The sequence below is a fragment of the Amaranthus tricolor genome, chromosome 1, assembly GCF_026212465.1.
Source record: "Amaranthus tricolor cultivar Red isolate AtriRed21 chromosome 1, ASM2621246v1, whole genome shotgun sequence".
In the NCBI taxonomy this organism is placed as follows: domain Eukaryota; kingdom Viridiplantae; phylum Streptophyta; class Magnoliopsida; order Caryophyllales; family Amaranthaceae; genus Amaranthus; species Amaranthus tricolor.
The window spans coordinates 40,688,185-40,824,768 of NC_080047.1; the positions used below are offsets into that span (position 1 = coordinate 40,688,185).

At 34.6% G+C, this 136,584-nt stretch overlaps 14 protein-coding genes and 1 long non-coding RNA gene across 18 annotated transcripts; 8 read left to right on the forward strand and 7 right to left on the reverse strand.

The window, feature by feature from the left end:
- Positions 1 to 4,576: 4,576 nt before the first annotated feature.
- On the forward strand, positions 4,577 to 14,004 carry LOC130822506 (myb family transcription factor PHL5-like). 2 transcript variants are annotated; one of them, XM_057687666.1, is made up of 8 exons: positions 4,577 to 5,146; positions 7,854 to 8,564; positions 8,649 to 8,862; positions 8,943 to 9,019; positions 9,122 to 9,161; positions 12,276 to 12,330; positions 12,526 to 12,595; positions 13,416 to 14,004. In XM_057687666.1, exons 2-8 carry the CDS (start codon positions 7,956 to 7,958, stop codon positions 13,623 to 13,625), a joined length of 1,275 nt encoding a protein of 424 aa, XP_057543649.1. In that variant the 5' UTR covers positions 4,577 to 5,146; positions 7,854 to 7,955; the 3' UTR covers positions 13,626 to 14,004. The 2 variants fall into 2 exon arrangements, with proteins under 2 accessions (XP_057543649.1, XP_057543648.1); XM_057687665.1 differs by having other exon boundaries at positions 4,577 to 8,564.
- A 16,850-nt stretch (positions 14,005 to 30,854) lies between these two features.
- LOC130815869 (transcription termination factor MTEF18, mitochondrial-like) lies at positions 30,855 to 37,598 on the forward strand. The gene is made up of 3 exons (XM_057682383.1): positions 30,855 to 33,044; positions 35,414 to 35,657; positions 36,957 to 37,598. Exon 1 carries the CDS (start codon positions 31,143 to 31,145, stop codon positions 32,892 to 32,894), a length of 1,752 nt encoding a protein of 583 aa, XP_057538366.1. The 5' UTR covers positions 30,855 to 31,142; the 3' UTR covers positions 32,895 to 33,044; positions 35,414 to 35,657; positions 36,957 to 37,598.
- On the forward strand, positions 37,000 to 37,411 carry LOC130810796 (uncharacterized). The gene is made up of 2 exons (XM_057676923.1): positions 37,000 to 37,151; positions 37,243 to 37,411. Exons 1-2 carry the CDS (start codon positions 37,000 to 37,002, stop codon positions 37,409 to 37,411), a joined length of 321 nt encoding a protein of 106 aa, XP_057532906.1.
- Positions 37,599 to 37,804: 206 nt separating the features above from the next.
- Positions 37,805 to 41,609, forward strand: LOC130815879 (uncharacterized). The gene is made up of 2 exons (XM_057682394.1): positions 37,805 to 38,019; positions 38,284 to 41,609. Exon 2 carries the CDS (start codon positions 40,209 to 40,211, stop codon positions 41,595 to 41,597), a length of 1,389 nt encoding a protein of 462 aa, XP_057538377.1. The 5' UTR covers positions 37,805 to 38,019; positions 38,284 to 40,208; the 3' UTR covers positions 41,598 to 41,609.
- A 5,347-nt stretch (positions 41,610 to 46,956) lies between these two features.
- On the reverse strand, positions 46,957 to 47,860 carry LOC130821566 (pathogenesis-related protein PRB1-3-like). The gene has a single exon (XM_057687359.1). The coding sequence runs from the start codon at positions 47,839 to 47,841 to the stop codon at positions 47,134 to 47,136; it is 708 nt and encodes a 235-aa protein (XP_057543342.1). The 5' UTR covers positions 47,842 to 47,860; the 3' UTR covers positions 46,957 to 47,133.
- Positions 47,861 to 53,240: 5,380 nt separating this feature from the next.
- Positions 53,241 to 58,132, forward strand: LOC130826756 (protein CHROMOSOME TRANSMISSION FIDELITY 7-like). Its single transcript, XM_057692331.1, has 6 exons — positions 53,241 to 53,514; positions 53,600 to 53,870; positions 53,957 to 54,052; positions 54,156 to 54,224; positions 54,404 to 54,753; positions 57,719 to 58,132. Exons 1-6 carry the CDS (start codon positions 53,369 to 53,371, stop codon positions 57,843 to 57,845), a joined length of 1,059 nt encoding a protein of 352 aa, XP_057548314.1. The 5' UTR covers positions 53,241 to 53,368; the 3' UTR covers positions 57,846 to 58,132.
- Positions 58,133 to 61,918: 3,786 nt separating this feature from the next.
- LOC130810808 (uncharacterized) lies at positions 61,919 to 62,491 on the reverse strand. Its single transcript, XM_057676934.1, has one exon. It carries the CDS (start codon positions 62,489 to 62,491, stop codon positions 61,919 to 61,921), a length of 573 nt encoding a protein of 190 aa, XP_057532917.1.
- Positions 62,492 to 64,451: 1,960 nt separating this feature from the next.
- On the forward strand, positions 64,452 to 70,792 carry LOC130815618 (squamosa promoter-binding-like protein 17). The gene is made up of 4 exons (XM_057682109.1): positions 64,452 to 65,048; positions 68,763 to 68,905; positions 68,999 to 69,133; positions 70,060 to 70,792. The coding sequence occupies exons 1-4, from the start codon at positions 64,684 to 64,686 to the stop codon at positions 70,545 to 70,547; spliced, it is 1,131 nt and encodes a 376-aa protein (XP_057538092.1). The 5' UTR covers positions 64,452 to 64,683; the 3' UTR covers positions 70,548 to 70,792.
- A 363-nt stretch (positions 70,793 to 71,155) lies between these two features.
- On the reverse strand, positions 71,156 to 75,697 carry LOC130815624 (uncharacterized). The gene is made up of 3 exons (XM_057682116.1): positions 74,864 to 75,697; positions 71,786 to 71,851; positions 71,156 to 71,682 (listed from the first exon to the last, which is right to left on the reverse strand). The coding sequence occupies exons 1-3, from the start codon at positions 75,554 to 75,556 to the stop codon at positions 71,623 to 71,625; spliced, it is 819 nt and encodes a 272-aa protein (XP_057538099.1). The 5' UTR covers positions 75,557 to 75,697; the 3' UTR covers positions 71,156 to 71,622.
- LOC130810814 (uncharacterized) lies at positions 75,559 to 83,826 on the reverse strand. The gene is made up of 4 exons (XM_057676940.1): positions 82,436 to 83,826; positions 77,766 to 79,181; positions 76,219 to 76,293; positions 75,559 to 75,655 (listed from the first exon to the last, which is right to left on the reverse strand). Exons 1-4 carry the CDS (start codon positions 83,824 to 83,826, stop codon positions 75,559 to 75,561), a joined length of 2,979 nt encoding a protein of 992 aa, XP_057532923.1.
- A 4,124-nt stretch (positions 83,827 to 87,950) lies between these two features.
- Positions 87,951 to 96,319, forward strand: LOC130796778 (outer envelope pore protein 16-3, chloroplastic/mitochondrial-like). The gene is made up of 3 exons (XM_057659168.1): positions 87,951 to 88,109; positions 88,839 to 89,190; positions 95,703 to 96,319. The coding sequence occupies exons 2-3, from the start codon at positions 88,851 to 88,853 to the stop codon at positions 95,849 to 95,851; spliced, it is 489 nt and encodes a 162-aa protein (XP_057515151.1). The 5' UTR covers positions 87,951 to 88,109; positions 88,839 to 88,850; the 3' UTR covers positions 95,852 to 96,319.
- Positions 96,320 to 98,779: 2,460 nt separating this feature from the next.
- On the reverse strand, positions 98,780 to 102,342 carry LOC130796782 (uncharacterized). Its single transcript, XM_057659181.1, has 2 exons — positions 102,124 to 102,342; positions 98,780 to 101,886 (listed from the first exon to the last, which is right to left on the reverse strand). Exon 2 carries the CDS (start codon positions 101,851 to 101,853, stop codon positions 99,403 to 99,405), a length of 2,451 nt encoding a protein of 816 aa, XP_057515164.1. The 5' UTR covers positions 101,854 to 101,886; positions 102,124 to 102,342; the 3' UTR covers positions 98,780 to 99,402.
- A 2,473-nt stretch (positions 102,343 to 104,815) lies between these two features.
- LOC130796792 (cysteine-rich receptor-like protein kinase 10) lies at positions 104,816 to 109,216 on the forward strand. The gene is made up of 7 exons (XM_057659193.1): positions 104,816 to 106,002; positions 106,484 to 106,606; positions 106,770 to 106,927; positions 107,016 to 107,226; positions 107,321 to 107,558; positions 107,639 to 107,789; positions 107,954 to 109,216. Exons 1-7 carry the CDS (start codon positions 105,171 to 105,173, stop codon positions 108,275 to 108,277), a joined length of 2,037 nt encoding a protein of 678 aa, XP_057515176.1. The 5' UTR covers positions 104,816 to 105,170; the 3' UTR covers positions 108,278 to 109,216.
- Positions 109,217 to 109,633: 417 nt separating this feature from the next.
- On the reverse strand, positions 109,634 to 114,214 carry LOC130796802 (uncharacterized). Its single transcript, XR_009038756.1, has 3 exons — positions 113,991 to 114,214; positions 111,661 to 111,737; positions 109,634 to 110,823 (listed from the first exon to the last, which is right to left on the reverse strand). It is a non-coding gene; the product is annotated as an uncharacterized LOC130796802 (long non-coding RNA).
- Positions 114,215 to 120,308: 6,094 nt separating this feature from the next.
- LOC130813153 (cyclin-T1-3-like) lies at positions 120,309 to 132,263 on the reverse strand. 3 transcript variants are annotated; one of them, XM_057678921.1, is made up of 7 exons: positions 131,986 to 132,263; positions 130,301 to 130,541; positions 123,349 to 123,430; positions 123,081 to 123,215; positions 122,223 to 122,398; positions 121,993 to 122,144; positions 120,309 to 121,792 (listed from the first exon to the last, which is right to left on the reverse strand). In XM_057678921.1, the coding sequence occupies exons 2-7, from the start codon at positions 130,519 to 130,521 to the stop codon at positions 120,747 to 120,749; spliced, it is 1,812 nt and encodes a 603-aa protein (XP_057534904.1). In that variant the 5' UTR covers positions 130,522 to 130,541; positions 131,986 to 132,263; the 3' UTR covers positions 120,309 to 120,746. The 3 variants fall into 3 exon arrangements, with proteins under 3 accessions (XP_057534904.1, XP_057534897.1, XP_057534912.1); XM_057678914.1 differs by having other exon boundaries at positions 130,301 to 130,599; XM_057678929.1 differs by lacking the exons at positions 130,301 to 130,541; positions 131,986 to 132,263 and adding an exon at positions 130,236 to 130,281.
- Between the last annotated feature and the right edge of the window lie 4,321 nt (positions 132,264 to 136,584).

A 136,584-nucleotide genomic window follows, 5' to 3' on the forward strand; every position in this document is an offset into this window, starting at 1 on the left:
TATTTTTATTGCGTCTACTGGAATGGGAAGTCCTCGAGTTCCCGTCTTGAGATTCATGAGATTTTGGTATCTCTTGACGGGGCTCGATTCGTTCCTCTAAGTTCTTTATTTGGTTAGCCATGTCTTCCAGTACCCGTTGTTGAGTAGGGGTATTGTTTATGACGGCGTGGAGTTGTTCAGAGAACGCGGCCGTGAGATTTCGCGCTAGCATGTCCAGATCACGGCGAGTCACGGCTTGATTATTAGCGTGACCCGCTGAAGTGTCTGTGTCTGTGCTATGCACGGTGGCGGTTTGAGTCGGGTTCTTCTTGGGAGCCATGACTTTTTGTATAGTTCCCCACAGACGGCGCCAAACTGTTTTGCTTATGAAACGAGGAAGTGGGATACACTTGAAATACCTGGAGATAAGTAGAAGTGTGATCAAGAGAAGCGACTTATGATAGGAGGTGACCTGAATTCCTACAGCATAACACGTTAGCCTTGTCCGGGGGGTGATCTCCCGGAAAACCCCTCCGACGCTCAAGTTAGAACGTAAATCGGAAATTAATGAATGACAGATTGTAGAATGAATGCAAGAAGGAAGGTCGGGATTGAGATTGCTTGTTCTAGTGCTAGTGGTTGGGAAGGCTTGAGAAAGTAGTGTAAGCAAGGATACTAGGAAAGCTGTTTTCAGATGTCCCTTCCCCTCTGATGGTTGTCCCTATTTATAATGTTGAAGGAGGAAGTTACTTCAGAGAGGAAAGGTGGAAGATCATGGGAGTAGTGGGAGTAATGGGAGGTGGACTGGTCATGGGAAGAGTGGACAGTTATTCACCTTGAAACAAGGAGAGCCAAGCATGACTGAAGAGTGGAAGGTGGTGGGCAGTTATTCACCCAAAAAGGAGGATGGCCAAAGAAGATAGATGACAGGGAAGTTAGGTATTCTGAAGGTAAAATGTCATGAGCCTTCCAAGGAAGATGGGAAGTCCAGCAGAAAGCCCTTTGACCAAAAGTTAAAGTCAATCCGGAAAGGTCAAGGGGTATTTTAGTAATATGATGCTTAATTAATAAATAAATAAATTAATTAAAAAACAGTACCATGACATTGGTAATATCTCCTTCTGGCATATCATCCTCCATTTTTATCTATAACCATTGTTCCCTTTCGACCTTGGGTTTGCTACCCCTGCACATGCCCTTAAGTTCCTTCCTTGGTTTCAGTAGTGGACCAACAAATCTTAGTCATTGGGAGCATGAATTACTAGTAGTTACAAAAACAATCAAATAAAAAATATACAAAAAATCTTTACAAAGATAAATGAAAAAATATAAAATTTTCAATTCAACCCTCTTAAATAATATTATACTGAAGGATAGTATACTGAATGCATGACAACATATTGCAAAAAACAAACGTAAAGAAAGTTGCGTCTAAGAAAAACAAGAAATAGGTAAGATTTTATAAAGACAAAGTTGTTGATCTTCATATTCATAACAAGTCTTGAAAATTGAAAGCTATTTGGTTGTCCTTGAACCAAAATTTATCATAGATGATTTCTAAACAAAATATGCTTTGGGCGAGTCATATGTCTGAAAGGGGCATGAAGAGAAGCTTCCAACAGTTTGTTTGGTCTTGATCAGACAAGTTATAGAGGTGCTCGGACGAGCTCATACCGTTGGAACCTTGATATTGGCAATGTCATGCGTTCAAATATTCAGGTAGCTCGAGGAATTCTAAGTTGTTGAGGTCTTCAAGTAGGAGACTGAATTCAACGTGTGGTGAAGCTAGGAAAACTTGGTTTTATACCTCAACTTCCAAGAGAAACTTCTAAGAATTAAAGTGAGAAGGGAGCAAGGGCATGAACTAGCACCGTTTGAGTTTTATATTATACAAAATATATATATATATATATATATATATATATATATATATAAATACTAATAAGTATGTTGGTTAAGTTGGTAAGAGCTTTTCTATGTGACATCACTAATTCGTGTTTGAACCTTAGTATGCATTTTTTTTCTTTCTTTTTTCAAAGTGTTTTAAAACAATTAAACTTTGTTTGAATTTAATTCAACATCATTTGATTTTGTTCAAAATCCACCCCTACAAGAGAGAGCCAACAATGACGAGGAGAAGCTTGTTGAAGTGTCTCCATTGTTGTTGGGTGTGGGTAGCTCGTGTTGTGAGCTTGCTGAAGCTATATAAAGTGTCAAAACACTTCAAAGGGAGTTCAAACACAAGGGAGTCAGAGAGAAATCTTAGAGAGTGCTTGTATACTTTGTAATCGTTTGAAATTTTGCATACTAATTATTAAAATGCAATTGATGATTGAAATGGTATAATAAGATACCTAAAAAGTACTTGTCTTCCTCTCCTATTTTTCTGTTTATATTCTGTGCTCGAGAGAATAGTCATGGTCCCAAGTCTTGAAGTTTTTCCTCCAAACTTCCAGATTATGTGTGTCTAATTCACAACAATTTCAAAAGATTTCACAAGCAAAGCCAATTCATATATGAGATTTTTACTAGTTACTGTAAAAACAAAAACCCATATAAAAAAATCTTGAGCAACATCGTACTAATCTAGAGGAAAACTCTCCATTAAAACAATTCCAGAATAATATCCTAATTTTTCAATGCATGATACACGAACTATCAAAATAACTTGAAATCAGATATTATTTCAAAGTATAAATCAAGAGTATAATAATTATTAGGAATAAAACAAAAATATCTCGCCTGAAACGATGAAATGCTGAGAATCTGATCATATTCGATAAATTGATTGCGTCACCGATGAATTGTGATGAGGATCAATTTTAGGGTTTTCAGAATTAATATCCCTTTTGAACACTGTACAAATTTTGGCGCGCCGAGTGGCACCTGAAGATGGTTCGTGTAGTTTGCCACTGCCCGGTTTGGGCTGGTCTAGGCCGATTTTTTGAGCTTAGGACTTAAATTGTTGTGAGAATTGGAGGGTCTATTATATATTTTTAAAAATATTATAAGTAGGTATTAAAATACGGTGAGTAAGTATTAAGAAGAATATAAATAGACATTAAGAATACGATAAATAAACATTAATTATTAAAGGGTTGGACTTAAAATACGTCTCTCAAAAAGACGGTCTCTCAAGAAACTAATTATAGGACTTATAATATTCACCTATTGATTGGTTGGACCTAAGAATGGACAGTGATCAAAAACCTTACCCATATTATGTTAAATTTCTAAAAATTAAAATTTTTTTAATAAAAAACTAAAAAAATGAGCGTGGGAAAAAACTATTAAAATAAGTGTGTCCCTGATTGAAACTATGGTAAGCAATCGTCTTCTGATACTGACAACAATAGAATGGTGATTGAACTGTTAAAAAACAGACTCATCGTAATATGTTTCTTATACATAAGTTGAATAGTGCAATTAATATTAAATTACTAACTATTAATATATGAACTTATTGTTTTAAGATCGTCTTCTCCAAAGACATTTTCTTATAATAGTAACTCAAAATAGAATGCAATATCTTAGAGATAAAAAAAAATATCATAACAGTATATAAAGTTGTCTAAATTTTTAAAGTATCATCACTATTATTTATTTTTTGCTGCCCAGTTTAATTGTCCCACTAAGGGTGTTCAAATTGTTGGTAAGTTGGACCTCTATCTCGAGCTTTTATCCCCTTTTAAAGAGTGTTTTGTAATAGTTAGATTGAAAATAGGTTGAGTCCAAAATAAATTCTACTACAATTAAAATAGAGGGGTTATAAAAACGCTGATCGAAAACGAGTTATTATAAATAGCATAATTGATGGATTATTTAATTGACAATGTTAATAGGAATTCTTAATGTTTCTACATATTAATTATTATAATAAATAATTTAATTATTATAAATTGATCAAATTATAATACTTTCTAGTTATAAAAATAGGTCAAGTTGGAGATTTTTAACAACTCGACTCATATTTGCTTAAGCCTAATCCCGCCCCCTACCCTTGCCCCTTCCCCTGCCCATTGAACACCCTTAGTCCCCATCCTCATGGAGAGTCATGCTTTAGGGTGTAGCAATATGATACTCCCTCTTATTCATCCCAATTGTTTCATTTGATCGGATATGTTTGCTAATGCAATAATTTTATCATTAGTATCTTTAATTGTGTATAATTAAAAATTATAAAAAGTTAATATTAATGATTTGTACATTAAAACGAATCAAACAAGATCTCATTTGACTATGTTATAACTTATAACTTATAAATTAGAAATAAAATACAAGTGAATAGTGATTGATGAACGATGTCAAAAGTCAAATAGAAGTAATAGATTGAGGGAGTGTTTGGTTTAGTATTTTTTGCCGTAGGTAACGGATTTCACTAACACAATCCATTACTTGTTGTTTGTTTACCTCTTAAAAAGTTATGGAAAAAAATTATTCATTCTCTCCACATTCTCACAAATCTATATATAACTAGGTTCGCCATTAATAACCCTCTTGTTAGTTTTATTGTTTGTTACCCATACTTTTTAATTTTATATATCAAACAATTTTTAACAATAACACTTATTATTATCTTTACTCTTTCTTATCCATTTCCAATCCTCTCTCGATACTAAACGCTCCTTGAATATGGGGGAGCATGAACATAGGGAGGAGTGTTGTGCAATTAAAATTGGCCCGCCAATTTATATGTTATCGAACAAACGTTTCCTTTCTTACGGAATTCCTCCCCGGAATTTGACTGTTGAATTGACGGGAACCAATGGAGAAGACGCCATTCAATCTACTATAATTATTCCAAAGTCTGATACATCTACTGCAAGTTAGAGTGAATGTGAAAAAGAAATGGAATTTCAATAAGTTTTTTTAGGTTCTGAATTTGAAGTATCGAATCTGAGAATGCTTAAAGAGCATTTTGATTTGATTCCAAAACACCCTATTATTATTCACATTCGTGTGTGAGAACAAATAGATTAATTAAGCTCTCAAATCCTAATTTTTATTTTGGTGGAACCAATTGAAAAGTAGTCGTATTTGGTTGATTCCAATGATCTGTAAATCTCCCCTTTTATGTGCCCATGAAATTTTGGGAATGGATTCCTCCATGAATGTTTTTTACAGGAGCAACAGTCTGACATGGAATTTACCTGATCATTGTTCAGAGGTGAATAATTAGGGTTTGTTCTGTGATATTTTGTTGGTAATTTTATCTTTGATTTTGTTCTTGTTTAAGATTCTTTGATTCCCTATTTATGTGACTGCAATCAAACAAGTATTTTTTTCCTGTTTAGTAATGGATGATTTGAGTTAGATAACTTAGATTAGTTATGGTTGTGGATTTTATTCTATGCTTCGATCCGAATTACAAGAAAGTAATTCTAGGCCATTTTATATTGACAACTTGTTTTATGTGATAGAGTATATAACATTTATCGGAGCTCTAACGAAAAGCTTATGAGATTGATTTCGTGACTTTTGCTTTTGATATCACGTTAAAAAAAATCAAAAGTTCAAACTAATGATTGTAACTAGAGGTTGTACATTTAGGTGTTCGAGTAAATTTTGATTATGATATCTTAGCCCAAGTTAATTTAAATTCTTATATGTATATATAATATATTGACAATCTATTTTAATTTTGTATGCGACTTATTTTAAGTCTAGTTATACTCGATTTCTATTTAATCGGTTTAATCTGAAATATCTCTAGTTGTAGCCCAATATATCTTATATACTCCAAATCCTCTCACAATAACTTATTTTTAGGTAAAAATAAAGTGAGTTGAGGCATGTTGTAGGTTTTGATGGTCAAACAAGCTATTTGAGATGTTTGGTAAAATGGAGCTTTGTCTGGTTTATACTTTTACTTTATTGGCTTAAAACCTTAAAATCCATGAGTTGAATGAGCATTTATTGACTCAGTCATTCCAAAGTTCTATAACAATTCAATTCTTATCATCAGCGTAATAAATTTAATCATGCATTTCATGCTTAGTTAGCATTTAACACCAATCAGCTTTCACTTAAATTTTCCAAATATTTTCTATCCATATAACTAGGAGTAATAAAATCAATTGAAATTAGTTAGGTTTAGTTTCCAATCATATATCAAACAGGGCATGGGCTTAGAATATTGTAAAAAATTACTTAATTAAGTCCGCTAAGGAAGATCCAAGAGTGGAAAGGATATGAAAGATCTAGACCATTATGTAACCGAACCAATCTGTTGGAATCAAGGCTTTGGCATTATTATTGTTGTACAATTTTAAGGACTGCTAAATATAAAAAGGAAAACTAAATAAAACAGGATAAATGATATGTACAATTTTAAGGGCTGCTAACCGTTGCATATAAGAAGCTAAAGGTGAAAATGATGCGCAATAACTAAACACCTAACGCCGTCGCATAGCATCGGCCGCGTTGTAAAGGAATTCAAAATAAACGAACCGATATTTCCTGTGTGTAAATATGTAAAAAAACCGCGTTTTGGGCCGTATCAAGGGATATCTTATGGTTTCGACCAATATCTAGGCGCTATAATAACCGCATCATTTCCGTTACCGAATCAGCATTCCCTTGCGGCAATCGTGACCGTTACCGCATTTTTACACTATGATTTGTATACTATGATTTGTATGTAGCCTTTAGGGATGTATATATATTATAAATTACAAAAGACAATTAGATCGAATGACAATGAAGTTGTGTAGTTTATCCTAGGCATTTGGCATAAGCACTATCACTCTTTTAGCAAGTTATACTAAATTTGGTGCTTTATTCTGTGTTAATGAGCTTTGGAAATGCCTGACAGTTGACCCATGAGTTATGGCTTTGTTGTATTGTTTATTAAGATGACCCTTCAGTTTTCCCTTTAGAAAAGTGTTTTTAAGGACAAATCTTGAAGATGATATAGCAGATTTGTTAATATACGTATTAGTGTATTACCATTTTCAGCATTCAAGTGTACTTGCTTTCCATTTTAGCTCAACAGTACTCGGTTGTACCTGCCACTGCATTGAAAATTTCCAGATATCCTACTATTTGGGGGTGCAAAGTTTCTGGAAAGTGGACTGTTATTTTTCCATATGGAAAGAATATGTGTTTTGATCATGATTTCTCTTTTAGAAAACAATATGCTCTTACATATTTTCTTCATTGGCTGTTATGTTACTTGGACCCTTCATTTTGCTTTACATACCCGTGTCCGATCCTTAATCCCGGACATTGGTATGGCTGTTAGACACTTCTTTTTGGCGTAAAATTAATATTAGACATATCCAACACTTGGACACGTACTAGTATCCAATGTTAGTACTTGAGTTTAAGTAACATAGATTGACTGTTATTTTATTTGCTCCGTCTCCATAATCCTCCATGGGAATAACAATCATATATCGTTGATAGGAGTGAATTTATGCCAGTATCTCCCACAACATTATCAAAATTATGTTGGCCCTGTAAAGATTCTTCTTCTTTCCAATGCTTAAGCCTTGACTTTAAAATGTTTTATCACTCTGGCACCCCATATTCCCTGTGTTTTTTAATCTGTAAATTATATTACTACTTCTCGTCTTACTTTATTTTTATATTTGTTGATTGAGATGGGTTGAGAACATAAAAAAAACCTTCTAATATAATATTCAGGATCTCAATACCATTAATTAATTTATTTTTCTTGTATAAACTCGTATTGTCTGTGTATTGGTATATAAGTTGGCATTGCTTCTATTTGAAATCTTGCTTTGTGCTACATACAACCTCATACTGCTTCTTCTTATCCATCTGCATCTTTTTTTTTTCTTTCTATTTCAATATTTTTAATTGCGTTTGCGTGTGTCCTGTGTATGGCTCCTATTTTAATGTAAATACAGGCACAAGAACTGAAACCATCATTCAGGTTTTTTCAAGATTTTCCTGGGTTTGTTCTTGTTTTGAGTAGGTAATTTTCCTTTGATTATATAAGTCATCCATCAATGAGTAATCAAAAGATTGATTTTCGGGAGCAAGTTCAGGAGAGTAATGGGGTTATTAGTGATTGTATGGTGGAACTCGGGAGCAAGGACTCCCAGTTTATGAGTCTCCGGGAGCCTTGGAACATGGGTAATTGCATGGGAGGAGGGGTAGACTCTTTGCAGCCTCAAAATGTTTTGCCTGTCAATCTTTCAACTACAATCGCAAGTCGCTTTTGCCCACAGGTTCCTGGTTTTTCTGCCCCTGAACGATATGCAGGCCTTCCTTATGATCAACAAATCAACAACCCAACTTTTTCCTCCCGGTGTTCAAGGAATTATGATTTGGGTTATCGATCATATCCTTGTTCTACAGAAGGATTCTCTGCTGACTTAGCTGAACCTGATGGGTCTGACCTGCAATCTAGAAGCACCGTGCAAGCAGCTGCAAAATCTTTACTTTATGGTGATCAAAGTCAATTTTATGCTCCTGTGAAAACCTTTGGTGGTCCGTGTAGTAATTACTCGGGAAGTGATCACATTCAGCAGCTGAAGAATAAATTATTTGTTGATTTTGCAAATTCAGATCGGAGGAACTATTTATTTCCAATTAATGAGAAGCAGGATCTTAGTGTAAGCTCTGAATTCTTTTCATATGATTGTGTTGGTTCCTGTTCTTGGTAAATTCTCTTCAAGAATATTTTTTTCTTCTTGTAGGTTTTGGACAAATCTTATGATTCCCCTCATGGTCAGTTGAGTTTTTCCTGTCAAGGAGATAAACAGGCACTTAGACCCTTAGGGGTTGAGCCCTTGAATCCTGGGAATTCTTTCTCGTCTGGGGCTTCAGTTTCAAGCAAAACACGAATAAGATGGACTACGGACCTCCATGAGAAATTCGTGGAATGTGTAAACCGTCTTGGTGGTGCAGACAGTAAGTAATTTGTTTATTACTTGTCATATACACAGACAAGAATGCGTCATTGTCATCGACTGGTTGTTTTTTATTTTCAGAGGCAACCCCAAAGGCAATATTGAAACTAATGAATGCTGATGGATTGACCATTTTCCATGTTAAAAGCCATCTACAGGTATGCCATATGTGTGGTAATTGAACTTTGAAATCATTCTTGATTACTCAACAACCATCTTTTTCTAGAACTCTGACTTAATATATTACTTTTTTGGTGCAGAAATATAGGATTGCTAAGTACATGCCTAATTCTAATGAAGGTAAATATTACATTCCTTGAGATACTTTCAATAATGTGTCTATATTGTTTGAAGAGCTAGGTTTATGGATGGGTTCATGCTAAGCTTCCTGTGCTATTTCTTCTTTATGATTTTGATTATGGTGTTATGTTAGGGACATTTAGTTAATGGAAGGCCTATCATAGGTAACAACTTAGCCCTTAGGGTAGGTTTGACACTTCCAGATAGTGTTGATAGCTTGATATTTAATGAGTAATATCAATAAATCATATTTCAATAGGGTCAAATATTTATAGTTATGTTTCGGATTATAATGGACTATACTCATTAAAGCATGTGCACTTTTTATATATGTGAAGTTGCCGATGATGTTTTTTTAACCAAGAGTCAATCGGACACATCCTATTTGTTATCACTAACAAGGGTAAGGTTGCGTACATGCAACCCCCAAACTCTGTCTAGGTAGGAACCACTTAATGACATTAGGGTAATGAAATATTAATGTATTGAAACATTGATCAAGTAAGCGAAAATTGCAAAGTGTGCATGAACCTAGAGATTGAAATCATGTTTGACATGCCTCTACCTTTCTAAGAATATCTTGCGTGTGTGTTTGTGTGCGCGTATTCAGTTCAGCAAACCTATTTTTCAACAAATCCGAAAATTCGGTTTGTACCATCTAATCTATTATGGGGTGAACATCGTTAGTGAGACGTGATTCATAAGGTGCCAATTCTCAGATAAAGATGCATTTAAGGTTTTTAAACTGATTTACACACTGATGATTATGTTGCTTCTGTTTGAGCATAGACTCATTAGTCATTCCACTCATAAAAGAAACCAATGAGTCCCTCAAATGTCTGCCACTGTACATTCCATGGTGCACATTTTTTAGATAAAAATGATTCTTTTGCTTTATCATGGCACCCAAAAAGAATCTATTTTCTTCCCTATCTTTCAAAGACTTAGTTATTGAGACAATTCATGAAAGTATTCATTCCATATATCAGTTAATGACCCACTCAGGATTCTATTGCTTGCAAATCCATATTGCTTACACATTTATATGCTAACCATTACAACATCTTTATCTTTATAGAATAGAAAGTATAAGGGAGAACCCTGCTAGTGGACTCTTGATGTTGATCTTGCATTGCTTTTGTTCGCCTGCACGTTTTTAAGCTAGATTCAAATATATTGAAGTGCCGATGCTGATGCTATAAATCGATTCGTTTTGGTAGTTTGTCTTGTTTAGCCAAACGATAAAGCCAAGGAAGATACGATATGAATTTGAGCATAAGGTGCACTGTCTCATCTTTTTGTCCCATACGTGAAACTGGCCATTTTGCCTATACTTGGCAAAAATACCCATCTTCGACCAAAAATACCTGAACCGAAATGGGACCATTTTTAACAAACTGTCATATTTACTTGCTAAGAAATTGGAGTGTAAATGTACAATACCCATCTCTCATAAACTGAGTATGACCTGATTCAAACTAACAATATCCAAACCCATCCACTATTCCTAACTCAAGTTTGGTTGTTAATGTTCTTTTTCCATTGTATCTCTTTACACCTGCACTAGTCTCTAAATTTGATGATATGGTATGATTTTATCCGGGAAATGCTATTTTCCTTTGTGCCTTGTTTGTCGGAAGTGAAATTAAGACTTTAGGTGAGGATGGGCAAAATTTTCATATAAACATCACAAAATATATTAGGTGGGGGAGGAGGGTCGAAAACTGCGAGCAACTTTATGTATTTTAGCAACTTTGTTATGTTGATAAGCGGAATCAGAAAGTATTGCAACTTAAATATAGAGCTAAAATAATTTGTAGGCCAAATAACCCACAAATACTATATCAATACATTTTTGTTAGGGGGAGGGCTTAGCCAACCTTTGCCCACTAGTAGTTTTGTCATGATCCATTACAAGGTACGAAGCCTGTTCCATATCGTTTGTGTATGTAATCGGCATAGAGTTTATAGGCAGATTGACTCTGTCACCCACCAGGGTAGTTTTTTGGGTGAGCTCTCCTATTTATCCTATAACAAGCTTCCCTGACCTTGTTATGAAGACCGATATTCCTTTTATATATCTCTCAAAATCTCAAAAACATACCCTTTGATTAAATGCATTTTTGATGATCTTTCTAGTTTAAGCAATGCATATATTATATCCTGGCCATGTTATTTTTTCGGTATGCAATTATTTTGTAATAAATATAGTTGTATTTGGAGATAATGCGCACATCATGTACCCCCTAAACAGAGTGAGAATAGGGCAAAAGGAAAGTGACTAAGCCAAAAAGGAAGTTATGGACTTATTTTATATTGTAGCTTTCACAAACCCATCTGATAAGGTCCAGAAGTAGTCCCTATCAAATAGAGTAATAAAACACAGATTCGTTATTAGTTGGCAATGTTTATTTTTATTGTCAATTTGTTCCAGGAGTTGAAATTGTTATATTGTCAGAGAAAATGTATACTTAATTATGCACCTAGTGCTTCCCACATCACATTGATTATTATCACTTGCAGTTGGAGTGAGTAAAAGGTGGTAATTTATAAGGGAATATATGCAGGACCAGTTTCATATCAATCTTTTTGCTGTACGTGTCGCCCGTTGTATCGCCGATGCATTTAACAAACTATTAATTCTTACTCCTTCTGTCTCTTTGATTTTACACCTAGAACTCAAAAAACTTTTACATATTTGAGTTTTAAAGTGCATACCTATGTTACTTCGACTTGGGTACTATGTCGGATACTGGTGTGTGTCCAAGTGTCGGGTACGTTTAAATATTCAATTTTACACCTAAAATGAAGTTTCTAAGTGTCATACCAATATTCGAGCATCAAGGGTCGGACACTGGTACGTTAAGAAAAATAAAAAGTCCAAATAACATAGGTGCAAACTCAAAGGGATTGAGAGAGTATTGTACAAATTTTTCCGTCAATGCTAAATCAGAAACAACCCTTTTGTTTTTACATTGAACATTTCAAAACCCACCTAAATGGAAGCCACTTGATAATGATGAAATGTTTTATTATTCAAATTTTCTCCCTTTGCATTATCCTGTTTTGGACTTGATTGAACTAATTAGCTGCCTTTTGGATCATCTACTGCAGGAAAATCAGAAAGAAGTAGTAGCTTGAATGATGTTACACAACTTGACGCTAAAGCGTAATTTACCTATGAACCTTATTTAGAAACTGTATTACCCGTCGGTTTCAAAGATATGTTCTTGTTTGATTAAAATAAGATTAGTATGACTAAAATTTAAAAAGGTGAACATATTTTTGGGACGGACCGAGTAATTTTCTTTTGTTCTTTTCAAAAACATGCATAATTAATTCTTTGTTATTATCAATCACGTAGTGGCATACAACTGAAGGAGGCCTTACAACTTCAACTGGATGTCCAAAGGCGTCTCCATGAACAATTAGAGGTGTGTTTTCTGATCAATATTATGATAATCTTTTACATATTTCTATTTCTCATGTTCTTTTTTTCTATTGTGGACATGAATGAGAATTATACATTTTCTACGTAGATATTTTCCTGTTTCCAATATTATGTATGTTTAAGGAATCAATTCAACCAAAAGTTTAAGTTGATGGTTGAGGCTTAGGTAACACGCCCCTCACACATTACAATATAATTTGTTTTTAGTGGGATATATTTAACGACATTTAATTTAAATTTCACTACTTTAAATTTCTAATAGTATATATAATGAATTTAGTGACATTTATTAGACCTTTTAGCAGCATAATAAAAAATCATACTAAAGTTTTTTGCAACATAACATCTTGTGTCATTTTTCATAAATGTCACTATAAACTATAGTAATAATTACATATGCCATTAAAGGCCAAATAAAGTGTCACTAAATCACTTTATAGTGGAGCTGAAAATAAAAACTAACAATTATTACACTAAAAATTATAAATCAGTGCCATTTTTTAATGCCACTAAATTTAATGTCGCGAAAAGTTAAATTTGTTGTAGTGACACGAGAACCCTTTGGGCTCGATTTGTGAATGTAACGCATATCCTCTCATACACGGTATTAAATATCCCACTTGAAATAATGAGAGGTGGATAAGATTCAAACCATGACTACTTTTCACATTAGCTCTGATATCATATTAAAGAATCAATTTAATCAAAAGCTTAAGCTGATGGTTAAAGTCTTAAGATATGTTTTATACTCTAACAAATTGAAGGCTTTCAACTTATCCATTTGGTTTCAAAATGTGGATCAGATTCAACGGAATCTGCAAAGGAGGATTGAAGAACAAGGCAGACAACTGAAAATGATGTTTGATCAGCAACAGAAGACAAGACAAACCCTTTTGGGTGATCAAAATTCCGATAATATGTCCCCAAACGGCCCCTCGTTTAGTCTCGATGAAGTTCAATTGTCAAGCGAAGAAGGTTCAGGGTGTAACAACTTCCAATCCAAGATTAGTTAGTAAACCGTAACCTCCTACAACAGCCTCAGATTCCCCTTTCTTAGTCCACATTTCGCTCTACACGGAAGCATCGAGAGCCATACAAATTGCTGAAGGCTAGAATAACGCTCTAAATCGTTTCTATTGAGTTCAGATGCTAATGATTCGAGCTCGAGAAGTAGGGTCGATTTTGATGCTGATCAAAGTGGGGATGACTTGGTTCTTTTGTTGCTAAATATAGCTTAGTGCACACCTCGTCAGGCCAACATGCTTTAATTGTTTAAGATTTTTCTTTCTTTTATGAGAAATTCCTGTACTGCTGTACAGAAACTTTATTGTCACATATCAAGTATACAAATTAAATTTAGAAAAATTGACATTAATAATTTAACATTTTACCTATTTGTTGTGAATAATTTTAACTTTAAATTATCTTTTAATAAATTAACCTTTGTCCTAAGTCTACTATCAGCATAATGCTGATAGCAAATAAGAACAAAGGTTATGGAGTATTATTAGAAATAAAAGTATATAGCAAAATAAGAGTAAAAGTTATATTATTAAAAATAATCTAAAAATGAGATTATTCACAACAAATAAATTAAAAATTTATTATTAATATCAATTTTTCCATTAAATTTTGGGGTTGTTTTATTTGTAACTCTTCTAACAAATTTGCTATATTGTGTTTCAAATGTTTTGCAAATAGAAAAATTGAACGGAGGAGTATTTCATGAGATACTTTCTGCAAAGAATTTAGTTATATTTCTAATGTATCAATGGCATGTAACTAGAAATGAAAAATGAAGGAGTAATTATTGCTTCTTTTAAGCATATATAATACTCCCTCCGAACCAATTTTGATGTCCTATTTGCTTGGGCACGGTTATTAAGGATGGTGTGGGGTCCATTAAAAAGGTAAGTAGTAAAGGGTAAGTAGTGAAGAGTAAGTAGTGAAGAGTAGTTGGGTAAGTAAGGTATATGGGATATATTTGTAATTACTTGTGTGAGCTAAGGATATTTAGGTAAAAAAAGATTGACAAAAATAGAAATGGGACAACTAAAAAAATTTTGCCAAATAAGAAAATGGGACAACTAAATTGATTCGGAGGGAGTAGCATTTTTGAGACTTGTAATTATTTTTATGGTGTAATAATATAATGAAAACTTTAGAAAACTGAAAAAACAAGAAATAAAGCAACAAAGGCATAAAGAATTAAAGAGGTTTGAACTAAAAAGAATCACTTAGGTAAAAGTAGGTTATAAATTTTTAATTTTTTTGATACTACCGGATATATGCTATATTCATTATTTTTGGTAAATTTTATTTTTTGTATTAATATTTTAGTTATAATAATTACTATTTTTCATCAATTTTTATGGTTCTGGTCAATGTTCAATTATTATGACTTGTTTTGTCTAAGATTTTAGTTATTATGACTAGTAGTTTTTAGTTATTGAGTTAAGAGTGTAAGTGATCATTTTTCGGTGAAACGACTTCTAACAAATACTCATATTTTTATAATATGAATTAGATGAGGTATATTTAATTCCCGTATAAAATATGTTTAACGGTGAGACCTTATACAATAATTTATGTCTATTGTTTTATACAAGGATTTCTTTATACAATATGAATATTACTATATTATATAGGAGTAATAATTAAATTGATAAATCGTTCAATCAAACCCAACTAATCTAAAAACCAACTCTAATAATTTTTTTTCACATATATAAGTAAAAGAGATAGAAAAGTAGCGTACTTATTAGGCTCTAAATTTCATTTAGCAATATAATATTCCTTGTCAATAGGGGAAGATTAAGATTATTACTATCTCCTCCCTTCTATTCACCTTAGTTGTCCCATTTACTTTTGAGACACTATTTATTTATCATTTTTAAATTGCATTTTATTATTAATCTATAAGTTAAAACATAGTCATGTGGGATCTTATTTGATTCGTTTTGATGTAAAGATTATTAATATCAACTTTTTATAATTTTTAATTATACATAATTCGATATATTAAAGATTAAATAAGTGTATTGGATAAAGTGCATAAAGTAAATGAGACAGCTAAGATGAATGGGAGGGAGTATTATATTTCCAGGAACAACAAGTACTGTTTATTGTTTAGCATTTGGCAACTTGGTAATTTGTAATTGGCATGGTCCATAAATGGCAATTTGGTGGTGTTATTACTTAATTGTTAATCCTTTCCTTGCTTTATTTTTTTTGGGTGGTGTTAAATATTAATTCGATGATTCGATATTTATTTGATCATATAATTGAATTTGATTTGATTTGACTTTAAAATGAATATAAAATTACGTAAAAATTAAGTGGATCTAAAATTCAATTTTAAACCAATCTAAAATACTTGACTTGAAATCGATCTCATGACCTAAATGAACACTTCTGGTCTGTTACATTGATTTGCATGATTTTTATGTTTTATCATGACTCACACTTTTTTAAATTTTCGTCTATACATTTAATTTAAATTTTCGTCTCATTTATAAATCTCTTTAACTTTTCATAAAATATAATAATATCTTTTTATTATTTTTATTTATTTGATTTTTTATCTAATTTATCCTTAAGGCTATTTCTTTAAGGCCGATGAATTATTGTCTATTGATAAAGAATCTATGCTTCTCTCCTACCTCTAATAATTAAGCTATTCCTTCTCCTGTGTTCTTTATTATTTATAAAATATATATTTTAAGTTTTTTTTATTAAACAGGAAATTGACCATGCTGTAAGTCAAAGAAATCATCAGTGAGATAGATTAGCTTCTATTAATCTGATTCCTAGCTAGTATAAAGAAAATTACAATTTGCTCCCTCTTAAGAAACTCCTACATAAGCTGCGAGATGATATAAAAGAGAGAACATATGTTAATAAACATTGAAAAATGTAAAAGGAACATTTTCATTTAATAAAATTTTAAGAAAAGTAAAAAAAAATTGACTAAAAAGAAAAATATAACAGTCTTAAAAGAATATTAAAAATATTTGGGGAACATAAATAAGCTATTAACTATTTTAAAAGACTATCGACAAATCTAAATTCTATAGCATCCATGCAAATAGGGGTCTATAATAAAGTTTTAGTTTTTTTTTACCAATTTATAAATGCATTATTATGATGGTTATATAACTTTTTTTTGAATTAATGATGATTATAACTTCTAACAATTTTTTTTGCAACGTAAATTTTATAAAAGGTCAGAAAAAAAGTCAAAGTTTCACGTCTCAGTCAAAAAACTTAAGAACCATAACCAAACGATGCTCCGTAGGACAAAACAAGCCCCTCTTCATACGCTAACGGGTTGCAGCACCTCAAATTTTTGTATTATTAGAGGAACCCATTAAAAAAACTAAAACATATAATACTTTGTTAAGGGGTGAATTTTTGTTATATTTTTTTTTTATTTTTGTCTAGTCTTTTAGAATTTTTTTATTTTTTATTATGACTATTTTTTTAATTTCAAAATAAATTGTACTTATTGCAAATGTAACGGAACAGACATGGTAGGTTTCATTGTGCGCACCACCAGGTGCACTTGCTTGATTCGGTCATAACCCACAACGTTTCATGGAATATAAAACGTTTCAGACACAAATTGAAAAGGATACCAAAAGTGCTACTACAAAATACGAATGCATGATTATTAGATTATACATTAATTACTACATTATTAAACTATTGGCAAGTTTTGTACCACCTTATTTAATTATTCTGGTTTTTTAATTGATCATTTTAAAATTTAAGTAATTATTTTAAGATTATAAATAATTATTCTAAAATAATAAAAAATAATCACTTCAAAATTATAAGTGATACTTTAACACAATAAATATATATTGGATCAATTCAATAAAAATGACTCATTATAATAGCGTTTCATTTGGAAGTTTGTGTACACCAATTTATGTGCTCCATTTTCTTGAGCAATAGTAATAATCTATAGGGTCCATTAATTTTATAACTAGTCTTTTGAGAGACTTTCTCAAGTCCAACCTATCAAACTTTTATGTCTATTTATTGTAAATTTAATGTCTATTTACTTTATTCTTAATGCCTACTTGCAATATATTTAATGTCCACCGAAAAACTACTTAAAATGTCTATTTACAATATTCTTAATTCCTACCGAGAAACTTAACCTACTAGCCTACTTATTATATTCTTAATGCCTACTTAAAATATTTTTAATGCTTACTTATAATATATTTTATGCTCACCGAGTAAGTACTTAATTACTTATAATATTTTAAATGTCTATTTACAATATTTTTAATATCTACAGAAAAAATTACTCTATATTTTCTTTTTTGGGCTAGCTCAATTAAGATGGTCTCTCAAAGAGAGTGTCTCTTACAAGAATTTGTGTTAATTTTAAATTTATTTGTTATTACTAAATAAATATATAAAACGATATATAATTGATTTGTTCATATGTTTTATTAAGTTAATTGTTTTGTTTAATTAAATTAATTAATAGGATATGTTGTGCAAAGAAGTGATCAACTAAAGTCACCATCAAAAAATTATCAACACAAGTTGCGATGTCGACGTTGGACATGACAATAGTTGAAAGCATTCCCATTATCTTAATCTTTTATTATTAATTAAATATAAACTCAGAAAATTAATAAATAAAACTGCTTAATTAATTAATTATATTGGCTGTACAAAATATAAATCCAGATAATTAGTGATAATTAATGGAGATTAGAAAGCGGCGACTTGATGGAGCTATGCGTATCTTTTGCTTCTTTTACTTTGGTCATCCTTTTTGCTTTATCTTACAAATAAAGTAATAATATTTTTTCTTATAACAATAACAATAAATAAACAATTACATTTTATTTTAATTAGAGAGTAAGTAAAAATTATAATATCAAATTTGCTTTTCCTTTTACTTTCTCTAAATCTGCTTCTATTATTTAGAGGTCCTCTAAATTTGAATTAGCTTTTAAATTTGAGTATAAACAAAATAGAAATGTACACCAATTTGTCTTTTTTGGTACAAAGTAGATTGAGGGTAGACCGCGTTTGGAGAGAAAGTTGTGAAAATAAAACTCGCAATTTTATCTAGAGAAAATGATACATACTTTAATTTGAAATCAATTATAGCGTAAAAATAATGATTAAACTAAAATAAAATTAAACAAAAATAAAGTTAAATTTATCATAGAGATTTGTGGCAGGATAGAGTATGACGAACATAATATTCAATTCAAGTTAGAGTTGGGTTTTTACATAAATAGGCTAAAAAAATTTACTTTTATATTAATTATTGAAAAATTGAAAAGAAATATCACCTTTAGATTTTATTAAATCTCACCTTTTAACTATATATGTTTTTATATCATTACTAAATGATCTTTGTTAGAATTAATATGCGAAAGTTAGTGGGTTATTATTGCAAGTTAGGAGAGGAGTAAAGATGAGTTGGACGATATTTTTTTTGAATTGTTATAGCTTACATTACTTGCTTTTTCAAAGTACAAGAAATGGCTATTTATAGCCTTGGTATTGCAAGCTTCTAATTTCTAGGCTATTCTAGCTAAGCTTAGAGTGTTATACACTTTTTAGCATATTATATTCATATCTAGATAATTCTTGATATTATTCTAGGTTTCTAATTCTAGATTTTTTCTAAGATTTTTACTAACAATATTCTAGAAACATGTTCTACAAGTTTCTTGTTTAGGTTTTTTACATAGATTTTTCTAGATTAACATCTAATAATCTTCAATCTCTACATCATAAATTAACTAGGAAAATTTGTAAAAAATACTCTCAGTTATTGTTGATTGACTCAAAATACTCTTAACTATCATTTAACCATGTATACTCTTAAGTATAGGGATACTTAATTTTATATACCCCTAATTATTGCTAATTGACTCAAATTACTTACAAAACAACCGGTTAAAAGTAATGTGCGTAGTGTTAAAAGTAAAGTATTCCAATACTTGGGACAAATAGAGTTAAATGATAGTTTAGGGTATTTTGAATCAATCAACAATAGTTGAGATAGTTTTTACAAAATTTCCTATTAACTATCGAATTTTTAAAAAATATTTTAAAAACTCAAAAAAGTTTTCAAATAATTAAAAAGTGTAAATCAAGAAAAAAATAAAAAGTTTTCACAAACTCTATTTGAAGTTATGTATAGACAAAATTTGAAGTCATTTATAAAGTAATTTAAAAACAAAATTTAAATATTTTTGTATTAAGATTACTTAAAAATGAAAATGAATAAACGAAAATTCCCTTGAATGGATAATAAATTGAATTGCTGTAGAAAATTAGATGAATATCATCGCCTTTAATTTACTAATATAAAAATAGAAAAAATTGATTTTAACAATCAAACTCTCAACTAAAATCTTAACTTTTGAAGACATTTTATTTTAAATATCAACTTTCAAATATTATTTACAAATTTAAATTCTAAAGTTTAAATTCCCAATTTAAAACCTTAACCTTTTTTTTATACTATGGGTTAAAATGACTATTCCAAGTCTCCAATATTTAAAATTTCTACATCAAGAGTTTAAAATTGTCAATTCTAATACTTAAAATGTTTATTCAAAGGTATAAAATGCTCATTTTAAATTTAAAAATGTTAGTTCCAAAAAAATATTTTAAAATTTTATATTTTTTTCATCAATTTTTTTATTAGTGGGTTAGGCAGTAGGACGAACCGATACAACCTCTGCACAGGAAAATGATATCTCTTTTACACATGACTCGATCTATTATAATTAAAACGTACACTTAATTACTCTATCCTATATTGAACCTATATTTTTATTTTTACTCTACGAGTACTTGACTCCAGTAAAATATCCACTTTTTTCTTTTTTTAATGTAGGGTTCTAGTAATGTTAACTTTTAGAGAAAATTACTAAAAACTACATATTCTATAGCACCTTTTACAAAAAAAAAAACTACCTAATCTAATTTTTTTTGCAAACAATTACCTTAAATGACATAAATGTTTGCAAAAGACTACCTGATGAAGGACTCGGTTAGTTGACCGTTAGTTCTATGTTTGACTTTACATGTGAATTGCACGTGACTTCATTTAAAGCTATGAAATGTTTAATTTCCGTCATCTTTTCCTTTCCCTCCACTCTCAGTTGATGATTGCTCTCACAGATCATGAAAGACATCCATTAACACTCAATCAAAACTTAAATGCAGCATTAATCATCCCATCAAATCAATTGGTAAGTTCTTTAATTGCTATTTATTTCATTAATCCACCCCTAAATTCGAATTTTTCTCTCATATATGCTCTGAATCAGTACTTGAATGCGTGGGTTTATTTCATTAATCTACTCCCCAATCTCGATCCTCTGTTTACTTCTCTTAGTCTTCCTTTTTTTCGTTTGAGATTTCAAAGCGTTCCTTCATGTATATTTGAATCAATTTGTTGTTTATGGGAAAAAAAGGAGATTGTCAAAAGAAAAAAGGGTTGATTTCAAGTGAGTAACTAAGCAAGGGTAAATTCCTCTTTTCCAAAACCTTTTAAAATTGAATTTATTTTCTAGGGTTTCTGATTGCATTTTATTTGCTTGAATTTAATGATGCTTATTGATTGTTGTATATGTGTTGTGATCTAATATCTTTATGTGTTGTGCTGCAATTTCATAACTATAGAAATTTTTCACATTATTATTCTACATACGAGATGATGAAGCTAGTGAACATTTGTTTATAGTGAACATTTGGTACCATCTTTATGTTGTTCATGGGGTGATGATAGAGATGAAGAAATCAGTAAGAAAAAATCAAAAAAGAAAATGCCTAAAGAAATGTGTTAGATGACATAGACATTGATGATGATATGTGTAGATTGGGTGATGACTTGGACATAGATAAGGGTGATGTGGGAGACAAGGTTGGTGGTGATGTGGAGATTCCAAGTGGTCATTTGAAAAGGGGACTACCACTAAAGGACAAGGTTGTAAATGTGTCATTACACTTAAACCCTAGATCTAAAACGCAGACAACTACCCAAACCCTACTTCAATGTTCTGAACACCTTCCACAAACAACAAGTATTCAAACACCAAATACCTAAGCAACAAGTGCACAGACTTCACAAAACAGTGACTACAGAGCTTGTTCTGGGAGTGAGTCAGAGGATGATGATGATGCTGATTTATTTGCAAAGAATATAGAGTTTGGTTTGGATGATGTAGGGTTAGGTGATGAAGAAGTTAGGCGGACTGTGGATAAGGAGGTGAATGAGGAAAACAATAGGGATATCTACTACAATGAAGGTGTAACAACCCGACTTACTGTTGACTGAGTAAACAGGGTCATTACTGGGTTCGTTTTCCAAGAAACTTAAATCACACTTTCAAAACTTGAGCAAAGGGAACACCAGCTTTTCAACATAACTAACTCAGCTAATTCTCAAACCAAACATCTATCTAAAACACAAGTAATCAGACAATTCACTTAGATTCCAATATAACCAACACAACCAAGACTAATATACATTTATCAAAAAACCTAATACAAAACTACAAATTCCCACCTGCTCAGCTCAATATACATCCTTGGAACGCTATTCAACACCGCTAACCCATCGTTCCCGTCCGGTTTCGATCTGTAATCAAACTAAAAGATGGAAACAACAGGGGGTCAGATTAAACTGAATGAGAAGTAACAATCCAAAACAACAAAACACAGTAATTCAAATCATAGGTTTAAAAGCAACATCAGTTCCCTAGATCTATGTGCGCACAGGGAGTCTAGTTTGAGAGGTGCTCCATAGCTCTAAGGCTACGTCGCTCTCGGGTGAAGCTAGTCAATATCTCAATGACAATTCGCTTCAAAAACAGGGAGCAGGGAACAATGTTCTTTAACTCCGTCAATGACCAGCTCGCAAGCCCGATCCATTGACCATATCATAATATCAGCATAAACATTCACAACAACATTTGTCTCAACAATTTCCAATTCAAAAGAGCTTTAGTAAAAAGTTTATTTTCAAGAATGTAGTCTGATCAGACCCTTTAAGGGACTGCTACTACTCACCGACAATGTCGCTTTGAGAAGTTGAGACCGTTTCGCTGCAGTTGACTAGAAGGGCTTATCGCGTAGTCGTATCCTGAAGCATGACAATATCATAACGTCACCAGCGTGTGTTCGATGTAACTATACTAACATATAACTTATTACATCTCCTCCTACGACTGTAACTTGACCAAGACTCACATAATTAAATCAAGAACACCAATTATCCAATATTTCATTACTTTCAAATATTCCTCAACAAGACCCGTAAAATTAATAATTTCATACTAACCATTAAGATTCAAGAACTTATCCCAAGATCCAATAATTTGATACTGATGGTCACTTAGTCCAATTAAATGGCCAAAATAATTATTTTTAATAAATCTTGAATCAATAATTGATCATTTTTGATGAATTCGGAAAGAATGCATTGAAATAAAAATTAAGATATAATGGAGCAAAGAGAATGTATACATAAATATTTAGAATTACATAAGGATTTAAGAAGGTAAAAGTTACCAAAGTAAAGCAAGATGTTCTTGTTTTCCCACTTCATGTTTCGAATAAGAAGGCAAGCTATTTGTATTTTAAGCGATACAATCAGAGGAAAACGGAGGTGCAGTACTTGCTATCAAAATTCAGAGGAATGAGAAGGACAAATTATGTTTGTTTGTTCAAGAATCAGGCAAGAAGGTGAAAGCAATTAGAACAAGGCACCATTGTTGATAATTTCGAAAGTTTCATGTCAAAATGGCAAGGAAGGAAAGCACGAAAAGCCATTGTTCTATACTCGAATTCTCAGAGTTATTTTGAGGGTGAAGACTGCGAAATTCAGAGGAATAGAAGGCAAGGGATTTCGAATGGCTTAAATGGAACAAGAGCAAATTTTTGATTTCAGTTTTGTTAAATGAAATTAGGGTTTGGGTATTTTAATCAAATAAAAGAAAAGGAAAAGAGGAAAGAAATTAAATTGAGAATGTTTCATGTCATGTGTATTTAAGATCATTCTCGCACTAATAATTCTCTTAAACTAACTCGTGTTAAAATATTAATTTCCCAAATGTTACAGAAGGTGATGATGAAGAGACTTTGAAGGACTGTAAGGAGGGGAAAACATCATATCCAACCTTCAATGCTGAGGTTGACTTCAAAGGTAAAATTAATCTGTCCCTTGGCTTGAAATTCCCTTTCAATTCTATTTTTAGAAAAGCTTTGAGGTATCATGCCATTGAAAGTAGATATAACTATTATTACTTGCACAATGGTAGTACTAGGGCGATTGTGTATTGCTACAATATATGTGATTGCAAGAAAGAAAGAGTTAGGACAGTTAACTGTGTTTGTGGAAAAGAGAAGAAGTGCAGCTTTAAGGTTCATGCAATTAAGTTAAAGGAAGAAGAGACTTTTCAGATCAGGACATATAGTTGTGGTCACTAGGGATGGCAATGGGTATTGGACCTGACCTGGATCCGTGGATCTGTATCCATTTTCACGAATCTGGGTCCTAAAAAATTAGACCCGTCGGATCCGAATTCGTTTAAATTTCACGGGTCCGGATCCGAATCTGAAAAAATTACCCAGATCCGGACCCGCGGATCTGGAGGACCCGTTTTATTATTTATTTTTTTTAAAATATAAAAAAAATATTTTAATAGCCAAAGCTTACCCAGTCACCCAGACTCCCTCTCCCTCACTTGAATACTGGCTGCCTACTGCCTCACGCCCTCATTTCTTCAAAACAATTCAGTCATCAGTCATCACCATCACTAAACTAATCTAAATTTTAAAGATAGAGATCCCATTGTACCATCTGAGCCGGCATTGAAATCCGAAACGGGGTCAATTGTGAAGTTGACAGCTGGAATACACGGACACTTCTCTGGACTGGCGTGTCCCGTGTCAGACACGGACACGCGACGGACACGCGAAAATCCATGTCCGACACGCCAAATGAAGTGTCCAATATTTTAATATTTTTTCGGACACGCGGACACGGCAAGGACACGAAAGGGACACGGCAAGCAGTCAAGGACACGTTTTTTTAAAAAAAAAAATAAATAAAAATAATTTCTTTTTTCCTCTTCTTTCTCTGCCACCACATTTGAGCGCCGCTAGCATTGCTGCCTTCTCCTTCAATATGTGCGCTACAACCACTATTGACATCCTCACATTCTCTGCTCCTCTACTCATGCATTTAGGCCACCGCAGTAGGCCACAAACCACGCACCACCATTTGTTGCCCCAAACCGCACCACAATCACTTAAAATTTGTAAATTACTTATGTTGATTGGTTAGTATTATTTTGTCTTGAAGTGATCACTTATAACATTTAAATGATTACTTACAATTTTAAATGAGAAGATTCTATTTGTCTTGGCATGGCGGATCTTTCTCTCGATGAGCCCGAGTTGGAAACTACTTTTGTAGCGGAGGATGATAATGTGTGATGATCAAACTTAAATTTACCTATTTTATTTGGTTTTCTTTGATTTGGTTTGTATGACTATTTTTAAATATTTGGTACTTATTTGCATTTTATGTGAGTTTTATGTTTTTAAAGTGTTTATTTACATATATCAAATGAAAGATTGTAAAATTATCTCTAATTTGATATATTTATTATATTACCATTTTCGTGTCCCCGTGTCCGCCATTTTTAAGTTGGCGTTTTCCCGTACCCGTGTCGTGTCCGTGTCCGTGTCCGTGTTCGTTTTAGTGCAACCTAGGTTGACAGTGTAAATACAGGTTAAGTGGTCCTTCATCAACAAAGGAAATTGGAATATCCAAGTTTTGGGTTTCTTAAATGTATTTGGGTTTCTTTAATCAATCAATTTCAATTTGGGTGAAAGGAAGAGGCAGAGTGTCCTTCAAGATCATACTGACATCCGATCCAAAGCTTCCTTTCAATGTGTAAGTTTTCTTTTCCTCAATTGCTGGTTTATCAATTCGATTTGACCAACAAATTGAGTTGTTGAATGATTAATTCTCTAATCATAAACAGATTTATGTTGATTTATTTTGAATGTGTTTGTTCGATATTTTGAAGACAATTTTAAGTTGTATAATGTTTTTTTGGTTGATTCATTGTGAAATTATATATATTATTAACATTAGTCTATAAATATCGCTTTATTGCAATCTCAACACATTTAAAAATACAAAAAAAAGGCAAAACTGGACCCGTTTTGGACTCGGATCCGGTACTGGATCCGCAGTATCCGCGGATCCGGATCTGGGTCTTGCAAAATTGGACCCGCGGATCTGGGTCCGGATTTGGATCCTGTTTTTGAAAACGGTTCTGGATTCGGGTCCACCTGGACCCAATCCAGATCCGACCTGTTGCCATCCCTAGTGGTCACCAACATCACAATAATAAGGTTACTTCATTGTACTTAGCTGAGAAGTACTTAGAGGATTGGAGGGAGAATCCTTGTTGAGAGAATCCTCATCATCAACCACTCCAATGGTGCCAACAGCAACTGCAAGTTCTGTTGCCCCTGCAAACAGTGTTGCCACCCCATTTCAATCAAAGGGAGGTAGAAAGAAATCTTAGGCGTATGGATGCAACAAGAAAGGAGCAAGCTGCAGCCCTAAGGGTGATTTCAACCCAAGCATCTTCAAGTTCTCAAAATCAAAGTAGAAAAATGTAGTTTCAATGTATGTAATGAAGAGTTTGTAACTTTTTTTGTTGGAAGTACTATGATTAGGTTATGGAACAATTTTTTTTGACTACGTTAGTTTGTTTATGTTAGGTTTAGGGCTGGCAAAAGATGACCCGACCTGCTAACCTAATCTGAAACCGACCTGAAATTATCGGGTTTGGGTTCAGATTTTTGACCCAATTAATTAAATGGATCAACCCGACCTGATCTGTTTATTAAATGGGTTAGGTTCAGGTTGAATATTTAAACCCAAAAACACATGTTTAACCCATTTATTAAATGGGTTAGTCAGGTCAGGTCGACCCATATTATCTTATATTAACCCATTAATATTTAACCTAAAACTTCATATAACTTTGACATAAAAAAGCTAAATACTTAAATAGGCCTCAACATACAAAATAATATTTTGAAAATATAAAAAAAAGCTAAATAGGCCAAAGCCCCAAATTAAAAAACCCTAACTTCTTACTTCTTCAGTTCTTCTTCTTCTTTTCTCTGCGCCTGCGGTTCTACCTTCTTCTCTCTTCTTACTTCTTAGTTTTTAACTTCTTATTACCATCTTCCTCCTGAATTTATCACTACCTCAAGTCCTCGATGCCAGAAGCCAAGATAAGAATTATTTTTTTTTCTCATTCTTTTATTTTTGTAGTTCGATTGTTTTGATTTTGTTTTTGGGTTCGATTTTACTGTTCATTGCCCTTACTGCTATTTTCATTGTTCTTACTGCCATCTTTAATTCTTCATAATGATTTTTGTGTTCGATTTTTTTGTCTTGTTTTCGATTTTCTTTTGTGTTTGTCTTATTGCCGTCTTTAATGATTTTTTTTAATGATAGTTGAACTTTGAAACATGTATATGGGTCAAAGGACCTGAAATATATGGGTTGAACGACCTGAAAAAACCGAATAAAATCAAACAAAAAAACAGGTTAAATGGGTATTTAGCAGGTTGACCCGACTTGCTACAGGTCAGGTTGGGATTTCAATTTCTGACCCATTTAATTAAACAGGTCAGGTTTAGGTCTATTGACCCATTTATATATGACCCGAACCTGAAAATGACCCAACCTGATCTGTTTGACACCCCTAGTTAGGTTATGGAAGTACTATGGTTAGGTTATATAATGTATGTAATGAACATCTGTTGATATTAGATATTTAGTAACAAAGTAATGAAGAAAATCAGCCTCTTCATCATCATAATCATGTTTACAAAAGCTTTCAGACAACAATTACAATCCCTGCTCACTATTACATAACACTATTCTTACAATATTGTTTGAAGGTTACATAAACTTCATTAGAACAATCAACACCAAGAAAAAACCAAATAAAAAACCTAATACAAAGCTTGATATCTCTTTTCCATGCTTTCTCTCGTTCATCAATTTCTTCTTTATCCTTTTAAGTTCTGAAATTGCTTGTTCCTTCTCATGTTCGAAATTGCTTGTTCCTTCTCATGTTCCAGGCAACAAATCCTTAAAGTCAATATCTTGATTTCTGTTGATAAATGTCGCTTCTCCTCAACAAGTGTGTTCATCACTTGTCTTTGCCAATCAACCATTTCAGATTCATCAATCCATTTGAACTTGTTATATCCCCTCTAATTCGTGTCAGGATTGAAATTATTGCAGGTGTTGAACCGTATTTCAGGATTTTCCTTAGTTCACGAAATTAGGAGAAGCCATAATTTAATTAGGGATTGAAAGGGAAAGAATCGAAATTAGGGTTCTTATGATTTTAAGGGGAGAGGGGAAATAATTGGGGAAAATCGTATGTTAGTTAACTAATTAGGGAAAATCAATGCCTTAAGTAAATCACGTGAGACACGTGCTGGTCAAGTAACGGTCAACTAACTGATTCCGTCATCAGGTAGTCTTTTGCAAACGTTTATGTCATTTAAGGTAGTTTTTTGCAAAAAAAAAATTAGATTAGGTAGTTTTTTGCAAAAAGTGTAATAGAATAGGTAGTTTTTAGTAATTTTCTCTAACTTTTAACATGCCGAATTAAAACTAAAACTTTCCAAGACCCAATTATTGACATGAATGAAACAAGTAAATATTGAGATGAAAATTATACCTTTGTAATGTGAATCCGCTAGCAAAAAAAACCGTGAGACAAGAACCGCAAATGAAGTTCCTCTAGTGTAGTCCACCCACAACGTCTTATATGACCCCGTATACTAGTACATCATTTAAGAACAATTCTTAAACTAATTTTGTGCGTATACAACTCTTGTATTTTACTCACAATGGCTCTTCACGCTACCACTATATATCTCAAGCTTATCAATTAGAAAGCATATACAATCTCTCTTCTAAGACTTTGCAAATCTCATCACATACGGTTACATTACACCTAATAATACTAATTAATAATTAAGTTAATTGGGTGTTTTGAAGAGTCTCATAAAAAATTAAAGTTTATGAATAATATCTAGTCTAATTAGATCAATCACATGAATCTAGACTAATATAGGTCTAAACACACAAAATGATCTCACACGTTGATACAGTGTGACCCAATAGATTCAGCCACTTTAAACTCGTTCCATTATCAAATAACGGTTCAGTGACGTTTATTGGTCTCTAGTAAAACATAAACGTTACTCAATGTAGACTAAATTAACGTCTCGTTGTATACTGACATAATTACGTTAAATGACTTACAAAATATTCACTTGATTATTAAACATTTCTAACACTTAATATGTGTGCAAATCTTTTTAGGGATAAATCTCAAAGATAAATGAAATGACTTGTTGAGCGTGAGACCAAGTGATTTGTAAAAATAAAAATTTTGCTATTTTGATTTCCTATTGTTTGTTACATGTAACTAGTTAACTTTTACACTTTTAGTTAAGATGTAAGTATAAAAAAATTAATGTTACACACTTTAACACGTTTCGTTTGAAATGTAATTAATATTATCTTCAAATTCAATGCTAAATGTTTCAATTTAAATAAATGATGATTGAAATTCTAACTCATATAATTCTTATTACGGTGAGTTTTGATATCATATAAATAAATCGATTCAACTAAAAATTTAAACTTATTGTTAATACCGTATGTTATATTATAGCGTAGGTAGCCAATAATATGAAATGGTAAGGGTACACAATTTGGAGTAGGGGTGTTCCAAAATATCCGATTCCGAAAACCCGATCCGAAAACCCGGTTTCCGATTTTTAAAAGCGGATAAATTACCCGGTTTCCAAAATTCGGATAATCCGGGTCGGGTACCCGGTTTTAAAACCGGGTATTCGGGTCGGATACGGATCGCGAATTTTGGAAAACCGGGTACCCGGTATCCGGTTTGATTTTTTTTTTTTTTTTTAATATAAAAAGAGAAAATTGAAAACCCTAAATCAGTTCTTCCTCCTTGCCGTCTTCTTCCTCCTTCTTTCGTGCTGCGCCTTCAATCTTCCTCAATTTTCAATTTTCACTCATTTTCTTCAATTTTCATCTTCACTCATTTTCCCCCAAATCACAATCCAATCAAAATCAAAAACCCCAAAAATTGAACTCAAAATCAAAATCTGAAATCCAGATCTAGATCTACGAAGAAACTCGTGGTGTTTTGAAGATCTTCTTGCCTTCTTCCTCCTGCGTTCTTCAATCCAGACTCAATCATCTTGCTTCTTCAATCTTCAGATCTTCTTCTTCTTCTTCTTCTTCTTCTTCTTTAGTTCTTCACTTCTTTAATTGGGTAAGTTTGTTTCAATTCATCACCATTCTTCTTCTTCTCCAGATCTTCTTACTTTTTTTCGCAATTTCTGATATTTGTCACTGATTTAATTTTTTAGCATTTTCGATTTTGTCATCTTAGTTCATCACCATTTTCGATTTTCTGATATTCATCACCATTTTCGCAAATTTTTCACAGATTTTGGTACTTATTTTTCGCAAATTTCAGTATTTGCTATTTGGTACTTATTTTGTTTTTTTGCCCTTTTCGATTTTGTCACAGATTTATTCAGCCATTTTTGGTACTTATTGAAGATCTACATGGATTCATCACCATTTTTCGATATTCTGATTATTATTTTGATATTCTGATTTTGGGTAGCTATTATAATATTTGATTCTGATATTTGTTCAACATGTTCAATATTTTTGATGTATATGATGATGGTAGATTATATATAACAAAATTCTGCTTGTATATGATGAATTGATGATGGTAGATTCACTAGCTTGGTAATTTTGCTTGTATATGATGAACTGATGAATTGATGATGGTAATTTAGAGCATACTGTCTTTACTCTTTACTCATCTCTGAAATTAAAAAAAACAAAAAATTAACAAAACCGGGTACTCGGTTTCCGACCCGGTTTAAACCGAGTACCCGAAATCCGGGTACCCGGTTTAAACCGGGTCGGATCAGGAACTCAATTTTCTCTATCCGGAAAACCGGGTACTCTGTTTTTCGAAACCGGGTCGACCCGGTATCCGGTTTTGAACACGGAGAGATTGGTAAATTATTAATTGATTTGATGCTGAGCCGTACTAAACCAGAAACATAACATAAACCCTTTCTCGCCCGGAGAACGAATCAGTCATTGCAAGCATAGAGATTCAATCCACCTTCTTTAGTTCCTGGGATTCTTTCCCCAATTTCCTATTCAACATTCAATTTATCTTTTGTACGGAAAGCTAATAACGAATTTTGCATCACTTCTTTCGATTCTCCTCGTACAATTGAAGAATTCGCAATAACTTGAGGTAATTGCATCCGCCATTAATGTCTACTTCTTTGAGCTTTACATTGTAATTGCATTAAATAAACTCCGAAAACACAAGTATATAATGACCTATCTCACATTGTATCCTATTCTAAGATGGGCTTGTTCTAATTCGTCCAGAAAATACCTATTTTTTGGAAGCAACTTTCCATATTGTTATAATTATAATTTTAAATGCAATCATAGGTTTTTTAGTTTATTGGCCCTTAGAGATGGTCACAATGAAGTTATTGAAGGGACTTTAACCTCTAACAATGGTGAAACAATACATAGAATTTCACCAACCATTAGGAAAGAGGCGCAAAGTGCATTGTTGGATTACTTACATTCTACTAGAAGCTTACCCTTTTTGGATGCTGAACATATGAGTAAAAATTCTCCTCGCTTTTTGAAGAAGCTGATAGAAAATATGAATTATGAGACTGATATTAGGCGTTCCCTTGCTCGTTTTCTGCGTTACAATCCCATTAATGAATTCGAACCTTTCTTCGAAAGTATAGGGTTGCAGCCTTTTGAATTCGTTAATTTTCTTCCGCGTGGTTTGATGTTTTTGAGTGATGAGGATGGTTTGATTGATAACTGTTGTATTCTGTGTGAATATGGTGTTGCTCGGAGTAATATAGGAAAGATATATAAGGAGGCTAGAGAGGTGTTTCGGTATGGTGATGGGGTTTTATTATTGAAACTACAAGATTTTGAGGCAATCGGAATGAGTAAGGCTGCAATAGGCAAGACCCTGAGTCTTAATCCTAAGCTTTTGATTGGTGACGTAGGCAAAGGGTTTTGTAAGGTGGTAGGGAAATTGCAGAGTCTTGATTGTGAGTATGATTGGATTGAGCAACAGTTATTTGAGAATGGCGTTTACCATTGGAATCAAATCTTTGAGGCGCTAAATGTGTTATGTAACTTGGTATGTAACAAACAGGAGTTGAGATATTTGGTGAGGCAACATCCAGAACTTTTATTCGATTGTTCTGGAAAGTCGACCTTTTTATTATTTGGATTTATGCTAAAATTTGGATCCACAAAGCATGACATATGCTCAATGTTATTGAACTTACCTCAGATTAAAGTTGGGAAATTTAATTGGAATCTTCGACGTGCTTTTGAGTTACTTTGTGAACTAAAGATGGATTCTACTGATGTTAGAAATATCATCCGCACACATTTTATTGTGCTGGGATCTTTGACTTTGAAGAAAGCCAATAGTATATTTTGTAATTTGAACATAGGGAAGAAACGCCTGTGTAAAATCATTGTAGCGAATCCATTGGAGTTAAAGAACTGGGGCTTGGGAGCCAAAATCGAACGATTGCCAGGGAATAAGGAAACGCGTTCACGCATATGGAAGGTTAAATTCTTGTCAAGCATTGGCTTCTCAGAAAACTCTAAAGAAATGGAAAGGGCATTAAAGGCATTCCGTGGTAAAGGAGAGGAACTCCATGAAAGATTTGCCTGTTTTGTCAGAGTAGGCCTCACTGAAGAGGATGCTACAAAAATGATCAAAGTGGCCCCACAGATTCTTAATCAATCAAAGGAAGTTATTGACACAAAAATTACATATCTTGTTTCTGATTTGGGGTATCCAGTGTCAAGTTTGAGGTCATTCCCAAGGTATATGACCTATACGACAGAAAGAGTGAAGCTGAGATGTTCTATGTACAGGTGGCTTGTCAATCATAATGCCGTTTGTCCTACATTGACTTTGAGTACTATAATTTCATGCACAGAATCATGTTTTGTAAAGAAGTATGTAGTCAAACATCCTCGAGGCCTTGATACTTGGCAGAAATTAAAAAAGACGATTTATGGATAGAAAGTTTTCATATTTACAATCTCAGTTCTCTGATACAGTCTTCACGTAATTGTGCATGATAAGTGACCAGGGTTTTTTGGCTATTGATTCTCAAAACTTGTTCTCTTCATTGAGCAAATACAGAGATCCAAATTACTCGGTATATGGCAGGTAATTACTTTGAGAGCTTGCTTATTACTTAGTCCTATATGAATTTGATTTTGCTTCTTGAACATAAATTTTGCTGTATTACTGATCATTCCCTGTTAAGATTTTGGTGCTTTTGTTCTTATAAGATGCTTTTAAAATGTAGTTTGATTCCTTGGTTCTATTGGCTAGAATTTTTGTTAGAGTTGTGTGTTGTCAGATGTACAGAGGTTAATAGTTCACAATTTCACATGTATTTCCTAATCAGTGGAACTGTTTGGTTTGTGGAACCAGAACAGTCGTGGAAAATGGAAATACAATTCACAGCTTAACATTTAAGGTGTCCTAAAGGCTAAAATGTACAACTATGCAAATTTTGCTATGTTCTAATTTGTAATATTTTTGTCCCTTATTTCAATGTGGCTAAAGATTTAAATTTATGTGGTTTTGGATCATAGTGAATTACAATAAAATGGCTGATTATATCATGTGCACTTCTGTTTATGTGAAGTTGATGATATAAACTACCAAGGGTCAATCGGAAAAACTGTTTTGTTATAACTAACAAGGGTAAGGTTGCATACATCCGACCTCCAAACCCACCCTAGTTGAGAGTCACTTAATGACATTGGGGTAATGGAATGTTATGAAATGTAAGTGATAAATTTTTGGTTGTGGTTTAAGCGCGATTATCAAATTAGGAAATTCTAGTTTCACAAAGATCTTTCGAATTTTAATCATTCAAAGATATTTCAAATTTCCGTCATAGTTATCTTTTGCATGGATGCAATTCTCTGTATATTTGGGTTGCTTTTATTTATGTTCTATTGTTTAAGGATCATTCTTGACTTTCTGTTTAATTTTATTATTTACACTGATATATGAATGCTTTGGTGTTTTAAATGCTTTGGATTTGCCTTGGTTCTGTTTTCCTTCACTTCAAACAAAAACTGGAGCGTACTAATAGAAAGGTATGGGTGTTGCCATTTGCATAAAGTTAAGGGTACAAAGTCTGTGTATGGTCGTCTTAGCATGATGCTAAATAATGTTCTATAAGATATATTTTTATCTAATTAGGTTAAATATTAAAATAAATTACGAATTTTACTATATAAAAGGAGGCACAAAACCTCATTATTTATGTTAATAAGGTGACAAAATTCACGAAAACTCATTGTTAATGGAGTTATTGCGGAAATGAATTTTCCAATTGCTTGTCCTTCCCTCATGAGTGAGTTTGAGTAGAAAGTATAAGGGTGGAAAAGGGCAACGGTGTGAACTTTATATATATATATATATATATATATATATATATATATATATATATATATATATATATATATGTATGTATATTTAAGGATATGTTTGACTTAGAATTTTTGAGAGAAAAGAAAGGAAGGGGGGAGGGAAAGGAAGGGAGGGAAATAATATAAGTTTCCCTTGTTTATTTGGGAGGGGAGGGAAGGGAAGTGAAAGGAAGGGAAATGAGTATTTTCTCTTCAAATCTTTCCACCGTTGGAGAGATTGTAACCTTATCAAAAATTATCCATGTAATCCCCTTAAATACCTCCCCTACAAATTCCTCCTCTTTAATTTTTATTATCGAAATAAGGGACCGTTTGTCCCTTTAATCCCTTCTCTCCATTTTTAGCTATCCAAAGGCACTCAAAAAAGGTTTTCAATATTGCTGGATTAGGTCTATGAAGGAAGACGGATGCTTTACGGAGTGTTTGGGTAGCATGTTCGGAAGGAAAGAATGGGGAGGGAAGAGGACGAGAAGGAAGGGAAGAGGCAAGGGAGATTATTGATTTTTCCTATCAAAGTTTTTAATGTAAGGATTTGTTTAGTATAAAATGTAAGGGACTTTTTTACCCTCTAGTTCCCTCCCTTCCATTTCCCTCTCCTCCTCTTTTGGCTTCCAATTTCCAAATGAGGAAAATATCATCCCTCTATGCCCCTTCATTTCCTTTTCGTCCATTTCCTTCCATCCAAACATAGTGTTAGTTGTCTTTTCTTTAGGCTTTCAAAAATTCAAAACTTCTCTTTTCTTCCTTCTTCCTCAAATTCTGAATCCTCTTATCCAAATATGTGACAAGTCTGATTGCAATGCATAAAGTTCCGAGTACTTGTGTAGTTGTAACACCATACCCTTGCTTCATATCTTGGTTGGGTATGGCAGAAAGATCGTATCTCTAGAATAGAAGGCTTCAAAAGTGGAGAAGCATAAGCCAATTCCCCTTTGATGTATTGAATTTTTCACATCTATAGTCATGATTGACTCATGAGTAATAAGTATATCTATTTTATTATATTTGAGTTTTAGATATTTTTAAAAATTGTGAAAACACTATTATCTGTTAAAACTGTTCCTAAGATGTGAACTTCTGATTCAGGTAATATGCCGAGCCTATCATCAAGCAATGCTGTCCCTCGAGTGGTACTTGACCATGGGATTTCAAAAGCTGTTCTGCAAGCCCAATCATATACACTATACTTCAACTGTTGATCTAATAATTATTCTTCTGATTATCGACTCTCTGGCATCCTTTTGGATATTTTTAAATCTGAAGGATTCTTTTACCTTATACCAAGAGCAAACGTTCAGTGAAGCACAGAATATCAATACTTCAAGGCTAGGTAAACGCTTCTTTATCGTTCTGCCTACTCCTTGACCTTCTTTATTGTAGCCATTGTCAGATGCTCTTTTAATCTTTGGAATCCACCAAATGATTGTTAAATTAAAGCAAGATTGATAGGAAATTCTATTTTAACCGCAAACGCATGGTGTACGTGTAGCTGAGGGTCGAATGCGAGGAAGCGAGTTAATGAATTTGTTTAACTGATAACCACGGGATACAAAAACACACAATTGTAAATGATGATTAATCTAATACTAATAAAACAAATAATTAAAATGATGCAAATAAAACTAGTAAATAAAGCAAAGACAACAATTTGATATGAAGATAACAATAATAAAGCAAATTTAGGAAGTCGGGAATCACCTAATTCTAGCATGGAAATCAATTACTCTCATAATTGTATGAAATTGAATCTTTAACATGATTAAAAGTGATCTAATTAATCTCACGCTCTATTGACTAATATCTTTTTAAGACCTTACTAATATTAATTCTCAAACTTCCGTTTTGCTGGTTAAAACTAGTATGAATTTAACTTAAATATACCTCAATCCTAAATTAATCCTTATTTCAAACTTCCGTTTCATTGAAAAAGTTAACAAAGATATTTAAACTAAGGTTCATTAAGCATAGATTTAATCATAGATTCAAATTTCACACAATTAATTAATCAAAATCATTCCATGTATCAAATTAGGGTCAATCCCTTAATCTTAGAAGGGAAATCTACTCACTAGACATAATGATGAACATGGAATTAACAATAAGTAAAAACTTAATTAAAATGCTAAACATAATGAAAATAAGTAATTAAAGACAATTGACCAAATAATTAAAAGACAAGATAAAGAAACTTACTAATTGAAACATGAACAAACTATGAATTGCATCAAATTAAGTAAAAGTAATAATGGAGGAACATAAAACTGAGTTTCTTCCTAAGAACTCAAGACTAAGAGAAGACATAAAAAATTAAGACAAAAAAAAACTAAAAATAAAAATTACCACAATTTTTACTCCTAGCCTATTTTGGGTAAAATCCCAAAGAGTAACTGAAATCCTAATGATTAAAATAAAATAAAACATTAAAATGATAGAGAAAACCGCCGGCATTGTGCAGATCAGAGGAATTCTAGATTGGTTATCAGCTGATAGGAATATCTATTTTAACGTATAGAATTACTTCTTATCTTCAATTTATTTAAATGTTAAAGGATTTCTATGGATTTATGCAAGGATACTTATGAATCATGATGGAATAATTGATCAAAACTTGATTGGTTTCTGTATACAGGTCTCTTGAACCATTGTTAAGGGTTTATCTAGGATTCTAGATCATGTGTAGGGTTAGAGGAAAAAGCAGGAAGCAAACTGTTACATCTCATAAAGATGTTGGGAGTGAAAAAGAGGAGATATTTCTGGACTCTAAGCGAAGAGGAAGGCCACAGAAACCATTGAAGGATGAGGTTGAAGATGACGAGGTTGAGAAGTTAGCTAATGGTGATGATCGAGAATGGAAGGATTAACATGACTAACAAAAACTCAGGAAGTTAAATTTGGGCTGAAAATGGAGCTAAAAGGAAGAGGTCGTTTCAAGCTAAAGATTGTTCGGATTGTGTCAAGGAGGAAATTGGCTTAAAAACCAATTCTGTTGTTAAAGATTCTGCAAAATCAGTAGGGTTTAGGCAAAATGGAAGCAGACGAAAAAATAAGCCTCGTCGAGCTGAAGTTGGTGTAGAATGCAATTGAGCTTGAAGATGCTGCTATGACTTTCACTACTCTCATTTTGTTACAATTCAAGCATAGGGTCGGCTTTTATTGGCTCGTTTTCGTGTTTGCCTTTTCTTGTGAAGTGTTTAAGCTCAATCTCTTGTTCATTGAGATTGTCATTTTTCCCTAATGAACATAACTTTCTGGTTTTTGAACCTTAAAACAAGTTATAGCTATGTATATTTTCATTGATGACTTTGATGATCATATATACCTACTTTACATTTCCTTTCTTGCTGTGTGTCTGAGAATATCTTAGTTTACCTTTAGAATAGTCGATTTGAAGATGTGACTTTGTTACAAACCTTTTATTTCAAGATTTTGTCTAAGATAATTAAAAGGTACGCTCGTTTCTCTTCGAACAAAGTTAACTATCCTTGTGTTTTCTTCTTGGATGTAAAATGAAACTTCACTGTGGCGATGGTTCAAATCGTTTGGGGCTTCGTTTTGGTAAATTGTTCCAACTGAATCAATTGTCTCTTCACATTTTCGTCTAACGAGTTCTACTTTGCCTTCAGGTCTCTGCAGTGCCTTCCTTTGGCAAGCCAAGCATTTGGCGCCTGAATCATTGAAGTTCTGGGAGTGAGGTTTGTATCGAGTAAAAGAAACTTGTACTGAAATGATGAATTTTACAGTTCCTAAGTAGAATTGTCTTGTAAATCATTCTTGACATGGAAGTTCTGAGTATGTTCAATATGTTCGACCGCACAAAGCTAAAAAATCGAGGGTCATAATATTAAAATACGTAATATATATTCAATGTTCAAAGATATAAAGTTGTTAGAAAAATCTCATAAATTTTTGAAATTGCGCAATATTAATTGTTTTTCCACCTCTGATTCTTGATGTAGGTTTTATATAGGATTATGGTCAATATGTCTCAGAAGATATTATTCTATGGTTTAAAAAGCAGAAACTTTGCCTTGGCTGACATTCCCAGAGTCCAGAGAGGTGCGTTTTTCTTACAAGCTTTTCATATCGCGGATGCTTTACTTTGAAGGGATTATCATCATATCACATCATTCTGGAAAGTATATTAAGAAGCTTGGCTTTGCACCATGACGAGTCATTTCTGCTACATGAAATGCAGTATCTATGTTGCGCCGTTATCATGCAAACGGCCTTGTTTATCTTCATTGTTTTACTTTATAGAGTGCAGTTTTCAGCAACCTAGTTCATTCTTCTATTGCAATCCCCATCTTTATTATTCATATTATTATCATCATCATCATCATACCTAGTGTATCCCGCCCATAGAATAATCATTAGCAGGGTCTGGGAAAGGAAGGATTGCAGCAACTCATACCCATAAAGGTGTTTAATGTGTCCTGCAGGGTCGGCCTGCACATCTATACAGGTTAATGATTTTGTTGCATTTACGATCATAACTGATGCAAATGCATCAGGGAACAATGGCCATGACAATGTGCAAGGAACCAGCCCAAAATAGATATCCGTTTCACTTATGCTAGAAGGCCCAAGAAGAAGTCACTAGAAGATGGTTGAAGCTGCCAACCTGGACGATCATTACAGTTTTGAGTAGAGGGTAATGTAGTAAATTTAGAAGAAAGTTTGTTAAGAGTTTGTTAGCCCAGATACTTTGTTAAGAGCATACTTGAGGAGGTTTGTTATGAACCTGTTATATAATAAGAGAATGAGGTAGAAGAGAAGGCAGGAAATTTTATTATCAAACACATAGTGTTACTGGGAGAGCACCTTCCTCTCGAAAGAAGGATCTTGTAATAGTCAATCACTGTGTGCAAATAGCAATCCACATTCTCTAAATCATTCTTCCTTTCTCTTCTTTTACTGTAATACTCTGGTTCCCAGCACAATGCTAATCAGGAACAGGACAGTGATCCCAACTTGTCTTCTACGCCAAATACTCATGAAGACCAAGGGTCAAGCGTTGACACCTCTCATACATCAGGCATAGACCTAAGAACACGCATTGGGGCTGAGAAACTCAAAGCCTTGCAGAAACTAGCATTCTGAGCTTAAGGGACATAACAGATAGCAGCAAAGGAACAACAGGAGAATCTGACGAACAGCAGACCTTGCTGACCATCCTGTGCACAGACCGAGAACATCTGGACCAGGAGGAAGACAGGAGCGTCATCTCTCTACATGGACCAAGCCATAGAGGGCCTAGAGTCTTACTAACAATCCACCAGGAAGCCGGTAATACGCGTTGAAGGAGGCCTGGCCAGCAGACGAAGAAAATCAGAAAATTGGCTAAGTGTTTGCCTTCTGTTCATATTTCTGTTTTGTTAGTTTTCCACGTGTATTAGGCAAGTTAATTGTAACGGCTAGTTTTAGATACCAAACTCTATAAATACATAGGCTCTCATGTAATAGACACGTTTTCATTTGATCAATCAATATTCTGAGGTATTTTTCAGAGAAGTTTCATTTTCTGTTTTGTGAAGTTTTTGTGCAAACTTCATCAAGTTGTGAGACAACTTGGCCGGAGAGTTTGAAGAGTTACGTAGAAACTTGGATTCTCAACGGAACCTTGCAATCAAGGCTTCAATATCCTTGCATTGTAATAGTCATAGGATCGTTATCCCAAACAGGCAAAGGGCAACAATCACCCTCGTCAGAAAATCAAGAAGGTCTTTCTTTGGCTGTTGTGAGTGTCTGTGCATTTGTTTGTGAAGTAATTCGGATTTCTGAATGCACCATTGATTAAGGTTGATTAACAACGAGAATCAGTGCATAACAAAGGCCATAATCAGCCCTTTGTTTTGCATCAACTTGGTATCAGAGCGCAATTATGAATTGGGAAAGGGTAGTACAAAGTAGCAGTTTGAGGAAAGAGGTTTCATATTGTTTCTGGGAATTTCGAAGGAAAGGCGCTGGGCGATTTTTTGAAATCGTCATACAAAATCAATCATCAGTGATTTTACGGCATACAGGGATAAAAGATACACGCCATTACATTGGGATTGTTTTCATGCATTTTTATTTTTCGCATTCGTCTTGTCATAAATTGTTTGTGTGCATTGCTGGATATTTAGCTGTCTCTGGTCGAACGGATATGACCATGGAGGAAAGATTTGGGATGCTAGAGGAGAACATGCGTATTGTTATGCAGACTTTGAACCAATTACGGATAGGCAACCATAACGATAGAGCACCAAACCCTAATTTGCAACCATACGAGGATCGAACAATGAAGTTAGATATCCCTGAATTTGATGGACTTTCACATGACCCAACCAAATATCTAGAATGGGAAGGAAGACTGGAACAATACTTTGAATTTAGGGAAACACCATTGGACCACCAGTTCAAGGTAGCTAAGGTGAAATTGATTAAGTCAGCTGCGGTTTGGTTAGAGGGGATTCAGAAACAGAGACTTAGGGAGGAAAGAAATAGGATCAACACTTGGGGAAAACTTAGAAAACACATGAGAAGAAGATATGTCCCAAAATCCTACAAACAACAACAGTATGTGCAACTCAATGCCATGAAACAAGGGAATAGATCAGTGCAGGAGTTCATGAATGAATGGGAAAGATTATATGTTTTGTGTGACATCCATGACCCTGAGGACATGAGGGTAAGCAGGTTTGTAGCAGGATTGAGAGAGGAAATTAGGGATAACATGATGATTACGCCTGACCTCACTCTACATGCAGCAAGCTTACATGCTATTGAGGTTGAGAAGTATCTGAAAAGGTTAGCGGCTGCACACACTAAGACCACCAGGACCTACAACCCTAAGAACACCGGTAGCTTCACCACACCTAGAAAGGAAGTACAGAATACTGGACCCAAGAGCAATACAGCAAGAACAGAGCCCCCCACGAACTCTAAGGATGTGATATGTTTTAAGTGCAATGGAAGAGGTCACTACAAGAGGGATTGTCCTAATGCTAGAGCCTTTACCATGAGAGAGTGGAATGACATTAGGCAAAACACCAACCCCAAGAGAATGTTAGTCTCAAGGAATGGGCAAGAAGAAGAGATTGACCCACCTAACCTTAGTGATGAAGATGGTACTTATTTGGAAGATGAAGAAGGGAACAGACGCATATATGAGGGAGATACTGAGGAGGAAGAAGAGGGAGATTTGGAGAAGATCCCACCTGAGGAAGAGCATGTTAGTTTAATCATTAGGAGAAGCTTCCACACTACACCCATGGCAAAAAAAGTCTGACCAAAGGGAGAATATTTTTCAGACCAAGTGTAAGGTGCAAGGGAAAGTTTGTGATTTAATCATTGATAGTGGGAGAGAATCAAATTGCATCAGTAAGCAGCTGGTAGATGAGTTGAAATTAGAAACCAAGCCTCACCCCCACCCATACAAGATGAAATGGTTAGACAATAAAGCTAGTGGTTCAGTGAGCAGACAGTGCTTGGTAAGCATGACCTTGGGAACCTATGTGGATGATATTATGTGTGATGTGTTAGAGATGGATGCCTGCCATTTGCTGTTAGGTAGGCCATGGCAATATGATAGGAAGACCACACACAATGGCTATACAAACACCTACACTCTTAGGCATAATGGAAAGAAAAAGGAGCTATTACCCCTGCCTCCCCACAGGACTGTTCCTCCTAAACCCACCCAGATACTTGTTCATTTAATGAGCAGAAGGGAGTGTGAGAAAGAGATCCAAGGGGAAGGAGAGATTTACCTTCTGGTTACTAAGGAAGTCCATGAACCTATGCCTATACCCCCTGAGTTGAGAGGACTATTAGACCAATACAAGGATGTTTTCCCTGCTGATTTGCCCCCTGGTTTACCCCCTGTGAGAGGTATTGAACACCAGATAGACTTAATACCAAGAGCTAGCTTGCCCAATAAACCTGCCTATAGGTCCAACCCCAAGGAAACTCAAGAACTACAAAGACAAGTAGAGGAACTAATGCAAAAAGGGTATGTCAGGGAGAGTTTAAGCCCCTGTGCAGTGCCTACTCTGTTAGTGCCAAAGAAGGATGGCACATGAAGAATGTGCATTGACAGCCGTAGTGTGAACAACATAACAGTTAAGTATAGATTCCCTATACCCAGGATTGATGATATCTTGGATGAATTAGGTGGTTGTCAATGGTCAAGGTGGATCTAAGGAGTGGATACCACCAAATGAGGATGAAAGCTGGGGATGAATGGAAAACTGCTTTTAAAACAAAGTATGGGTTGTATGAATGGCTTGTGATGCCCTTTGGGTTAACTGGAGCACCCAGTACTTTCATGAGGTTAATGAATGAGATCTTGAGACCATTTTTAGGGAAATTCATTGTTGTTTATCTAGATGACATACTCATTTACAGTAGAGGAAAGACAGAACACCTAAACCATCTGTAACAATTGTTTGAAGTTCTGAAGAAACAGAGGCTGTATGCCAAGCTAGAGAAATGTAACTTCCTCTTACCTGAAGTCAGTTTTTTAGGGTACATCATAGGGAAGGCAGGAATAAGGGTAGATCCTGCTAAAGTTCAAGCAATCCAAGAGTGGCCCACGCCCACAACCCTTACACAAGCTAGATCATTCCATGGGCTGGCTTCTTTTTATAGGAGATTTATCAAAAACTTCAGCTCTGTTTTAGCCCCTGTTACTGAGTGTACCAAGCAAAGAAAATTTGAGTGGACCCCTGCTGCACAAAAGGCTTTTGAGACCCTCAAGGAGATGATGTGTAAGACACCTATACTCAAACTACCTGACTTTGCCAAACCATTTGAGTTAAAGTGTGATGCCAGTGGAGTAGGCATTGGAGCAGTCCTAGTGCAAGAGGGTAGACCCATAGCTTTCTTTAGTGAGAAGCTGAATCATAGTAGGTTGAATTATTCTACATATGACAAGGAATTTTATGCTATTATTAGGGCTTTTGAGCATTGGTCCCACTACTTAAGGATCCAACCATTTGTCCTACATACTGACCATGAATCCTTAAAGTACATCAACAGCCAACATAAACTAAGTAGTAGACACGCTCGGTGGGTTGAGTACATGCAGACTTTTGATTTTGCAACCAAGTATAAAATAGGAAAAACTAACATCATAGCTGATGCCCTCAGTAGAAAATACAGTATACTTGGGAAAGTAGGATCTAGGATTTTGGGTTTTGAGTTCATCAAAGAACAATACTCTGCTTGCCCTGATTTTGCTGAGATTTATCAGTCCTGTAAGGACAAACCTCAAGGCCTGTTTAGCATTTACCAAGGTTTCCTGTTCAAGGGAAACAAATTATGCATACCTAAGCTTCCCCTCAGATTTGTTTTAGTGAAGGAGGTACATGAAGGAAGCATAGCTGGCCATTTTGGAATACAAAAGACTTTAGATATGCTTGCTAAACATTTCTTTTGGCCAAAGATGCTGGGCACGGTAGGAAAACATGTTTTGAAATGTGAAGTTTGTCTTAAGGCCAAGGTGACTTTTCACAAGGGAGAATACATACCCTTACCCCTTGCATAGAGACCTTGGGAGCATATTAGTATGGACTTTATAATGGCATTACCAAAAACTAAGAGAGGGAAAGATGCCATAATGGTGGTTGTGGATAGGTTTTCAAAAATGTCACACTTTATTGCCTGCACTAAGGTGGATGATGCACAAAGCATTGGAAGACTTTTTTTTGCTGAAATTGTTAGATTGCATGGCATACCAAAAACAATTGTTTCAGACAGAGACAGTAAATTTCTAAGCCATTTTTGGAAAAGTTTGTGGAAGTTGTTAGGCACTAAACTATTGTTTAGTGCGGCTTACCATGCGCAAACCGATGGCCAAACAAAGGTACTAATAGAACATTGGGCACCTTACTTAGAACTTTAATACATAAAAATATGAGGGAATGGGACTTAAAGTTATGCTACGCTGAGTTTGCATATAATAGAGCCCCCAATCGTGCCACTAAACACACCCCCTTTGAATGTGTATATGGCACTAACCCTCTGTTGCCTGTATCTCTAATTGATTTCCCTACGTGTGACAGTAAGCAACTGGAGGCAGAAGAGATAATCAAGCAAATGGAATCAATTCACAGCTGACAAGCATTTGAAAGCAAGACCATCCATTAAAGAAGGAGACCAAGTATGGGTATATCTCAGGAAGAAAAGATTTCCACAGCTCAGAAGAAACAAACTGCAACCAAGAGCCATAGGTCCCTACCCAGTGTTGAAGAAATTTGGAGATAATGCTTTTGAGATTCAACTGCCTGCAAAATACAACATCTCCCCTGTCTTCAATATAGGAGATCTTACCTTACATCAACCAGCTCAAGAATTAGGGACAATTCTTCCCCAAGAAGGAGGGGTTGATGCAAATGCATCAGGGAACAATGGCCATGACAATGCTGATCAGGAACAGGACAGTGATCCCAACTTGTCTTCTACGCCAAATACTCATGAAGACCAAGGGTCAAGCGTTGACACCTCTCATAAATCAGGCATAGACCTAAGAACACGCATTGGGGCTGAGGAAACTCAAAGCCTTGCAGAAACTAGCATTCTGAGCTTAAGGGACACAACAGACAGCAGCAAAGGAACAACAGGAGAATCTGACGAACAGCAGACCTTGCTGACCATCCTGTGCACAGACCGGGAACATCTGGACCAGGAGGAAGACAGGAACGTCATCTCTCTACATGGACCAAGCCATAGAGGGCCTAGAGTCTTACTAACAATCCACCAGGAAGCTGGTAATACGCGTTGAAGGAGGCCTGGCCAGCAGACGAAGAAAATCAGAAAATTGGCTAAGTGTTTGCCTTCTGTTCATATTTCTGTTTTGTTAGTTTTCCACGTGTATTAGGCAAGTTAATTGTAACGGCTAGTTTTAGATACCAAACTCTATAAATACATAGGCTCTCATGTAATAGACACGTTTTCATTTGATCAATCAATATTCTGAGGTATTTTTCAGAGAAGTTTCATTTTCTGTTTTGTGAAGTTTTTGTGCAAACTTCATCAAGTTGTGAGACAACTTGGCCGGAGAGTTTGAAGAGTTACGTAGAAACTTGGATTCTCAACGGAACCTTGCTATCAAGGCTTCAATATCCTTGCATTGTAATAGTCATAGGATCGTTATCTCAAACAGGCAAAGGGCAACAATCACCCTCGTCAGAAAATCAAGAAGGTCTTTCTTTGGCTGTTGTGAGTGTCTGTGCATTTGTTTGTGAAGTAATTCGGGTTTCTGAATGCACCATTGATTAAGGTTGATTAACAACGAGAATCAGTGCATAACAAAGGCCATAATCAGCCCTTTGTTTTGCATCAATAACTCGTCTATGCTCACATGCAGTGCTCGGTATGCTAGTCAAATTTTCCACAGTATTTAGTGAAACATGATATAGCACATCTCCCTCATCATTTTTTTTTGGATTACAAGGTAGGCTAAGACAAGAAAAGGGTTAGATAAAAATTGATCCCGGGACTTTTTCCTAAAAAAATGATACTTGCTCTCCAACTACGATAAGACCTAATTCTCATCCCTCGCATAGCTGCTTTGTGCACTCTTACTTGAGACTGAGAGTGCATCTCTAATCCTCTTGCAAATGCAGACTGTTAAGGTGAGTTTAGGATTTTTGTATTCTATAATTATTTGTGACAGTATTTTGCATTACTTTGTACACTTACCAACTAAAGGTAGTGCATTTCATTTGAAATCAGTGTTAAATGGGTGATGTTGTGTACTTTTCATATAACTCTTCATGATATTCTGATTGTGCAAAGATTACGCAAGAATTGTTCAAGTCTAAAACATATACTTTTAACTGTCATTTTGTGCTATTCTAATGTGTTCATGTACCACTTCCGTTCTATATACTTGCACCATTTCGACTAATAATTGATTAATAGCGAAATATCATTTTTGTCTAAAATAATGACAAAAGTGTAGGTATACATTAGAAATAACGTAGGGATAAATAGAATCAAATCACTCAGAGTTAATCTAAAGTCGGATTTTTAAATATTGAGATTTTTTGAATTAAATCACCCGGCGTTAGAATTTTTAAAAGTAATTTTCCTTTTAATTTATAATGATAACTCGTAAAAATTAAACTTTGCAGCTATCATTGATAAATGATTTAAATTTTACGACTATAATTTATAAATAATTCTTATTAATATAATACTACTGTGTGGAAACCACTATGTTATTATACCGTTTCAAATTGCATTGTCGGTCAATAGATATAGCCATTTAAACTGCTCCATGTTTGTCTTGGCCTGCAAGGTTTTAATAATACTCCATTTATATATGAAAAATAAATAAAAGTTTGTTATAATACATATGACAACAATAATGTCAAAGTTTTAATCCAAAAAGATTAGGATCGGTTATCATATGATAAATAACACAAGAAAATAGGGGCAACCCATAGGTTAGAAATGCTTCTAAGAGCCTTTGCCTATGACTTACAACACCAAAAACAAGATTCACTCTTAAATCATAGTCATAAATTGATCAAAACAACAACAAATTAAAACATAAATTAAAGTGATAATATATATATATATATATATATATATATATATATATATATATATATATATATATATATATATATATTCCTCATTCTAGGATAACACTCCTTCTATCCCTTTAAATTTGCACTTTAAAACTCAAATACGTGAGAACTTTTTGAATTTTAGGGTGCAAACTCGGAGAAACAGATAACGTATTTGATATTTCTTGATGTATTTCGAAATAGGAATTATAGCATCTATCGATCTGCAGAAAAAACGAGGTTAGATTAGTAAGGGGGAGTGCCAATGTAGTTGCCTGGTGGGTCGTAGTTGCAAGTAACAAAAACACCACCATCACTGCACTTAACCCTAGCACAACCGAGTCGTTGCGATTGCCTCCAAACAATTTGAGTATAATGACCACAATCTTGACCACCAACACATGAGTTAGAACCATAATCATAGTACTTGCGTTCATCTATCCAAGTTTGTAAGGCAAATGCAGCTGAATAATCCCCACTTCCCCAAAAAATATTTTCTCCATATTGATCATTATTGGAGTGCACTAAACGACAATCATTAATACGTTGGTTTGCCCATGATTGTGCGAACGCCGCCACTCTGTCGTCCCAACTGAGTGGGCCTACGCCCACAGCTGCCCTAGCCGCATTGTGGAGTTGCAAATACACAGCTTTTTCTGCGTCACTTGCACCACCACCACCACCACCGTACGATGGAATGTAAGTTGGTGGGGGTTGAGAGTAGGTGGGTTGTTGGGTTTGGGTATAGTAGGGTTCTTGGGTTTGGGTATAGGTATAGTAGGGTTCTTGGGTTTGGGTATAGTATGGTTGGTAAACTTGGACAGGGTAATCATTCGAGTATGATGGAATTACCGGGTTGTATGTTCGATACGACGATGCATGGGCAAGACCTAAGGCAAAGGCGACGACAAGGAGACCAGAAAATGTGATTGTTTGGGCCAAATTATGGGCCATTGTGAAAATATGAAGATCTCTTTTTTGATTTTTTTTTTTTATGGTGTTGGTTGGTGAAATAGGGGATTTATAGTATAGGCTAGGAAGGAAAGTTTGAAGAGTTATGTGTTATTTGGGGTTTAGTTTGTGAGAAGCATGTTCGATAGTGAAAAGCACGTATATTTGGTTCTTTGTGGGAAAATTTGGATTTGGCTAGTTCAATTTATAATAGCTTGTTAAACATAATATTAATAAAATGGTTGAAATGGAATATCAAATATGATATATGTAAGATTCAAATTTTCTCAAAAGTCAACTTTATATTTATGTAATTGCACTATCACAAATTCTTATAACAGATGATTTTTGTGAGAGACCATCTCTAATTGGGTCGACTTATCATATATTTTTTAAAATATTATAAGTAGGCATTAAGAATGATGTAAGTAGACATTTAAGATATTGAAAGTAGACATTAAGAATACGGTAAGTAAGCATTAAGTATAATATAAATAGGCATTAAGAATACGGTAAGTAGAAATTGCTCTTTAATGGGTTAGGTTTGAGATACGTCTCTCAAGAGCCTAGCGGTTGCACTATTGTGTTGATTGAGAATCATGGGTAGAATTAACTAAATTAGGTTTTCTTTCAAGTTGACATTTTTTTTTTTTTGATTGACTGTCAAGTTGATTATTATTAAGTAATTGTTTAGAGTAAAGACTTTGATTTAGTTTAGACCTTGGTTCTTTCAATATTATGATATCTTTTCAATAAAAAAAAAAAAAAAAAAAAAAAAAAAAAAAAAAGAATTGCGTAGAGAGTATACCTTGCGACAAAATGTAAATAAAAGGATGAGTTTGGTAGTATAGAGAAGTGTTGTAGTTCGATTAAAAAAAAAAGCTTCCAAAGGAAATTAACACGAATGTTTTTTAATGTATGATAGGCTGAAAGGAGTGAGTTAGCGAAGGGAATACTGAAAATCGAACCTGAAATCTTGCATAAAAAAATAGTACATATCAACTAAGACGAGATTTAATTTTCAAAATGGTGTAAATGAAAAAAATAGCTCATAAATTTTCTGAGATGATGACTTCGTAAATTTTATGTAAAATTCATTGTATTTCTCAAGTAGATGATTAATCATCCGTGTTAATATTCATAGGCTTGTGTGGTGATAGTATTGGTAAAATATAATACTCACTTCAATTCAGCATTAACGTTTATTTACTTTATGCACTTTATCCAATGCACTTATTTAATCCTTAATATCTTTAATTGTGCATTATTAAAAATTATGGAAAGTTGATATGAATAATTCTTGCATTGAGACGAATCAAATAAGATCTCACATGACTATGTTTTTAACTTGTAGATTAATAATAAAATACAAATTAAGAATAAAAGATGAATAGTGTCCAAAAAGCAAATATAATGTTAATGCTGAATTGGAGGGAGTATTATACAATGCGTAATTATATGTTTTGTGTATGTTACATATGAATATAAATAAAAATTAATTATAAATAAACAAACGAGCTTTTGACCGACAACTATACAATACAAGCAGATAGAATTTAAAATCTCCATTTTCTTAACTTCTCACTAATTAGTTAGTTTTATTGGGAGTTGCATTTGTAACAACTCGATTTACTGTTGACTGAGTAAACAGGATTATCACGGGACTCACTTCCTAAGAAACTTCAATTTTAATTCCAAAACTTGTGCAAACGAGTCTTTAATTCTAAAACATAGCTAAATCAGCTAATTCTTAATCCAAACTTCTATCTAAATCATAAAGTAATCATAAAAATCTCTATAAAAGTCCAACATAACCAATACAGTCTAGACTAATATACAATCACCAAAGTCTAATACAAAACTACAAAATTCTAACGTGCTCAGCTCAATATAACATCCTTCGAACTCTAATCAACTCCACTAATCCATCGTTCCCGACCGGTTCCGATCTATAAAAAAACTAAAAGTTGAAAACAACAGAGGGTCAGATTAAACTGAATGAGAAGTAACAATCCAAAATAACAAAACACAGTAATTTCCAAAAAAAAGGTTTAAAAACAACATCAGTAACCTAGATCTATGTGCGCACAATGAATCTAGTTTGAGAGGTGCCCCAAAGCTCTAAGGCTATGTCGCTCTCGGGTGAAGCTAGTCAATATCTAAATGACAACTCACCTCAAAATAGGGAGTAGGGAATAATGTTCCTCAACTCCGTCAATGACCAGCTACTAGTGTAAAATACCTTTTTTGGCGTCTATTCTAAAGAGTTTATTGCATCGGTTGTTGACCGATGCAATTAAAGTGCCTAAAGGCGTTGCAACGAGTGTTGTGTCAAATTTGAAATAAAAGGTCATCAGAAAACAATTTTTTTTGTATTGGCACTTTTAGGAACCGACGCAAGTAGTCTTTTTTTATTCTTATATTTATAAATATCTTCATTATTTAAAAAAATTTATACACAATCCAAACAATACTCCACAATTAGCATACATGATCTAATATTGTACTTGTGATTGTGTCATTATTATCCTTTTGTAAGTTGCCTAATAGAATATACTATTTTCTTAGATGAAAAGAAATAAGGTTACTTTAAAACCATATTTATGTTTTAATTAGAAGGAGAAGGATATAGATTAAGACTAACCCTAGTTCTCTTCAAATGGTAGAGTTTTATTCAAATATGTGTTTAAAGGATTATGCTTTAGTCTTGATAAAAATTACAATGGAAAATGTGTTTAGGGGATGGAGACTAATTTTAGGAGAAAATAAAGGCTAAGCAATGTAGGGTTTTTGATGAGGATTTAGCATACATAATGGCGTAGAGTATGATTATAGCCTTTGCTCCTCAAGGATACATCACTATGATGATTATTCCATAATCAATCTAAGTCACCACTACTTAGGTACTTCTCCTCTTACTGTTAAACTTAATTATTTAGCTTATTTAAATTATAACTAAGTAAACATATATATATATATATATATATATATATATATATATATATATATATATATATATATATATATATATATATATATATATATATATATAAAATCCAAATACACAAAATCCTAACGCTAATGCTCATCACCCTCATTTACTCTATCCAACTGAGTTGGTCTCCTACGCCTCCTACGGTAGTAAGAGGCGTTCGTGTATCGCTCTGGTAGAGGAGGGGACTGGTACTATGATGGCTGGGATGGCCCAGCCTGCGAGGTTCCCGCAACGTCAACAGGGTATGAAAGGTCCATCTCCTCCAAATGATAGTCATAAGCAGGAGATGAGAAGTGCGCATCGGCAGAAGCCGGTGATGCCTCCGCAGCGACTTCCAGTATGAAATGCTGAAACTGCGTGTCGATGAGCATGCCTTGCGCAATCTCCCTCACCGGCTCCTCGTGGCTATACCGCATCACGGTTGTCGCACCTTGGGCCTGCAATTTCCATATATGGACAACAAGGCTTGTTGTTGCTTAGCACACCACACTCGCTTATAATTCACTTCTACACCAAAACGATCTTTAACCATCCGCCGTACGACAGATACCTTAATGGATGGGTCTTTAGCAGCACAATTTCTAATGACATTGTTAATGACAAAAGATGTCAAGTGAATGTAGCCGAGACAGTGTCACTACCCAAAACACAAGACCCATGCTTACCCTTATACGTAACAATACGCCATGAAGATAAATATGAATCGAACGTAGCCCTAAGTCTCCACGAACAGCCTGGCTTTCATTTCAAAGTAAGGACAGTTTGGTTTGAGGTCTCCATTCTATATTTCACATTTCTACGAATATGATACACTCTGATAGCTTCCAACAACGCTTCCTTACTATCAAACATCATACCCTTCTCCAACTCCCCTTCTTCGGTGTAAATGGTATTACAAGCCCAAGACCTCTAGGAGTTGTCCTCCTCATACTCGTCTAGAGGTGGACATAGGGCATAAGGTGTAGGAGGAATAATGATTGTATGAATGTTGCCTAGAGTCAAGGATCGTCAATGAGCTCGTTACTCTCATTTCCATCATCCCAAGGTCCCATCTCATCACTTTCTCCTAAGTTAACCATTGGATCAATTGGAACTTGATTCGAAGGGGGTTGAGAAAGAGTACAAGATGCGGAAAGAACGAAAGGACTTAGAGTTTCCTGAGTTGATGTAGACATAGGGGTAGTAGTAGGATTAGAAGCAACTACATTTTCTAAGGGTACTTCTTCTACGTATAACTCCAAAGAGGGAATTTGGGTGGACTTTGAATGCTGCCACATAGCATCTATAGCCTCATCATCCTCAACAGGAAAGGCTAGCAATTCTCCACTCATGTTATATTTAAAGCTTATATTTAGGGTACTTCTGGTGGGCTCCAATCCAATCTTAGAACATATAAAACGTTTAAACTGATTCAAATCCATGTTCGAGTTGCATGCAAACAACCTACGTCTTCCCCCAGCATAATGAACTTTGCCACTACTTTCTCGAATACAACCATTCCAAAAACATACTATAGTGACGCGAAATGATGCCATTTCTACATGAATACAAACAAAATCAACATCATCGTCAACTTCATGCCCATACAAGTACATTATATTCATTTTATTTTTTTGGTCTATAAATTGATAAAGTCCATAATGTAAATAAGTTCAAACATATATAGTGCACTTAAAATTCAAATAATAAATCAATTAATAAGTTCTTAAATGATATTTCTAATAACAACATCAAAATTTCTAATAGTATATAATGTACATTAAATTCAACTAATTCAATATGCTCATCAACAACAATACTTCAAAAAACATCATAAATCTATGAAAACAATTAAACATTACCTTGAACAGTTATGGATGATTAAGAAGAGTGTTGATTTTAGAACTAATAACCTACATTTGAGAAAATAACCAAACTTCATCAAAATCCTAAAAAACGATATATATACTTAAAAAAACGCATAAAAGTTTACCTTTGTGCAAGTTAGAGTATCCCAGACTAAATTTGAAGTGCTAAATTGAAATAGAAATGCAAGAATTGATGGATTGAAGCTAGTCTAATAGTGATTTTGTAAGGGAAATGTCGAATAGTATAAGATAGGGTTTTGAAATTGGGAACGAAGGGAGCTGCTGCGTATTTTTGGTGCATTCTGTTGCGAACAGGGTCAAACAAAAGTCAACATCTCTTCGAAGTTAGTAACTGCGAACAACTAGTTTTCTTTTTTGACCTGTTCACAGTTACTAACCGCGAACAGTAATCACAGGTTTAGACATTACACGCTTATTTTTGGAAATAAGTTGAAATTTATCTTATTTCGTGCATTTTGTTGATAATTTATCTTATTCATTTCAATTTTTCTATGGTCAAAGAAGAGAAAATGAACGAAAATTTTGGGTGCAACTGAAAAAATAAATCCAAAATTAGTGTTTTGGCGCGGAACTTAAAACTTGGAATACCCTAATAAACGAAAATGGAGCAAAAAGAAACACATTTTCAGATTAACTTGAAGTTGCTATTTTCCAATTGATTCAAAAGATGCAGAAAACTATTGAATCCTTCTTCAAACATTCATCTACCCCAACATCTGATCCCGGAACTTCAAATTCCGGCGATTTATTTGACGGAATTAGGGCTCAAAATCGGCCGGAAATTCGAGTCAAATACACTCGTCAATCTACCAGGTAGTTCAAATTTTCCCCCAAATTATTTTTCCGACCTGAACTGTTTATACTAAATTCTTTATTAAATTTTTAACCCTAATATTAGGGGAGAAGAATCGACAAAGGATGTTTTAATTGGGGAAGAAACTAGCGAAGAGCAAAGAGAAACAAGTGAAAAATTGAATGGTGTTAATGGTGGAGGGAAGATTTTGAACAAGAAACGGAAGTATGCTCAGTTTCATTTGGAATTAGGTCAATCTGATTTTCTTCTTCATACATGTAAAATCTGTGGAATTAAGTATGCTAAAGGAGATGAAATTGATGAGAAAGTTCACACTACATTTCACAAGAATTATACCCATGGAATTCCATTTAAGGTGTTTTTAATTTTTTATGAGATAACTCGTTTTACTTTTGGATCTCTATATATTTTTATTGGTTGAATTGCTTGATTGATTTTTAGGGTTGGCGTCACGAAAAGGTGATTCAGTTGTCCGGCCTTGTAAAGGATCGTATTATACTTGTGTCAAATTATGATTCTCCTGCTCAGAGGAATAAGGTTGAGATTTGTAATTCTTGAAGTAGTGATAGTTTCATTTAGTTGTTTGAAGATTGAAGTGACTGCTTTGTGTAATTAGCTTTTTTCGATGATATTGTTTTAGGTTCAAGAGGTTGTGAAGATGATGGAGATTGATTTGGGTGATGGCTGGATTTTTCATGAGTTATGTAAGGTTTGTACTTTTCACTTATTTTTTTTTTTTTGGTATACTTTTTACTGAAAAATTAAAATTATATTAGCATATTTAAAGTACTTAGCATTATGTTATGAAAATGGTGTTTTGTAACATATAAGAAACAAAATTTCAAGGGTTGATTATTGTTTATAATTGTTCTTCAATAACCATTGCAGGTATATTTATACATATCCTCACAAAGAGTTTCCGGGTGTGTCTTTGTGGAGTCTATTAATATGGCACACAAGGTTCTTTTGGACCCTGTGCAAATGAGTACTGATGGTGCTAGTGGAAAAGAAGAGAAACCAATGCAAAAGACATTGCAATTTGGAGGGATATGTTTTCGAAGGGAAGCTTTCAGGAGATGCTCTACCCTTAGAACCTCAGAAGCAATGGATTCAAACATAAATGGATCAATTGTATGTGAAGAGAAAGCTACTCTTGCTTCTTGTGGGATCAGGGCTATTTGGGTCAGTCCATCAAACCGAAGAAAAGGCATTGCAAAACACTTGCTGGATGCTGTGAGGTACTTCTGGCAATATCTTGTTGTTTTGTACCTTGGACATTGTTTTATTTCATGAATTTCAGTCTTTTTGTGGGATATGAAAACTGACTAATTAGAATAATGAGTTATATGACTGATTTATGTCTAATGACCCTGTCCTAGCCAATCTCCAGCACAAAATGTCAGTAGGAGGGGTATTGTAGGAATGTTGGTTCACCAAGGAACTCTGTACCAACTTGGTGTTTGGTACAATTTGGTGTTTTGAGAGTTTGGGAAATGCCAATCTCCAGCATAAAATGACAGTACTTTTAGAGATAGCTTTAAAGGCATTCATATGTGATACAATTTGTTGTTTGGAGAGTTTGGGAAATATGAAGAACAACATATAAACTATCAAGCATGAAGAGCAGCATGAAAACAATTTCTTTATTGATTGTAAAAGAGTACAGGATAGGAGGTATATATAACTAAATCTAAACAACAAACTAACAACCTTAACAACATATAACTTTCTTGGCTAAAAACTAGGAACAAATATAACTAATATAACTAACAGAAAAACTAAACTAAGGAGGTGGTTATAAGATGATACAATTGTCATCTTATTCCTTCAACATAATTATTATCTTCATCAATATGTTAGCAGGGAGATCTTTGCATTTGTAGCTTTTGTGAAGAACATGTTTTTCAATAAGAGAGTAACATATTGCTACAATTGTTATATGAGCATGTATGGCGTTACATTTTGTCAGGATGTTAGAAGAGAAAACAGTCTCTTACAAGAAAAAACATGTGACGGTTTTTAATGGTTATACTTCATATAATTTCCTCCAAAACATGTTAAAAGAGGGTCGAATGTTTTACTATTACCTTGTTTTTGCAGCATGACCACTTAAAAGAGCTAAAATATTGTTGTAGCTCCGCGGCCTGTTCATAGTCCATTACCTTAGAAAAGCACAACTACTTGGGTAGTCCTTTATCCTAATGAGAATGCCACAATTTCTGTTTTGATTCGTCTCTTCTACTTTGTAAGATTTTTATTTTGGGTAATGTTCCCACTATTTTCTTTAATTCTTATCTACACATATCTTTTATGTTCTCTCCCTTTAAATTTTATCCACTCAACTTATTGTCCCTCCATTTCCTTAATATTTGTGGAAAAAAGGTATTCGTTGTGGCATACTCATGGTAATAGAGGGTGCAATAAACAAGGATGTACCTTGGGTGCTTGAATTTATTATGAAATCATAGCCGATGGTTTCCAATCATCTGGAAACAAAAATCTTGGTCTTTTATGAAAAAAACGTGCGCGTTCGAAAAGAATGACGTTCCTGCCCAATTAAAAATAACCCATAAGTGATGCCACATCAAAGAATAAGAGAAAGGTTGCCTAACATACAAGCTTGATTTATCAATTTGTTTTAGAATGAAACTTTATCGGGCTTGTATTTTGTCAACTCTTCTCTTGTGTTGGACTTGTTGTGTACAAACCCATTGACAAATTTATTAGGGTGACTTAAATGATGATCTAACCTAGAGAATCATCTATTTAGGAATCTTGCTCATGCAGCTTGAACTTGTATAGTGTAGTTATCTGACTCTTAAGGTTCCTAAGGTCAGTGCTGCGCTGTGCTGGGTGGTGTGAATTACAGGACTCCTCTCATGCAAACTACCAATACTTAAAGGAAATCAATTTCATGGTCTAAGCATTGAGAAAGTGGTATATGATCATGATGAATTGATGACACAAATTGTGCAATCCCTAACTCATAAGTGAATGATGAAAAGTGCCCATTAGCCTGATGGCTAATAAACTGTGAGCAGGAATAATTTCCTTATGTCACTACTCTTTCCTGAATGGGAACAGGTTAAAATGGTTTGTAGATGATTTTTCTGTGCTATACAAGGGTCATAAGAGATGGCAATAATAAAATAGCACTAAATTAGCATCAGCATACTCTCGCTGCATTTGTAAGATATCAATTGACTATATTAACAAGACGGATTGTATGGTTAGCACAAGAGTGTATAAGATTGCTATAGCATGTATTCATATAGTTCAAATTGGTTGTCTTGTTTCATTTTGATGTCTCACCTTGTGAAGCAATATTTTTAGTTTAGCACTCTTTGAAAAGTGACATTCAATGAACTAATTGGTTTAAAGCTTGAATTGTTTATTTTTCATTATACTGTTGTGTCACTGTCTTTATATGGCACATGCTTCCTGATAATAGTTCGAACACTGTATAAGATTTGGAATTTGATCACAACCCCAAATAAGGTCTTTTTCTGTAGATAGTTAGAACATCCAACTAACTAGGAATGATACCAACTTCTGAAAATGTCTTCCTAAGTCAGGCTCTGATGACTTTCTACCTTGTAAAATATATAGCCTTTTCCCCCTCTAATGATCACATTATAATACTCGGCTTTATAGTGATCAGCCATAAAGCCGAGTCGACTTTAGCTGCTGACTTCAAACCTCAGTTCCTCTTTTAAGCTGAGTCCGCTTTGTTTGCAGCAGAAGGTAAAGCCGACTCGGCTTTATCTTCTGTGACAAAACCAAAGCTTTTCTCCTTCTACTCTCCATTTGGACACCCATATGTCCACGCGTAAGTCCAAGACTCAAGGCATATTATAACACCTAATTTGATTATACTCCATCTATAATCTCGAATCACTTCAAATCAGCTCATGTCAGAGTGACTAATTGGCTGTCTGTCTGTTTGTTGCTTAAGTTAGCTCTCACTCTAGAACTCATATTACTTATATCCCTTAAAATGTCCTAAAATTTCATTTACATGTAATGTATGAATTAGTGCTGATTTAATAGAAACAACGGGTTGGCACGATAAAATGAACTAAGAACGAGTGTCTTTCCTTTGTATTTTTTAATGCTGTTTGAAACTATGTTAGACATTGAGCTGTTTTGTGAATTCAGGTTGGGCCTTTTTATTTTGCTTCTGATCTGTAATTATGTATGCAGGAAAAGCTTCTCATTAGACTACACACTTGGGTGCTCAGAATTAGCATTCTCTCAGCCATCCTCATCCGGAAAGGCATTGGCAACCAAATATACTGGTACACCATCATTTTTGGTATACAAAAGCTAGTTTTACATGACAGTTGACTTTGTACCTCGATTTAGTTGATAGTAGAGGTCTTCAAAACAGACCAGCTGATCTGTTGTTCATTTGAAATCAACCTGATGACCCGAATGAACACCTTTAGTTGATAGGATTAATATTGAAAGTTCAAAACCTGCATATTATTTTTTATGTATCCTGCATTCCTGCTAGTTGATTAAGATAATGTATGATTTTCATTATCGACAATTTCTCTTGTGTTGGTTTATGTAGCTTCTTTAATATATTACGATTACGGTTTTGATATTGTTGTTTTTATTGTATATCTACTATCTAGTATCTAGAGCTAATCAAAGGAGCAGCAAGGCATTAGATTACACACAATACATTGGTTATACAAACGCACCATTTTTCTGTTCTTGTAACATTACTTGTCGCTAACTTTCTATATCAATGGACTCAAATTTCAGTTACTGCATTGGAATTTGCAATTCAACCAAAATTTTCTTACATTAAATCATAAGCTCAAGCATAAAATCCATAAACAAGATCAAAGCATCAACCAATCACTAATGTGGTTTCTAAACCCCAACTAATATATACTCCTAAAATTTGAACAAAATAAGTGTTTATTCTAAAAAAATATCTCAAGGGAAACCCAAAATACACTTGTTGAAATAGAAATGAGGTTACATTCTATTAATAAAAATCTCATTAGAAACGTAATTTCTCTTTGACTTTTTTACATATCTGTTTCATCAACTTATTTTGTCAATTTTCTACCACTACTTCTTACTAAACTATAATAAAATAAACATTTTGTAGTTCAATTACTCTATTTTCCATATCAATATTCTATTTAAGTATTAATGTTTTATTTAAATATTAAAATAAACTATTACTAAAATAAACTGTTTGACCATCCACTATATTGCCTCCCTTCTAAAATTTTTGTCCATTTAATTTCATCCATATATTTCATATAATTGTTTTTTTCTCCAATATGTACTAAACACCAAAATAACAAAAAAGCAACCACTTACGTATGAGTAGCCATGGATTCAAGACTCTATTGGATCCGAGTCCAAAAAAACAAATAGATATAAGTTTGGATCTAGGATCTTCAGGCCCTGACCTAACTCAAAATTAGGACTCATTTAAAGATTCAAACCCGCCATCTTTCTAGACTCGACCTATTACACAAGCTAAAATCAATTTTAAGTTCGTTTTAAACTTATTCATATGTTTATTTGGACTCCATTTAGCCTTATATACAACCCATAGTCTATAGATCCTTTTTTTAGAAGTGCTACAGACCCGTTTTACTTCTAATAAAACTTTTTAAAATGTAAAAAGTTCATCTTTGAATGACTAAATCAAGACTCATTTATTGGATGTGGGTTCGGATAAGTCCAAGTCTAGTTCAAGTTCACCAAAAATCAATAGGTCTGTTTGGACCCGATCCAAACCCATTCCATGACAATCCTTGATCTTGACAATAAAGTAGTAGTATTATTCTTTATGACGCCTTAATTTGCTATAGGGGTGTTTGGCAATTAGCTGTAGGCTGTTGGCTTTTCAGTTGGTTTGTTTGGCCAACTGGAAATGTTGACTGTTTTTGTTAGCTAAAAACAGTTATTTATGGAAATCTTTGGTAAATTTAGGTATTAGTTGTTGACTGTTTATTAGAAAAAGTGGATTAATAAGCCAAAAGCCAACAAAAAAAGTTAACTGGAGTAACTTTTTATTTTAGTTTAAAAGCCAGCTTTTTAACTGGCTTAAAAGCTATCTATTAAACACTTTTTAACTATTTGGCCAACCAATAAGTTAAAAGTCAAAAACCAACAAAAAAAAAAAAAAAAAAAAAAAAGCTAAGGAAAAAATTGTGAACCAAACACCCCATAATAAGTATATATTGTTCCCACTCCCATTTGCAAGCGGTAGAAAATTGCATGAAAATGCAAGGTAATAGTAACACATTAATAATTTAAGTGGGAAATTTTATAACCTTAAAGTCAATACTAGTAATTTGGTTTAATACTAGTTTGTTACCGATTAAAAAACTAAAAATCAACTAAAAGTTTATTAAATACTTCCGTTCTATTTTATTTGCAACACTTACCATTTTTAGATATTTCATATTACTTGCAACATTACTATTTTTGGCAAAAATAATCTACACAATTTTTTATTTTATCCTTACTTTATTCCTACCTCATATATCCACTTCAATCATACTTCATCCCTTTAATTACTTAATTTACCCACCACCCCTTACCTACTTATAATTATATACTCTTTTTCCCTACCTTTAGAATGAATTCAAATCAAAATTAAAGGGCATTAATGGCAAACTAGCAGATCAAAAATTGAAGGAATCCAATACAACCTTTCAGCTCTCATTGAATGTTCTAGAAGATGAAGATGATTAATAAATCTTGACCCTTAATTTTTCCTTGCCTTTACATCTCAGTCCTTGATTTTGGTTACTCATCCTCATAAACCCTACGTTGCTGGCCATCTCCTTCATTTCACCTCATTAAGCAAACGACTCCTTCTCCCTCTCTCTCTGAACTCTCCCCTCCCTCATAACCTACCGTTTGTGTTCTTCACTTTACCTCATGATTTTGAGTATCCTTCACTGTCAACCAACATGCATTTGATTTTGGTTCTTTTTTCAGACCTGATTTCGTGGTTTTGTGGTTTCATATTTGGCTTCTGATTTCATTTTGGTTTATTTTTGTTCATCTTTTGTTATTTTGTGGGTTTGTTTTGGGACATCTTCATCTTCTGTTTTGGAGTTCCATTTTTGATTTCGTGGGCTTTATTTTGGGACATTTTCATCTTCTCCGAAAATGGAGTCTTTGAGCAGTGAAGAAAATTCTGGTGGTTTTTTTGATTCTTATGTTCGATACCATGAAAACATTAAGCATGACAATATATTTGGTTCATGGTATGATCATTATTATCTTAACTGTGGAGATTCTTTGGTTGTTGACTCCCCAGACCAAGATCCCTCCTACTTATTTTGGTCTTCCTGATGATGATGATGCGGTGATCAAGAAATCACCCAAAAGTGCGCCGGTTATGCTTAACAATGTTGGATTTGAAGATCCTCAAATGTCAGATAAAAGCGTACCCCCTAAAATGAGCATTTGCGGTTGTGAAAACTGAGCATTTCTTTCCCTTTCATTTAACTGATGTCTTTTGTTTGTTTGGTAATTGTTTGCTGATGATCTATTATGATCTGATTATGTTGTTCATCATGTTGGATTAAGTGTTGCATGTTTGTTGTGTAACAGTTGGATTGTGGACATTGTGTTGGATTATGCTCATTCTGTTGAATTAAATGTTTGCATTGTTGGATGATCTGTAAATTCCTAGTGATGATGGGGTTAATACTGATGAAGTTAGTGCATCACTGAGTAAGCATGTTCATTGCCACCTTGGGCTTGACCACAATGTAGGCTGATACATAAGCAATAACCTTGTGACATGCCATTTTCAGTTACTGTGATTTATTAATATTGCCATCTAAATTACTACCTTTGTTCTGTTTTAGTTGCAACATAACAACATTGTTGGTTTCTTCATTTTCAAAAGGCAATGTCAGTAATCTGATTAAAAATGGCAAACGCTGGATATTTTTTGTGTCATTATTTGTGGTTACTCGAGAAGAGGCTGAACTTGCTAGTTGTGCGCTAATTTAAATGATGTAAACCCTTCTTTCTGAGGGAAAAGTGAAACTTGGAATACAATGATGCATGATGTTAAATGAATAAATTTGTTAAAAACCACCTCAATGACTTATATGGAAAGGTGTGTAAACAAAGGATGTCAAGTGATCAACAATGAATGCCTATTTTCTGATTACTAAATGTTATATATGGGTTTATTTCAATGCTTTACAAAATGATTCATCTTACATGTAGCTTTTAAATCCTTTACAAAATGCTACATCTAACATGTAGCCTATAGTCTTTAACCCTTTGACAAAAAATAAAAGGGTTAATTCACATGTACAAAAAGTCACTTCCTATGGATAATTAATTTCAATCTTCATCAGGTGGAACAACATTGAGATTAATTAACCAGTGACATCAATATTGATGAGTCGAATCTATAAGCTCTGTAGGAACTTCAAGTTGACTTGGCAATTCACCTAGCCTGTCCAACCTTTTCTTTCCCATGTGTGGTAGCTTGTAATTATTACCACCCCTTACTTTAAGTACCTGAAGCATGCATAACTGATATTGAATGCATGAGTAATTCAAAAGTTTTGGATTGAAAGTATCGTATACATCAGTTACTGCCTTAATTAACGCTGGGAAATCTCTAGGAAACTCTCTAAATTGAATTGACTGAAGAGCATTAAAAAGACTTAAATCCAAAATGTTCATGTCAGGACTAGAAGCTGGTTGGCAAACTAGCCTAATATTGAACCCATCTTGTGTTGCAGCTTCATTAAATGCATGATCAGTTGTTAATATGTGTGGTCCTGCATTGTCTTGCTGAATCCATATGTCCCTAATTCCATTTGCTGGCCATTTTGATCTGATTGCTGGTAACACTTCAACAATTAACTTTTCCCTGATAACATCTCTTGTGACTCTTGTAATTGCTTTCAATTCTGGTGTACGTGCTGCCCTGTTACTTGAACTTTTGATTTCCATTTGTGTCTCTGTAAAAGGAAATATGCCTATTTTCCCATCCCACAATATGTCCCGTTAGAGTTAACAAGTGGCCTAGCAACAGCAGCTATGAACATGACCTTTCCTATGAAATTCTTGTTTTGAACACATCTATATGGATCTTCCTCTTCCCATGTGAATAAGTAAAATCTTTATGTCTCTCTTCTCATAAAAAACCACTTCTCATCAATGTGTACGACGTTGTACATCAAACTGAATTTCGGTAATGTGTTAACAGTTGGCGGGATAATTTGAGACAAAATGAAGTTAAGTCTTCTAAGTTTGTGTTCATGTGAAAGCTTTGGTTTGATGGAATTTGTGTGGAATCTAAGGTCTCCTGATTTTAACATTCTATATACTTGTGAATGTCCCATTTTCATTTCATTAGCAATTGACCTAATTGTGGTTCTTTTTTCAATTGGGATGGCATTGAGTGTATCCATATTAAAAACATTTTTTTCCTTCCTACCCTTCCCCTCTTCTTGTTACTAACATCAATAACATCACTATTGGCCATTGCATTTTTGGCACTCTCCCAAAGTCTCCAAACCGTCCACCGTGAAACATTATTTGCAAGTGCAGTTGCCTTTATAGATCCCTTAGGCAATGTTCTAGTAGCTGGTTCTTAAAGACAACTTAACTTTTGAATAATTAACTTTTTGGTTTCAATGCTTACTCTCCTACGTCGGGTCTATGCTTGTTCTGCTTCAGCTTCTTGTAAATCTGGTTCTCTTTGTTCATTGGTCTGTGGTTCTGGTTCATTGGTCTGTGGTACTGGTTGAGCTTCATGGCATTCTGGTTGAGCTTCATTTAGTTATGCTTCTGGTTGTTCACTATGTTGTTCATCATGTTCATTATGCTGCTGTTCTGGTTCATCTATAGGCTCAAATTGTGCTTGTTGTGGGTTTGAATGAGATTGACAAGTAGTTAAACTCAAGTTTAAACTGACATCTACATTCCTATATGTTTTACTTGTGTAATCTTCATAAATATCATAATCATCCATTATATCAAGGTTTTCAAAGTGAAAAATAAAAACCTCCATATCCGGGTCGGAATTCTTATCAAGGTTTGCATTTTCATCCATCTTCCTTGCTTTGATAAATCTTCAACACTTGAATGACATTGTGCATGTGTGTGAATTGTGTAAATTAGTAATGGATAGATCCTGCCCCCCCCCCCCCCCCCCCCCCAAATTACTTAACTGTTGCTTGTGGTTCTTGGTTTTTCAGAGTTGATGATTAAGATCGAGTTAGACCCTAAAGATTATGAAGTAAATGCACAAAGAGTAGAAGATGTTGTGGGGAAGAAGTGAATTGTTTATATAGACTTCAAATGTGTATCTTGATTTTGGTGGGAAACTTTATTTTTGCCTCCCAAATTTTGTTAATTTTGGTGGGAAACTTTTGTACACTTAATCCTTTTCCCATATTTTAGCTGCTGTATTGGCGGGAATTGAAAGCATTATTGTACTGTTTCCATATTTTAACTACTGTATTGGGGGCATTCAAAGCATTATTATACTGTTCTCATATTTTAGTTGCTGTATTGGGGGCATTGAAAGCATTATTGTACTGTTCCCATATTTTAGCTGCTATATAGGGTATTTGGCATTTAAAAAATCTAGCTACTGTACTGAGGGTAAAATAGTAATTTTGCACACTGAAAAGACTGTATAGGGTATTTTAATTGATTACTTTAAGATCGTAAGAGATTATTTTAAGTTTACGAGTAATCACTGTAAGACTATAAAAAGTGTGTATTTTAAAATTATTTATGATTACTTTAATTATGAATGATTACTTTAAGCCAAAAAGTGTATTTTAAGTTAGCCTAATAAAAATGGTCATCATGAGACTATTCTATGTAAAAATTAGAGATAATAAAATAATAGTAATAATATGAACTCCTCACAATTCCAAAAGAGTACCCTTTAAAATCAAATCGCTTAACTTTCTCCAACATAATTTGGGCAACCAGCCAACCCTCTTTTCTTCTTTACAAGAGGAACAAATTCTACTGTTTAACACTAGTTGTCATGGCCCAGTTTCAATCTTTCTTGTCTGCTTTCTATTCAATTCCCCATTAAAAAGTTAGACCCTTTCTTTAAAACCCATAAATTATTTTTCCTTCTTCCTCCCTAATTCCTTTATGATGTTGAATTGAGTCTAAAAATGGATACAACAACCTCAAAATATCAGACTTTTGTTGAAGGGTCATCAAAGACTAAACCTTTATCATCTTCTGGGTTATCAGATTCTTTAAATGGTCTGAAATTTGGGCAAAAAATATACTTTGAAGATGTGGGTGGAACTTCTTTAGGAATGTCTTGTTCTTCATCTTCAATATCATCTAAAAAGGGAGGAAAAGGGGTTATGCAAAGTGGGTTACCACCAAGATGTCAAGTTGAAGGTTGTAAGGTAGATCTTAGCGATGCTAAACCTTATTATTCAAGGCATAAAGTTTGTTCAATGCACTCTAAATCTCCTCTTGTAATTGTTAATGGTTTGGAACAAAGATTTTGCCAACAGTGTAGCAGGTACTTTTTTTAGCCTTTGATATTAGATAGAAGTTTATTTGGCTTAATTTAGTTTAGCTGTCCTTTTCTATTGGCACAAAATTTGTTGTTTACCAATCATTAGTGTGACCTACTCTTTGAATTTACTTTTACTATCTTTCTTTTTCATATTTAGTAATTTTTTGTTGGAGTTAAGGGAGTTTAGGGATGAATATTTGTGGTTATTTGGTAGATTTTTGATTGTTTGTCTATGGATGAAAAGTTTTGGTTTTTTCTTTCTTTGTAATTGGGTTTTGCTCTGGTGTTGTTTGGTTTGTTTTTTCTTTCTTTAGTTATTTTTATATACCGTTGAGGCGAGGTTAGGTACTTTTTAATTGGTTCATGTAGGCGGCTCCAATCTTTTCGGGTTAAGGGTTTGACATTGCTGAGATAGGTAATGTAATCTATGTTTTGAATGGTTAGGATGATGATATAATGGAGTGAATGTGAAGGATATAATGGTTGAGATTTATATATTTAAAACTTGGGATGCATTTGGGAAATGAGACATTTATTGAATGTAAACATGTTTTTTTCTTTTTTACTAATTGGGTTTTGCTCTTGTGTTGTTTGGTTTGTTTTTTCTTTCTTTAGTTTTCTTTTTTTTTTTTTTGTATACCATCGAGGTTAGGTGAGGTACTCGTCTATTGGTTCATGTAGCCAACTTCAATCTTTTGGGATTAAGGCTTTGACATTGTTGAGGTTAGGCAATGTAATCTATGTTTTGGATGATTAGGATGTTGATATAATCATATAATGGAGTGAAAGTGAAGAATATAATGGATGAGATTATTATATATTTGAAACTTGGGATGCATTTGGGAAATGAGACATTTATTGAATGTAAACATGTAAATCGATTGAGAAAGTGTTTTTATAATGTATAGTATGTGAAGTGAGGGAAGCTTCGCAATGGGTATTCTTTTGGGTGACATTATATTTTATAGGTCCATGTCCATGTGAAGGTTGAAGGTTTCATGAATAAGGATTAGAACATTAAATCCTGCTTATCGTTACAATTGATAGCAAAAGCAAGCTAAAGATCAAGTATCTGAAGGTCGTCTTTTCTTATGATAGCAGACACTTAGACGTAACCCGAAGAAAGTTCCTTACTGTAAAGGATGTTAATGCTTTTCATTGCAGTGGTTGTGAAAGCAACTGTAAGCATAGTGCAAAAATAAGGCCGCATCATCATGTCGCAACTGTATCAATGTTGGTTGCGACCGCAAAATCAGTTTTGTGACCGTGACCAAAACCATATTTTTGCATGATCGCTGTAAGTGACTGCACACATGAGCATCATTGAGAGCAATGAATTAAGTTACTTATAACTTGGAACAATAGTATATAATTAGCACTTAATGGTGGCTCGAGTTTTACCAACTGCCTTCCCCGTGTTTACCCAACTCTTTTTTCATTTGAAAGTAACTGAAAGATGTTTTGATGGTACTAAAAACTAGTTATAACTCTGCTTTTAGAGCTATTTTGTTGGTTATGTTGGTAACTTTTCATGAGCTTTCACTAAAACTTGGTAACGTACAAGCCTCTTCAGTACAATATCATTAAGTTTGTTTCTGTAATGTTCTTGGCAAGTGCATTGTATTGCTATTCAATTAGACCTATTGAATGTACATGTACGCTTTGGTAATGCATTATTATGATTGTTTGGGAGGATGATGGGATATTTGCAATTCTGGGAGTTTTAGATGTTCATTATGTAAGAATGTATCACTTTCAAGATATTGCCCACTGTTGACTTGTGAGATTCTAAAATATATCGACTTTGGGTTAAGTTTTGAGAAGAAAAAAAAACGACCCTGTTGTAGTTAAAAATATGAACATTACATTGCACATCACATTTGTCAAGCCCAATGTTTGTGGGCGTCTGATACCGAATTGGGACTCATCTAAAACACTGTTGATTTCATATAAAAAAAATATTGTTGATTTGACATACCCCCTTTATCCGCTTAAGTTTGCAACATTTCTATTTTGTTTTGTCTCATTACTTTGCAACACTTTTATATATTGGGTAATGTCCCCTATTTCTTAATATTTATGCCGTTATTCCTTGTTCATAGGGTCTGAGAGCGTACTCCCTCAATATCATATATATATATATATATATATATATATATATATATATATATATATATATATATATATATATATATAGGTAAGGAGAAATAGTGTTTGGCATTTGATCCTTTTTGAATTTTCCAAAGAATATTTTTGTTGGAGTTTGGCCAATCACAAGACTCCTGTATTCCGATATAGAGATACTTTTAATTGGGCACCACGATATTATTTTGGGACACAAATCTATTGGAGATGGCCTTTTTCTATTGAAGATGTACGTCTCGAACGTTTAGGCATATGTAAGACATTGTGTTTTTGTGGAATCTATTGGGTAGAGTTCATGTAGATGTAATGGCATATAAAATTGATTTGTTAAATCCAACCCCCAAACCGAGTCACTTAATGTGGTAAGGGAATGTTGTTAATAAACTATTTTTTGTTGATCAATGTAAAATTTATCATATACATTTTACTTATCTTTGACCTAGTGGAATTTAGCTTTACAAATACAACATTGTGGAGTCATTCAGATATATGACAAAGCAATACACCAATAATGCCTAAACCTTAGTCCTAATATATGGGATCGACTACATGAACCAACACAAATATACTGGACAATTGCATCAAATCAAGCATGTTAAAACTTAAATTACAAGGAAATATTTAAAAAAATAAAAGTTACATTGAGAACTAGGCCGGTTTGATCGGTCGGGTCGGGTTCGTGTTCAGGTGATATATAAACGGGTTAGAAACCCTTTGAACCGAACATAACCTGTTTACTTAATTGGTTGAACATCGCAACCCAAGCTAGATTTCAATCCACATAACCTATTTAGAGGTTTATGTTTTCATTTTAGAATTTTTATTATTGACACATCTTAATTTTTAGGCCTCAGTTTTATACTCTTAGTATGAGTTGTATATTTTGTATTTGCTTCGGAAAATATGAAAATACTAAATGAATTAAGTACAAATTATACTAATTGCCCATTATCAAAATTTACTCGTTTAATTAAATGGGTTATACAAGTTTTTTTAGATTTAAAATCCTGACCTTAACCTAACTCATTTTATAAACTGTTCAAGTTAGGTCGATCTATTTCCTTAATTGGGTAAGTCTCAACCCAAATCCAATTTTTTCTTATAGGTTCTGGTCAGGTTAGCTTTTGCCAGACCTCTCGAGAACTTAAGACCTTTTTTTAGCTTGAATTTGATATTGCATCCAAAGCAGTAGAAACCTTTCATTATATAGTATTTCACCCCTCTTAGTTGCCTTTGGGTATCTTAGAAATTTACTTATAGATACAATGAATACTTCACTTGACCTTGGCACAAAGCAATTATCTAGTGTTGAGACATTTTTGTAAGTGTTTGTACTTTATTAAGCCTAAAAGGTTGTACTTTATTCGGCCTCTACACTACTCGATAACTTAGAAAAGCAACTGAATGATCACATACATCTACTCTTGTATTCATGCTTTGTTGATGTGACTGAAATTTCCAAACTATGAATAGCACAATCAAATCCATAGCTTAATATGTTATTCATAATGCATTGTTCTTTGGCTGCTTCAGTCTCACCTTATTTCATGTTGTGTTAATACCGTATCTTAGATTTCATCGGCTTCCTGAGTTTGACCAAGGGAAACGTAGCTGTCGCAGACGACTTGCTGGTCATAATGAGCGTCGCAGAAAGCCACCACCCGGGTCTTTGTTATCATCACGCTTGGGCCGTCTTTCTTCATCCCTGTTTGACGGTGGGTCACCATAAGCCCTAGATTTTGGTTTTTTCGAGTTTAAATTTGTTGTAGTATTCTCTGCTTATAACTTTTTTAATGATACAAGTGCAGATAAAACCAGTAGAAGTGGCGGGTTTCTATTGGACTTCACTTCGTATTCCCGAGACTCTAAAACAGATCTGTGGCTGGGTTATAACACCTCCGAGCAGTTGTCTGGAATTCAGTCCCGGTCCAATATGTGGCCAGGTAATGTCGTCCTTCTCAAGTCTGCGTCTAGAGCGGAAAAGCCATACTATTCTCGCTTTGTTTTCAATTGATGTTTACTCTTTCCATTTACTATATCCAATTGGCGTTTACACTTTTACTATATTCCTTTTCTGTCATACCCGGTGTAGCATAATCCGCTAGCTAATTCTCCTTTTAAAATTCGGATTTCGCTTAAAATTGTTGAAAAAAAGTCCAAAACCGCTTGTAATTTGCTTTTTATGAATCACCATTTGCAGGGAGATTAGCGAATCATGTAACAGTACTCATACCCATTGACTCACAACAAACCCCTATCTTCCCACTTTCCCTTGCCCCCAACGAAAAAATTTTGTTACAGTATATGTAAATGTCAATTAGAAATGAAGCGAGTATATATGTAATGGTAATTTATAACCGAAATGCTAACTTTATTAAGATGGTTTAAGCATTCTAGGGTTCATGATTTTACATTACGGTGATCAATTTGTATGTGATTTTTTATGAGATGTCTTGTAATGAGTAATGTATTTTTGGATATTCATGAACCATGGTTATATATTTTACGCCTATACATGTTTTCAGACGATAATAAGAATCAAAAAGAAAATACATGATATAGATTTATAATTAGAGGTGTTCATTCGGGTTATCGGGTTGATTTTGGGTTAGGTGTTTTAGATCAGTTTGAAATCGGGTTTTGTGTCCATAGTGTTTTTTACATAATTGTAAATCATTTTAAAATCGGGTTAAATCAGATTCGGTTACAAGGTCGGATAAATTCCGGGGCCTGTTTTGAACACTTCTATTTATAATCATGATATTCATATGGAACATTTCTAACTTTTATTGAGTCCTCAATATCATCCTTCTTGAATTTCTGGGTGTTGGAAATTGTATCTCATTTTCCTAGCTTGTTATATATTCAGACAATTCTATGGATCCTTCCTCCAAGGTGTTTCCACAAGGCTCGGCTAGTGGTTCTGTCTTTTCTTTTCCTGCTGGAGAATGCAACACAGGGGTCTCTTCTGACTCGAGCTGTGCTCTCTCTCTTCTGTCAAATCAAAATTGGAGCTCCGGAAATCGAGCATCAGATACTGGACTAGGTAACTTGATGAACCTTGATGGAGTGACCGTCTCGCAATGTCCTGCAGCTCATACTGTTACAGTTGCACACTTGCCAAGCAGCAACTCACTGTGGGGTTTTAAGGGAAATAACGATCCTGACTGTGGTTTACAAGCTGTGCCATCCGGTCATCTGGGGCTAGGGCAAACCTCCCAGCCGCATTTTAGCGGTCAGTTTCATGGTGATCTTATGATGGAACAGGTCCCAAATGGTGGACGACATTATATGGATGTCGAGCATTCTAGAGTCTATGACTCGACTGCATCAAATCATGTCGACTGGTCACTTTGACCAATCTGGCTCGCTGCTTTGCACTGAACAAGAGCATGTTTTCTCAGTAAGTTCTATTTTCGTTGGTGTGTAACAGTCGGATATTGTTATGTAACTGTTGCCTGCACCAAAATGTTTTTAACTTGTCTGAAATAATGATTCGCTTCGTGCCACTTACGGCATTTTCTGTTCCCTAAGAAGGATCAACTTTCGACAATTTATTGTGTGTTTCTGTTTAATCGGAACTATTCCTGTTATTTTCTGAATTGTCGTTTGCTGTGTGAAATTTTATGTTCAGCACAGTAAATTGATGACGACTTTGCCCCTTCAGCACGCCTGCTTACACTTTTGGCTATGGGCTCTACACACATTCATCTATGATAGTAAACGGGACATCGATATTTATTACTTTATCACCATTTCATCGGCATTATCGTCAACTTGCACCATTCGTGAATACAAGAGATTGCTTGGGAGGAGTATGCCATTCAACATTCATTATCGCTATATATTAATTGACTTCCATGTACGCTTTTTATGAAGCACGACTTCTTTTCCTTTCGTTTACTAATGCATTACATCCGCGTGACCCAAAACGAAAGTGCATCAACTATATAATACGTAAATGCTTCACGATAAACAAGGGACTAAATATATTTTGTAATATGGTTTACACAGAAGAATAGATCCAGCGGACAACAATAACACTTACAAAGCCGATGTATTTTAGAAAAACGGAGAAACCAATTTACAAGCAATCCGACGAGAATATGCAACAAATTTAGAATAGAATGTTCTCTTGCCGCCTGCTATTTCAGTCTCGTCTCAAAAGTAACTTCATTGGCCATGCTAACTTCAATACGACCTTATCGGAGAGGCATGAGCCGTGTCCAATAAGATGCATCTTACAAGGGCATTGACTGGACCTTCTCTAAGCACCGCCCACGAGAATCAAAAGAGGTTAAGTCAAACGCAATGAATAGAATCGGGCATTTATCTTCACAACCATATTTGTTGCCGAGGTATACTGAGAAGAGATAAACCATGATCATTCCGAAATCAGCCTTTAGCTTTATCCCGTAGTCAAGAAACCACTTCAGTGGTAATCTTCGTTTAGTCCAGGGCAGTTGGAGGCGAGAGCTTCTGCGGATTCATACTAATACGAGCAGAAAATATTCCGGAGTTAGCCATGTAATAGTGTACCTTATACTGACCACATTACAACTTACGGAATAACAAAACGAGCTTTACAAACTCACCTGACACCCGCAAAAGAGGCAATAGTAATGTTCTTCTCTGAGCTTTACCAATAACTCTAGTAAATCCTGCATTATGCACCGAAACAGCCATGTAATGATTTCACAATCTAAATATAGAAACAATTCAACATCATGGAAACGTTTATTTTAAGAACATTCCCAATAGAAAAGAAAGGAGAAAGACTAACTGAAAGAAACAAAGAAAATAACAAAATAGTACTTCTAATATATTAGTTCTAAAGATGTTTTCTGGGACTGGAACCATTTGGTACCTCTCCCATTTGAGGAACTATTCCATGTCCTTTCTAAAATCCCTAATTAAGTTCGAAGCCATGGACCATAGTGTGAAAACATGACGGGATCACCATATCGCGACTGTATCGTAAATGTTTTTGAGGTTACCACGAAAAATTTGTTGTTAAAAGAATCCATAAATTTTTCCCAAAATGGGGTGCCAAAATGTCCTACACTCCTACCCGTGTCTAAGCGTCTAGGATCCGCACTTGAAGTAAATTGAAGAAAATATAGAATTTGACATTGGTGCCATTTTGATATTTTTGCTAAACCTTTGCAATTAATATTTCTTGCCTTTGACATTTAAAAATTTTCTAACTTATTTGTTGTTTTCTTCAGTTGATAATTGAAATTAAAAAAAAAAAAAGAAACTACTATACTCTAATCCTTTGCAATTAGAATTTGTTGCCTCTGACATTTAAAAACATAGAATTTGTTGCATGGTGTTCACTGCTCACTATTAAGTAGGCCCAATTACAGCATTGTTCCCTATGACTACACTTATAGAATGGTATACAAGTACAGGTATAGAACTTGAGCGATGGAAGGAAAAGGAATACCATGTCACTAGGTCGGTATTTGGAACTTCTGGTTCACTCCAGAGGGTATCAAAATTAAAGGCGTCTAAATGGATCCACTATATCCATAGTTTTAGCTTTTAAGAAAGGTGAGCGGCACTAAGGCGCAAGGGATGCAGCTCGCCTCTGGTGCGTCTTACACACGCCTTTTTGCAGTTTAAGGAAAAAAGCGAAACCAAAAACATGGAATATTTTCAATTCTTTTTAATTGTGTGCCTCCTGCTGCCACGCCTCCAGGCACTGCACTTTGCCTTGGAATCTTAAATTTGTGTTTAATTAAACATTTTGACACTAAACTTAGCCATTTTTAAACACTCAACTAAGACTATATTATATTTATATCCCATTTTTATACTACTATTAAAGCATTGTTGCACATTTCTTATATCCTTCAAATTAAACTTATATGTTAAACAGAAACAGGTGCTATATTTTGATAATTAGCCATTGCTTCCTTCAAACTATATTAGTAATACACCAAGCATCCTTCAGTAAAGCAGAGATTCATCTATTAGGCTCGTCCAAAGTTTCTAAGATTCTGATCAGCATGTGTATAACTGAACTAGAAAAAATCTCCAACTGTTTTATTAAATTAATTTTTGATCCCCCTTGCATTGTGAAATACTTCCTCCGTGACTTTTTACGCAATTCAATGTGTTAATTTGATCATTTATATATTAAGCTATGCATATCTAAAAATTATAAAAAATTAATATAATGAAAGTATACAATTAGACAATTCATTTTTTCTTACACATTAGCCGCAATATATAAAATAAGTTTGAACGATGAATAGTGTCAAAAATCGTAATGTAGCACGTATTTCACAATGGATGAAGTGTGAAACAGCTATCATAAGCAACTCCCAGATCTCTGAGGATCTGAGCTACCACAACGTTGCAGAAATAAAGATTCTAAAGGTATAACTTGAGTCCATAGTATTTAAATGTGGCTTTCCATGTGATTCATAAATATTCAATATGATCTCCAACGTCCTTAAAAGATGTTATTCAGAGCCTGAAAATGAACAAAATCTGGGCCATCTGGCCCCAATCTTCAGGTCTTGTCCACATAGGAAATGTACATGGCAGAAACACATGTCTATCCTATATTTATAGCTAATACTGTGCTGCTTGGTTGAAGGTTTCCTCACCCATACTCTTCATATTTCTCAAGGACAAGTGTCAGATCCTCAACAATATGGCATTGGTATGACATTTCAACAGCACATTTGGGCAAAAATCGTAGTGCTAACATCGACTACAATAGCGACAATAGCAACCGTATTGGAGAGGTTTTTGAGCTTACCCAAATTGAAACAATATTGCATCACTTGAATCAAATCAGAATTAAAAAGTATCCTTTCTTGATTCCAGTCCCTTCTTTAATGTGAACCACACAACTTCTAAAGGAGAATACCCAATTGAAACAAACAAGCACAGACAATGCCTTTATTCGGTCTCCACCGTGCACATATGGCTTAGTATTCAAGAGCCATAACCCGGTTATCCACCGTGCACATAGCGAACCTCGGCCATTGACACTACGTGGCATGTGCTACCTACTCCAACTCGTCATTTTACCTCGAGAATTTGTATCCATACACGGGCATCGTAAAAACTTTGAAACTTCATTTTGGGCAAGAAGTATGAAAGTTTTTCTTTTTAAACCAAAATCAGTCGGGCTCGTGTTAAATGAGTTCTAGAGTATAAGTATCACAGTGTTCTATGATCGAACAGATCCAAAATATCCAATTAAGTGAAAAAAATCTAATAACCATAGTCAAAATAAGAGCAAATACAGCTATCAACGCTCTTATCAAACTCTATTGCAATAATTCAATTCCCTAATTTCAAAATGTACAATATTTCATGAAATCATTTCACCAAATAAATTCCCAACTCCTCAATATGCAACCTAAATTGGATACAAAGATTCTTGTATGAGACAATCTCACCGTGAGACGCGCTTTATACATGGATTAAATAATCCATCGGCATATGGAGTTTGTGTTTTGAGATTGTCTCACCGTGAGACGATCTCTCACCAAAAAAAGCTCAATTGGATATTTCAATCATTGTACTTCATATCACATAACATGAATTTGCACCCAAAAAAAATCTCATCACATGAACAAAAACTGAAAAAGCTAAACATTTAACTTCAAGCTACTATATTTGCCAATGATAGTCTCCAAGAATCATACCTCTTCAGTAATCACTTCCTCTTCCTCTTCCTCTTCCTCATCATCTCCACCATCATCGTCCTCGTCCTTCTCGTGCTCGATTTCTGGCTCTCGATTCTCCAAGTGATCAAGCGCCGCCTTCGCCTTATTATAGTTAATCACAACCCTCTTACTCTTCCAATGTAATTTCTGACGAACCCCAAAATCCTCCAATGTTGCTTCCTCCATTTTCTTCCTCGACTCCACTTTATCTTTCTCTCTTCTCGCCCGTTCCTTAGCTGGGTCTTCCCTTCCAATCCCAGCCCTAGAACGCCGAATCTGAAGCCCAATAGGCTCCTCTCGGCCCACGGAGCCTTCCTTACCCAACCCTTTTCCTGGGGTATACCCCATTTGCTTCAACAATTTAAACCCAATATTGGATTGGGGGATTGCTGATTGTAAATTTTCTAGGGTTTTCTCATCTTCTAGTTGTTGCTTCCTCTCTTTTTCGATCCTTTTCTGTTCCTGCCAGTTGTGGAATTTGGGTTTCTTCTTTAGAGATTGTTCAGAAGAATATTGAGTAGTTTTTGGGGGAAGTTTTTTGGGTTTTGAGAGTTGAGAGGGTTCTGAAGGAAGAAACTTGGAAAGGTCTCCCAAGTAATCTTCATCTTCATCTTCAAATTCTTCTGATTCTTGTTGTTTTTGTTTGTCATGGATTGATTTTGCTTCCGCCATTGTTATTGAGAAGGATGAACTTTGTTGAAGGTTGAATTGGACTTGAATATAGTGACAGTATAAAGATGAATCGCCGGTGGTAGAGTTTCATCAAGGTGACTACATCAAATAGGGAGAAAAATTGAACAAAATAATTGTTTTTTTAAAATTTCCAAAATAAGTTTAGGAAAATTTAAAGTTTCAATATAAATGTCTCTATGTCCGAGCCTAAAGTCAATATTTGTCGAATAAAAGGGAAACAATGTCATAACATATAAAATTTACAAAAAATATTACTTGTCTTTCGTTGTTGATAAGATCGAACTAGCATTCATATGTTTTTTCCGTCCCCTTAAACTTTATGATGTATCTTTTTTTGTTCGCTACAACGAACAAAGTAAAGAAATTTCTAGAGCAAACAAACCCTGACCTTAAGCTCGAACATAAAGACGTTCTTTTTGGGAATTAAAATTTTCGATTCTTATTTTGGAAATTTATTTAAAAAAACTTTATTCTATTCAAAATTTCAAATAGTGATGTAGGATTTCTTTGATAAAAAGATATGCATTAAAATTTTTTTAACCTTTTTCCTACAATAATACATACTAGTAAGCATACGGATTTTACACAACCACGTGAGCCACCACTCTCTCCCCTTTCAAGAAAACCGCCCTCACAACCACCTTCCAACCTTCTCTCCCTTGCCGTACCTTTCCCACGACCTTGCCTTGCCACGTCTTGTCCTTACTCTTCGCTCTCTGTCACAAATGAACAACACCTCGTTTGTTTAGTGGTCGTCGAATGAGTTTTATTGGTTACAATGGTGACGCAAGTAGCATTATTTAGGATGGTGATGGGTTGTGGTGGCATGGGTGTTGACTTTTGAAGGTGTCAAGGGTTGTGCAAGGGTGAGGTGGTTAGGCATATTGGTGGTGGGTGTTGATGAAGGCGGTGGTGATATTGGGGCATAGGGAATGTCGAGGGATTGAAAGGGTTAAGAAAAAATTGAACTCAAAAACTTTCTTGAGGAGTGTAGTATTTGCTTCAACTAAGACGATCTAATGAATAGATATCAATAGGATTTATTTTCATAGAAAAAAAATAAGATAAAATAAGTGCAACAGTATTGAAAACGATCGCCAATTACTTACGATGTTAAGAACAAACAACAATGAGCAAAATTAAGTTTGACAAAGTAACAAACAAGGACACAAAGATTTAAGGAGGTTCACCCAATGATGGCTACGTCCTCCGTGGTGTGTAGTTTATGTTTATATTATATCAAATGAATACAAACAATACTTCAATATGAAGAATTACAATTGAGATAGAGATAACAACAATAGGCTATGTGTTTGGCTTAAGGGTTGTGTTTGATGTGTTTTGCATACATGAAGTGTGGGTATGAGAGCCCTATTTATAGTGCTAGGTACTTGAAGATGAATGGCTCACATAAATACATAGTTAATTTAGGGTAATGAATACTATGAAATAACTCTAAGAACTTGAAAAGGCATTATCTCAAGAGTCACACACATGAGACTCTTCACCTTAATCTTCATTAACACCAATAATTCCCATGAATACTCTTCACCTTATTACACCCTTTTGGATTCCACAACTCAAGAGTCACACACATGAATTCAACCCTTTAATGTGCACTCAAGTCACACATTAGTATAGTATCATTTATAATCACATTAGTATACTACCATTCATAACAATCTCCACCTTGACTTGAGTTCACCCAAGTCACAATATTCATCAATCCACTTCATATTCAAAAAACATACACACCTCAAAATGCCCAAGAGGGCATTATCTCAAGCAAGGAGCTAAACCTACCAAGTCAACACATAACTCAAACTTGGTAGTAGGTAATGACTTTGTCATCATGTCGGCCGGATTTTCCGTAGTGTCAATTTTCTTCAATAACACCCTTTTGTGCTCAACTTCATCCCGGATAAAGTTATACTTAATGTCAATATGCTTGGACCTTCTATGAAATGTATTTTGATTTCTAGCCAAATGTATTGCACTTTGACTATCACAATGCACACTTACCTCACACACCTTATTGCACATTTCACCAACAAGACCTTTAAGCCATTTTGCTTCCTTGAATGACTCGGCCACGGCTATGTACTCCGCTTCGGTTGTAGAAAGAGCAACCACATCTTGCAAAGATGATTGCCAACTAATCGCCGAACCACTCAAAGGAAACACGAACCCATTTGTGGACTTTCTATTATCTAGATCACCACCATAATCCGAGTCACAAAACCCGGTTAGCTCACTTGAATTTTTCCCATACATGAGACAAACATTTGAAGTATCTTTCAAATACCTCAATAGCCATTTTAGTGCCTCCCAATGTCCCTTACCCGGATTAGACATATATCTACTCACCAAACTCACCGCATGAGCAATGTCGGGCCTAGAGCATACCATAGCATACATAACGCTACCAACGGCACTAGTGTATGGAATTCTTACCATTTGCTCTTCTTCCTCTTTTGTTTGTGGACACAAATTCTTGGACAATTTTAAATGAGAAGCAAGAGGAGTAGACACACCTTTAGCATCATCCATGGAGAAACGTTGAACAACTTTCTCAATGTACTTCCTTTGACTAAGGTATAAGACACCCTTAGCCCGATCTCTCAAAATCTCCATCCCAAGAATCTTCTTGGCTTCACCAAGATCTTTCATATCAAATTCACTTGAAAGCAACTCTTTCAAGTCCTCCACCTTAAGCAAAGAGCTACATGCTACTAGCATATCATCAACATATAAGAGCAAATATAGTAAAGAACCATCTTCAAATTTCTTAAGATAAACACAGCTATCATAAGAACTTCTAACAAAATCATGTGAAATCATAAAGGAATCAAACCTTTTGTACCATTGCCTTGGAGATTGCTTCAACCCATACAATGACCTCTTCAATCTACACACATGATTCTCCTTACCGGCTACCTCAAAACCTTCCGGTTGCTTCATAAAGATTTCTTCTTCAAGCTCACCGTGAAGAAAAGCCGTCTTTACATCCAATTGATGTAACTCCAAATCCTCCATCGCCACCAAAGCAAGCAATGCCCTAATAGAAGAGTGTTTCACGACCGGAGAGAAAACTTCGTGAAAATCAATACCCTCAATTTGAGAGTATCCCTTTGCAACAACCCTTGCTTTGTAGATGGGAGGAATATCACTAGAAGGACCCTCCTTCCTCTTGAATATCCACTTGCACCCCACAATCTTCTTTTTCTTTGGTGCAACAACGATATCCCAAGTTCCATTCTTCGCAAGAGATTCCATCTCTTGTTTCATAGCAATCAACCACTTGCTTGAGTCATTTGAGGCCATAGCCTCCTTGTACGTACTTGGTTCATTTAACCCTTCGACTTCGCTAGCAATGTTGAGAGCATAAACAACATAATCACACTCTTCAATGTACCTCCTTGGAGCCACGATCTTCCTTCTTTGCCTAGTTGTGGACAAAGGAGGAGACCTTTGTTGAACATCATCATTTTTCTCATTATCAATATTGGAGGATTCAACCTCTACTTGTGCTTCATTATCATCATTATTAAAAGGTTTTTCAACATTAGATATAAGCATGTTATCTTCATCAAAAACAACATCTCTAGAAACAATAATTTTCTTTGAATCATTACACCATACCCTATACCCCTTTACACCCACTCCATACCCCACAAAGATACCTTTTCTAGCCCTAGGTTCTAACTTACCATCATTTACATGAATATAAGCTGGACAACCAAAAATTCTAAGACTAGAATAGTTTACCGGAGTGTTGTACCATACCTCTTGTGGCGACTTGAACTTCAAGGCGGTATGAGGTGAACGGTTGATCAAATAACATGCCGTAGCCACCGCTTCGGCCCAAAATTGTTTCCCCAAATTTGCTTGATTTAGCATGCATCTTGCCCTTTCCAATAACGTTTTATTCATCCTCTCCGCAACACCATTTTGTTGAGGACGACCTGCACAAGTTCTATGTCTAACAATACCTTCATTAGAACAATAATTGAGAAACTTGCTATCAACAAATTCAAGACCATTGTCGGTTCTCAAGGTCTTGATGCTCCTACCGGCTTTCTTTTCAATCATCTTCTTCCATTCCAAGAAGACATCAAAAACTTCATATTTATGTTTTATAAAATAACACCAAACTTTCCTAGAGTAATCATCAATAAAGGTCGACATGTAGCTACAACCACTAAGGGAGGGCGTTCGAGAAGGCCCCCACAAGTCGGAATGGACATAATCTAATATCCCCTTAGTGTTGTGGATGGCGGGTTTAAAACTAACTCTCTTGTGTTTCCCATAAACACAATGTTCACAAAAACCAAGGTTCCCAGAATTTTTCCCATTAAATAAACCTTGTTTAGAGAGTTCAAACATACCTCTTTCGCTCATGTGACCAAGCCTTAAGTGCCAAAGTTTGGTGTCACGATCGGACATTGTGCTTGTGGATACATTCGCCGAGCCAAGAATGGTTGAACCTTGAAGAGCATACAAACTCCCATTCAACCTCCCCTTCATCACCACTAGTGAACCCTTGGCTACCTTCATAACTCCACCTTCACAAGTGATTCTACACCCGATCTTATCAAGAGTACCCAAAGATAAAAGATTCTTTTTCAAGCCCGGGACATACCTTACATCGGTTAAGGTCCTCACAATCCCATCAAACATTTTAATTTTAATGCTCCCAATCCCAACAACCTTACATGTGGTGTTGTTTCCCATGGTAACATTTTCCCCATCAACACTTTCAAATGTATGGAAGAAAGTTTTGTTGGGAGTCATGTGGAATGTGCACCCCGAATCAAGAATCCATTCATTATTACCTTTGTACTCATGAGTGGCAACAAGAACATCGCCATCATCACTATCATTCACATAACTAGCATTGGCATTGCTAGTTCCTTCCCTTGCCTCTTCTTCTAGCTTTCTCTTAAGCTTCCAACAATCCTTCTTGATGTGGCCCTTAAGCTTGCAATAGTTACAAGTCTTATTTTTGTTTGGCCTTACAGACTTGGACCTTCCTTTACCCTTGTTTCCACTCCCACTAGTGGAACCTTTCTCTTGTGACCTCCCTCTTACAAACAAACCGTCACTAGCATTGCTTGGTGACTTTTGTGACAATTGTGTATCAATGAGATCCCTTTGAGTCAAGGCATTCTTCACATCATCACTACTCAAATTATCTCTACCATAAAGTAGAGTTTCTCTAAAATTTTTATAAGAAGGGGGTAAATAACATAAAAGATAAATTGCCAAGTCTTCATCATCAAGCTTAACATCAATGTTTTGTAAATCCATAACAATGGAACAAAACTCATCCAAGTGAGGTTTTAAAAGTTTACCTTCCTCCAAGCGTAAGTCGTAGAGTCTACTCTTCAAAAGTAGCCTATTGGTAACACTCTTGGCCATGTAGAGTGATTCCAATTTCTCCCATATACTCTTGGTTGTTGTTTCTTTAACAACCTCTCTTAGAACTTCATTGGATAAGCATAATTGGATTGCCGATAACGCCTTTGTGTCTATCTCTTCCCATCTCGATGCGGACATTCCTTCCGGCATCTTCTCTACACCATCAATCGCCTTGTGCACACCATTTTGAATCAAAATGGCTCTCATTTTGACTTGCCATAAGCCAAAGTTTACATTCCTATCAAACTTCTCAATATCGAGCTTCATTGTAGTCATGATTTTCAAGTAATAATTTCTTAAAACACCGCAAAATAATCTTGGCTCTGATACCAATTGAAAACGATCGCCAATTACTTACGATGTTAAGAACAAACAACAATGAGCAAAATTAAGTTTGACAAAGTAACAAACAAGGACACAAAGATTTAAGGAGGTTCACCCAATGATGGCTACGTCCTCCGTGGTGTGTAGTTTATGTTTATATTATATCAAATGAATACAAACAATACTTCAATATGAAGAATTACAATTGAGATAGAGATAACAACAATAGGCTATGTGTTTGGCTTAAGGGTTGTGTTTGATGTGTTTTGCATACATGAAGTGTGGGTATGAGAGCCCTATTTATAGTGCTAGGTACTTGAAGATGAATGGCTCACATAAATACATAGTTAATTTAGGGTAATGAATACTATGAAATAACTCTAAGAACTTGAAAAGGCATTATCTCAAGAGTCACACACATGAGACTCTTCACCTTAATCTTCATTAACACCAATAATTCCCATGAATACTCTTCACCTTATTACACCCTTTTGGATTCCACAACTCAAGAGTCACACACATGAATTCAACCCTTTAATGTGCACTCAAGTCACACATTAGTATAGTATCATTTATAATCACATTAGTATACTACCATTCATAACAATCTCCACCTTGACTTGAGTTCACCCAAGTCACAATATTCATCAATCCACTTCATATTCAAAAAACATACACACCTCAAAATGCCCAAGAGGGCATTATCTCAAGCAAGGAGCTAAACCTACCAAGTCAACACATAACTCAAACTTGGTAGTAGGTAATGACTTTGTCATCATGTCGGCCGGATTTTCCGTAGTGTCAATTTTCTTCAATAACACCCTTTTGTGCTCAACTTCATCCCGGATAAAGTTATACTTAATGTCAATATGCTTGGACCTTCTATGAAATGTATTTTGATTTCTAGCCAAATGTATTGCACTTTGACTATCACAATGCACACTTACCTCACACACCTTATTGCACATTTCACCAACAAGACCTTTAAGCCATTTTGCTTCCTTGAATGACTCGGCCACGGCTATGTACTCCGCTTCGGTTGTAGAAAGAGCAACCACATCTTGCAAAGATGATTGCCAACTAATCGCCGAACCACTCAAAGGAAACACGAACCCATTTGTGGACTTTCTATTATCTAGATCACCACCATAATCCGAGTCACAAAACCCGGTTAGCTCACTTGAATTTTTCCCATACATGAGACAAACATTTGAAGTATCTTTCAAATACCTCAATAGCCATTTTAGTGCCTCCCAATGTCCCTTACCCGGATTAGACATATATCTACTCACCAAACTCACCGCATGAGCAATGTCGGGCCTAGAGCATACCATAGCATACATAACGCTACCAACGGCACTAGTGTATGGAATTCTTACCATTTGCTCTTCTTCCTCTTTTGTTTGTGGACACAAATTCTTGGACAATTTTAAATGAGAAGCAAGAGGAGTAGACACACCTTTAGCATCATCCATGGAGAAACGTTGAACAACTTTCTCAATGTACTTCCTTTGACTAAGGTATAAGACACCCTTAGCCCGATCTCTCAAAATCTCCATCCCAAGAATCTTCTTGGCTTCACCAAGATCTTTCATATCAAATTCACTTGAAAGCAACTCTTTCAAGTCCTCCACCTTAAGCAAAGAGCTACATGCTACTAGCATATCATCAACATATAAGAGCAAATATAGTAAAGAACCATCTTCAAATTTCTTAAGATAAACACAGCTATCATAAGAACTTCTAACAAAATCATGTGAAATCATAAAGGAATCAAACCTTTTGTACCATTGCCTTGGAGATTGCTTCAACCCATACAATGACCTCTTCAATCTACACACATGATTCTCCTTACCGGCTACCTCAAAACCTTCCGGTTGCTTCATAAAGATTTCTTCTTCAAGCTCACCGTGAAGAAAAGCCGTCTTTACATCCAATTGATGTAACTCCAAATCCTCCATCGCCACCAAAGCAAGCAATGCCCTAATAGAAGAGTGTTTCACGACCGGAGAGAAAACTTCGTGAAAATCAATACCCTCAATTTGAGAGTATCCCTTTGCAACAACCCTTGCTTTGTAGATGGGAGGAATATCACTAGAAGGACCCTCCTTCCTCTTGAATATCCACTTGCACCCCACAATCTTCTTTTTCTTTGGTGCAACAACGATATCCCAAGTTCCATTCTTCGCAAGAGATTCCATCTCTTGTTTCATAGCAATCAACCACTTGCTTGAGTCATTTGAGGCCATAGCCTCCTTGTACGTACTTGGTTCATTTAACCCTTCGACTTCGCTAGCAATGTTGAGAGCATAAACAACATAATCACACTCTTCAATGTACCTCCTTGGAGCCACGATCTTCCTTCTTTGCCTAGTTGTGGACAAAGGAGGAGACCTTTGTTGAACATCATCATTTTTCTCATTATCAATATTGGAGGATTCAACCTCTACTTGTGCTTCATTATCATCATTATTAAAAGGTTTTTCAACATTAGATATAAGCATGTTATCTTCATCAAAAACAACATCTCTAGAAACAATAATTTTCTTTGAATCATTACACCATACCCTATACCCCTTTACACCCACTCCATACCCCACAAAGATACCTTTTCTAGCCCTAGGTTCTAACTTACCATCATTTACATGAATATAAGCTGGACAACCAAAAATTCTAAGACTAGAATAGTTTACCGGAGTGTTGTACCATACCTCTTGTGGCGACTTGAACTTCAAGGCGGTATGAGGTGAACGGTTGATCAAATAACATGCCGTAGCCACCGCTTCGGCCCAAAATTGTTTCCCCAAATTTGCTTGATTTAGCATGCATCTTGCCCTTTCCAATAACGTTTTATTCATCCTCTCCGCAACACCATTTTGTTGAGGACGACCTGCACAAGTTCTATGTCTAACAATACCTTCATTAGAACAATAATTGAGAAACTTGCTATCAACAAATTCAAGACCATTGTCGGTTCTCAAGGTCTTGATGCTCCTACCGGCTTTCTTTTCAATCATCTTCTTCCATTCCAAGAAGACATCAAAAACTTCATATTTATGTTTTATAAAATAACACCAAACTTTCCTAGAGTAATCATCAATAAAGGTCGACATGTAGCTACAACCACTAAGGGAGGGCGTTCGAGAAGGCCCCCACAAGTCGGAATGGACATAATCTAATATCCCCTTAGTGTTGTGGATGGCGGGTTTAAAACTAACTCTCTTGTGTTTCCCATAAACACAATGTTCACAAAAACCAAGGTTCCCAGAATTTTTCCCATTAAATAAACCTTGTTTAGAGAGTTCAAACATACCTCTTTCGCTCATGTGACCAAGCCTTAAGTGCCAAAGTTTGGTGTCACGATCGGACATTGTGCTTGTGGATACATTCGCCGAGCCAAGAATGGTTGAACCTTGAAGAGCATACAAACTCCCATTCAACCTCCCCTTCATCACCACTAGTGAACCCTTGGCTACCTTCATAACTCCACCTTCACAAGTGATTCTACACCCGATCTTATCAAGAGTACCCAAAGATAAAAGATTCTTTTTCAAGCCCGGGACATACCTTACATCGGTTAAGGTCCTCACAATCCCATCAAACATTTTAATTTTAATGCTCCCAATCCCAACAACCTTACATGTGGTGTTGTTTCCCATGGTAACATTTTCCCCATCAACACTTTCAAATGTATGGAAGAAAGTTTTGTTGGGAGTCATGTGGAATGTGCACCCCGAATCAAGAATCCATTCATTATTACCTTTGTACTCATGAGTGGCAACAAGAACATCGCCATCATCACTATCATTCACATAACTAGCATTGGCATTGCTAGTTCCTTCCCTTGCCTCTTCTTCTAGCTTTCTCTTAAGCTTCCAACAATCCTTCTTGATGTGGCCCTTAAGCTTGCAATAGTTACAAGTCTTATTTTTGTTTGGCCTTACAGACTTGGACCTTCCTTTACCCTTGTTTCCACTCCCACTAGTGGAACCTTTCTCTTGTGACCTCCCTCTTACAAACAAACCGTCACTAGCATTGCTTGGTGACTTTTGTGACAATTGTGTATCAATGAGATCCCTTTGAGTCAAGGCATTCTTCACATCATCACTACTCAAATTATCTCTACCATAAAGTAGAGTTTCTCTAAAATTTTTATAAGAAGGGGGTAAATAACATAAAAGATAAATTGCCAAGTCTTCATCATCAAGCTTAACATCAATGTTTTGTAAATCCATAACAATGGAACAAAACTCATCCAAGTGAGGTTTTAAAAGTTTACCTTCCTCCAAGCGTAAGTCGTAGAGTCTACTCTTCAAAAGTAGCCTATTGGTAACACTCTTGGCCATGTAGAGTGATTCCAATTTCTCCCATATACTCTTGGTTGTTGTTTCTTTAACAACCTCTCTTAGAACTTCATTGGATAAGCATAATTGGATTGCCGATAACGCCTTTGTGTCTATCTCTTCCCATCTCGATGCGGACATTCCTTCCGGCATCTTCTCTACACCATCAATCGCCTTGTGCACACCATTTTGAATCAAAATGGCTCTCATTTTGACTTGCCATAAGCCAAAGTTTACATTCCTATCAAACTTCTCAATATCGAGCTTCATTGTAGTCATGATTTTCAAGTAATAATTTCTTAAAACACCGCAAAATAATCTTGGCTCTGATACCAATTGAAAACGATCGCCAATTACTTACGATGTTAAGAACAAACAACAATGAGCAAAATTAAGTTTGACAAAGTAACAAACAAGGACACAAAGATTTAAGGAGGTTCACCCAATGATGGCTACGTCCTCCGTGGTGTGTAGTTTATGTTTATATTATATCAAATGAATACAAACAATACTTCAATATGAAGAATTACAATTGAGATAGAGATAACAACAATAGGCTATGTGTTTGGCTTAAGGGTTGTGTTTGATGTGTTTTGCATACATGAAGTGTGGGTATGAGAGCCCTATTTATAGTGCTAGGTACTTGAAGATGAATGGCTCACATAAATACATAGTTAATTTAGGGTAATGAATACTATGAAATAACTCTAAGAACTTGAAAAGGCATTATCTCAAGAGTCACACACATGAGACTCTTCACCTTAATCTTCATTAACACCAATAATTCCCATGAATACTCTTCACCTTATTACACCCTTTTGGATTCCACAACTCAAGAGTCACACACATGAATTCAACCCTTTAATGTGCACTCAAGTCACACATTAGTATAGTATCATTTATAATCACATTAGTATACTACCATTCATAACAAGTATAACAATTAAAATAAAAAATAGCAAAGTAAGAGGGACTAAACACTACTACATGCAACAATATTAGTATTGGTAAATACTTCTATATGAACGCACATTACTATAGATTATATGATTGAATAAATGAAAAAGTAAGTGAAAAATAATGTGGTAAAGAAATTAATTAAAAGCGAGATAAAGTTGGTTGGCGAATGGGAGTAAGCATACTATAAGTGGAAACTCTCGCAGAAGTATTAAATACTACAAAATAAAATATTGATAAAAGTACAAAATAGTAAAGAAAATGGATAGATGTCATGTTTTTATGTTGATAAATATTGACAAAAGTACAAAATAATAAAGTAATTGAAATCATGTGGAGTCTTTGGAAGGTGTTTAGCAAATAGCTTATTGAATAATTTTAGCTTATTTTGATATAAATATAGGGTTGGGTGGTCAAACCAGCTAATGCTAGTATTTTGTGAATTAACTGGTTGAAACAACTTATTGATACGAATAAGCTGTTTTTGTACAAGCTGCTTATAGTAGCGGGTTCAAAATCAGCTGGTCAAATTAGTTCATAAAATAAGCTGGTCAAATCAGCCACTATAATCAACTATCAGCCATTTGTCAAACACCCTCAATATAAATGAATAATTGATGAATATACATCAATAAGTTCGATTACTCGGTTTGGTTTACGGTTGAGTTTTATCAAGTTCGAGTTATTACATATATTGGGCAACCTAATGGTTTGATACAAATCAATTTAAAAACGAGTCAAATTAAATACGTGTTATGTCGCATCATGATCATACCACTCAAATTCGAATATAGATCAAGGGGGTGTTTGGAAAAATATTGGTTTAGCTTTTTGAATACAAGCAGAGGGTTGAGCATTCAAACCATCTAATGCTAATGTTTGATAAGTTAATTGGTTGAAATCGCTTATTAATATGAATAAATTGTTTTTCAACAAACTGCTCCTTACAACAGATTTAAAATTAGCTAGTGAAACCCGTTAATAAATCACTTGGTCAAATCCGACATTGTAATCAACTACTCCCTCCGTTTTCTAATGTTCTTTCCGTTTAGAATATTCTACTTTGGAGAGAGAAACTTGATTAAGATTTTTAAGACATATATAGATGATAAAATATATTCATGTGAGATCTCGTTAGATTCGTCTTAATGTATACCTTTTTATTATATATTTTTTATAAATTTTTATGATGCGTATTTAGAGATATTAAGACTTTAAATTTACTTTAAAAATTGTGCAAAAAGAAAATAGAAAGAACATTAGAAAATGGAAAAAGTATTAACTATCGACTATTAACCGCTTGTCAAACAACCAAGTCAAACTTTTTAAAACTCGATAATAATTGTGTGCTCTTTGGTTTCTAGATCATAGTTCGAGTCTATCAGACACTAATAGAAATTTAGGGACGTATTCTACTGCTTTTGCAAATTCTCTCAACGATTGCTCGTTCTTTTTTGGATTTCTGCGTTCTTTTTCATCATCCTCTGGTACATTTCTCAGTTTACGGTCTCCTATTTACTGTTTTCGTTTATTTCTCTGGCTTCTGATTCTTGTGCGAAGTTGGTTATCATGGCGGATCATATTAACTTCCTGATTTTCTGGTTTTCGTTTTATATTATAGTTGTGAACTGGATTCTAGTTTGATCTCTGATTGATTGTCTAATCTATGTCACAAGCTGTTTTGTTTTCTCCCGTTTTCTGGATTAAGAATCAGCATTTTGAAAATTAGGGTTTTGTTTCTTATGATTGGTGAATTTCTCTGATTTCTTGTGCTTCGTCATAATTATGTCAACATTGATTTCTGTCATTTTTTTTCTATTGTTCATTGAGGTACTAATTGATATATTTGTGACTCTAATGGCGATTAATGCTGCTCATTTTGTTTGAGGTTCTAAGGTAGTGTAGTTGATTCTTGAAAGGAAAGATTTTGGACTTCAACAATGGTGAAAAAGAAGGTGAAAAACAAGAAAAACATAGTAACAATCAATGGACAATTGAAAAACACAAAAGCAAGAACACATCAATGGTTTAATGGTGTCTTGAACAACTCCCCTTAAATATATTATATTTTAGAAATACTAGACATAGAATATTTCTTTGTATACGCTGCAAACCTGTTACTCAACCAGAAGTTGGCTAGAAGGGATCTTAACTTTCAAATTAGTTCAGCAAGAAACATCATTACATGGCTAAGAAGTACTCCAATATTTTTTCAGTTAGGAAAAGCGATGGACTCATTGGACCCTACAGAGCGTAGGTACTTAGAAGATGATGACACCCCCATGATGAAGGTGATTAAGGGTGCAACTAGTGGTTTAGCAGCTGGAACTATCTTTGGTACTGTTGTGGCAACCTGGTATGATGTGCCTCGTGTTGAGAGAAAGGTCGCATTACCAGGATTGATAAGGACTTTGAAGATGATGGGAAACTATGGGATGACTTTTGCTGCTATAGGTGGTGTTTACATTGGTGTAGAGCAGTTGATGCAGCATTATAGGATGAAAAGAGACTTTATCAATGGTGCAGCTGGTGGCTTCGTTGCTGGGGCTTCTGTTTTGGGCTTCAAAGGTAATTTTATTCTTTATTTCTTCTTTCATACTCACTAGATACCGTGCCTTGGAAATTTTTTTATGAGATGCAACCTATTTAATTTGAAGATGCTGAGAAACTCGTAGTTTTAGCTGAATGTTGAAGGTAGTTCCTTTTTTTGTTAGGGGCTGGCAAGATAATTCACATTTGGAACAACTGTAAAACGTTTGACACCTTTTCATATAAGTCATGTGGAAGCTTCTTTCTTTTAGATCCGTACAATATTCTCTTGTAATACTGTGGTTCTAAAAGCAATGCCTGGATTGTTCCTGTGTTTGTTTGATTTCCGGTCTGAGCTTGTAGCTTGTGGCATGCAAATAAGTGCAAACTGTGGTTGTGTAGGCTGATATTTGAATGGATGATGCGTGTGATTTTGTTGCTTAAAAGTCAGTAAACTGAAAACCTATCATTTGCCAGTTTGAAATAAGTGTTCTACAAATCTGATATCAAAATTGTGACAACTATTCTTATTTCCTTCTTCCCATTGTATTTTTAAAATAGGATGATTGAGTCGTTTTCTTTGTCCTCCTTAATTCCTGTGCATGGCTATTTAACAAACATTGTTTAGAGAGGAAGACAACATCTATAACTATTGTGTGTAACTAAGTCTAGTTTTGGTCTAATCACAAAACTTTGGGGGGTGTTTGGCATGTGAAAATGGGAATTGAGAGACTATAGTTGAGACTTGGAATGAGAATTAAGACTTTGAAAATAAATGTCTCGGGTCCTTATTTGGCAAATGGTAAAATAGATAATAAATTAGATAAAAATTGATTATATTTACAAATTTGTCCTTAATCTCTTTATATTTCTTTACTTTTATTAATGGCAAAAATGTCTTTTTATAACTTACCCAAGTTTCAACTCAAATTAGGACCTCCTCCAAACTTTTTTTTTTGTGGGACGTTCCCCTTTCCAAGTCTTAACTCATGTCCATGCCCCAAGCTTTATCAATTCCCTTTCCCTTTGAGAAGAATTACAATGGAATTCTGATTTTGAGAGAAAGAACAGAGAAAATAGAGAAGGAAGAGGAAAGGATCTCTTGTTATTTTACTTTCTGATATATTCTAATAATAATGTTTTACAAATGAAAAAGGGAGTATATATATCAAAATGAGTATATCTCAAAATGACAAAACTAACCATCTACTATTCTTCATACATCTTCATCTAATATATCATCATCCCCCCTCAAGCTAGGGATTGTAGCTGGATACATGCCTAGCTTGGACTTCAATTTGTTATGCTGTAATGATCCCAGAGCTTTGGTCATGATATCTGCAAGTTGATCTGCTGAAGGAGTGTATGTCAACTGAATTAATCCTTCAAGAACTTTCTCACGAGTGAAGTGACAATCAATTTCTATATGTTTGGTACGTTCGTGAAACACAGGATTTTTACCGATGTGAATAGCACTTTGATTATCACAATACAAGGTTACTGGTTGTAGATTTGTTACACCCAGTTCTGTAAGTAGTCTAACCAACCAAGTTGTCTCTGAAGATGCTGAAGCCATAGCTCTATATTCAGCTTCACTTGAGCTTTTGGAAAGGGTTGATTGCTTCTTAGATTTCCAAGACACTAGAGATTTTCCCAATAACAATACATAACCTGTTACTGATCTTCTAGTATTGGGGCATGCTGCCCAATCAGAGTCTGAGTATGCTGTTAAAGTCAACTGATCAGTAGCATATAGAAGAATTCCTTGACCCAAGGTATGTGAAACATATCGCAGCACATGATGCAAGGCCTGGACATGATGAACTCTAGGCTGATGCATGAACTGACTCAGAGTCTGTATTGAAAAGGATAAGTCTGGTCTTGTGTGACCTAAGAAGTTCAACTTTCCCACTATTTTTCTGTAATGTGCTGGATCTGCATACAAGTCTCCATCATCAATCATAAGTTTCACATTTGCAGGGAGTGGAGTTTTAGCCACCTTTGATACATCCATGTTACAATCAAGAAGCAATTCCCTTGTGAATTTCTTTTGTGTCATCACAATACCATTCTGCAAGTGACTGATTTCTATCCCTAAGAAGTAATTCAGTGTTCCCAAGTCCTTGATACTGAACATTGAGTGTAATTGTTTCTTGAACAATAAAATTTCTGCTTCATTTGATCCTGTTACTATTATATCATCAACATATATAATTGCTACTGTGATATTATCAACAACATCTTTGATGAACAATGAATAATCATTTTTAGATTGTTTATAACCCATATGCTGTAGTGCAGAATTTAACTTTGCATACCACTGCCGTGAAGCTTGTTTAAGTCCATACAAAGACTTGGTAAGTTTGCAGACATAGTTGTTTGGATTGTCAACTCCTTGAGGAACTTTCATATAGACTTCTTCTGTAAGTTCTCCATGTAGAAAAGCATTATTAACGTCTAATTGATACAAATTCCAATTCTTGCTTGCTGCTAAAGCTAATAAACACCTTACAGTGGCCAATTTAACCACTGGTGAAAAAGTTTCAAGATAATCAATTCCATATTTTTGTGTAAAACCTTGTGCAACCAGCCTTGCTTTTAATCTTTCAATACTTCCATCTGCATTAAGCTTCACCTTATAAACCCATTTTGGTAAAGGCACCAGCTCCCATGTATCATTGGCAGCCAGAGCATCTAACTCTTTGTTCATGGCTGCTATCCACCTTGTATCTTGGGAGGCTTCTAAGTAGCTAGAGGGTTCTGAGATTTCTGACATGTTGTTTATTAGTACTTTCATTGGGGAAGGAAGGGTATCAAATTGTACTATGTTACAACAATGATCATTCAAAAAATCTATTGTACACACATACTTATCTAAGTATGCAGGCCTTTTCTTTAGCCTATCTGATTGTCTAAGTGAAGGAACAATGTTAGGTATATTTTGTTGAGCTGAAGTGTTTGAGGGTTTGGAGGAATTAGGTGCTGTTGAATCATGTTCTGTAATCAGGTTATCAGGAGAAATTTGGAATGGTTCAGGTATTGGATAGTTCATATCTAGATCTAAATGTGTGTTTATGGGAAGAAAAATGGGATATTTTGTGTTGTTGTTCTGTGTTTCATAGTGAAAAGGTAAATGCTTCTCATAAAAGATTACATCTCTGGAAATAACCATTCTTTTTGTCTCTAAATCATACACCTTAAAGGCTTTCTGGTTTGGTGGATACCCTAATAGAACACAAGGCGAAGCCCTCTCATCAAATTTTGTTCTATCAGTCTTCAAAGCTGATATATAACACAAGCAACCAAACACTTTCAAATGAGTCAGATCTGGTTTCTTTCCATTTAACAATTCGTATGGAGAAGCAAAATTTACTGAACTCAATGGCATTCTGTTGATAATATGAGTAGCAGTTAGCAAACATTCACCCCAAAATCTTAATAGGAACTCTAGACTGAAAGTACAATGCTCATGCAGTCTCCAACAAATGTCTGTGCTTCCTTTCCACAATTCCATTTTGCTGTGGAGTATTAGGGCAAGATTTCTGATGCTTGATCCCATATTTTCTGTAATCAAGTAGAATATCCCCTTCACATAGTTCTTTGGCATTATCACTCCTTATGCATAGCACTAAACTGCTGTATTGAGTCTTAATGAAAACAAGAAAATCAGAAATAATATTCACAACATCAGTTTTGTTCCTCATAAGAAATGTCCATGTATTTCTTGAAAAATCATCTACAATGGTAAGAAAATAACTAAAAGCATCATGAGTCTTATTCTTATATGGACCCCATGTATCTATATGAAGTAATTCAAAACATTTCTCAGCTTTAGACAACCTTACAGGAAATGGTTTTCTCGTTTGCCTAGCCTTATGACACACTTGACAAATCACTTGACTTCCTACTTTACTGTCAAAAACAGAATTAACTAGATGCAACTTATTGAAAGGCATATGTCCCATTCTAAGGTGCCAAAGCTTTGCATCTTCAGCAATTTTACCAACCTTAGCTGCATCTGCAATGGCAATCTCTTGAGTCTCTATCTTCCCTGACTTTACCAAAGTTCTATCATCAACAGCATATAACCCAGATACCAATTTACCAAGCACCACTGACTGACTCAAAGTTGGCCCCTGAATTATGCATTTATCATGAGTAAAAACTATCTCACATTTTAAATCTTTGCATAATCTATTAGTAGAAATCAAATTGAACTTCAACCCAGGCACATGTAAAACATTCTGCAATTCTATACCATTATCAAAAAGCACATTTCCAATGTGTTCAACTGTCACTTGCTTACCATCAACAATTGTAATTGTGTCTGGACTTTTATTGAATACTTTATAATTCTTGAACAAATCTAGACTTGAACAAATATGGTCTGTAGCACCACTATCAACAATCCATTTTTGACTTGAACAAGTTAAGAGACATGTACCTGCCACATATGCTTGAGACTTATCTGATTCCTGAGTCTGTAGAGCCTTAAGAATACTGCTGAATTGATCTAAGGAGATATGAGTAATATGTTCTGCTATTTCCTCATTTCTTTCTTCCATTTGAGCTACTGCTGTCATCTTTTTGATTTTTCCTTTAGCTAAAGTTGAAGGATACCCATGGATCTTAAAACATTTTTCAATTGTATGTCCAGGAATTTTACAATGTTCACAGTAAGGTCTCTTCCCTGCTATCACCAATCTGTATCCATTAGGTGACTGAAAAGTCATCCTAGAACCTTGAAAACGATTCTTGTAGTTCCTTTTATAATCTGCAGCAAATACCATAGCTCTATTGCTTGATTCTTCATCAATTAAGCTTGCTTGCCTCTGTCTTTCTTCTTGTATGAGAAGTTTATATGCCATTGAAATGGTTGGCAAGGGCTGCATCATCAAGATATTAGTTCTTACAGCAGTAAATTTATTATCCAGCTTCATAAGTAGTTGTACCAGCCTTTCTTCTTGCTGTTGTTTCATGAAGGTTTGATTACAAGTACATCCAGCACTTGTACAAGAAGGCAATGGGTTTATTTGATTGATTTGATCCCAAATAGCTTTTATCTGAGTGAAGAATTCAGTAATTGAAGTTTTTTGGCCTTGTTTCAAATCTGTTAAAGATTGCTGTAAAGTGTATAATTGGGGTCCAGAAGTCTGAGAAAACCTCTCCTCAAGATCCTTCCAAATTTCTTGAGAAGAAGTTAGAAACAAAACACTCCTAGCAATCGAACTTTCCAAGGATCTCAAGATGTAAGAAATGATTATAGCATCACATCTTTTCCATGCACTACAATTTGGATCATCTTCACTTGGTTTTGGCAAGCTTCCATCAACAAACCCTAATTTATTTTTCGTCGCGAGTGCAATTACCATACTTCTCTTCCATTCTCCATAACCTTCGCCAGAAAACTTCTCAGAAACAATAGATAAGGCCGTATTCTCAGATGGATTGATATAATAAGGCGAATTTGGATCAGAAGTAACTGCAATTGACAAATTTGTCGTCATTTTTCAGGCAGAAGAGAAAGAAGAGATTTCTTGTGGAAATATTCAGAAATTTGAAGCTACAAAGACGGATTTCACTGTAATAATCGAAAGATTTGATCTTTGAACTCCCGCTCTGATACCATGAGAAGAATTACAATGGAATTTTGATTTTGAGAGAAAGAACAGAGAAAATAGAGAAGGAAGAGGAAAGGATCTCTTGTTATTTTACTTTCTGATATATTCTAATAATAATGTTTTACAAATGAAAAAGGGAGTATATATATCAAAATGAGTATATCTCAAAATGACAAAACTAACCATCTACTATTCTTCATACATCTTCATCTAATATATCATCACCCTTCAATCAAACACCCCCAAAATCTCAATCCCCAATCACAGTTCCCTCTTGCCAAACACTCCCTTAGGATTAGGACTATCATTTAATAACTCTAATGGATGGCAGCAGTTCTCTTATTACAAAGATTTAGCATTGGCAAGTCTCAAACTACCACATCAAGGTTCTTTAGGTCACATATGTGCTCTCTTTGAGCCATACCGATGAGGGGCCTATGCAATATTGAGGATGAAATGGACTTTGTTTATACATCTTGCTCGGTAGCTCTAAATCCTTAACCATCTAATGCATCTTTTTTTTAAGTGCATCATGTGCTTTTTGGGAGAAATGATGCACTTAAAAGCAAAAAGAGCAATTATACAAAATGTCGTAAACACTTGTCTTTCATTTAAATCCTTTTTCTTTATACCACGATGATATGTTTATGAGGACTCAATAAAATAATTCCCGTGATTCAGTAAATGAGAAAACCTTCAAAAGATGTTGTAAGCACATTGAGAGCTGTTTATCCCATTGTTATCTCTCAAGGATTGTTGTCTTTGATTTCTTCTTCACTCTTCACTGTGTTCTAATCGTTGTTCCACTATATGAGGACAAAGTTAGCTCTTACAAGTTAGTCCTGATATTTATGTCACTTGATTGCTAGTTTTGATTGTTTGTTTTCACATTATCTGTTTCTAGTTTTGACTGTATCATCTGTTGTTCAGGAAGGAGCATTTCAACTGCGATCTCTGCAGGAGCAGCACTGGCTGTCACTTCATCTCTAATTGATGCTGGAGGTCAGACAACAAGAATTGACAACGGCAAGGAGTACTACCCTTGCACTGTCAAGAAAAGGCCAGCACCCACAGAATAATCTATCTTCACACTATCATTTCTGAGGCCATATTTCATTTTACTCCTATGAAAGATGTATTTTCCTTTGTGATATCTTTTCGCCTCAGTCGTTTCCCCCCTTCAAAACTCATCGACTGATATTAGAGTGAAGTGTCGGAATAAATATGTACTGAAATTTTCGCAAGTTGATTATTTTTCTGTTTTAAAAGGAGGGTAAAGAGGATGGCAGCGATACAGGGGAACTGTTGTTGTGACGTAATTGGCTCACTCTACTAATTTGTTTTACCATGATTGTAACGATGGAAGGCGTTTTGTTGTGTACAAAATAGCGTGATTGCTTATCTATAATCTAGTCAGTGGGCTCAGGGCAATCATTTCCTTACTACGAGGTTTATGACTTCAAACTTTTTTAGTATTTTTTGCTTTGTAACTTTGGATTAATGATCGATATTTCGAGAATCGAGAGTTTCCTCTTGCAACCACTGCACCCAAGCAATTGTTGCTAAATATTCTACTTGAAATGTCGGATGAATGCAAACTTAACTTTTTCTCATATTGACTTTTAATATTATGTTAAGAAATTAACTAAATTAAATTAAAAGGTTAGCCTAATAATTATAGTTCTAAAATATGTTACATTGTAATATACTATCATTTTTGTTGGTATGCAGCTCTTGTTATGTTGATAAAGTATAGAATCTTCGTCCCTTACACTGTCTTAGTATGACAAGCACACTCACTTCATGAGATGAGCAAGTTAGAACCTCCAATTTTAAGAAGAATTTAATGTACATATTTTTGATACTTCTTTGATAATAATGGTGTCTCCTAGAAAATCAAAATATTATTATGAAGTATTTTTAAAAATTACTTACTTTTTTTTAACAATTTTTCATTAACTTTAACCAAGTATTGAAAATACAAAATTGTGAATTTTTTTTATAAAGCTATACACATAATTCCAAACAATTTGGTAGATATTCTTTCTTAAAAGTGTAAACTTACATATCTTGTGTATTTTTATTTCATTTGAGTGTACACCATAAAATTTAAATATGTGAGAGCTTTTAGAATTATATAGTGCAAACTCAAATGAACAGAAGGAATACCATACAAGATACAACATACATTTGGATAGACAATATAAATTTTATAAATCTCATGCCGATAATATAAATTTTGTAAATCATGCCGATAAGCAAAGTCATTCACTTAAATCTAAACTTTGTATATGAGTCTTTGTGTACATATTCTTTTTGGTTATTAATAAAATGTGAATTACCATACAAAAGCATTTGTCATTAGTGTACAATTTGATTGAAAGTTGGCTCATGGCAGTCGTCATTTGATCTCTAATTTGGTCACAACACGCTTTTGACCCTACTTTTTTCACTAATTCTCTATTGAGGCGGTGAGACGATTTTAATTGAAATTTTTTTTTAAAGTTTCTATGCAACCATTATACTTTGTCTGTTCCAAAAAGTTAACCTCGTTTTCCTTTTTTTAAATCTAATTGAATTTGATTAATTTCTATTCCGGCTATGAGCAACGCAGTTATATTAACATTTTATATATAACCCTTGAGCAGTATATTCATTATATTGGGTTCAACTTTTATGTAGATGTCAATACTCAATAGGAATGATTGGGAGATCTAGAAATGGGAATCTGTAGAGTATGTTTTCTTCATATTTTTCTTTCTTTGTACTTTGTTCCCATTACAATCTGTTAGCCAAATTTCCTATATGATCAGTGCTCAAACACAAATGGTAACTACACCAACAGCAGCAAATACAAGACCAATCTGAATACTCTCCTCGGCTCCATTTCATCCGAAACACAAACTGATTCCGGCTTCTATAACATCTCCATTGGCCATGATCCAAACATAGTCAATGGGATTGCATTACGCAGAGGCGATGTGCCCGAACAAGATTGCCATAAATGCCTGAATGACTACAACTATGCTTCCTCAAGTCTGCCCTACACAAAAAGAGGCTGTTGGGGGGTACAAAATTGTGTACTACGGTACTCAAATAACACCATTTGAGTGAACCAACGGTGGAAAATACCATCAGCAACTTCACAAAAAATAAAAGTGCACATGCTTTAATATGTCATCTTAATAATAATTGAAACCAAATAATCATAAATCTTTGAAACTATCGAAATAAAGGAAAAAGATTTCTGTGCTAATCACAGTCCCTACAGTTGCATCAATATTACTTATGGCTGGCTTCTGCTTCTTGTGTAGGAGAAAAAAGATTGGGTTGAAAATTGAATGTAAGCAAAAACTGGAAAGATTGTATTTTGTACCTATTCATTTTACAACAAGAAAGACAATAGTTTTGATTTACTCTTGAATAATACATTTTCGCATGCACCTTTAATCGTAGCTGCTTCTTCTTCACGACTTCACCTCATCAAGATGATAATGATGAAAGCAGAAGTTCAGTAACCCTACAATACGGGTTCTAATACACTCGGTCAAGGAGGATTTGGTACAGTTTATGAGCCATAGGCTATGTGTTTATAAACCAGGATTATGATTTATATCAAATTATCATGTGTATTTATGATAGACACATTTTACACATTTTAAAAAATAGGAAATTTTAACAAACGGACAAGAAACCGCGGCGAAGAGACTGTCACAGGATTCAGGACAAGGTGATGGTGAGTTCAAAACAAAGATATTGTTAGTGGCCAGACTTCAGCACAGGAATCTGATCAGGCTCCTTGGCTCCTGGATCATTTCCTATTTGGTATTATTAACCTTGACATTAATCCTCAAACTGAGTTAATTAAAATAAACTAACATTGCATTGTAATAGTTGTAAAACTAAATAGAATTACACTTAATAGGATCAATGCTCAAAACACATGCATGTGTGCAGACACAAGCAAACGATCAAACTTGAACTGAGAAAAACGCTACAAGATTATAACATGCATAGCTGGAGGACTTCTTTACCTTCATGAAGATTCTCATCTAGGAATCATCCATCAAGACCTTAAAGCCAGCAACATACTTCTAGATACTGATATGACTCCTAAGATTGCAGATTTTGCACGACAAGGTTGTTTGGAGTAGATCAAACTCAAGGAGGCACTAGCAAAATTTTCGGTACCTAGTAAATGCCTTTCAGTTTAAGATGTCTTTTGTCTTCATATGATCATGGCTACTATGTTTGCCAGATGAAGTAAAAACCTACTAGTAAGGGCATTTAAGCTAGTGATTATAGGTGCTAATCTTCAAGTAATCTTTGATGTTGTATGAAATATAAATAGTAGCAAATCCAATGTTCAGAGTTCATGGGGCACCAACAAATAGACAAAATTTTCGCAAAGTTTCATCTGTAAAACTAAAAACTAAAATCCAAAAGATTAATGAAGTTCAATTCACATCATCCTCACCTCAAATGATGGCAACCCAAATGATGAATGAAGTTCAATTAACATCATCCTCAAATAATGAAGTACAATTAACAATTAACAATTAACAATTAACAATGAAAACAAAAGTCCAACAAAATGAAATACAACGTAATGAACGAACTACAATTGTTATCACCTAGTTTGCATATTTTGGAATCGTTGTACAATAGCATCAATACTAACATTGAGAAACAAATCTTTCTCTAAAAAGGTAACTAAGCTATCATTCAACAATTGTTCTCCCATGCAGTTTCGTACTTTACTTTTTATATGATGTATTCCAGAAAAGGTTCTTTCGTCACTTGCTGTCGTCACTGGAAGAAGCAGTACCAATTTCAATAGCTTGTAGACATCAAAATGGTTTTCATGCTTCCTTGTCTCAACAAGTTTTATGGAAAGTTCATTGAGAGTCTTCACATCCAAGAATCGCTCGTCGTTTCTCACATCACCAATAAAACTTTTAAGCGATTCCTCAAAGAATAACAAATCTTCATTTGGAAACTCATTTGGATAAAATTTAGCAAGGTTCAACAACTTTTTTGTATCAAAAGATGAGAATCCATCACTAGGACTAAAACAAGCCATACACATAAGCAAATCTTTAGTTTTCACACTGAATCGATTTTCAAGTTCATGTAAATGTAGATCAATCACACTTAGAAAAACTTCAACTCGATAATGATGAAGATTTGTAACTCGAGGAGCTTTACCACGAACCATCCTCCTTCCACCACCAACGTGACTAGCATAAAATTCTTCCATATTTGGAATATCACAATCATATTCAGCCGTGAATGAAATAACTTTATTCAAGTGATCTTCCCAACCATTATCTCTTAGTTCTTGCAATTCCATTTTTGTTTGATCAACCAAAGTCATTGCATGAACTATATCCTCTTTTTGCAAACTCACATTCAATGAATTCGTCAACCCAAATATAGATCCCATCAAATGTGCTGTGAAAATGAAATCAAATGACATCAACATACCAATGATTGAATATGCCTTTGTCCTATCAGCCTCATGATCATCTGCAATGGCTTCAAGGGACTCCAAGATTGGTCGAAACAAACCAAGCACATTTTTAATGCATTTAAAGTGAGTGCTCCAACGAAAATCACCCGGTCGAATTAAGCTAAGCTCTTGATTCAAATCACTTCCTGTCTCTAGTTCACCTAATGACAGTGCCTTAACAATACGAGCTAATTGTTTTGCATGAAGAAATTCTTTTCGTTTAGGTGATCCACCAACAAAATTCAATAGAAGTGGAAGGACTTCATCAAATAACCACCGACACTCACCATTCTTTTTGGAAGTTTCTACCAGTGTCAAATGAAGTTGATGAGAAAAACAATGAACATAATGTGCAGATGAACATTCATTCAAGATTAAAGTTTTGAGGCCATCAATTGAGCCTTGCATATTGCTAGCACCATCATAGGCTTGGCCCCGAACTTTGGAAAGTGTTAAAGAATGTTCCATAAGCAATGATAAAATTGCATTTTTAATAGTCAAAGAGGTACTGTTAAGAACGTGTACAGTGCCAAGAAAGCGCTCCAACACTGCACCACTCTTGCTAACATAACGCAAACAAACTGACAACTCCTCTTTACCAGATATATCTACAGACTCATCAGCAATAATAGCAAAACACTCATCACCAATTTCTTCGACAATTGCTTTGATGGTCTCTTTTGCACAAGCATTAATGATATCTTTTTGAATCGAAAGAGCTGTCATTTGACAATTTTTGGAGACATTTTCCAACACAACATCTTCAATATCAGGTCTACCTTCCGCATGAAATTTTAAAAGTTCAATAAAATTATTCGTATTTAGTGATTCTTGTTCTTCATCATGACCCCAAAATGGCATATCTTGAAGTATAAGCCACCTCAAGCACTTAACAGAAGCTTCTAATCCCCTTTGATGTTTAATTTTAATTCCTTCAACTTGCTCAAACAAAGCAACTGAGATTGAACTATTTTGATTTTTGAAATCTTCAAGCCTTTTCATTGCTATTCGGTGAGCACTCATATTTGCACCAACATGTACATCAAAAGAATCCGGCTTTTTCCAATTACGAAATCCATCCATCACAAAAGTATCTTGTCCAACATTATCATCCTTGAATAAATAACAAGCAAAACAAAAAGCTGCATCTTTCTCAACACTATATTCAAGCCATGTTTTGTATTTATCAAACCATTTCGGATTAAATCTACGGTTTTTTGTTCCAAACTTCGTGAATTTAAATTCATGCTTATAAGGTTGACAAAGATCTCTCGAACAATATTCTCTTCTAACAATATCTCGGTCACTTGGGTGAAATTGAGACATTCTTCTCCTTTTTCCGGGGTCTTGAGGAAGATTCAAAACATCAATGGAAGTTAATCTTCCTTCATTTATCGGGGTTATGGTTTTGAAAGTTGAAGTAGTTTCACTTTCTTTCACTTCATCTTGAGAAGAAGGAATAGATGATGGAGTAGGATTATTTGATTGTGCTTGACTTTGTTGGTCCCGACTTTCTTTACTCAAACGTTTTGCAAAAATAAAAGAAATATTCTCTTCTTTTCTCTTCATTATTTTGATTTTTGAATTCTAGTCTCTAGATTTCTAGTAAGAAAATTAACAAACACATTAACAAATATTCATTTACTCAATTATTCAAAAATGATAAACAAAAAAATTAAAAAATATTCAATTATCCAAGATAAACAAACACATTATCCATTACCAACTATTCAAGAAATCAGAATGTCTAACATAATCATAAAAACATAATAATAAGATAAAGATTAAAGATTAAAGAAATAAAGTTAGGGAAAATAAGAAAATGAGATTTGAGAATACCTCAAAACATCAAAATTAAAACTGAAATGAGGCTAGCGGCTGGCGGCTGGCGGCTGGAGGCTAAAGTGGCAGGCGACAGCGGTGGCTGAGGCGACTTGAATGAAGGGCGAGGGCGGTGACCGGGGTAAGTTTTAGGATTTAGGGTTTTTAAGGAGAGAGAAGGAAGGGTGAGTATAGTAGTACTGAACTACTGATTTCAGAAATCAGAATGTGGCGCGCGGAAAGTTTCTCCCCATTCCCCTGATTTTAAAATTTTTTAACTTTTTTTAAAATTGTCGGCACGTGCCAGAAGTGCCTTTATTTAAATCCGCCCTTAAATAAATGAGATAGCAAATATACAATACTAGTCTGTCCTCTTTAAATTCAAAGAGAAATTGTTGTATTTTTAAAATAAAAAGAAAAATAAATTATATGGATGAAATTAAAATAGAGTTAAAATGTATGGATGATAATAAAAGTATAAATAATGTAAATTAAGTGAGACGAATAAAAATAAAAAATAAGGTAAATTCAATGAGAGGGAGGAGTACACCTTAGAAATTTAACTTGGTTTCATTTGATTGATGTAGTTTATTTTAATCTTTTGGAATAAGATTTTTGTATTATTGTTGTGTATACTAGTTGATAAAAGTATAACTTTCCTTATGTAGTTTTGGTCTACTAACTTTTCATAATCCAGAGTATTCAGATGACTTGTCAAGTAAGGTAAATAATCAAGCTTTAGTTCTTTTACTTGTGCAAAAACTAAATCTTCTTAGATTGTGTTTGGCAAAAGGGAATTGAGGGTGGGAATTGGGATTTTAGGATAAAATTATAGATTAGTGAACTTTTTGTTGTAAGAATTGGTTTATATTATGCATAATATGTTACAGGTATGGAGACATTGAAGATAAGGTATAATTTTGAGTGTAGTAAATCTAATTCTATTATTTTTTCGGAATTATAAAGTAGGTTGAAGGAATAAAAAAGACTAGATGTAATATTTGCTCTTCAATTGAGACTCTAATTCTCAAAACACATTTAATTTTATTACTAGGAAATACAATTTTTTTTTCTTATGAGCTTCATAATACGAAGAGAAAATTTACATTTACATTTTATAAAGATTTTGCTTCACGTTTCTTCCATTATATGCACATTGTACTCCCATAAACACTATCCCGTGCTACTTGTAATAGGTGGTTTTTTGAGTCCACTTGGATTGCGAAAATTTAAATAAAATAAGATTATTTAACAACTTAATTTCAAAAATAAGCTTCGTGAAATCCCAAAATAAGCGTCCGTACATCTGTACCTAGCTTTGGAGTAAATCGCTGTTACTAACAGCGAAAGACAACAAAAAAAAAAAAAAAAGCCATAATTCGCTGTTAGTAACAACGACTTTAAGGTTAACTGTTCAACTCCTTAATCTCGTAGGTTGGAATGAGGAAGTAACTGAGAACTAAAAACTTAAAACGCATTAAGTCGCTGTTACTAACAACGACTTAATTCAAGGCTAAGTTTGGATGTACGGACACTTATTTTGAAAATTAAATTTTCACGAAGCTTATTTTTAGAATTAAATTGTTAAAACATCTTATTTTATTCAAATTTTCCTTGGATTGCTAAGATTTGAAAATTTTATGTTAAACTATCAAATCTTTAGAGATTTGTCTATAAGAGTATATTATTTGATCCTAATATAAATTTATACTTATGTTTAACGCCCACATATATATAACGTTTTATAAACTGTACCTAAATTGATAAATTAAAGGATATATATTACTAAAGATAAACTTTTGGATTATACGACATCAACTTTGTTATAACTCTAATATTTTAAATCCACTTATTATTATTATGTTGTCCAGATCCGCCACAATCTATCATCTTAAAATTCAAGAACTTCTTAACTCTTGCTATGTCAACATATGAAAAAGATATTAGAGAATGGTCATAAAGTCATGACTCACAAAATTTTCCATGCATTGCCATTGTACAACACAATTTTGAAACAAAGATTTGTGAATTTGTTTTACGTTGCAAGTTACCTTGGAATAAGTAAATGAAACAAAATAAATGGAACAAAACGAGGCAAATCAACAACGATGAAGCAAATAAATAAACTCTCTCCTATTCAGCCTATTAGTCCCATTTGCTTTTTTTCACTTATTGAGGTAATATTTTAACAGTTAATATCTCTTATTGTGCATAATTAAAAATTATGAATTTGATATTAATAATCATTGTATTAAGACGAATCAAACAACATCCTACTTGACTGTGTTTTAACTTATAGATTAAAAATGAAATACTATATAAATTATAGTGATAAGTGAATAATGACCAAAAGCAAATGAGAGAAGTAACCAGAATCGGAGCAAGTATTATTGAAATTTCAACAAACCTCATGCCCCACATGCCCCACAAGGGCATTATACTAGAAGGGGACGTCATTAGTGAGTAAACACATGCAAATTTAGTGTAATAAAAAGAATGACTTTGCATTGGGTCTTTGTTGACCCATTCTTTTGGGTTATGCTGACCTATTCTTTTGGGTTATTAATAAAATTTGAATAGTTATCAAAGAGTCAAGTCTTATCTAAGCAACCGATAAATATTATATTCTTCCGAACAGACTGGGTTCTATTCTCATTGACCTCCATTCTCTTCCGACGTTGAATCCAATGTGATGTCGCATAGATCGATTGACATCACTTAAATCCAAAACAAAAACAAATACATATTATGATCTAATACCCTAGATGAGTTGTTTACACATGTGATCGGGGATCAAACCTACAAGTTTACTTTAATTAACCTCACTCCTTTTTATCCTTGAAAATACTAGTGTTCCCTTCCCTTAGTCTACCCTCTAATTAAAACAAAGGCCTTAGTCTTTTTTCTATATAATTTTTTGCCGTGAATCTTGTGTCTGCATAGGTCTTGTATTTGCCACAACACGCTTTTGACTCTAGAATTATACTACTACTTTCTTTTGCTATAATGAGCAATCAATCAGCACTGATTGGTGTCTTCTGATAGAACAATAGGTAGATTTACAAATGGGAATTCCCAGTCCCAGACTATGTATTATTCATCTTTTTCTTTGTTTATACTTTGTGCCCATTACAATCTGTCAGCCAAATTTTGGATATTTTTATTACCTGTGCTCAAACACAGTTGGTAATTACACCAACAGCAGCATATACAAGACCAATCTAAATACTTTCCTCGCCTCAATTTCATCTGAACCACTAAATGATTCCGGCTTCTATAACATCTCCGTTGGCCAGGCTCCCAACACAGTTAATGGGATTGCGTTATGCAGAGGGGACGCCACCCAACAAGATTGCCATCAATGCCTCAATGACACCGCGATTAAGCTTCCTCAATACTGCCCTGCACAAAAAGAGGCTACTTGGTGGTATGAAACCTGTATGTTACGTTACTCAAACAACACCATTTTGGGAATCTGGGACTATTATACTTGGGGTTTGCCAAATGGCAATAATGTGAATAATGAGGACGAGTTTAACCTAGTTATGGTAAAATTATTGAGTAGTCTAATGTATAAAGCCGCATCAGGTAACTCTCAACTCAAGTTCGCAACTGGACAGGATAATCTTGATGACGATGGGAAACTTTATGCTCTTGCTCAGTGCACTCCTGATTTGTCATATCAAAATTGCTTCTATTGCATCTGGAATGTAATTAATTGGCTCCAATATTGTTGTGCAAACAGGAAAGGAGCGCGAGTAGTTGGCAAAAGTTGCAATATCAGATATGAGTTTTACCAGTTTTATAGCTTGTCTAATACGAGTTCTCCCCCCCCTTTGCCTATACTGCCTGCTCCTATTCCTGCTCCTCCATTGTTATCTAATTCCACAGCTTCAGGTAATATTGAAATTGTTCATTCTGCACTGCATAAAAACAATGAACTTCAGTCTTGTAGATATCTGTTTTTGTTTGTGCTGTCTAATATGTGTGCTGTGATTCTAATGTCTGACAATAGAAATATTTTATTTGAGATCTTCACTTGGCTATGTTTTTTGGACCTAGGAAATCATACCTGACATGGATACGTGTTCAAATATCACAGTCAAACTTGGCTAGTTTATCAAAAGATCCATATTTTTGGTCCAAAATTGAGTGTTCGACTGTTCAAATGTCATTCTCATGTCTCAGTGTCGAGGATGTGACATGGGTATTTGAGATAAAATGACGAGTTCGAGTAACATAGCATATTGGGATGTTTTGTTTGTCTTTCTGTAGCATTCAAAATAGTTGTAATATAGGCTTCCTATAATCTTATTGTTATTGAGCTTTTCCTGTACTTCCTGTGCGGCTAATTTTGCTGTCAAATTTGATTCTGAAGGCAATGGAAGCAAAAAATCGAGGATTGCTATCCTAATCACAGTCCCTACACTTGCATTGATATTTCTTACTGCTGGCTTCTACATTTTGTGCAAGAGAAAAAAGGCGCGGGGTAAAAGCGGAAGTAAGCAAAAGAAGTGAAGACAGTACTCCTCTTATCTCATTGACATTGCTGCGATTGAATCTTTTATGTGAAAGCTTTTTGGATCAATTGTAGCAATCTCAATGGAACGGATAGTTTCAATCTACTCTCGAATAATGGTTTTTTTTTTTTGTTGTTTTTTGAGCTTTGATTACAGCTACTTTTTCTCCTCATCAAGATAAAAATGGTGAAACCGTAAGTTTAGTATCTCTACAATACGGGTTCAACAGCATTAAGACGGCAACAAACAACTTCGCAGACTCTAATAAACTCGGTCAAGGAGGATTTGGTACGGTGTACAAGGTATCACTCGAACCATAGGCTATAAGGTTTATATCAATTGTCATATATGTATGTGTGACAGACACATCTTACACATGTTTGAACTCAGGGAATTTTAGCGAATGGAAAAGAGATCGCGGTGAAGCGAATGTCAAAGGATTCAGGACAAGGTGATGGCGAGTTCAAAACAGAGGTATTATTAGTGGCCAAACTTCAGCATAGGAATCTGGTTAGGCTCCTTGGCTTTTGCTTAGAAAACAAAGAAAGACTTCTCATTTATGAGTTTGTTCCCAACACAAGCCTGGATCAGTTCTTATTCAGTATGTTTACCCTCAACATTGATCCTTAATCGAGTCCAAATTTTGCAAATGACGTAACTTGCAACATAATAGTTGTAAACATGCGTGTGTGCAGACATAAGCAAACGATCAAACTTGGATTGGGAAAAACGCTACAAGATTATTAGAGGCATAGCTCGAGGACTTCTTTACCTTCATGAAGAATCTCGTCTAAAAATCATCCATCGAGACCTTAAAGCCAGCAACGTACTTCTAGATGCTGATATGATTCCCAAGATTGCAGATTTTGGCACGGCAAGGTTGTTTGGAACAGATCAAAGTCAAGGAGATACTAGCAGAATTGTCGGCACCTAGTAAGTGGTTTTCAGTTTAAGGTGCCTTTATTCTTCATATCAAATACCATACACTATTTAATGTAACTTGCTATATGCAGTGGATATATGGCTCCGGAGTATGCACTGCATGGATTATTTTCCGTGAAGGCTGATGTCTATAGCTTTGGCGTATTGGTTCTGGAAATCATTACTGGTCGAAAGAATATGGGTTCCCAAAACCGGGAATGTTCAGAGGACTTGTTAAGTTTGGTAAGTACATATTCAGCCTATAGTACTTTTTTTTGGATTCGGGGTATAGATAAAGGGGAAAGAGAATCAATCATTCCTGTATGAACTAAAACTTCCTAGCGAACTTTTCACTGTCAGTAAAAGCAAACTGTGATCCATGACCAACTGTACATTACGTATTACAGGTATGGAGACATTGGAAAGAAGGTACAGTTTTGAGTGTCGTGGATTCGACTCTATCAACAGGTCCAAAAGCACAGATTATGAGACTCATACACATGGGGCTGTTATGTATTCAAGAAAACGAGCAGGATCGACCTACGATGTCTGCAGCAGTTTTGATGCTGAGCAGCCATTCGTATACTCTTCCTGCACCTACGCGTCCTGCGTATGTCACGATCAGTGCTAAGCCCCACATGGAATTCAACCCAGATCATACCAAGGACAGGTCTCAAGGACATTCATCTGTGAATGAAGATTCTATCACTGACCTTTATCCAAGGAGTTGAGTTACTGAAGTGATAAGCTAACAAAGGAATAAGTTAAATAAAACTAGTATGGTTTAAGCCTCTAAGGTACAACTAATGAATTAGATATATATAGATATATATTAGTACAGAACTCGTGCAATGCACAGGGTTTTTTAAGTTAATATATATGCAAAATGCGTTTTTTTAACTAAAAAGTGAAGTATAAGTTACATTATCCCAATATCATTAGGTGACTCCCACCTAGTGTGAGATTTGAGAGGGTCGATTGACCCTTGGTAACAAGCGAGATGTGCAACTTCACATAAATTAAGTACACATGATTTGTTGAGTCATTTTACTTTAGTCCATTATAATCCAAAATCTATGAACTATAAATCTTTAGCCTCATCAAAATAAGAGACATAAAAAATGAAAGTGTTGGAAGTATGAGAAGATTTATTCTCCACCTCCGCAATCCGTGTGCCTCACCAAGCAATCCATGTGCATCAACAAGAAATACAAACTTAGTTAGGATGCTTGTAACTAACTTCTGTTTATATAACAGAATGTTGATTAGCTATTATATAGCTTTAGCTTCCTACATTCATTTGTATAAATAGATAGCTCCAACTCCCATTATATTTTAACCACTCCAATTAATGAATGAGTGTATGTTTCAAGATTGAATTGAGAGTTCTTGATTGACACTTGTTGAGTTTAACAGAAAGTATAAATTATATTATTAAGATCAATTTTTTTATTAAATTGTGATAATTAATATAATTAAAGTGACGGTTTAAGATTGTTAATGCATGTGCCAAAACTCTTAACACTGACGATAAATTTTAACCATAGTCGAACATGCTTTATCGACTTTGGACAAGGAGGATATGAATATGTCGAGTTACGGTGAGTTGAAGTTTGGGACGATACATGAGGTGATAGATGTGGAGCAAATGAGACTTCACTAAGGATGCAAGATCATAACTTGAACAAGGCAAGGCGTTGTAGGGTGGTTGCTCGAACAAGGCAGCACGAAAACAACAAAATATGGGCAGTTGTAGCTGCTCGTTCAAGCAAGGCCTGGCTCATTCGAGCAGGCTGGCAAATGCAGACAGAAGGTGCAAAACACAGCTGCTCGTTCGAGCCCTTGTGTAGCTTTTTCAAGCAGCTGCCTAGGATGCCCAGCGGCTGGCTTATTCATTCGTTTTGGGCATTAAAGGGGGAGCGGGCACTATTTCTTAGTCTATTGTCATGCTTCAATGTAGAGTTATTGTATGATTCTAAAATGTAGTATACCCTCTATATAAAGACATACATTCCTATAATCAACACACAACATTGTAGTGAGGCCTAATTTAAAAGTGAGGGGCTAAGGTGTTTACCAAGAAAGCTTTCTTTCTTTGTGTTAGTATTTGTGATCTCCATTGTTAGGAGATTGTTATCTTGATAGGTTGTTCTCAAGTTTGAGAGGGTTATTTATATTGAATTGTTGAATCTAATATAAATAAATATTTGTTGAGGAGGAGGTATCCAAGATACCTCATGCATTGTGTATTCTTCTTTCCATTGTTTCTTGTTGTCTTTATCATCTTGTTTTTCATTTGTAAAACCTCTATGAACTTTTAATTCAAAGAATTATGGTGCATCAATTTCATCATTATCATCCTAATGAATCCCGCTTAAGGCATAGTTTGAGAAGGGTGGGAAAGATAACAGACCAATACCCTCATCACGAAGAGGTTGCGATAATTAAATAAAAAAATAGTATTTCTACAAAAGTTGAAAAAAAATGTGTATTCATCACTGCATCAGCCATTGTGTATTTGTGTGTATAAACTTAAAGCAGTTCAAAGAACACTAAAAACACAATAGTCCTACCTCCACCACCATAGGTGGGAGCCACTTAATGACATTGGGGCAGTGAAATATCATTGTGATTAATGTAATTTTTATATTGGTTGATTTTATTTCTGGAAATCTAAACCAAAACCGAGTTTAGTCCTAATGTAACACCCCTGAATTTCCAACCCCTTAAACGAAATTAGAATCGTGAAGGACGGGAGGAAATTCGGGTGTTACATAAAAAGAAAAGAGAAAATAATTAAAATAAACGCTAAAGATTAATTGAAAAAGTGAGTAAGTGAAAATTTCGGCAGCATCTCGATTAAAACTGAGGGTGTGACAAGGATATATAAATGATTAACATAACTAAACTAATCTAAGGCTTTTAATGCCTTTCAAAAATACGCCACGACGGAATGAATCATCGTCGGCTTCTCAAATCATCAACTCTAACGAGGATCGTGGTTCCAGTGTTAATGCCTCAATCTGACGGATACTAAAAGAGTATTCTCACTACTATACATCCAAAAATTACGCAGCGGAACTATGGATCATACAAGGAGTCACATGGCTCCATACGAAAGAAATTATACAATCCCAAAAGAAAACTTTACAAGTAATATAGAAGCTACAAGCATTAGGCAATTTGTACACAATTATTACGACCGTACTTTGCTCTTTCCCCCAATGCAAAGCAAAAGAAGCTCCTATAACTGTCATGTCAAGCTATGATCCTCCTGCTGCTCAACATAATGACCATAGTCGGATGTGTCATAGCAGGAACATCATAGAAAGTCATGAACAAACAACAACAAACACATACACGTCAGTAATTAATGAACTTATAACAATTAGAGTCATTGAACAAAACTATAGACAAAGATATAGTATGGCAATAACGAGTCTACTCATCTCTCTAAACACCTCCATTTACTCATAATTTCTCTTTCAAACTACTAATTTCTTGAAGTATATTCAAAGGTAGTGAATATTTTCTCTGTTCATGGCATAGTGACACGGCCAAGGGCGTTATCGGCCACCCGGCGCCCATGGCAAAGTATGATTTCATGCCCCCTCCAGCTGACCCTCTCGGGTCCTACCTTCGGGAAAACTAACACACTGGGGTACTAAACCAGAGAAGAGGCCACCATATTGGGGTTTGCAAGGCCCGCATGGTAACACCTCAGTCAAGGGGCGGTATCGGCCACTCGGCGCCCAATGACCCAAGCATGCTCATACCCCCCTTACGATGGTCCCGTCGGACCTCACCTAGGGGACTACTAAATCAACCGGACATAATCCAGTTGAGTCACGCCAACTAATCATAAATCAAGGCTCAATAAGTAGGGAATCACTTCGATACCACACACAACCATGGTGCGTTCTCTACTATTTAGAAATCTGTTCTTATAGTCTCCTAATGCTTTCATTCTACTTGCCTATATCACTATTATGACTATTCAATAACATGGTTTACTTTCTGGCGTTCTATAATTCTAATGCGATGCATATAATCATGTAATATTGATAATACTTTGAAATGATGAATATAATAATTAATTACTGTGTGTACGTACCTGCAAGCGTCACTGCACGACCAAAGTTACAAAAATCACCCAACTAAGGTTCTACTTTCCTCTTATGAACTGGGAACCTATACAAGTTAGGAATAGAACTAATAAGTTTCCTTAACTACTTTGTCCTACCAGCTAAAAGCCAAAGTGACTACTATCATCCATTCATGACAAGTTTCCAACTACTTCTAGCACGTACGCAACTCATTCAACACCAAATATAATCGTCAATTCAACAATAACACAAGTTTTTCCATCGACAAAGAATAAAAGGATTATGTCTACTGTTTTATTACACCAACTAACTTTGAGTTGTAACGGTTCACATCATCTTAATATAAAACGACGATTCACACTTAATGTTGATGTAGTGCTAATATGACGACAATGACGAATCTTAAAGTTATCACATCGCAATATCATTTAGTTTATTCTCTAAGGTTATTCTCTAAGGTTAGAAAGAACTAAAATCAAGACATCATAACAAGTGACTTTAATAATTCTCAACAGTTGACACTAGGTTCATAGCCTTACTAATATCATTTAATCATACTTCGATAACCTAACGAGAGCACTTATAATCAACATTAATAATTTCTTTTACTTCAACAAGGCCAATTAAGACTACCATGCCTAACAAAACTCCCACATTCAACACAAATAAAGTTACTCATGTACTAAGACTCCATCAAAATAGCACACAACCATTATTTTCATTCATACTTTAAACTCTAAATCATAAATATGTTAAATTCATCAAACACACTCTTACCCATAAAAGATTCAATGAAAATAATACAAAGTTCAACACTTTTCATCCATAATTCAAAAACCCAATTCATAAGAACATTCAAATCATCAATCAAATTCTTACCCATAATAAGATTCAATGACAATCATACAAAATTAATACCAAACTCATAAACTTAGTAAAATCCTAATTAGATACTAGGAAGATTATTTAGAGTAAACTTGAGAGGCTTACAATGGGGTAATAAGAAAAGAGGGGTGAGATGATAAGTGTTTGATGTAGTGGTGGTTGCACAGGAGGGTCAAGACACCACGGTGGGCCTTGGTGTTAGTGCAGACAGCCGTAGCTGCTGGTGGTGGTGCACGAAAATGCAGCAGCAGCAGCTGTTTTGTAGGCGGGTGTAGCGGGGCTGCTGCTGCTGTGCTTGGTGCGCGCGTGGAGGCTGCAGCTGCTGCTGCTTGGTGGCTGTGCGGGCTGCCGGCTGCTCCTTGGTGGCAGTGGCGGCTCACAGAGGTGAGGGAAGGAAAAGGAGTGACGGCTACAAGCAAGAAATAAGGGTTTCATACTACTCCTTATCCTTGTTATTACTATTATCATTATTACTATTATCATTATTATTATTGTTATTATTATTATGTTTATTGATTTTTATCTCGATTCGTTTTCTTGCGAGACCCCACCAAGAGACTCACCTTCGTGGGCTCACACATTTTAATAATATAGTCGATTTGAACCTCTTTATTTTAGAAATCGTAACTATATTTTCAATATAAGTATGTTAATGTTTAAATTCGTATATGAAAGAAATTTATTAAACTAATTCAAAAATAATTAAATATAATTATAAAATCTTTAAAAACTAATAAAATATTAAATAATTACGTCATTAAAATTTCGGGGTGACTTTGACTCTTTAATGGGATTTTTTATTGACATTTTACTTCTTTACTTTTGACATTGTCAAGTGTCAGAATTTTTGGTGGCACAAGTATTTCACACAAAATGTCCCCTTTCTCTGCAAGAAACTTTAGATTTCTTAAACAAAATCTTGCATGCTGTCATTATTGTTAAAAAATACTAAAAATATAAATTGTCGAGTTTTTAATTCAACATATAAAGCTTTGTTCATTCTGGAACCGAAATTCTCATTAGCCGCAACCCTTAGAAAAAAAAATGATGGCAATATTTAAAAAAAAATTCATTTGAGTTTCACCAAGTAGACTTGGTGAATTTCCGACCTTGAACTAGAAGGAAAATGTGATTCGGAAGCCAAGTCTTTTGAAATATCTATCTATTTGTAACTCTAATACAACAACCATGAATCATTACTATGTATATTATTAATAATTCTAATTTCAACATCAAATTCAGATTCAAAAATCCAATTCATGCCAATAAATATACCCAATTCAAAAAAATCATAAAATTTACAACTCTAATTGTGTAATTGCAAAAAAGAATCAATATGAAAAGTTTCATCATCATTCCAACCTTAGAAATGAATTACTACAAATAAATTTGATTAATTTCAACATTATAATTATTAGACAAAAAATTGCAAAGAAAAAAGAAAAAAAATAACCTTAAAGAAGAGGAGCAAAGCTGGTGCAGTGGTGTGGTGCGGCAGAGGCAGATGGCAGGTGGACGCCGGCGGTCAGGTGGTGCGGACAGCGGGCGACAGGTCACAGGTGATGCACGGCAGGCGGCAGCTGTAGTCTGTAGAGGGCTTGGAAATTGGGGTAATTAAAAAAAAAATACTTCGTGAATGCTGAGAATAAGTGATAAGAGAACTAACCAACTCATTTAGCATAGTCGTCTTGAAAAAATTTGGGAGTTGTGTATAAAATTTTATTTTGTACTTTATTTATAATAAATATATTTATTTTATTAATAAGTTAATTTATTTTTTTGATTAATTTTTTTATATACGAGAGAAAAAGGAGTTTTGTGCGATCGATCACCTCGCACACCATCAAACACCCCCTGTGATCCAGGATATATTCAATTATACTATTTAGAGGTGTTCATTCGGGTGATCGGGTCTGTTTCGGACGGGTATCATTCGGTTCAATTGTATTTCAGATCGGTTATTTTTCAAATGCGTGTTATGACAGGTCAGGTCGGTTAGTCACAGCTCGGTTGACGATCAGTTATTTGAGCTATCGGGTTAGCATCGGTTCGGTGTTGGTTGAAGTTCGTGTCAAGTAGTCAATCGGTCTCGGACTGTCATCGGTTAATAATTGGTTCGGTTTTATCGGGTACAGATAGGGTTCGGGTATTATTTTCCAGTAGAATTCGACTACTTATTACTATAGATCGAGTCAATATCAGATAAAGTTGTTAGACATTTTTTGATTGATGATAAGATTCCCCTTAATTAAGGTAAAATAGTTAAAATGCAAATGAGTTAGTGATTATTACTTTGTTACTTTTACGTGTTTGACTGTAAATTAAAATTAAAGTTTTATCATTTTTCATCAAATTTGATTAAAAATAGTTAAATAAACATTGATCATTGATTATTAAGTCTAAATATATGAAACCATTTATGTATAAAATTTAGTTTATTAAAATTTCTATTACTTCATTAGATTAACTAATAAGATGATTGAATATGAGTCGATTATACCTCTATATTAAAATTGGTTCAGGTTTACAGCATTTCGATTAAAAATTTGTTCGGGTTAAGTCGGTTTTAGCCGGATCAAATTCGGTTTTGAGCATGATTCGGGTCGGGTATGACTCGGGTAGGTCACTATTAGGTTCGGGTAATCTCGGTTAATTGTTATATGTCAATTATAAAAATCGGTTGCAATTCGGGTTCAATTTTAAGAATTTCGGTCATAAATCGGATCGGGCACAACTTCGGTTCGGATAATGTTGGTTCAATAAACTTAAAAAAGAAACATATTTTCGGATCGGTTAACTTTCGATCTCGGTTCGAATTTTCGGGTCGGGTCACATTTGAACAACTCTAATACTATTTGATTTTATTTTAGATCAAATTGATGTCAACTGACCTCATTGGCTTCACTCTAAATCTGCCCATGAGTATGGAATGTCGTCTTCTAACCTTTTCTATACCCTAACCATAGCTAATGGAATATATCGGATATGATAATAATTTAAGCTTTGTACATGGCTCCACAAAAGATCAATACGAATTTTTCTCACTTATGATCAATTTGCTTATTTGCAATATACCTTGATGATCATTACAATCACCTGCGTAGACAATAATATTGTCAAATCCTTAGTCTCAAAAGATTAGAGTCAGTTAGATTAATCAATAGATCATTTTAGTGATCATTCTCATAAATTGGAGTAAATAAATAACCTTGTGTTTGGGTCTTTGTTCACCTATTTCATTTGGGTATAGATAAAATATCAATTGCCATACAAAAATTTGTCTGCATAAGCCATGTAATGGTTAAATTATCTTAACTTAGTTGAATTTGGTTCATGATTGTATAACAACTCACAAGCATCTTTTGAACTTTCTTATGGCACTACAGTTTTGACCCTAATCTATTTTTAGAAGTTCTTGTGCTTCTATTTTGGGTTAATCTTTTATTCTTTCATGCGACTAATATTTCAACATATATTTCATTATATGCAACCCATTTTTAGCATAATTATACAATAGGAATAATAGTGAGATTTACAAATGGAAATCTCTGAATTATGTTTACTTCATCTCTTTCTTTGTTTATACTTCTTGCCCTTTATAATTTGTCGGTCAAATTACAGATATAATATGTGCTCAAATACAAATGGTAACTATATCAACAGCAGCATTTACAAAAACGGATTGTCATTGTGCAGAGGCGATCTGCTTGAACAAGATTGTCACGCATGCTTAAAAGACGCAACAAATGATTTTCCAACACTTTGCCCTACACAAAAAGAGGCGGTTGCGTGGTACGAAACTTGTATGTTGCGTTACTCAAATCACATCCTTTCGGAATTAGTGATAATTTCTCTTGGAATTTGAAAACCCAAGTTTTAATTTCATAAACGCAGATAACTTCAACAAAGTTCTATGAAAGTTATTGAGTAGTCTACATCGTAAAGACGCATCAGATGACTCGCAACTGAAGTTTGCAATAGGTGATGATAATGTTTATAATGTAAAACTTTATGCACTTGCTCAATGCACTCCAAATTTGTCATACCAAAGTTGCTTCAATTGTATTGGAAATTGCATTGATTTACTTCTTACATGTTGCGATAAAAGGGAAGGAGCGCGAGTAGTTGCAAAAAGTTGCACAATTATATTGGCAATTGCATAGGTTTACTTCTGTGGTCTGTGATCATAGCTTCTATGAGCAGGATTTATTGGGTATGAATATATAATGATGATAATGATATTGTATTACAAGTATGGAGACATTGGATAGAATGTACAGTTTTAAGTGTCGTTGATTCGACTCTATCAACAGGTTAAGGAGCTTAGATTATGAGATGCATACACATGGGCCTGTTATGTGTTCAAGAACAAGAGGAGGATCGACCTAGAATGTCTGCCGCAGTTTTGATGCTCAGTAGCCATTCTTTGAGTCATCCTGTACCTGCCCGTTCTGCATTCGTTACAATCAGTGTTAAATCCCGACATGGAAACAAACTCAGATCATTGCAAAGACAGGTCTCATGGACATTCATCTATGAATGAAGATTCTATCATTGACCTTGATGCCAGATAACTAAATAAGGTTCCCATTGAGATGGTTTATCCCACATTAGAGAACTAAAGATGGTGTGCAAACTTTATAAGTCATTAGAGCGCTTCTTCCAATTGTTACATGATATTGCGATAGTATCTCCTTGATTTTTAAAATGTGTGCATTCAGTTCCTAGGTGAACACAAGTTTAGTTTTGCAACTATAAAAAAAAAAGGTTTTCTACCCTTTTTGTATTATGGGTTTATAGGATATGCAAATGCACATTTATATTCCATACACGTTTTGCCTAATGTTTTTACTATTAAAGGAAGTATGATAATCATGTTATATATGTACTAGTACTAGTTAATAGGTGACTAGGGTCACTCGACTTCACTTGCATTACCAAATTTTGAACATTTTGTATATGAACATTTGAATTTTTTGTGAATTGTACATTTTTTATTTGCATCGAATAACAGCTATAACGGATATAAACTCAATTTTGAGATAATTCTTGTGAAAGTTTTACCTATTAAAACCTTTTCTAGATCGCCCAAACATTAAGCTATAAACCCATGGTACAAAGTAAACAACGACATATGAGTTTGTTGAAAAATTGAAAAAATAAGCTCATTATCCAAAAAAATTCACCAAATAAGGTTTGAAAATTTTAATTCCCAAAATAAACGTTTTCGTGTTCGATCCGAAGATTATGTTTGTTCGTAATTATTAACAGCGAACAAGAGGAAAAAAAATTACCTTGTTCACTGTTACTAACAGCGAACAAAGAATTTTGTCTTTTTTTTTTATCAGTTTTTTTGTTCGCTGTTAATAACAGCAAAAATACCTAACCTTAGGCTCGGACATAAAGATTCTTATTTTGAGAATTAAAATTTCCATAAGCTTATTTTGAGAAATTTCTATGATAATAAATTTATTTTTTTTAATCTTATCATAATTATAGTTTCTTATTGAATTTAGATTGCTATGATCCAATTTAAAGGAAAATTTGAATAAAATAAGATTATTTAACAACTTAATTCCAAAAATAAGCTCCGTGAAAACTTATTTCCCAAAATAAGCGTCCGTACATCTAAGTCTAGCCTCGGTTTAAATCGCTGTTACTAACAGTGAAAGTAAAAAAAAAAAAATTAAAAGGCCAAAGTCGCTGTTACTAACAGCGACTTTAAGGTTAATTGGTAACTCCTTCACCTCGTCAGCTGGAATAAGGAAGTAACTGAGAACTGAAAACTTAAAACGCATTAAGTCGCTGTTACTAACAGCGACTAAAAAATAAAAAATAAAAAAAAAAAATAAATTTTTTTTTTTTGTTTGGGCTTTTATTTTTTTTCTCTTTCGCTATTACTAACAGCGACTCTTGTCGAACCTAGACTTAGATGTACAGATGCTTATTTTGGAAAATAAGTTTTCACGAAGCTTATTTTTGGAATTAACTTGTTAAATAATCTTATTTTTTTCAAATTTTCGAATTTAAAGTTTGTCATAGCCTATATCTTATAGGCTCCAACCATTCAGCTAGTCTTACACGAGACGGCATCATAATGAGACCGTCAATTTGAATTGGCCCAATTCGTGTGTGTAACAATCTGGACATTTTTCAATTATGACTTAAAAGGCATCAAATTTGACCTTAAACATATCAATTTTCAAAATCGATACCTTTAAGGTCAAAATTGATAAATGCCCAGAATATTAAAATGTTATTACACGCGCAAATTGAACCGGCCCATTAACGATCTCATAATGAGACCGTCTCGTCCAAGTTTTTGTGCCAACCATTTGCTTAAAATTTTACTCATAATATGTTGATAACATACGTATGCTGAAAAACACTAAATACAAAATCACACCAACTAAATGAGCAAGCTCCTATCCTAATACAAGAATTTTGCTACTTATACCCTTTTTTTCTTGAAAATTTAAACTATACTGAGTTTTTTCTTAATTAGTTGCCCATAATCTTGATAAAAAAATAGCAAATTTGGCGAGACAAAAGAAACACTGCTTACTAACACCAGTTTCACTGCAAAATGGATGATTGCAGTTTGTCGATCATAAACAATAGTAAATCTGTCCAGAACTATACCAAATATTGCCAGAAAACGTGCATAATTCTTAATTATGCTGTGCAGTATAAATCCTATGCACTGCTTCACCGATCTTTCCGGCACTCGGAACTGAGAAATCAACATTCATAATCAAATATTTGGGCCAAAGCTTGCTGTAGCAGATAAGTTCTACGAACAACAACTTGCACCCTTTCTAAAATCGTTTCAAGTAAATAAAATAGAGCATGTGATAGTGTGCAATAAAATAGTGTAGACCAAGTACATCCAACACTTTTTCATAACACAGAACAAAAATTCAGGAAGTCTGAGACTTGTTACTTCATTCCTAAATAGCCATTACTTCTAAGTTCCAACCTTTTAGGGCATACTTACATCGATTAATACTTTTTCAACGGATAACCACATTTTCATACACATCTAACGGCAGATTATTAGAACCCGCATGAAATAGAGGTCAATGTGCAGTGCTGTAAGATGAAAGGCAGAAGAAAATTATGTTGTGACCTCCCTAAAAACACTTTCCAAAATCGATAGATGGACAAAACACGGGTTATTCCATTTCAGGCATAGGGTCTTATGTTGCGTAACTGACAAATGATAGGTCAAGACCTGCAGAGGAGCCACCTACACACTCTTAACTTCGGTTTTCGCCATGATAGCCAATGGCCCCTACATTAAAATCTAGAGTAACCCAAGTTATCCATGTAATATAGCCCTTGAAGACACTGAAATAGGACAGGGGTTACCTTAGAAACCATCATACAGTTGCCTAGCTCAATTAGGGTTTATATCATCATAGGCCATCGAGTTAAATGCAAGTCACTTTTCCAATTATCTAAGAAAAGAAGACAAAAATGTCGAGCTTACAAATCCTACAGGAACTAAAGTTCTGATGACACTATGTGGAAGAAGTTTGTCGTGTCCAATTCACCTGAGTGAGCCGGGAAATAACAATTTAAATAAGCTAATCTAGAACAGTTCTACTCAAAGATCCGAAGAAAAATACTATTTCAGATATAAAGGCGGTATGGAGACACCACGCAGTTGTACAAGTTTGAAAGCAAGTAAACTGAAAACAATTAGAAACATATTCTCATATGACATCTATTCCATAAATTAGGCACTACTATTGGAATCATACAATAATGGAGTTTTAATTTATGATGATAATCGTTTTATATTATAATACACTTAATAGTTTAACTAATTGATTTCCTACCTAGATTACAAGTGCCGTTACACATTAGCATTTTTCGTTCATTACACAAAGATATTACAAGTTGTTCCAGTCATCGTCATCATGATCATGGTTAATCCGATAAAAAGGAAAAAATAAAAATACAGGTCAAGAAGCCATAGCCAAAATTTGACCAGTCAGATTCTAGAATCTAGATTCCCTTTCTTTTCTTCTTTTCAGTTTTTAACACAAATGAAAGCTCACTGGAAATGTAATCAACAACAAACTTTAAGAAGCACCAAACAAATGGCATTCTGGACATACCTATATTTTAATCAAGCAGCTGCACTCTGCTATACTACAAACATGTAGATAGGCTGATAATCTTCAGGGAAAGATAAACCACCTCAGACATGATTCTCTGGTACATGCCTTTTATGATCTCTGTCAGGGTAACCAAGGCGGCCCATCCTGCTTTTTTCTTCAGAAAAATCCCCTGGCATACTATCACGCCACCTTTTCCCATCACTTGTTTTGTCTAGTGGGCTCCCAGCTTTTCTCTTCCGATCATTTGATTTAGGTGATTGATAATCCCAGCTAGAATCTTCCAATGCAGACAACTCACCTTCTTCTACATTCTCCAGATCTAGTCCATGTGATTGTTGGCCCTTTGAGCACATAGGATGCCGATCTCCAGGAGTCTCAAGAAGTTTACTGTTATGTGTACCATCATTATCTAGTCGGGTGGAGGGCTGAGTCCAGTTCTGTTTCTTTTCCTGCTTCATTTTCTCACTCTCAGCAGCGGCCAACTCAACCCCCTCCTCTAGTTCCTTCATAATAGGATCATACTCATCCATTGAGTCTTTCTTTCGAACTACATCTGCCCGAGACTTCCTTCTTTTTTCACGCAATTCTTTCAACTTGTTTGTATCTATCTTTTCAATAATTTCAGATGGTGATTGGGTTTGCCCAACTTCCTTAGATTCTACATTATTGCCATGGTATTTATCTTTTGAATCCCCTTCTTTTGCTCTATTTCCCACATTAGTTTTTTCTTTACTATCTTCACTACTGTTCCATTCAGGGCCATTTTTCATATTTTGTCCTTCCACTGGATTCTCTTGGTAAACTGAGGGTTCCACAGCCCTTAATTCTCCATGGGCCTTGTGATCAGAATTCCCATAGTCATTAATTCGATTATGGGAGCCTCTAGGGGGTACAGACTGTTTATTTGAATGATCAGGCAACTGTTGAGAGCTTGGAGGCTTCAAGGTTCCTGGCTTTGTAGCAACTCCAGCATGAGAAGAGTTGCTATTTGGTACTTGCTCTTCAGTTGATGTTCTTGAAGTTGGTCGATTTGCAGCACTGCCAGCTACGCTTCCCTCAGCCTCACTAACTTGGTTTGGAGGTGCTCTGTTCTGTTCATACAGCTCTAGCATTTGATTGCTAACTTCTGCAATATTTAAAAAATGAACATGAGTGCAATAGCCAGGATAATTTCTTGGTACACAACAAAGCAACTGCTAAAAGGGGGCTGAAGATATCAGGGGGGTGTGGGACTGTGGGAGGGGGGGTTGCTTTAACAAAAACTATATTACAAGAAACAACTTTCTGCTGCTATGATTCCATAGCACTCAGGTTTAAGAAACCAACCTTCCAATTGACGTGGGGTGACGTCAAACTCTTGCCACCAGACCTTGTCACCATCTGAAGGAAGTTTGACTTTAAGGAATTTGGCGGCAAGGAATATGGCACCTGCTGCTATGTGATGGGGCTTAAACTGCAAGCAAAGAGATGTCCGCAGCCTACATGGCCAATTTTAGTGTCAATTACAGAATCGAAAGAAAGATCTGCCTGTCGTACAAATTTCAAATGCATCATACCCATCATTGACAAAGTTCCATGCAACCTGAGCAAGAGCATTTTGTGCAACTTTAAATTTCTTTATAGCCTCAACAAGAGGTTTATATGGATGTTGTACATTTAGATCAAAACCAAGAGTTGCAAGTACAACCCTTTCCCCTAGTAGAATTAGCTCTTTTTGTTGTTCGTATACTTCCTGCATATCAATCAAGTCAAAAAAAAATGATCAAAACATTGACTCAGAAGGACCCATTTCCAATTGATGCCTTCTATACAAAGAGAATCACTCACAAAGGCAGACAGTAATAAATACCAATGAAGCTACACATCTACAAAAATAAAGAGCATGCAAAAATGAACTGATCATCCTTCATTATCCAAGGTCCACTTATCTACCCAGGCAACCTCTATTCTCCTCTCACTCAAACACGCAGAAAAAAATGTGAGGCTGATGAATAAGAGAGCAAGGCAATCAGGTGTAACCACATAATCGAATCTCAGATGACAGGAGAACAAAAAGCCCAAGAGGGCAAAAAAGGATAAATACAATCTGGACTTATTTGTTTTATCTTTTAAACTATGCAAGCAATCATTTATACTTTAGCAGCAGCACAATGAGTAATATCACTGCAGATGTGGTTATTGGATTATTGCACATATTCCAGAGAAAACGGCTCACTTATCCATACATCATGCTGAACAAAAAACATTTATTTCAAACTGTAAGGCAAAACAACACTTGCATACAACAGGGACTACTGAAGCACAGAACTACATTGATCTTCACCCAAAAGGCAAAATATTACAACAAAGTCAAGAAATTCTGTGCAGTCTAAAGTCTAAACAACAGCAAAGAACCAAACGAATACAGAAAGTACTTTTTGTTTAATCTTCTGGACTGCAGCAGGATCCTTTTTATGTGTGATATCATAAGAAACAACGATGACATCCTTCAATGGACGCGGGGTTTCTTCAACCTTCCCAGCAAGAAACATACAAGCCGTCGCTATAGTCTGCAGCATGAATAAAACCCAAATTAAATGCAATTTCAACAATAATAAAAGAAAATATCTTAACATCAGTAATCTGCTTGTTCAAAAATTGAACCACTATATAATACAAGAAAAAACGTTAGGTGATGCATACCCTTCTGTCATTCTTGGCATGGGACTGACGAAGATAAAAACGGTGGCAAAAAATAATTGCTGTAGCAATTGTTACCTGAGGTCTGCATTTACATAAGAAACAAAAATATTTAGTCACAATCACAGAGAAGGTTTACATGAATATACACAGGCAGACTGCACAACCCTGTCAAACAAGTACTATTAACATAGAGTTTGTCATATATGGGATAGAGGGGTATCTAAAGTATTTAGTTTAGTTAGTTGATCAGCATATGGGAGGGGAAACTAATATAAATGAGGAAGGGGGAGTAGAAAAATACATCAGAAATATTGTATACGATTTAAAGTTAAGTTCTAAACTCATTTTGGGAAAGTTGCAAGCCCCTCCAATATTTGTACTTCTAAAGTATCTAAAATACCTTTCTGTGTATACAATATTTCTGATGTGTTCCTTTACTTTCCTTCCTTATTGATAGTAGATCCCCCTCCCCTATACTAATTAACTAACTAATCTAAAATACCTAAAATTTCCCTCTATCTCACATATAACAGAGTCATAGACTTGGTTAGCCTAGTTCTTTCCGTTTTGGGACTTCAGATTCTGGGACACAACCAAATACGTTAAGAAAACCCATAACAAACTAGAAAAATAAAGAAATAAAAATCATTGAACTCAAGGTTTCTTCTTCCTAGTACAAAATTAACCTAATTATTACGCTGTGGATGTACCACAGTATGAATCAGTAAGTCGCCACAGATCTTTGCACCGGTTTTCATCTATTCCTTGCAAGTTAGTAAATTACTAAATTGTTATGTAGAGTGGCATATCATTTTCCATCTGATAAATATATAACAAAAGCAAACCCTGCTCACCTACGCATTTGTAGGGACGATATTAAAAGACTTCTTTTTTATTTTACATTATATACCCACATAAGTCTGCCCAATGAACATTTTAGAAAATTAAGAGATGATGTATGAAAGTATAACATGTAAGTAAAACCAAATAAGAAACACAAAAATGGATATGCCAAACATACACATAGATCATTGCTCAATTTACCACTAAACTCTAATATAAGTATCACAGTTTCGTTGCTGGACTTCATAAAAGTGCTATATGCGCGTCCATGTAGTAATTTACATCAAAATAAATGGAACTCTTAATGCAAAAAAGCTCTATAGGTTCGAAAATCAAGATAATGCTTTGCAAAACAACATCATTACAGCAAATATGGCTTTAAAAACCTAAAAGGGTATAGCAAGATATCTACTTCTCATAGCATTTTCAAGTTTAAGGGTAAATCACAAGCTCTATTTTGTCATGACACTAAGTGGCAAGAATCCAGCATCAAACACTAAAAGTTCAATTTCCAGGTCATCAGATTTCTATAAATATAGAGCCAAACATTTGTCGGGTATTGGTCTGAAAAGGTCAGCAGAATGAATCCATTAAACCAGATGCTATTAAGCAGGTTAGATTTTTAAACTTCAAGTATTGGGGTGTCTATCTGTTGAAGAGGTTTCATTACAAGTAAATGATGAAAAAAGTTGGCAAACGTGTGTTATAGTGAGTGCCTTGAAAGAGGAGTGGCCATGGAAACAATATTATAGCAGAAAAAAGTTGTCTAAAAGTTTGTTTATTACTTAGGCCGAAGTCAAATAGAAGATCCAACATAATGTTTTAAACAATTTTTCTATTTCTAGCCAAAGCAATTTAAGAATTGGGAATAAGTTTGTAAATCATCTTTTTATGTTTTGTGTTTCAATCCTTCTTTAACACTATTTCTAAGTTTCAGTCACACAAGGCATCTTGAAGGATGACACGGAATCAGTATAGAGCTCCAATTTCATGCCTTCATTATAACAAGCAAAATAAGATAATTGTACGTCCGTATTTGGTTACTGGCCAGTAGCCACATTATCTATGCATTCCAAATAATGTGATTCCTACTACAGATACTGTTTAACTATTACATCTTAAAAAATCATTCTATCAGTAATCAAATGCCCAGACAACGGTCATCATACCTTCTAAGTTTCCAGAACAAGCAAAATAAGAGTTGATATTGATCAACATATCGACTATCAATGCTCACTTCCAAAACTATTCCATATTATCCCCTTACCCAAAATTCAAAAAGAATTCTGAAACCGAATGAAAAAATTTTTGATAAAGGAAAATAACAAGAAAATTAATCCATGTCTCGGCCTCCCCTTACATGGTCAAAGGACAAGAAGTAAACACAGAACTAATTGCTCGTGATACTCATTTCCAAAGTTCCTTAATGGAACAAGAAGCATAAAGCCACTAGTAAAAAAAGGAAGTTAGGTCTCTACATTCAACATATATTTAAGATTTTAAGTAGAATAACCCCAAGAAAATTTCATTAAAAAAAAATTATACTAACAAACATAATGCTTCACTCATACCATAAATACAATCACATTAGTTTATAAGAACGCACTCCTAGTCAGTGGGTGTGGCTAGGTGATGAGAAATTGCTCTGTATAGAAATAGGATAGACGTGAAAGGTATGCGATTTTTGCGCCTTTTTGCATCTTTTGTGATTTTTCGCTCAAATTGAATTCAAAAGGATAAGCATGAAATACTACAACAATGTTGAAGCCTCAATGCGTCTGCTTTACTAATTTTTTCAAAGAGAGATAAAAGGAAGAAAGAAGAGAAGAGAAAAGATATGAGTCAAAATCTGACTAAAAAGTCAAAAAAAAAAATCCTACCTAAGCTTTTGCCAATCAAATTCACTAAAACCCCTCAATTTTGAAAAAACTAATTCAATTAGAACAATGAAATTAAATCTCTAATTTGCGATGTTCATGCAAATTTGACAATCAATAGTGTATGATGTGATCAGTTGCCTTTGAAAGTCCTCCACTGGTGAGAAGTAATTCAGTCAGCTCTTTCCCCAAATTCTAATCAGGTCTCTCTCCCCTCAATCTTGCGTTCATATCGTTCTCTCTCCATCTTTGACCTTTTTAATTTTATCCATTATTTTTATGCTTTGTCCTTTTAATTTTTGATCTTTGTACCTAAATTTTTCCCGCTCATTCACACCCAAGTGAACTAACACCCATTCTTTTACCCTCTCTTTTTCTTGAACCATTTGCTCCCCACAATAGTTATTTGTAGTTTATTTTTACAAAAGCTTTACAAAAAAAAAAATTATGCTCTTGTTTAACTTTAAACTAAGCCTCTTTGATTGAACTTTACACCATAAACAGCTCAAATATAATACCAGGGTATTTTTCTCTAAGATTCAAACTGGTAACACAACCTAAAGTAGTAGGTAATTTAAAAAACAATAAATTAAAATAAAAAATTGGAAAAAAAAAAGATTAAATAAAATATCTCCCCTAACCCCTCGACCTAATGCCACCTTTCCTCCTCCACCTCTCCCACCATCAGCCGCCCCTCCCCCAACATCGATGACTCGACCACCCCCACCCTCCCGCCACCATTTTTGGCTCCCCCAACCTTTTCCCCACCCGAAAATCTCAAAGCACAACTGCATATCTCACCCAATCCGAACCCTGAGGTATCTTGATCGACAACAATGGGGGAGGGTGGTTTCATGATTTTCTCATACAAACATCTATTCAACGACCACTGGTAGCAAGGAGTGGGTTCGTGATTGACTGCAAAGAAGGAGGGTGGTTTCGCGATATGCAAAGGGAATGGGGGACGATTTTGCGACATTCAAATGGTGGTGTGTGAGTGTTGGGAAGTGGTGGTGGCGGCTTTGTTGGTGAAGGGGGATCGTGTTGGTGGAGGCCGGTAGTATAGTACGACGGGGTTGCGATGGGAAACGTGGCTATGGTGGTGCACGGTGAGGAAAGGGGAGGGGTGGGATATTTTAAATTTAAATTATCTAATTTTGCCCTAAAAGGCATGTTTGTGGGTGAATTTAAATGCTAGAGGGAAACACTCCACAAAGTTGGTATTATTCATGATTAAATAATAATTGGTATTATTATGGAAAAAAGTTGAAAGATTGATTACGGTAACTTTTGCTAAAATTAATTTATAAAATAAACGTACAATTATGAAATTTAAAAGTAATAAAAAGTATTGGTAAAATTAAAATAAAACAACAAATTTTAAAATTAACAAATGGGATCAAATATGGTAGTTAAGTTAAATAATATAAGTAGATTAATAACATGAAGACAAACAAAATTTATTAACTAACCTCAAAAGAAGAAAAACGGTTATTTAGGAAATGGGAAAAGATAGAAGGGCAAAAAGATTCAACCAAGAAGGTATTTTTTCTTTCAACTTTTTTATTTCCTTTCTCTCTCCTAAGATTCCTCTAACCAAGTTGCCCGACTTTCTTACGCTTATCCCTCTTCTATTACTCCATTAGAGCACCCTCATATAAGCATTGGAATCACTAAATGAGGCACAATAAATACCCAAAATTTTCACTCATCCTCTCTTCACATCCCACGTGCATTTGAGAATGTTCGACCCAGATCGAGAAACATTGACATGACCCACATATCAGGTATCTATGCAAGCACCAACTAGTCACAAACTACATATTGTTGATGGTAGCAGAAAAAACCTAAGAACCACTCCCAACAACCAAAGCAACTCCCAAAATCAACACGACAAAAAATTTAACCTAACATCATATGACAGCTCCAATATCAACTTAAATATCAAACATTATAAGAACAATATTCTACAATACAGTTCTCAGAGGTGAATAGTGCTCACAGTCTCACACCAGGACAAGCCTATGAAAAATGCATATTGGAATTAGGAGATGGTCAGTGTGCAACAGGGAGTGTTGTAGATAGCAAGCCAGTCTCACACCAGGACAAGCCTATGAAAAATATATATTGGGATTAGGAGATACGGTCAGGGTGCAACAGAGAGCGTTGTAGATACCAAGACAGAAGATAAATAATACATGTGCCAAACAAAGGATCCAATAAAAAAGATAAAATTTAAATTTAAAATATTTCCTCACAGCACACAAAATTGAATCAGAAAGGCAACTAATTTACGAACAAAATGAGGGAGGACAAAAAGTAGGAAAGTGTTAAACTAACGGAGGATTGAAATCTCCATAGCTACAGCGACAAATGTAAGACCCTACTAGGGATGCACAATCTTACATTCAATCAAAAGAATGGTTGTGCACTCAACCATTCATATTTTTATACTTCTTCCTCAAAAGAGTGCACAATATCAAGTTCACACGGCTCTCAAGGGAATCCACATGATGAGGAAACATGCGTAGACAAAGATGCGAGAAAAGGTTCACACATTGAAGAGGAAAAGATACACAACTGACAACAGCGCTTAGTTTTAGATAAACACTATTTTAGCATTTAAAAGACAAACGATAAATCGATAACATAATCTTGAGAAAACAAAAGAAATAAAAACTAAAACAAACAAAAAGATTTAAATAAAAAAATAAAAATAAATAAAAAAAAAAAGCAATGGTTCTTGTCACTTGAAATGTTTTGTGGCACACTTGAACAAACACTAAAAATCAAAATCGGAATCATTGCCCTCATAAGCACCTTCACCATCTCCTATATAGTTCTCATCATCACTAATATCCTCATCTTCCTCATCAAGGTAAAGCAACAACCTTTACTCTTCTGTTTTTCACTCCTAGATAGCTTTAGGGCAAGAAACAGGGGTATATTTTAGCTTTTCATTCTATTTATAATTGAGGTTTAATCAAGCAAAAGAATGTTATTTATCAAAAATCACATCTGACATAAGCGCTACAAAGGCGCGCCTTTGAAGAGCTTTGCATAGCATTGCACCATGACTCAAGGACGTGTTTAAGTGATCGTCTCATTGCACCTTGCACCTAGGCGCACCTTGTTGCGTTTTTTAGAACACAAACAAGATGACGAACAATGTATTTTGTAATTATTCCAAACCCAAAATGGAGGTGTTGCATTATTAAAAAGGAGGAAAGTATAATATCCTCAGCAAAAACCATTGATATTTCCTTCTTTAAAAAAAAACTCCTTTGTAGCACCAAAGTCTAAACATCAAAGACAATTATACATACAGTTATGTGAACTGGGCAACCTATGTAGCTTAATAAATTGAAAAATTGAGTGTTTGAATAAATATAGCCCTCACTATGAACTCCTTATTACTTCTTCAAAACAAAATCCTAAATCGAATCAAGATCTACCCAAATTTCTTCTACTAAACAACGACCAAATGATGGAATGATTTTTATTGTGTCTATGCATAGATAATAAAGAGCCAATCATGGCTCACGAATATAAGTCAGTTGAGCATTGCTTTAGAAAATCAAAATCAAAATTAGTTGAACTTTGACTAACCATCATAAAAAGAAATACTTGTTTCTTGATTCCGCATAATTATGCAAAAAATAATGTTCCTAAGTGATATGCTTGATAAACAGTTTTCCAAGAACACCAATCAACCAATCAACAAGGGAAGCATAGGATCTCACAGTTAAAAAAAAAGGTTAAATTGAATAAGAAAGTTCAAAGTCAAATAGTTGATTGGTCAATGCTGGTTTCTTTCAAGTTAAAAACTGATGGGATCAACTTTGCAGACAAGTGGAAAAAAGGAAAAAAGACAACTATACAGATAAAACTACCACGATCCTAATCCAGCTATGCTTATATGTATCCATTGCAAGAGAGGGATAACACAAAGTCTTGTCAGATAACAATATTAACAAATAAACACTCGATTATACCCCTAGTAAGTTATTTAAGGTCACTGCATTTATACATTAATCAACCTCGACAACACTTTCTATGTGTCAAAATCTCAATCAAATATTAAGGTTAATAAACAAAAACAATAAAAAAAATGATAATTGATGACAAGAAAATTAAAAAACGAAGCCAAAAAATCTAAATGTTTACCAAGATTGAGATCAAATCAACAAAATATTGATCACTTGATGCATATAAAAACAAAGACGACTCACACTTTGAGTCTCATTCCTAAATCTTGTAGAAAAGTGCAGTATGACTTGCGCAAGTATGTTTCCTTTTTCAAATCAATTCCGTCATGCCTAGATGGAGAATTCTCTTCAATCTCCTTCCTAGAAAAGTACCATCGGCCACCATCCTCGGGCTTCTCTTGAGACACTCTACTCAATTCTGATACTCCGAAATGTGAAGAATCTCCGGAAACTAAACTGGCCATATTATATCTTTCAGCAATACCTTTGGATCAAAAAAATAAAGGATTTGAACACCAAATTGCTACCCAGTATCAGTATACCTAGTGATACGAAGAGAAAAGTTAAATACATTTGCAAGTTAAAACAAAGAATATTCTCTACAATCTAGTCAATCAATGCATAAACAAGTATCAAAGTCATACCATACCAACTACCGTCACAAGCTTCAAAGCAAATCATAATTTTTTCATAGAAAAAGTTAAGAAGATCTAAGAAACAAAGAATTAATCATTAAATCAAGTAAACTTATATTTTTCAGAAATTGTTGCCAAGAAGTCAATCAGAAATTACATTTTTGTTATTACTAAGTTCTAGTTTGGTTGCCACTAATTAGCATAAGAATTTAAAAATTCAAGAAAATGACCAAAATAGATTGTGTTTAGTTGACAAAAATCAATAAAATGGTAATTGGAAATACATGTGTTCATTGCAATTTCACATGTGCTAACCAAAAACTCCTTTGTTTCAGTCAAATAGTCTCATCTACTTCTAGCACAAAGACTAAGAAATTGGGTATAGTTGGTTAATATAGTAGAGTATTTAAAAATAAGAGAGAATATAGAGAGTAGTAGTGGAGTGGGAAAATTTTCATTGGGGCGGACTAAATTGAAAAAAATGAGGCAAATCAAGTGAGAGAGGAGTAAAAACTTCACTTTCTAGAAATTTTATGAAGTAAATGATTACCTAATACCAAATAAGTCGGTGAGTCCTAAGGTTGTGTACATAGATCCCTAAAGACTTGCTTTGGTGGAAGCCATGTAATAGTATTAGGGTAATGGTATGGAAAACACGGGGAATCACAGCGCCTAACTCCCCAGGTACACTGAGATATAATTTGTTCAATTCACATAATGGTTACAAAAACCAACCTGTGATTTTAAGGTTAGCAGAGATTTAGTAACGGCTTTACATGATTGGGATTCACAATAATAAATCTTTTTGATATTTAATCATCAAATATCTGCTACAAACTCATAAATTTAAAATATACCCAAAAAACTGATTATATAATCCATAAGCAACAAAATCCTTCCAAATCTAGTCAAAAAATTAACACCCGCAAAAAAACACTCAGGAAGACCAAAAATTCAAAACAAAAGCTACAAAATTTTGTTTCTAACTCTATCCACTGTAATCCAGCGTCACTGACAGAGCAAGACAAGGAATGCGATGTTTATTTCATAATATTAGACAAGATTTCGTGGTAGGCAAGTAAAGATCAGTAAATCACAAGAACCCAGAAAAACAAAATCGAACTTTGCACGAATCAAACAAATATCAAGTTTCAAAACCAAGAAAAGAGCAAATACGTACACCCAGCAAAAATATAAACCTGATCCCGAAAAATTACAGAAAAAATCAACGAAATTGAATGAAACTGAAGCTAAATGATGAAAATATAGCGAATTCAAAGGAGAGAGAAATACCCAAAGATCAGCGACACAAACCGTGACGAAGATGTTAGAGATTCGGATGGAGGGAGAGATTTTGCAGGTGGTGAACAAAATTGGAGGAAACGGCCGGCAACTGGGTGCACCGGAGGACGGTGGACGAAGGACTGAAACTAGGGTTTGGGAAGAAATGGCATAGACGATAAGCTGAATCACCAAAAGTTAGGGATTTTGTGAAAAGAGGGATGGTCGGTGGGTTGGGTTTGAGAATCGAACACACCCATGAAATAAAAAAATTGACTACTAATATCTTGATTTTAATGTTTTAACTTTTAAGTCAAATTAAAAATATTTTTCCCTAAAATTATAAAAATCTGATCGTCATCATCAACATAAAAGTAATAAAAATTAAAAATATATAATAATAAAATGTTGAAAAAAATAAATATATTCCTAAAAGAGCCTTGACAAAAATCATCATATCATATCATATCATATCATATATATATATATATATATATATATATATATATATATATATATATATATATATATATATATATATATATATATATTAATAAAACACAAATTCTTGTGAGAGACGATCTCTCAAAGAGATCGTCTCTCATTTGGTCGGCTCATTATATATATTTTTTAAAATATTATAAGTGGACATTAAGAATGATATAATTTGATATTTAAAATATTATAAGTAAAATTAAAGATAATGAAAGTAGACATTAAAAATACGGTAAATAGACTTTAATCTTTAATGGGTTATGTTAAGAATGACATTTGTGTATCTCTTGCAAGAACTTTTGGTGGTATTTATAACAACGTAAACTTGATCTCATATCGAAAAATTAGAGAAAAGTTGATTAACATATAAAGTAAATATTTCCTCTGTCTATTTGAAGCAAAGAAAAAATTGAGGGATTTTTAATAAATTGCTAACAAATGAAGAGAGAGAATGCGTTGCGTGGATGAAATTAACAGCCCAAATATGAGGCTTGTTTCACGATGAGACCGTCTCATACAAGAATTTGTATGGAATTAAAATAGAGTTAAAATGTATGGATGAGATTAAAACAATGTGATGTATTATTGTCCAAAAATAAAAATGATACAAAATGAGTGAATCGGACCAAAATGACCAAAATGACAATTGATGAAAAATACGTGGAATAGAAGTAGTATAATTGATGGGCTACTCTTATCAACACCAATTGTTTTTAAGATAACCAATTCTCCTCTTATACAGATCTTGTATATAAGCCCAATAACAAATTTAATATTTATAATTATAAAGTTGCCTTCGATAACAATTCTTTTAACAGAATCGTTGGATTTGACAAAGAATTTATGCCAAATCATGAATTGATGGTTCAAATGTTTAATAATGAATGATTGTTCCTTTTCATACTCAAAACTTAAAAGTTTCATTTATCCATAATAATTAATTCTCATTCAATATATGTGTAGCTAGATGTGATATTTACAATTGATACATGTTTTTAAAATTACTGCTATTGCCTATTTTTAAAATTAATCTCAATGGAATTTTCAATTCCTATGCTTGTACAAAAAATTATAAAAAAATATTCAAATATCACAAAATTGTATTCAAACACATGAATAAATTAATAATACGGAATTAGGTTCAAATAAAGATATTAATAATGTGAAATTTAGGCTTAGAGTTTAATATTTGAATACTCGACTTGTATTTTTTTTTTTTATTTGAGAAACACCTAGAGCTTATATAACATCAAGAGCAGTCAAGGTCCGAAGACCAGGAGAAAACAATCTAAACAAACTTTCTCAAGAGCGGAACCCGTATACCACCTAGCAATCCTATGGGCTATCATGTTTCTAACTTTTCGGACAAAGCAACAAGAGAAAGAAGCACAGCAAGAGCTCAACAAATACAGATAATCAAAAAGAACACGAATAGTGGCACAACCCTTATCCTTCCTCCTAATAGCACTAATGACATTCCAAGCATCCCCTTCTAAAAGAATCTTCTCATAACCCAAACTCAAAGCCAACTCCAAACCATAGCAAGCCGTTGCTGCTTCAGACGCCTTAACATCCCAATTATTCACTAATTTGCGAGACCCAACTGCCAGCAACTCACCATGCTCATTCCTAATCACAACACTAAGCCCACGATGAAAATTTGATCCCAAATGTGCATCGAAATTCACCTTCACCTAGCCCTCACATGGTAGTTGTCATTGCAACGAGGATGTAACAGTTGGCGAGCAAACCTCAAACATCATATGAGCATAACCCAAATAATCTGAAATCATCTTCACAAACGAAGCCGAAAGTTGAACAAGATCACAATTTTGATTCTCCATAACCTTTTTATTCTGCCCATACCACGCCACCCGTAATGAAGCATATATAGGAGTTCGACTGTCCGGACTCGAGTGAGAATGAATCCATAGGAAGCACTCCGCAAGGAAAGACGGGGCACATTTTGAATGACACTAGCATCCGGGTGAGAACGCCACAAATCACGATTATCTTAACAATCCAACAGAGCATGACATAAAGTTTTCGAATGAGAGCCACACCTAGAACACATAGGAGAAGAAGCCATATGCCTATGAAACCGAAGGTTATTCACCGAAAGAGAATTCTTGCAAGCCCTCCATAAAAGTGTTTCAACTTCGGAGGACGATCAATATTCCACACAATTCTCCAAAAATTATCCGTTTGACTATCTCCATCACCTCCACTAACCTAAATCACCCCCATCATACCCAACCAATAACCCGATCGAACAGAATAAGAGCCCGATTTAGTGTAACCCTAAAACATTCTATCAACCCCACCACATTTCGACAGAGGAATTGATAGAATAGCTTTGACAGAGTTATGATCAAACAAATTACGCACTTTACCAATGCCCTAAACCATATCATCGTGATGAATAAGATCACCAACCATAAAATCAGTCATATCATCATGAATAAGCTTTGGACTAGCAAAATGCCCATCCACCTTAATCCATTTGTGCCTCCTAACGTCTATGGACCTATCATTACCATCACGTCATCCAAGACCTTCCAATAAAAGAAACTTTGCACCCCACATACTCCTCCAACTAAAGCTCGGATCATAACCCCTTCTAGCCTCAAGAATCATCATGTTTGAAATAAAAAGCCTTAAAGAAATCAACCAAAAAAGGATTTACAGAGGTATGAATGCGCCAAAATCTGTTTAGCCAATAAAGCTTGGTTAAAACATTTAAGATTTTTGAAACCCATACAACCCTTGCTTTTGGGGAGGCATAAACTATCCCAACTGTGCCAATGGGTTTTACAGGTACCATTAGAAGAACCCCACCAGAACTGAGCTATCAAAGATTGAATGTTATCCAAAAGCCCATCGGGAATCTGAAAAATACTCATCATATATGTAGGAATTGCCTAAACCACAGTCTTCAGAATGACTTCTTTTCCTGCCCACGAGAGAAGTTTTTCTTTCTAACCTTGGATTTCTTCCAAATCCTCTCCTTCAAACAAGAAAACACAGATTTCTTTGATTTCCCAATAATCGTCGGTAATCCCAAATATCTTGAATGTCTATCCACTTCTTGATCACCCAGCATTCCCATAATTTGAACTCTAACATCTTGATGCACCCCTTTGCTAAAAGAAATCGTTCTCTTATCATAACTGACCCTCTGACCAGAAGCTCCTTCGTATAAGCTAATAATATTAGCCACCACTGAGCATTCACTAACAATCGCTTTAGCAAACAAAATACTATCATCAGCAAAAAACAAACGAGATAAGAGGGGGCAGCACGACATATCGACACCCCATGCAGGGCATTCCTATGTAAGGCTTTGGAAATAAGAGTGGAAAACGCATCGGCACATAAAATGAACAAATATGGAGAAATCGGATCACCTTGCCTTAGACCCCTTGTAGGAACCACATTACCAAGCACATGACCATTAACTTTGAAAGAGAAAGAGACACTAGAGATACAATGCATCACCCTTCGGACCCAACTATCACAAAAACCCATCTTCAACATAATCCACCCTATCATAGGCCTTGCTCATATCAAGTTTGAGAGCAAACGAATTCTTCCTCCCATTTTTCCTTCTCCTCATCGAATGAAAAGCCTCAAAAGCTAACAGAGCATTATCCGTAATCAACCTCCTAGGAATAAAGGCGCTTTGATTAACTGAAACAATATCCCCTAAAAAACCTTTAAGACGATTTGCAACTGTCTTGGAAATGATCTTATAAATGACATTACAACAGCTAATCTGCCTAAAATCATATAAAGAACGAGGCTCAATGCATTTAGGAATCAGAGAGACACAAGTTTTATTGATAGACTTAAGATCAACCAAACCACTCCACCATTTCTTCACAAGACAAACAACGTCACCACCCACCACATCCCAAAACTTCTGATAGAATAGAGCTTGAAAACCATCTAACCTAGGCGCTTTCGTAGGATGCATCTGAAAAACAACATCTCTAATCTCAAAGCTTAAAGGTTCCTCCTCCAACAAAAGATTAATCTCATCAGTCACAATCAAATCTAAGCCATCAATAGCCACATCAACACCTGAGGGAGAACTAGATGAAAATTGGCGAGCAT

Bases quoted from the DNA above. Each gene is read 5' to 3' on its own strand.
- LOC130815879 (XM_057682394.1), top strand. From the start codon at position 40,209: ATGAATTGGGAAAGGGTAGTACAAAGTAGCAGTTTGAGGAAAGAGGTT.
- LOC130815618 (XM_057682109.1), top strand. From the start codon at position 64,684: ATGGATACAACAACCTCAAAATATCAGACTTTTGTTGAAGGGTCATCA. The intron at 65,049-68,762 runs GTACTTTTTTTA...ACCGTATCTTAG, and splicing joins TTTTGCCAACAGTGTAGCAG to ATTTCATCGGCTTCCTGAGT. The intron at 69,134-70,059 runs GTAATGTCGTCC...TTATATATTCAG, and splicing joins CCGGTCCAATATGTGGCCAG to ACAATTCTATGGATCCTTCC.
- LOC130810808 (XM_057676934.1), bottom strand. From the start codon at position 62,491: ATGGAAATCAAAAGTTCAAGTAACAGGGCAGCACGTACACCAGAATTG.
- LOC130815624 (XM_057682116.1), bottom strand. From the start codon at position 75,556: ATGGCGGAAGCAAAATCAATCCATGACAAACAAAAACAACAAGAATCA. The intron at 71,852-74,863 runs GTATGATTCTTG...TGCATAATGCAG, and splicing joins AGGAAGTGATTACTGAAGAG to GATTTACTAGAGTTATTGGT. The intron at 71,683-71,785 runs GTGAGTTTGTAA...TGCTCGTATTAG, and splicing joins GCCTCTTTTGCGGGTGTCAG to TATGAATCCGCAGAAGCTCT.
- LOC130822506 (XM_057687665.1), top strand. From the start codon at position 7,956: ATGAGTAATCAAAAGATTGATTTTCGGGAGCAAGTTCAGGAGAGTAAT. The intron at 8,565-8,648 runs GTAAGCTCTGAA...TTCTTCTTGTAG, and splicing joins ATGAGAAGCAGGATCTTAGT to GTTTTGGACAAATCTTATGA. The intron at 12,331-12,525 runs GTAATTTACCTA...TCAATCACGTAG, and splicing joins ACACAACTTGACGCTAAAGC to TGGCATACAACTGAAGGAGG.
- LOC130796792 (XM_057659193.1), top strand. From the start codon at position 105,171: ATGGGAATTCCCAGTCCCAGACTATGTATTATTCATCTTTTTCTTTGT. The intron at 107,227-107,320 runs GTATGTTTACCC...GCGTGTGTGCAG, and splicing joins CCTGGATCAGTTCTTATTCA to ACATAAGCAAACGATCAAAC. The intron at 107,790-107,953 runs GTAAGTACATAT...TACGTATTACAG, and splicing joins CAGAGGACTTGTTAAGTTTG to GTATGGAGACATTGGAAAGA.
- LOC130821566 (XM_057687359.1), bottom strand. From the start codon at position 47,841: ATGGCCCATAATTTGGCCCAAACAATCACATTTTCTGGTCTCCTTGTC.
- LOC130796782 (XM_057659181.1), bottom strand. From the start codon at position 101,853: ATGAAGAGAAAAGAAGAGAATATTTCTTTTATTTTTGCAAAACGTTTG.
- LOC130810814 (XM_057676940.1), bottom strand. From the start codon at position 83,826: ATGCTTATATCTAATGTTGAAAAACCTTTTAATAATGATGATAATGAA. The intron at 76,294-77,765 runs GTTCGTGTTTCC...CATTTGTGACAG, and splicing joins AATAGAAAGTCCACAAATGG to AGAGCGAAGAGTAAGGACAA. The intron at 75,656-76,218 runs GTGGTTGTGAGG...TATTTGATGTAG, and splicing joins AAGGGAGAGAAGGTTGGAAG to TCACCTTGATGAAACTCTAC.
- LOC130796778 (XM_057659168.1), top strand. From the start codon at position 88,851: ATGGACTCATTGGACCCTACAGAGCGTAGGTACTTAGAAGATGATGAC. The intron at 89,191-95,702 runs GTAATTTTATTC...TCTGTTGTTCAG, and splicing joins TTCTGTTTTGGGCTTCAAAG to GAAGGAGCATTTCAACTGCG.
- LOC130810796 (XM_057676923.1), top strand. From the start codon at position 37,000: ATGTGTAGGGTTAGAGGAAAAAGCAGGAAGCAAACTGTTACATCTCAT. The intron at 37,152-37,242 runs GTTAGCTAATGG...TGGAGCTAAAAG, and splicing joins GAAGATGACGAGGTTGAGAA to GAAGAGGTCGTTTCAAGCTA.
- LOC130815869 (XM_057682383.1), top strand. From the start codon at position 31,143: ATGACCTATCTCACATTGTATCCTATTCTAAGATGGGCTTGTTCTAAT.
- LOC130826756 (XM_057692331.1), top strand. From the start codon at position 53,369: ATGCAGAAAACTATTGAATCCTTCTTCAAACATTCATCTACCCCAACA. The intron at 54,225-54,403 runs GTTTGTACTTTT...TAACCATTGCAG, and splicing joins TTTTTCATGAGTTATGTAAG to GTATATTTATACATATCCTC. The intron at 54,754-57,718 runs GTACTTCTGGCA...TTATGTATGCAG, and splicing joins CACTTGCTGGATGCTGTGAG to GAAAAGCTTCTCATTAGACT.
- LOC130813153 (XM_057678921.1), bottom strand. From the start codon at position 130,521: ATGGCCAGTTTAGTTTCCGGAGATTCTTCACATTTCGGAGTATCAGAA. The intron at 122,145-122,222 runs GTATGATGCATT...TTGGCCATGTAG, and splicing joins TGGAACTTTGTCAATGATGG to GCTGCGGACATCTCTTTGCT. The intron at 121,793-121,992 runs GTTGGTTTCTTA...TAAATATTGCAG, and splicing joins CACCCCACGTCAATTGGAAG to AAGTTAGCAATCAAATGCTA.